The sequence below is a fragment of the Balaenoptera ricei genome, chromosome 18, assembly GCF_028023285.1.
Source record: "Balaenoptera ricei isolate mBalRic1 chromosome 18, mBalRic1.hap2, whole genome shotgun sequence".
Lineage (NCBI taxonomy): Eukaryota > Metazoa > Chordata > Mammalia > Artiodactyla > Balaenopteridae > Balaenoptera > Balaenoptera ricei.
In genome coordinates, this window is record NC_082656.1 from 2,711,769 (window position 1) to 2,826,015 (window position 114,247).

The 114,247-nt window shown below is 45.5% G+C and overlaps 1 protein-coding gene across 4 annotated transcripts; it reads left to right on the plus strand.

The window, feature by feature from the left end:
• The first annotated feature begins 270 nt into the window (after window positions 1–270).
• TNFRSF19 (TNF receptor superfamily member 19) lies at window positions 271–91,410 on the plus strand. Of its 4 annotated transcripts, none has more exons than XM_059902622.1 (10): window positions 271–733; window positions 18,257–18,359; window positions 20,764–20,874; window positions 33,939–34,117; window positions 44,304–44,389; window positions 78,620–78,784; window positions 79,273–79,398; window positions 82,654–82,774; window positions 83,377–83,782; window positions 88,280–91,410. In XM_059902622.1, exons 2-10 carry the CDS (start codon window positions 18,282–18,284, stop codon window positions 88,310–88,312), a joined length of 1,305 nt encoding a protein of 434 aa, XP_059758605.1. In that variant the 5' UTR covers window positions 271–733; window positions 18,257–18,281; the 3' UTR covers window positions 88,313–91,410. The 4 variants fall into 4 exon arrangements, with proteins under 4 accessions (XP_059758605.1, XP_059758608.1, XP_059758607.1 ...); XM_059902625.1 differs by having other exon boundaries at window positions 82,672–82,774; XM_059902624.1 differs by lacking the exon at window positions 271–733 and adding an exon at window positions 6,919–6,977.
• The last annotated feature ends 22,837 nt before the right edge of the window (window positions 91,411–114,247 follow it).

The window sequence follows — 114,247 nt, forward strand, 5'->3', positions numbered from 1 at the left end:
TGATTTCTCTAAGGAAGAGGCAATTATTACATGCTGTCCCCTGGAGCCAGGGTGGATCAGGGGGCCTTTCCCGCTGGAATCACCCCGCAGTACCGCCAGGCCTTCCAGCTGGGCAGCAGATGACAGAGCTGCGCTGCGTGAGTCGCAGGCGTGCAGCGCGATTAGAGGCCGGGCCGCCCTGCTTCCCGGGGCGGGGCGCGCTCCCCGCGGGCGGTGCAGCCTTCCTGCCAGGCCCGGCGCGGTGATGTCATGGGATCCGCGGCTCGGCGAGATGAAAGGGATCCAGCGCGGCCCGCTGGCACCAGGCACAGCTTCCAGCGCGCAATCAGGGCGCAGCGTGGGGACCCGAGCGCTGCGGTCCCGCCACTCAGCCCGGGCTGGGGGCACCGCCGGGCCAACTGGGTGCAAGAAAAAAGGAGGAAAGCAACGTGATCCGGGCCAAACAAAAGAATCCGCGGACGGGGAGGCGGGAGGGCGACTACCTGCTGAAAGGAGCGTTCCAGGAACCCTGCGCGCACACACGCAAACTTGGCCTGCCTTTGATGTGCTGCAACTGATCACCGATCAGATTACGGGCATTTCATCTCGCTGCTCGTCTGCCTTTGATCTGCAGGGCTCTTTTTCTTCTCCTGTATTGGAAGATTCGTCTGGGCTTGCGCTGACATACATTTTGGGGAAGGTAGAGCTTTTGGCACAGAAGCGCTGCCAAGGAGAAACTCAGCTGCCGAAAAGGGTGAGTACTGCAAAGAGTTCAGCACGCTGAAGGCGCAGCGTTCATGTTTCGTTGTGGCTTTCAGTTCGCTTTTCCTGCGAGTTCTCAGAAAAGGTGGTTCTGGTCCAGAGAGCGCGAGCATTTCTGTGCTTGAATACTATGTGTATGGATGAGAGGAAACACGATACTCGGTGCCGTTTCAGTAGTTTGTACAAAGGGTTTGCAATCTGTCGCGCACATTTTACTTGGAAATGAGTTGTTCCAACAGGACAGAAAGGGAGAGAGCTAACTTTAGCAATCACCCGCCGCTGCAGAGCCCGAGGTCTGTAGGCTGTAATTGCTCTAAGTATTTACAGGTTGCTTTACTTAGTAAACGGGCGGAGGAACTCTACTGGATGCCAATGTTTTCCTTGTTTTCTCATAGAAAAGAGTACAGTGCATCTCTGGCAATACTGTTTCTTTATTTATTCTCTCACCTCCAAGACTCCAACCTATCAAATACATTTCCTTATGCAGTGTGTATCCTCAAAGGAATCACTGGAGAGGCATTCAAGTATGATTAAAGCCTTTCCTGGGTAAAACTGAAGAATTTTCAAACAGGGAGGTTTAAGTTGTGCTAAGTTTGGTTTAAAAAAAAAAAAATCCTCTAGTGGTTTTCTGGAACCTTTGGCAATAGCACAGGCCTCATGTACAGAAACATTCACAAAGTTAATATTCCTAAATTAAAATGTACTCTAAATGTAGTGACAGCTGTTGTGAGTTAAAATTTGCCAACTCTTTATGAAAACTGAGTAATCAACAGTTATGATGTTACATACAGTTTTTAGCCACATTTTCACTTTAGTTTACACCCAACATGGCAAAACCAAAATATATTGCTGTGCTGAATTTGAAAGTTAGCTTGTTTTGTCAGTTCAGTGATCACATGCATGTGCGCGTGCACACACACACAGAGTGAAGTCTTTACATCGAGATGCAAGAAAATCCAGTGGAAATGTAAGAGCGCCATGTTCACATTAGTTCATTTTAATATTCTGGTCTTAATTTGGGGGGGGTTAAATATTTATCATCACGATAGTCTATTTTAGTGCTAGCCGAACCACAGAGAAAGTAAGTGATGAGAGAGATGGGTTATTCTTTAGTCTGAAATTCTGATGAGACAGGAAGGGCCTAATGAGTCTCATTTCACGTGTAATTAATTTTTCAGAGCCAATTAATTAAATTACTTTCTAAACTTTCCTCCTGATATTCTAAGGAGGATAATTAGCATTGTTTGCTTAATTTTAAAACTGATAGCTGTTAAGTGGAGATTATTTAAAACCATACCAAACTGACTATATTTTTAAGATGTGTCAGTAAGAATTTGAAAGATTTAACTGTTGTATTTAGTCATGCCAAGAGAGGCATTTAAATTTTTGTTTTACTGACAATGTGACAAAGCATGTTCACAAAATCCTGAATTATCAGCTTAGGTTGATTTTTTTCATTTGTTTGCTGAAAAAGTCCTCTTTAAATCACAAAAGCAGTAGTAATGTTCACATTAGGATAAAGAAAATTAAACTTTTAAAATAATGACTGGAGAAGATGCCCAAAGAAATAGTGTGCTTAAGAACTCGGTCATTTAGTTCATGTTTGGGACTTCAAAAAAATTTTTAATGACTATTTATTCTGCTACTAGGTTCATTCTAACAAACAGACTTCCTTCAACACAAAACAAAAGGGAGAATTAGCAATTATCTGATTAATTTAGGTTTTGTAGAAAACTAGCTTGGGCAAGTCAAGTCATTGAAAATTCAGTTCAGTGTCTGAATTAATTCAGTTAATTGTTTACTTCTTGTGTCTTGGTTGAGAAATGAAACAGATTGTATTTGATTTTAAAAGAAGGATGCCTATTGCTGAATGTACAGGTACAGTCTCAAAAGCTGTCTCTGAATTAATTGCCGCCTGATGATCTTGACTGTGATTTAAGAGGGGATACTCCATAAGATTTCCACTGAACGAAACCCTTATATTACATTTTTTAAGCACTTTCCTATCTGTTGCTTCAATGGCAGCTTTGTTACTGCAGAAAGTCCAAGACTTCAAAAGACTTATTTCTAGTCCTGATTCTGTCACTGATTAGCTATGTGACCTTAAGGGATTTGCTTCACTCCCCAGTGTTCTCATATGGGAAATGAGGGAGTGGATCAGATCATCCTCCTGAAATAAGTGGGGTGGAATTTTTATAGCCATCTTACAGATGAGGAAACTGAGATTGCAGAAAAGTCACTTGACTTTTTTAACTAAGTTACATGGCCTGTTTTCCAAGTCCTGGTCCTGTGTCCTTCCCAGTTCACCATGGATATTTTCCAACACCTGCTAAAACAAATGCACTGCTGCCTGGAGAACAGGGTTAGTTTGAAAGATCAAGATAACTACTTCCTTCTGCTATGCAGTTTTTGTTTCTATGATAGATGTGTCCGTCAACTGGATTAGTCCGCTGACTTCCCAACAGTTGCTTTTGCTTCCGTATTTCTAAGCAGTCTGAACACAATTACTGCTACACATAGTTTACCATGACATTTAAAATAATTTTCACAAAAATTTAATATATCAATGCAATGTGAAATTATATATATTTGTGTGTCTGTGTGTGTATGTGTATATATATACGTGTGTGCACATATATATATTATGCACATCTTTTGACATTATATGCACATCTTTTTGTGTTTCCAAGGATTTGATACTTTCTTAGAAGATGTCAGTGGTGTGCATGAAAAGTTTAATAGTTAATTAAAGGTTGTTATTCCTCCAGGGAGATTCCCAGTGGGATTTTGTGAGATTTCAGTTTACATATTCCATATGGGCTGGTACATGATATATATTCCCTATTACATTTGATTATGTTAAGAATCCTTGAACATGTTTTCACTAGCTCCTTCTGGGTTTTTTCTTGAAAAAAAAGGAATATATTTCTTGTGAATAAATTTATTTATTGACTATAAATTTTACACATACACACTGCTCTCAAGGCCAAATATCTCTCATGTCTTATCACCCTCATAAAGGTTTCATATAAAGCTTTACAGATTATTACTTAGTAACATTCACTAATATTTATTAATGTACTAGTTATTAATTCAGTAATATTTATTGAGTACTTGTGTGCTAGGCACTCTGACAATATTTTTCAGGACACCATCTCATTTAAATTTCCAGCAATTAAGTTTGTCATTCCAATTATACAGATGAGAAAAGTGAGGCTCAGAGGGATTAAATAACAAGTGCAAGGTCACAGGGCTGATTAAGTGGCACCACTAGAGTCTATCTGATTTCAGTTCGGGTTCTTTTGTTCTAGGGCTGGGCAGTTAATTCCTTCTATTATAAGAATTACATACAGCTGAACTTAACTGTTAGCAAACATTACAGCCAAAATTTGGGGGCAAAAACGTGCTCTGTTTTTCTTTCCTTCTTTTGGTATATTTTATGAGCGCTATTAGAATTTTTTGATAGGGTTTTCCATCAGTTGGCCTAGAATCTTCAACCAGAAAGGACCTCAGGACGTAATTCTTTCTTCCTCTGCTTCAGGACTGGACCACACTCAAGCGTCCACCATTGGTCTGGTTGGTCAGACTCCCTGTGATGGCAGGGCTGGTCCAAGGCACCCTGGAAACATTCAGAAACTGGTGTGCCTTTAAAGAGTGATTCTTTAAAATGTCAGCACCATTTAGAGGAACGGGCTATGAAAGGGGGGGGCAGGAGGAGGCTCCCTGGTGGCCATGCTTAATTTCTCCTCAACTGTCACAAGCCATTCAGCTGTGCTCCAAGCTGCCCCGCAGATCCACCCACTTGCTGAAATCACCACTCTGAAGTGACCAAGTCTCACATCCTTCGATTGAGAAGTACTTCAGCATCATCCATTGTGACTTAACTCAGATCTTTGGTGAGAAGGTGGAGGGAGGTGAGATGGGGGTGTTGAGTGACTTTATGAAACCATTTCTTCCAACACAACCCACTCCCTTTGTGAGAAGAGTTCCGGGAAGTACAGCTTTCCGCATCCTGTTAATGGTCCCCAGCACTTAGACAGCCCTATGGCCTAGCCTCATTGGCTGCTGCCCTGCGAACCTGTTTCTTAATTCTGCACGTGCGGAGAGGTCCCCTGTATTTATCGGGAAGCAGAGGAGGAGAGTCAGTGGCTCGTTTCTCCTCTCAATAAACACATGAGAAGAGTCTGGCCAACGCAGTGTCATAAACTCACCAGGGTCAGTGCAAGTGCTGCAGCTTATAGCACCTTTGCTCTATAAATGTCATGAGTTTGACATTATGTCAACTAAATAAATACCCTCCTTGGACTTTCCATGTGTATTAACTTAAGCATTCGTGGTACAGGGATGATTATATTAGGGTTCAGGAGGCCTGGATTTTGGATCCCGCTTTGTTAGTAACTTGGTGTGTGACCTTGGGCAAGTTGCTCCCCATCAGGCCCCAGCCCTACGCTGATAGTCTGATTGGCAGCAGTGGGTGCTGGGAATTACTTAAATAGCTGGGTCTTGGTTATTTTCCCCCTTATTTTCTTAACTATATTTGGCAAACTTTACAACTCTTCGAGATTGTGGCCCCCATTTATTCATTCATTCAACAAATTTTTAATGAGTACCTACCACGTGCCAGGCACTGTGAACAAAGGGACAGAATTCAGTATTCTCATGTAGCTTGCATTCTATTCCTTTTCCCCATGAAATAGTGCTCTACATGGAAATTACTAGAAAGTCAAACAATTTTCCATTAACTTTGCTTCCAGTGAGCTAGCTTATCACTGAAATTATTTTCTCAAGAAGTTTGTTACTTCATTGGTTCAACTTTTTTAGGAATATATTCTAAACAAATACACTGCGTATCAGCTTAGATATTGCTAAAACTAGCTTCAGAAAACCAACCCGTAACAGTCTTAAAAACAACACCTCTGCCGAGATCTTCATAAGAATTTGGCTTTTTCAGGGAATTCGCTGGCGGTCCAGTGGTTAAGACTTCGGGCTGTCACTGCCATGGGCCTGGGCTCAATCCCTGGTCGGGGAACTGAGGTCCCTCAAGCCACAGCGGCCAAAAAAAAAAGAATTTAGCCTTTTCACTAAAATTTCAATTCATTAATGATAGTCAGTGCTCTAAAGGGAGAGAATGCTTGCAGCCCTAATTCTAAGCATTGGTTTCATTGTGAAAGATCCTAGGAGTCATATGAATGATTCTTTTTGTGCTACCACTGGGTCCTCCTTCCTTCAGACACTGTCCCCAGGTCACTTACACTCAAAGTGAGGTAAGTGGGGAGCATTTGTTAACTTAAGCGGCCTCTTCTTTAAAGAGTAAGAGGCACTTAACGGCTACAGTGCAGAGGTTCAATGGCTCTCCACTGTCAAATACCATTTCAGTTACCGATTTTTGATGCTTGGCATTGTGTGCCTGACAAAAGGTACAGCCCTGCCAACAATGGCTGCCATTTAATGAGCACTTACTATGTGCCAGGTATTGGGCCAAGCTCTTTAAATACCGTATCTTATTTAACAACGACCAGTGAAACAACTTACTTCAACAGTGGGAGATACAGAAAATTGGGAAGGTCAAGTAACTTTTCCAAGGGCATGCAACTAGCCCACGGCCAATTGGCCTCCAAGGCCAGAATATGCGATGCCAAAGGCTGTGTACGTTAATAGGATCTGTCTGCAGAGAGCTAGCAGGGGGCTCACGGGGAAGAGCAGTCACATACAGATGACATGATGCAAGAATGAGTGAACTAAATGTGCCACTGTCTCTAACAAGGAAGGGAGGCCAGAGAAAAAACAAAGTAGTTCCTGGGCTGGCAGATTAAATTCCTCCCAGAAAACACTTACTGAACATTCGTGTGAATGTTTGATACTATCACAGATGCAAGTTTGAGCAAAATATGCTGCTTCTCGAAAGCAGGACTCCTTTTAAGTCCTTGAGGAAGAAAGCTAAGTCACAGGAAGTCAGGACAGGCGGGTGCTGCCATTGCGGCAAAAAGGCCTCAGACCTCGCCGTGACTCCTGGGAGCTGTGGCTTCTGAGCTGGTTCCTTACCACCTCGGGGGACGGAGCATCAAGAGGAAGCTTGGGGAGCCAAGGAAGGGCACGTTCAGGGCACACCGGAGGCAAGGCCCGCAGACCAGTTCGGCCAGAACTTAAAGTGTCCCGTCTAGAGGCAGGAAAGACAGAGCTGAAGATGTGGGTGGAGCCCAAACATGGAAATCCCTGACCAGAAGCCATTCTTCACAGTGAGGAATCTTTGTAAATCTTTTCGTTGGACAGGGACCACGATGAAAGGCAGGGGAAGCAGGACGGGTGGAGCAGAGCAGCCGGGAGGGAGGTTTGAGGGCGGGGCATTCAGGGGAGAGGCGCGGAGGGCCTGTATGGCACAGGCCGTGGACCGGGTGCTGGGATGAAGAGGAAACGAGGAGGAGGGGGTGAGTGTGTGAGACCTCACAGAGAAGCAGCAGTAAGTCAGCTTAACCACGGCGGCCGCAGGATGCCCTGTGTGCCGGGCTCTGGGCTACGAAGAAAATAAGCTGTGCCCTCGGGAAGGTGAGGTCTAGTTAGACAGACAGGTAGCTTCCAGCTAAGGGCGAGCTTGTTAGGGAACCTCGGGGTGTGATGTGGGCCCAGATCACAGCTGACAGGTAGGCTGGGGACAGGCCCACTCGCCTTGACATTCAGGTAAGACAGTGCGTATCATTTGTAAATGGTTAAAAATAAGTCGTGATTGCGGTTTCTATTCCGGCCATGACAGCCTTGAGGCTGACACTTGGAAGGATATTTTTAATGTATTTTTGTACAAGTACCTAGTAGCGCATTCGGCGTTCTCAGTGCGGGGTCATGAGACGGGCGGATTGGTGACCAACTGTGACAACTTATTCATTCTCTCAACAGACATTTATTGACCGCTACTATGGGCCTTGCGGTATAGAAAGGAAACATGGGATTTGGTTCCATTCAAAGAGACGTGCAGGTGTGCCGGGGAAATCAAAACCAACACAGGAAGTGGTGGGCGCCCCTGCACCAACGCGGTGCGTGCGCAGTCTCTTGGGTTGGGGGGAAGTTTGTCCACGTTCTCACTGGACGGATGAACGACAATTGCTTACATTTCTACAGCATTGTAGTGCCGAAAACCTATTTGTTCTGTACATGGTTCTTTTACTCCTTCCACTAAATCTGTAGAGCGGGCACCGTTAGCCTCGCTTCGTAAGCGCGCAAAGTGGAGAAGTTTCGACACCGTCCTCGAGCCGCGTGTGGAGGCACAAAGCCCGGACCTGCGCCGCCCACGATCCCCGGGGGCCTGGGCCGGACTGGACTGTGCCCGCGCCGAGGCGGTGGAAGCATCCCGACCTCTGGAGGCCAATGTCTGGCGAGCGAAATGGGGAGGGCCCGCCGAGAAAAGCATCTGCAAATGACGAGGCGGCTGGTGGGCCGGGTCCTGGTGATTCGGACCCACCGCGCACACGTGTCACACCGTTTCCTGGGCCTTTCCTGGCGCAGAGGCGGGCGCGGGGTAGAAGGTCACCGGCAGCGCAGAGGCACAAAGGCCTGGAAACAGGTCCAGGTGGACGCGAAGGCGCCCCCTAGCCGCAGGCAGGTCCCCGACACAGCCCCGCTCTCCGTGGTCCTGGTGGGCCCCCTCCTGCCTGCCCAGGTCCGCCTGCGGGATGCAATCAGCAGCTCCCGCAGCCCGGGGGCCACCAGCGGCTGGACCGCGGCCTGGGGCACCCGGGGGTCTGCGGGGACGCAGCCCGGAGCCCAGAGGGTGGGTGGTGGGCGGTGGTTCCGATGTGGGCGGGGGCTCCCGCGTGGGCGGGGCTCCCGGTGGGCGGGGCCGGGAGGCGGCGGCCGTTGCTGGGCTACGGGGCAGCGCGGACCCGCGGCGCCTGGACGTGCCGGGTGTGCGCCCGTGGAGGGGACCCCGGCCCAGCTCCGCACCGAGTGCCGCGCGCTCAGCCCGGCTCAGCACGTACCGGAGCGTCAGATCGTCGCCGGGACCTGCGGAGCAGCCTCTAGGCACCCGGGAAGGTAGGTTCCCCGGGGCCGTGGCGCCGCGCCGCGCGGCGGATCCGCGCGGCACGCGCGCGGAGAGGAGGCAGCTGCGGGTGGAGGGAGGGGGCGCCGGCCTGGGCTGCTCGCGTGCAGAGTAGGGGGCGGGAGGACAGGGCCGGCGGAGGCGACTCTCGGGAGGGCTGACAGCAAGGCCACCGAGATGCTGCAGCTGGAGGAAGCGGAGGGTGTGAGCACCCCCCGGCCCCCGTGGGCGACGGGAGTGACCGCGCTGAGCCCCGCTGTGCAGGGATCTTGTAAATAGAAAGACTGCATGTAGGCGAAGGTGCCTGAGTGTGTAAGTGTGTGCGCGAGGCTCTCCCGGGGCCTGGACGGAGGCGCTCCAGCCCGTCCTGGCGGGAAGCGGTCTGCAGGCCGGCCGGCCCGGCGGGAACTGGGGAGAAGGGAGGGCACTCGGAGGATGTGCCAGCAGCCCGTAGACACAGTGATGGGAAGGGCCGCTCTCACAGCCCTGGTCAAGGGTCTCATGCCATTTCATGGAACAGAAATTTAGCTCATACAGTCTTGAGGATGACGTTTGGAAGCATCCAAATACAGCGATCTGTTTTGATGGTAGCGAACTATGCGTCAAACCTGCAGTTACCATTGTAAGAAATCCAGGTCACTTTTTTTTTTTTTTTTTTTTTGCCTTTTAATGAAAGGACTCAATTTGCAAACAAAAAAAAAAAACATAAGCATTGTTCGATATTTCTTTAATTGAAACAGTTTAACAAACTACTTATGAATGGGTGGTTTTTACTCCAATGACAGTTTTCCTTTACTAGAAGACGATTTCTTTATATAAAGAAGAAACAGTTATTGTTAAACATGACTTCTGTAAACAGAAGGATTTATTTTAATATGTTGTTATTTCATGACCAGATACTTGTATGCAAAAGGGAAGATTATACTGCATTCGTTCAGGATTTACTCCATATGTTTTCTGTTGTACAGCTTCACCTTAGGTGTAGTTTAAAAACATGTTTATTTAAAGCACTGCTTATTATCTAATTTAAACATATGTAACTAGAGGGGGTGAGAATAGAGTCCTTCCCTGGAAGACAGTTTTTGACAGTTATTCACAGAGATGTCGGTACTTAAAAAAGAGTTTTTCTTCGCATAATATTTACCAAGTTCTGAGAATAATACAAAACATAGAAATGCAATTTCATTTTGAAAATACTGCCTTGACATGAATACATAGTGCATTATCATGAGCTCTATGTTTGTTCCTTTTTAACCCATGGAAGTGTCTCATGACATCTACTTTGTTACTGAGGCCACATGGCTTTATTAACTTTGGAATGTTTTTGCATACTAAGTACTAGCTCTAGGATGTTGTGTTAGCATTTTCTGGGACATTCATGGAAGTTTTTTGTTTCTTTGATGGGGGTATTTTTAGGCTCTGAGTCCAGGCTGGATTTTGAGTTTGAAAGGTAAGGACATAGGAAGACTTTTTGTGCACTTGAAATTGCAATGTAAAGTGCCTTTCCTATCCAGAAGACTTGAATAAGGAACACTGCTAAATTTAAGTAACGTTTAAGAGGCTTTTTAAAAGAACAGAAAGAAAATTTTTTTTTACTTTAGATGGTCATCAAATTTAATTTATATATAATGTGTTTGTACATACATATAATAATCACATGCTGTGCTTAATATGTTAATTTAATTCACTAGTTGTAGCTCTAATATATGAATCCAGGGTATGTTGGGGACATTTGAAACCTAAGTGAGGAATTCTGCTAACATGAGGAGAATATTCTTCTCCTTTTTCACCTATTTAAATCTCTGAACCCAAACTTAACCCAATCCTCTGCAACCAGTTCAACGATTCAAAATATAACACAGCACAAAAAACTGAAGGCATCTTTAATGAAGAAAGCCAAGTCCTCTTAAATCTGATGAATCAATATTTAAAGTCAAGCATTTAAAAATCTGGAAAAGGCCAGCATGCTCTATCTGTTGACGACAGGTTGAATAAGAATACCCACCTCGAATAAATGTACACCCCAAATAAAGAGACAGCTGCTTATGTGATAAGAGAGCCGGGAACAGTTAAACAGTCCAAGGCGTTTGTCTCATGGCAGCTGATTCTTAAATGTTCATAGCCTTTCTAAAATGACCTTCTGGCTGAAGAAAAAGAACAGTCAAGCAGTAGGAACGCAATTTCCTTTCATGATTTACTGGCTGAGCAGTGAGTTCATTCATCGTATTTTATCTGTCTCAAATGTTTACATTTAAAAGTAAGATGTTTAAACAGTATTGGGTTATCGTCTAGTCCACACATCACAGAATAGGTACCTTTTAAATTGACGTTTTAAGACCTGGGTTTTTAAAAAGAGAACAACCAACCTCAGCAATTATATAAGACAAAGGAGCTTGTCTACCTCAAGATTAGATGTTATTCAGCCAACTCTTCCCCTCCGTCTGCTCGGATGGCTCTAATCTGAGGAAATTCTAGAAGAATGGAGGCCTCTTATAATGGAGAACACTACACATGTTACGAAGAAGGACTTTGGAATCTATCCAGGCTTCTAAAATAAAAATTTAAACAGCTGTGTTGTAGACATTATTATGCACAATTCTCTAGACTAGATTGTGTCAATGTTTGGGGTCCCCTCAGACCTTGATGCTACAATTGTCCTATTTGTATTTTAGGATTGAGAAACATTTGTGAATTGGGGGGAAGAGTACATTAGTTACAATACGCTTGTTGATTGAACATTCTGAGAACACTATGACTGATTTTCCTAAAGCAAAAATGATAGCATCTACAGCTCAGAGAAATGAAAAGAATTAGTCTCAAAAAACCGTATCCTAGGTTAAGTTCTGTTGAAAAAAATTATAGGAGCCTGACGGTGACTGGCCCCTAATGTTTTTGAACTTTGGAGGAATTGAAGATATTGTATTTGGCAACAGAACATTTTAAAGCTTGTAGAGTTTTTAGTAGAAAATATTTCTTGACTTGAAAAGGGAAATCATTCTCATTTCCCAGCCAACAACAATATGTATATTTTTATTACCACATACCTTCGTGAGCTTCCTGGGCTACAAAAAGGGCTGCCAACCCTACCGTGTAGGAAGAACAATTTTCAGGATATAGTGAAATTGAAGACGAAGATAAAGAACAGCTAGAGGCTAGGGGTTATTGTCCCGTTTGGAAATAGCAGTACCCTAAATTTCTAATTACTTTTTTATTCTCTTCACATATGGGACTGACGTTATTCTCAGCCATTTATGATTCTGTTCCACCATTAAATGTAAAAGGCTGTATGTGTGGCATTGGCGTCACTTCAGTGCTGATTTTATAAATTGTAAGCCTGCCAGTGTACTTTAATGTTGATTTCTTTAAAAATATTTCAGCTTATTGCATATTGGAAAAATGTATGAGTTGGTTGTAGCTTCATGACCTAATGTTAATACAGTTTTGCTAGATGAAAATGTTTACATGTTGCATGCCCTGTGTGCTGGATAATAAATCAAATGGCTTTGAAGGGATGGGGGGAAAAAAAAAGAAAATTAAGCAACTTATTCTGAAATGAATTATCCAGATTATTTGAATTATTTCAGATTCATATATTTTGGTCATTTATAAGATCACAAATAAAGACTATTCTCAAAAAGGTTACTGAATTGTTAAAATTAGAAAGATACATACCAGATCTTCCTCCTTGGTGATCTTTGTCGATATTATAGCCCTATATTCAGAAATGGGGTCCTCACCTGAATTGTGTGCTACCACCATCACTTATAGTTCAAGCTTAAGCTGTGGTTGCACAGATTTTTCCCCTATATTATTTTATCCCTTACAGCAGCCCTAAGAGTAAAAATATTATCCCTAGCTAATGAATTTCTTCATTTATTCAGCATCTGTTGGGCACATATTTTGGGTGAGTTAACAGCTCTAGAGGGAAATCGCAGTTCTTGTCATGAAGTCCTCAGACCCTAACTGATGGTAAACTCAGATGGCTTGGTTGATGATGAATGAGGGAAGGTTGCCCCCTGTGACAATAGGGAGGAGTAGGGACTGGAGCACCAGACGCCTATGTTCTTCTATGGATGGGACAACAGATGCTCAGCTGTAGCTCATGTTGCCTTAATGTGGGACTCGTGGATGCCAGGCTTTCTAATTTTTCAGGAAAATGCTCCATTTTTAATATTGAAAACTTATTTTTAAAATTAAGTGCTGTACTGACAGAGGGAAACAATGCATCCTGACAAGATGCAATACAAGAGCTACAAAGAGAGAGAAGGAACCAGATAATCATCCTGTGAGACAGAGAGATATCCAGGGTGCTATGGAAGCACCAAGGAGGGTGCCTGTGCCAGATTTAGGGAGATCCCGGCTTGACAGATTCAGGGAAGGCATGGTAGATGAGGCACAGTGTATAGGAGAGCCCCAAGGCAAAAGAGGGGGCGGCAGTGGAGGGACCTGCAGGTTGAAGCAGCCACTGCGGTTCAGATCCAGGGGGCTGCCCCTCCCCAGCTGCTCCCGGAAACCCTGAGCTTTGCCTGGTGACGCACCAGCCCAGGTCTTCAGGATCTGGACGAGGAAGGGAAGGGGGCTGCACTTCGTTTTAGCGTCTGTTGGATTTACCCCGTCTAGAGGCTGGCCAATTAGGACGCCTCCCTGTTAGTTACCATTCATTCAAATGAGCAGGTTAACTTGATAAGCAGCCACTTTCTCTGCCGCTTAACAGAGTGTTTGCCTGCTCTGTGCTTTGGGCTCCTACCTCTTCTTTTTTGCTTGCCTGGTTCTCCTGACACCTGCTTGCATTTGCTGTAGAGCAGATGGCGAGGCAGGAATGCCACACACCTAGATTCCTGTAAACCAGCATCCTTGATCTTCTCCTGATATTTAGGCAAACCGTGAAAACCCTCGTGGGCCCATTATACATAATCTCATAATGTGTATATCTTGTGCTTGACAAGTCCTCCCCCAGATAAACAGAACACGGAATTCTGTCTATAAATGCATTTCTTTACCTTGGCCAGACCCAGAAGTTAAAAGCAATTTCAGTAAATACCTTTTTATGGCCTTATTTTTATTTTAAATATTATTACTTAAATGCTTGTTATTTCATTAACTTTTCCTTCTTTTTATGAATGCCAAAGCATTTCATAAGGTATTTCATTTGTTTCCAGGAAATTCAAGGTCACGCTTATAACACTGCACCAGCTAAATTGTTTATTTCTAAGTAGTGTGTGGCCAAGGGGTATGAAAAGTCTCCGCAGCCCTGCTTAGCTGGGAGTCCCTGCAAAGCACACCTTTGCAGCATCCTACCCCAGATGGCACCACCTCCTTTCAGGCACCTAATAACTGCTTAATCAGAGTTGGTGTTCGTTCAACGTGTTACGTGGTTACATAGCTTTGTTCGTGTTGACCAGGTGGATGTAGTCCTACTGTGCTAAGTGGAAGGGACTTGGACGCTCAGCGCGGTGGGTACAGCCCTTAGCCAAGCTGGCAGAGCACCAGGGCCCTGCCTCAGGGTCACCAAGCGTGAATTTGCTTTGGTTTCCACTGTTTCTAGTACATGTGTCCTTCGGCCCTCAGCATTCTCCCCATTGTGTGGGGATAAAGATCTACTTTAGAGGGTAGGTAGTAAGGAAAGAAGCTGCACTTCTTCTGAAGCACCGACACAGTACTTGATACCGTGAACGCTAAGTTCACACTGACTCTGTTCTCAGTCTTCGAACGCTTTCTGCAGCCTCAGTCCAGAGGTCTGAAACGCTGCCTGCCCCTCGATTGCGACTGTCTGCATCATGTCCCACATTTGTCCAGAAGGTTGCAGCCTTCAGGGGCTGTCACACACACTGGACCATTTGCTCCTCGAGGATGATATCACTAACAGTGGCGGCCACCATCGCTAACGAGTATCGAGCACTTCTTCTGGGCCAGGAACGGTGACATCTTCCAGCTGTTAAGCTCACTATTCCTCACAGCCGTCCAGGAGGCGGTACTGTCACGACGCCCAGTTCAGAGAGAAGGAGACAGACTTGGGTGAGGTCCACAGCTGGTAAGTGGTGCTCCCAAGAGCAGCAGAGCCACGGCAACATTAGCAGCCGTGAGCTTTTACTGTGTCCCAGGCCCCGGGCTGCGCATCTTACCTGCATTATCGCAGCGGACCCTCCGCACACCCCATGGAAAGGGGTGTGTTTCTGTCTCTATAGATGTGTGGTCTCAGAGGGACTTTGCTAAGAAATGGGACTGAAAACCCAGGTGTTCCGGTTGCCCTTTTCCCGTGACCATTCTCAATAACGCCCAGGCTGTTTTCAGTTATGGTGGCTTTACCTGCAGAAGACTATTTGAACTTGGCCTTTATAGCGCCTGATGGCTCTCAGGATCACCCACCCAAGTCTAAATTACATCTCAGCCTCTTGGTATAAAAAGCCAGGTTAAACAAGAAGCCACGGAAAACAGAAGTGGCGTATTTCAGTGGCACAGTTCAATCCCCAGCTCCCAGTGTAAGAAATCTTCTGTGAAGAACTGCTTGCGCTTTTTAAGCCAATTAGGATTTTTTAAAATACGTCACTATATCATTTAATCCTGTGTCCTAATCTAAGGCACTGAATGCCTTGAGAAGGCAATAAGATTTTATATAAATCTGAAACAGAATGTTTATCTTGTTCACCCCAGAAGAATTAGATCTGTTACGTGCAAACAAATCTCAGGTGTTTTCCACAGTGTATTTTTCATTGTTTTGTGCTTCTTCATTCACTTAGTTAATTCAGGAAACGTTCGCTGAGCACCTTTGCGCTCGACGCTGGGAACACAGAGAATTCTAGGTGTGATCCTAGGATTGAATGCTTTAAAGGAACATTCAGTCTGGGAGTGAAACTGACCTGCGGCATGATGGGTCTTGTCCATGGACGTGGAAAGGGCTGTGGAACCCCAGGGAGGACCTCACTTCACTCAAGCTGCTTGGCTGTGGACCGCATTCAGCAGAGTGATAGTTGAGCTGGTTCTCAGAGGGACCCAAAAAGCGAAAGGCTGTCCAGACCAAGAGGGCAGGATCACGGGTGTCCAGAAGAACTGTGGGTATCGGGGCATGGCTGAGCTGGGCGGGCAGTGAGAGCAGTGACCCGTGATGAGACCGGCAGGCCGGCGGGTGACATTATACAGGGCATAGGTGCCAGGCCGAGGAGTTCAGAAGATAATTTGCAGGGACAAACCCACCTGTACCCCTGGAAATTTAGGTGTAGCAATGCTCCTTTTGTATTTCCCATTCAAACTACTCAATTTAGCATGTGTGTTGGGAAGATAAGACAAATCAGCACACTGGCTGTAGTTCCGTTAATTTTTTTCTACCCTATCATCTAAAAATAAACCAAAATCTTTGTGATGCAAAAATCATAGTACACTGTGTTCAAATTTTCTCCTTTTTTTTGGTAGTGTATATGTGGTTTTTATCTCATCATCTTTTTTAGGTTATAAACTTTCAAAAAGGATCATGTTACGTACCTTTTTTGCCCCAAGAGCACTATACATATATTTTTTTTATTATGAATAAAATATTTACACTACAAAGATTTTTTTAGGGTAAAGAGGGTAAAAAATGCACCTGGATCGCCACAGTATAAACCTAAACCATTGATAATATGTTGGCATATTTATTTTTGTACACAAAATGGGTGTATCTTACAAAGTCAGAATCATAGTGCCATGACTTCCAGCTTGATGTGCCTTTACAAGAAGATGCTGCAGTGTTTGTGTGCTTTACACAGTAATCAGCACCGTATCCCAGGAGAGTTTTCTGTGTAAACTAGATGCTCGATTACCGACCGATTACGGACAGACTCTATCGATCTCTTTATTGCTCATGTTTTATGTAAATGCTTTGGTATTTATACCCTCTTTTCCATATTAGTTTACTTCCACGTAGATTTTATGTTTTTTACTTTGCAAAAATTAACACATTAAAAAAAATTGAAGACCCTGCTGGGAAAGAGATAGCCTAAAGCATACCTTTCAGGGAATGTGATTTTATCTTCTGACCCCAATCCTGTGTCTACACAGCAGCAGGTTGCATGGTTGGGTAATTGCTGGATGATTTTGAGATATGCAAGGGGAAAAAAAGCTGTGACCAAGAAGCTGGAAAAGCAAAAAAAAAAAAAAAAGCCGTTTGAATTCACTCAAAATGGGTCTTTCATTCAACTAAGCTTAAAAATGATTTTTCATTGCCCTGGTGGTTGGACCTGCTGGGGCAGCTGGGATGACCACCTGGGTTGGTCCCCAGGCGGGGGTGGGGCGCGCCCCTGGCTGGCTGCTTGGTCCACAGTTAGGACAGCAGCCTGCTCTGCCCGCTTCCTTTGTTGTTATTGTTGCTGTTTTTCTTGAGCTCTTTGCTTCTGGTTGTTCTCTGCTCTGGTTTCTTTCCAGTTAGTCAGGTTCTCTGCTCTGGGTTTCTGTTAAAGAGAAACTGAACCATTTTTTCTCTGCCTGATCGATGGAGCGACCAGGTGAGTCTTCACTTTTTAAAAATTTTCAGATAAATCTCTTCTCTTGACATTGAGTGAATCTGTAAAACAAAACAAGACAGATTCGTTTCTACATTTTCGATCATTCCTGGTAAAGATATAGAGGCTTAGTTTACCTTTTCTTGAAATGTCAGGATAGTGCCTCCAATTCATCACTTGTAAATGATTTTTAGATGGTTTTAAATAAATGCTCATTTTTCTGCTAGTAGATGATTTGCACTGCACTGGTTTGGGGAAGAGCTCACAAATGCCAGATGTTAGCTATTTCTGCTTCTTAGTGGAGCTGAAGGCCCAATACCCAAGCACACAGTTTTTATTAAACGGAGCAGGTTGTTTTCAGGTGTATGTGACACGGGGACATTGGAGCCACCCACCTGGGTTTGCATCCAGCTCTGCCTCTCACTGGCGATGTGACCTTGAGCAAGTGACTCAGGCCTCTCTGAGCCTCAGTCTCCCCAGCTCTAAAATGGGGATAATGACAATATCCACCTTCTAGAGTAGTTGTGAAGATGAAATGAGTTCTGCTAAAAATAGTACCTGGCATGGCGTGCTTTGCGTGTGTTAATTGTTATTTTATCTTTGTTATCATCCTGTGTGACTAAACCCGTATAAATGGAAGGTTTCTATAAGTCACAGTTTGAACGTAATTCTCTGCTGGGTGAAGTCGACTGGACACTGTAGAGACTTGGATAGAAAGAAAATAAAGGCATGTGTAGCCTGGGAACTCAGAGCCAGCAGGAGTTTTGTATATACTTTGTAGGTAGACAAAGCTTCAATTCTCATAACCTAAATTTGTAAAGAATTACATAGTATTTGTCTATGGTATCCTTTTAAAAGGCGATTCCTTTTAAAACATAAATAGTGTTATGTTTTACTAACATACTAAATAATATTATGTTTTACTAGTGTACATAATAAATGGTAACATTGTATAATAAATACAGAATGCAGTCACTCATGTTATTAATGTTAAATGTATCTTCTTATCTTTTAGAGCTCTTCAACCAGAAATACATTTAATGAGAGCGATGGCTTTCAAAGTGCTACTAGAACAACAGAAAGCATTTTTCACGGTTGTAGTTTTACTAGCCTGTTTGGTAAGTCAACTCTTTACTTTCATAAGAATGTGGGGAAAGAATTCATAGAACTAGTACCCAATCTATTTTCTATTTCTAACCCCATATCTTAAAATTTTCTTTCAAATTCATTTTATCATTGTTGCATTTAATTAATAAGTCAAAGGTTGCTGTTGGGTCTTGACTTTTGTAACAGTGGTCGCAATTATTTATTTAAATCTAGGTGAAGTCATAAAAATCACAGCATCACTCGTTGCCACATGATAATGATACTCCATTGAGTTTATAGGCAGATGCCTGTCACAGCACAGCCTAACAAGACCTTAGATTCTAGTTTGGAGCCCATGACTTCACAGTTTGTGAAAAATTAGGAATCATTTCTTAAATGCTACTGTTTTATTTAGTTATTTATATCCTTCTTGGTTTCAAAAAGCATCAAAGATAGATGGAGAATTGTAATGTTTGAAAGCTTTAACACAAAACATCTATGAAGCTGTTCAAAAGAATTACTGAAACATTTAATCTGGAGATGTAGTCATGATCTACAAATGTAAAAAGAATTATTTACACTGAAGACAGTTCCTGAAGTCTTCTTGGAAGACAAAGTAAGAGGAAATGGGGTCCGATTGGAGTCTGACATGCAGATAGATGTAAGGAAAACATCCCTTCCTTGAGTTGAGGTTGTTAAACGTTGGAAGAAATGGTCCACAACAGAAGCTGTGGCATTTCTTTCTCAAAGCGATGCAGTGTCTTTGTGGTGGAGGGGAATCTCCTCTCTCCCTTAAATAAAACCAAACTCCTCTAAGATTGGTTGTTAATGAAGGTTAAGAAAGGTGGGAGGTGATTACTAGACCTTTAGCCCCAAATCATGGTTTAGTCTTGAACCCCACCTTGAATTCTCCCTTCTGCCTGCTCTAGAGGTTAAGGCTGTGATTTTATTTAAGGAGGTTGGCTGACTTCATTATAGATATTTGCTTCAAGGTGGAGGCAGTTTGTACTGAATAACTTCCCATCGTTATAACCATCAAAAACCATTTCTGTGCACTTGTGCGATGGACGTTACACACACCAGTCTCTGTTCCCCCAGTGCTTCCTAAGGTTCTCAGTTTTCCTTTAGGGAAACAAAATTGTATCAATAGTCAGGAATGTTACTGAGGGAGTCCCTGCTTGATGTAAGAGTTTGAACTGAATGTTGTCACCAGTCTGAGATTCTGTTAATATCAACATTTTTAATGAAATACCATCTGTTAAGAAGCAGATATACACACTTTGGTAGGATGGTGTGTGTAAGACGAACTTACCATTTTTAGGTAAAATAAGAAATAAAGGCTATATCTTGAAAATGACTTACAACCTTTGTTTTTGCAAAGCAGATAATCTTTCCATTTAAGTCCTATGCTGTGAACCAAAGTTATTGTTAGGACACAGAGAACAGACTTGTGGTTGCCAAGGGGGAGGGAATGGGGGAGGGATGGATTGGGAGTTTGGGGTTAGCAGATGCAAACTATTACATATAGAATGGATAAACAACAAGGTCCTACTATATAGCACAGGGAACTGTATTCAGTATCTGGAGATAAACCATAATGGAAAAGAATATGAAAAAGAATGTATATATATGTATAACTGAATCAATTTGCTGTACAGCAGAAATTAGCACAACATTGTAAATCAACTATACTAATTTTTAAAAAAAGTGTATTGTTAGGTCCCATTTAAGTGGCAAAATGGCAATCAGTAGGAAAGTAAGTTCATGTTTACATGACATTTTTACTCTGAAGCGTTCAGAGAATTGGTCCATTGTTATTGTCATCATTATCAGGAATTTTACTGATCTCACGATTGTCAGAATTTTTTGAATGATGAACTCTAAGTAAATGGAATTCAGCTGAAAAACTTCTGCATCAAAGCTGGGTATCAGATATGTCTAAAGGATAATAGCAAAGTTCTTGGGACTAGTATATGTATTCCATTTATTTATTTATTCAACTCATTATGGGTGAATATGTTTTCTTAAAGAGCAAAAATATAATTCTTGAATTCAGATTTTTTCAGGTTGCAAAAGGACCTTGGTCTCTGCGTAACTGTTCTTTTATACATCTTCTTATTTAGAAAAGAGAGCAGTTTCTACCTATTTTTACCTTGGGTACTCAGAAAAGTGTCAGAAGAAGATAGCAGTTAAATCCAGAAAAAGAGAACTCTCATTCAAGGAATACAGAGAGGAATCAGGCTTGTTGATTTAATTGTTCCACTGACTTTTCCAGAAAGTGTTTTTTCTTCCTGAAGTGAAAACTGAATTGGCCTCATTCTGAATTAATGTTTACATTCAGTGATTATGTGAATAACACTGAAGATACTCTTCCTTTTTTGTGAAAAATAGAATTAACTTCCCTTAAGATAACGTTTTGTGGAACATTTTTTTCAGGCGTGTAGAGTGATCTGTGAAACAGGAGACTGTGGACAGCAGGAATTCAGGGATCGGTCGGGAAACTGTGTTCTCTGCAAGCAGTGCGGGCCAGGCATGGAGTTGTCCAAGGTAACTGTCGGGCGTGTGGGAAAGTTGTAGATCTGTGTCTTTAAAATGCGTTCTTTTCGGCTCAATCCTTTCAGTTAATGACTAGTGAAATTTCTTGGTTCGTCATGTCCCTTTAGCCAAATATTGCACAATTCCCTTTTCAGTACATTCGATTCATGTGTCTTACTGAGATAAAAGAAATAGATTCTAATAACCGTAATTCAATAAATGTCATTGTTTTGTATAGTTTAGTGTTTATTGTATTTTATTGAAAGAATAGAATCATTAAACAACAAGGTCCTACTGTATAGCACAGGGAATTATTCAGTGTCCCGTGAAAAACTGTAATGAAAAAGTATATGAATAATGGGATCACTTTGCTGTACAGCAGAAATTAACACAACATTGTAAATCAACTATACTTCAATAAAATAAATTTTAAAAAATAGAATCATTAAGGTTTATTTGCTTTAATTAAAAAGAATCAACATTCTACTAAAGATTTAAAAGTAAAACATTGATAACAGAAAATGGTAATAATACTATTTACTGGGCCTTCTTTTTCTTAAAGTTAAGGTTACAATTACTAGTCAAGAAAAACAGAGCCCAGCAGTGTCTTAAGTAACCGGGCTCCAAGGGAGCAGTTCTTTTCCAAGCCAGAGTTTTGAACATTGTTTTGACAGTGCCAGTACGATTATTAATTTTCCCACTTTGAGTATATGCTACTCCCAGGAGCATCTTAAATGTATTCATCTTCACCACTGCTTGTGAAGCAGCTGTGTTCCAACGGGGTGGATTCAGAGTTCTGGGTGTTCCCAGGCCCTTCTTTGTTGTGAGCATGCTCAGAGGCACACGTGCATTTGCTTTATTTTCTGACCTTTTGAAGACGTTACCAGTTGTGGACAATTGATGTATCGTTTTGTTCTAAAGAATGCACCAAGGTCTTCCTGTTAGAAAAGGAACAAAAGATATGTCTTCATTTTAAGTGACTTTTCAAAGAGAAGTCCTTTCCCCTACGGTCTGCTGTTCTCTGAATTTGAGTCTTGTCATTCATAGATTTTTGATCGATGATCTGCAAACAGCAGGAAACAAAGAATTATGCATTCCACAAGTGATTCCTGGCGGATGGCCTCTCTGGGTGTTGTGTTTAATATGTTGGCTTTCAGCTTCTTGTGCCGTCCGCTTGGAAGGAACTGGCTGAATTTTGAACTCTGCGGTGTCTAGTTGCTGAAGCACCCCGGCCGATGTTTCTTAAATCCCTGTGGATTGTAGTAACATGGCATTTTCAGACATAGGTTTTGCTCTGTTGGATGTAAAAAGGTCCTTTATAACAGCAGACCTGCATATCTAGGATATGTCAACAAAGTAGTTAAGAATGCGATTGTGCCCGGGAGGAAAACAGTGATGTTTCTACCCTTCAGAGTTCTTTTGTCAAATCTCTGTGAAAATATGAATATATCACAGATTCGAAGAGATGAGTGAATCATTTCTAAGAAATTGCTCCCTAACCTTCATTCTTTATCTAGAGAATGAAGATGAAGGTTCTGTCAGCTCGCAGTATTTTTTTTTAAATCCATCCTCTGAGATTATCTGATAACAGTTTCTGTATTTCATAATTTCCCACAGATATCCGTAAGAAATATTTTTCATTAGGTAGTACTTTTCCCTGAGTATTGCAATAGCTGTCCAACTTTATTTCATCAGGAGCCACCAAAAGGAAGCAATCTGAATAACCCTGCCTGTGTGTACTTATTTTAGTTATTAATATTTATGATCATTTTCCTCATTAAAAAAAAAAGACCAGGACAAAAAATTGAGTGAGAAAGAGTAAAAGAAAAGGTAACGACATCACTGAAATATTAGATTCTCAGGACCCACTCAGAAGCACAAATTTACAAATGTAGATAGAGGGTGTTCCTGCCTGTCCTGAGGTGTCCACCCTGCGGGCAGGCAACCCCTCAGCTTTCACCCTCACTGTCTTAAACAGACCGCCCAGCTCCTTTTAACAGACACTTAGTGAATCTTTGCTCAAGGAGTGGACCAATCTGTCAGCCTCGGATAGGTTTTGGAAAAAAAAGATGACAGTTAAATCTAGTAATATAAAAGTTAATGAATGTGTGATTGTGTGTTGCAAATAATGTTTTGCCAAGTCTTTTAGCTTGGGTTTAGCTCTTAGTAAATAAAATTAGCAAGAGAGCCTCGCTCAGGGTCTAAAATGTAAAGCGTAAGAAAGGCAAAGGAGTCAAACATACCTATGGAAGTAAAAATATATTTTTATTTTCCAGTTAATTAATCAAGGCAAAGGATGTGAGTTTTTTATAAGCAATTACTTTGGAGCTGGAAGTTTCTAAACTGTCCACTCATGAATTTTCAGTTTCTTCCTTCCAGGCTGCCTTTATTAAATTTTTAGCAAGAACATATATCTTTCAAAGGAAAGAAGAGTAAGTTCTGAGTATATTAAAATCAGATAAATCACTTAAATTGACAAGTATGTTCAACTGGTTAATTGTCACTTCCAAGCTTTGCAAATCAAGGCAAAATTTATTTTTGTCACTGAGACTAAGTTTTTGTTAAATTGTTAGGTAACTACATTTATAAATAGTCTATTTGCTTGTTGCTTGGAATACTAAATATATCATGGCAGGGGTGGTTACCTGTTAATTTGTAATGAAGCAGATGAGTACAAGAGTCTTTACTTTTTTAACTGAGGTGTACCATTTTGGTTACCAGTGGTGTTTGAAATTTTGAAAGCACAATAAATAGCAAATATTTTATAATTAGTTATGAAAAAGGAAAGCTGGATCAAATTATTGATATCCACAACTAAAGTTTTCTTTATATTAAGAATTTTAAAAAGAACATTTTCACCAAACACAGAGCTTTTAATAATCTTTATTCTAACATTATTATGTAACTTATTCTGCTGTACTAAGCATAATTTAAAACTTCTGTCCATTTTTCTACTATCATGTCTATCCAAAATAAATTCCGGGTCATGAGGTTCTTCGAATTACAAACATATATCTATACCTTAAAACTCAAGCTTGGAAATACTTTGGGTAAGCAGGTACAGTTAAAATTTCCATCTGTGGTTTTATTACTCCTATTTATTATTTTCTTTGGAAGGCATTCAGTCCTGCCTTTTCACAAGGTATGGCTTGCTCTCCCATGGTTAGGTCTCTACATTAGGACATGCAGTTGGGCTTGTTGGAAGGTGCCGGAAGAGCTTTCCTGGGGCAGCGTGTGCTCTGCTCACCTGTGGCGTGTGGTCGCTGTTTCCCGACCGCTTTTCACTTCCTTTCAGTTGTGAGAGCGTAAGGAATCTACGCAGTAGCTCCAGGTTCAGTAAGACCCTTGATGCTTGTTGCGAGCAGTGCCCTTCTCAGCTTTGGCCACTTTTTAAACGAGTACTTATTTTAACCTCTCACCCTGGATACTTTGCGTGTGTTCATCTGCAGGGTGTGTCTTAACCTAAAAAATATGGACTCTCTCTCAAAATGTCTTTAATTGTGAGTCTGTGATATATACCATGCAACGAAAATAGCTGACATTGGCCAACATGTCTTATAGTGAGCCAGGTTCTAGGTGATCTTTGTATGACATAAGGAATTCTTACAGCATAGGTCTTAAGTGGGGAATATAACTACCCCTGTTTACAGATGGGACACAGAGGTTAGTCGGTGTGTCCACCATCACTGTAAGTAAGTGACAGTGTGGGGGAGGAGGGGGGGCTCTTGGGGTCACCGTCTGCCTCCCGTCTTGATAATGCCTGAGGAGAGCACACCTGGCAGGACTCTCTGCGCTGATGCGCGTGGCCTCTACCTGTGCCCTTCAGCACGGGTGCTATGAGCCGCTGTGGTTACCGAGCACGTGAACTGTGGCTGGTGTCACCGAGGAGGAACTGGGTTGCTTATTTTATTTCATTTTAAGTAATGAAATTTAAGTTTCCCCATGTGAGGTTATGGTTGTCGTATTGGACAGTGTCGTTCTAGAATGATCGACTTCCCGCCAGAAGTTGTGGCTTAGGACCAACTTTGAAAACAGAGACAAATGTCCCACCCAGCGTGTGCGATGCAGGAGCTGCTCCCGGCAGCGGCGGCCTTCCACTCCTCCTCCTGCGGGTGTCGGCATTGTCCTGGTCCCCACCTGTCCCTCCCGCTCCACTGGCCCCGCCCACCACTGCTGCCCTGGGGCCACCTGAGCCCTAGCATCTCAGCAGCCCTTTTGGTTCCCAGGTCCCTCCCACAGAGCCCCAAGCGCCATCTCCGTCATTTCGGCTCCTTTTAGTAACTCAGCTTAGGAAGTCGTTTTCCTGAATCTTTGGGAAAATGTGTGACGGGTCACCGAGCCATTTAGAGTCTGTTTTGAGGATTTTATCCCCTTGAGCCATATTTACTCTCTCCCCCACTGCAGGGTTTAATTTTTAGTCTTTGAAAGTTTATGATAAAGATAATGAATAATGTCTTTTTCCTATTTCCGAGGCAAAAAATACCGAGTATGATTTCCATGGCTCTGTAAGCAGCTACGCTGGGCGTTTTGACCGCGACCGTGTGCGTGAGTGTTCGGTGGCGTCCCGGGGGCTCGTGAGAGTGAGCGGGAGATGATTTTTGTTTTCCCGAAGTGACCACATTAGACTTGAATTCTCACCGTCTAGCGTTTGCCCGGCCACGGCCCCTCCTCCGCACCAAGCATTAATGCCAACAGTGTGCTTTTAACACGATCGCCTCCCGGCAGTAAATCAAGAAACTAGTTTTTGCATGAGCCTCTGGAAACAGACTTCAAGTCTCTGGAACGGTTTTCAAAGTAAGCTTTTGCTAAGCAATTATTGGGATGACTTTAGTTACTGTGAAAAAAGTTAACTCTTGTAAACAACAACATCCTTCCCTCCACACGGGTGCATGCGGGGCTTCCTATTTTTAAAGACATCCACTCTTTGGAAAACTGTTTACAACCTTATGAAGAAAATCACACAAAAAAATTAATGTAATTTTCAAGCATGAAAGAGATTCATTTCTGCCATTTAATTACAGTGTCGCTCACTTTATTTGTGTTTAATTATACCTAATCAAGCCCAGTGGTGTTTGGCAGATATTAACAAGCTCTAGCTTGTAATTTTTTCGTTAGAAAACTCAACTGTGGGTTTTCACAAACCAGAAGTTGGGGGGATATGTCTTTGGTGTTGTTTTCTTAAAGGAAATTAAAAAGCTGATTGCTGCACACCAGTGACACCTGAATCTAATTTGTCATTTCCATTTGTGTGCCCTAGATTTTCTTTGTAAATAACTTCTTCTCCATCCAATTTGAGCTTTCAAAGTTCAAAGAACCCAAGTTAATACTTATTGGCTGTACAAATAAATAGTGCTTTTGACCGGAGGCCCCTGGTTGTGTTTCCCGGATAATTCATGGTCTGTGAGGATCTCCCCTGTCGGGGGGGCGGGCCTGCTCCCCCGGCGTGTAGGTGGGATCCACTGGTGCTTTTTGTTCAGTTCTGGATTTGCAGAGGGAGAGAAGAGAGAAGGGGATATGAGCACTGTTTACTTGGAGTCATTTTGCCACTGGAAAGCCACCAAATGTGGCTTAAAAATATTGGGCAGAGTGACAGAGCCACGGCTGCCCCCAGCTTGGGTGGAAGAAGCCCAGCTGGGTCCAACCCTCTCTTGCTTTGGAACCAAGATAAGGAAACTGCTCACATCTCCACCCGCCCAGGGGGAAGACTTGGCCTTACCAGCTAGGAGATATTGCTGTGGCCCTTACGGGCTTTTGCTCCCTGGGATAAAATAATAGTAGTAGTACTAATACTAATACTACTACTAATAATAAACTTTAGCAAATACTGCTTCACACAATATTTGTTCATCCGTCTGTTTACCCAGCAAGCAGCTCTTTATTACGCACTGGCTTAACTACGGTGAAAGAGAACATATTCAGTGGCACTTGCTGAAGTTGGCAGGGCAGGCATCGTTCAGAACCTTTGCAGTAGGCATGGGGATTTTACAGGGGGGAGGGAAGGGGCTGATCTCCGAATACAGCCTGGATGAGTGGGAATTCATAGCCGAGGAGCAGGGGTCGAGTCAGTGATGGGAATTACTACCAGGGGACATGAGAGGAAGAGTTTCTGACCAAAGCCGACCCGACAGGATTCTTGCTGAACACAGGGTGGGACGGTCGGATGTCACCTGGGGGGTGGGAGGCTGAGGACCCTGAGGGTGGGGTCCTGGTTAAGCCGACCCCGCAGGGTTCTTGCTAGAACTACATTTCACGAGGACATGCGCAGATGGGCTGGGAGGAGGTCCAGGATCCCGACTCGAGCGTGCTCACGCAGAGAACCTTTGACAGCTCCAGGGACGTGGGCTTTGGGGAAGCGGGGTAGGGGGCGATGTCAGATGCCAAGGGTTAGTCACTTCTTTTATGATTTGGGGAAGTAAGTAGGAACCCTATGGCAATGCTTTTTTTTTTTTTAATTGCATTCTTTTTTATCCATGTGTATATTTTCCCACCTCAAAGTTTATTAATAAAAAGGTCTCCTCGGCGATTCAGGGAAGTCCTAGCTATCTCCTTTAAGCTTTAAGGTACCAGGTCATAATTTCAAAAATAAAGGACTGCCGTATTGTTTTAAAGCCTCAGTGCATTTCTAGCGTTGATATTAATGGCAGACCGTCCTCCATAAAAATAAAACATGTAACTAATTCTGGAGCCCAGGCCAGTGACTGACTCACTCTTCCCTCCCCCTTCTCCTCCCTCTCCCTTAGCCTCCCACACCAAACACACACACACACACACACACACACACACACACACAGTCCTTCTAATAACTGGTGAGAGGGAGAACTCAGTACAACCTGGAAAGTGTCAAAGAAAACCAGAACAGGACAGAGGTTAAAGCAGTAAACACAAATTCTATTCAGGAGCTTTTGCAACAGGAGAAGAGAGACCTCGCTCTAGAGCTGCATTCAGCTCCAAATCCAACGTGGACACATGGGGGGTTATAGCCCAGGAGCAGAGCGGGCGTCAGGGTGGGCAATCACCAAGAGGAAACAGCGGAGGAAGGGGGATCCTGGCTAAATAGACACCAGGATTCCTGCTGCAGGCAGACAGGGGACCAGGCATCACCTGGGGCAGGGGGTAGGGTGGGTGGCTTGGGAGGTCAGGTATGGAGAATAAGCAGGTACCGAGGATGGGGGATTCTGGCTAAACCAACCGGGCAGGATCCTTGGACAACCGGGTTCTTCAAGACCAGACCTAAGAACGGGGTGCAGTTGAAAAAGTGGCTCAAAGACGCCTGCAGACTTTGGTCAAGCAGAGAGTCTGTCAAAGGAAAGACTAAGCAGAGCCAGCGTGGGCAGCCTGCCCCTTCCTCCTGTCACCATGGACCTGTCCACACCTCTGCTTCTGTCCCCAAAGGAAGTACTGTGCCTGGGAGCTCGCCCCCTTGTACCCCAAGGTAACGCGGGAAAAACCAAAAGATCTGATACTGTTGATATTTTCATGAGATGCCCAATTAGATCACGTGATCCTTGCCAGCTCAGCTGGCAGCGCTCGAAGGGTGCCCTCTGTGCCGCAGCACCTGGCATGCAGTGATGAGTAAGAGCAGCTCCCGTGGGGTAACAACCTGCATCCCTGTGGAGGAACCCGCGCTCAGGGGCTGATGCCGGCGCTCCCCACAATGCGCTGAGCGGGGTGAACAAAAAGGAGACGCAGAACGGTTGTCCACACACGAGGAGGGTGTGTCTGGGAGGTTTCCCCAGACCTGGCATAGTGGGGGAGTAGGAAGTTAGGGACGAAGGATGGAAAGATGGGTTACCATGGGACAGGGGCTGGTGACCCCCCCGCCTCGGTCTCTCTGTCTCTCTGTCTCTGTCACTCTCTCTGTCTTTGTCTCTCTCTCTCCGTTGTTTCGCCTCCTTCTGTTTCTCTTGGTAGTTGTTTACTGAACTTAATATGGAAGATTTCAAGGCATTTTTAACTACCTCGTTTTACTGAATGAAATAAAAACATCAAGGTAGACATTTATATGGGGGGTAATTTAATATTTATATGCTTTTTATAGCCTGGATTTCAAATAATTATGGCGTCTCTACATTTATGGTGCTTTAGAAATATGACAAATCAGCTGTAAATGTGGTCGCTGCCATGGACGCTATACAGTAATTCTTTGGAAATAATTGCTCTGAATTTCTAGTTAATTCAAGATGTCTAGTTAATTTAACATGTGGAATGATCTCTTCATACACTTCTTAGACTCTCATGAACTGAAAGCAATGATATTATTCGTAAAAGTTTAAAAATAATATTAGGCTGTGTTTCTAATAATCTTTTTTTAAATGGCAAATACTTTAGAGAAAGTATATATTTTAAACATTTTATTGAAGTGTAGTTGATTTACAACGTTGTGTTAATTTCTGCTGTACAGCAAAGTGACTCAGCTATACATACGTACGTTCTTTTTCATCTTCTTTTCCACATGGTTTATCATAAGATATTGAACGTAGTTCCCTCTACAGTAGGACCTTGTTGTTTATCCATCCTACACATACTAGTTTGCATCTGCTAATCCCGAACTCCCACTCCATCCCTCCCTCCCCCACCTACCCCCTTCCCCTTGGCAACCACATGTCTGTTCTCTGTGTCTGTGAGTCTGTTTCTGAGAGAAAATATATTTTGAATAAAATTCCCCCAAATAATCAATCTCTGTTCAAGTATGGCTCATGGTACCTGCTCTGTACATTTTGGTACTCTTTTGTGATAGTGATGATACAAAGCCTTATCTCAACCCCTCACCTAAATCTGCCCCAAAGAAAATGGCTACAGCTGCCACCAGAGCATATAAACTGCAGGCAGAAATAGTAAGCCAATATCCAGTTAATAAAGGCAAGCTATGATGCATTTGGAGCCTGGCTTTGTTTTCTTTCTATACATGGTTTGGTCCAGTGTAGAATGAACCAAAAAAAAAAAAAAGTTTCATGAAATCCTCATTCTATAAAATCTAATGACATGTAAATCACACACAATGATACATGGCAAAAGCTCATCGGTCAAAGCGGTCCTTATGTACAATATAAACTCTAGACACGGCCAGGAATCAAAAAAGAAGCACAAAGATTTCCCAACACTAAAGTATATGTTCTTTCTCAAAAGAGATGAAACTGTCAACACACCTGTGTATATTCTTTCAAGTTCATTTCTAGTCAGATCATTTCTCTAGTTTCTCAGGACTGGAGAGAGGAAGTGAGTGGCTGTAGACAGCAACGCTCAGCAGGAGGAAGGGAGGCCAGCTGACCACCTGGCAGAGGCGTTAGAACAGCAGACCCAGGACTGCCTAGTTCTTTGTATGACGGCACAACGCAGTAGTGGATTCAACCAGGAAAGGTTAAATTCTATCTTATGTACCCGTTTTCAAAAGGAGGTACTTGGGATTCGTTTTAGAAAAATTTTTATTCAATAAAAATGTTTTAGATGGAAAGTGATGTTTGAAGTAGCCTAGAAAAAACTGTGGTCTGAAGATCCCTTTGTTCCCCAGTGAAGCTTTATTATACCGGAATCAAGAAAATCGGTCTGTTGGGCTGTAGAGAATCCAAAATAGTAATGGCCATCGGTATCATTTATTTACGGACGCCTGTGCTTGATTTAGAGTTTAGAGGCTTTATATGTTTTCCCTTTTATTCCTCAGAATAACCCTGTAGGGCCTGGATTGTTATCCAGTCTCACAGAGGAAGAGTCTGAGGGTCAGAGAGTTCCCAAAATAACTTAGCTGGCAAGTGGCCGATGTGTCTTTGGCTCCAATGCAGGAAAATATACACTTTCCCCCTGTATCAGCCTGGCTTGAAAAGCAACATTTCTGATGTTTGCTACCAGTTCATAGATGCCTACCCCTTTCCCTTTGTTTTCCTATCTTCCTCTCCCTCCCTTTTTCTTTCCTTCTCTGTTTTGTGTTAACCTGTATATGAGACCCTTACAGTCCCAGCTGCCTGGATCAAAGCGTGATGTTGAAATCGCTGCCGCAGGAACTTTGAGGGATGTGCCCAGCCTGTGAGTGAGGAGGTCCCGCCCCGGATGTCATGTGCACACGCTTTGATCCTGGGACTCGGGGTGGGGGGCTCCCTTCTGTGCCTAAAGAAAGCCTTTGGATGCCTGGGGCTCTCTCAGCAGCTAACACTGTCCTGGTGCAGATCCCGCTTGCCGTGCACAACCCCCCAGAATAGCAGTGGCCTCCCTCCCGCCAAGAGCAAGTACACATCCCAAGAGATTCTTTCTCAGTGTGTGTCTGTATTGTTTTCCTGATTACTAGAGATGCCTTGTGCAAGAAAATCAAATTCTAAAGAAATTCTAATTTGTGAATTAGTATTTAAAATTGTTCCCCCCTGCTCCTGTCTGCGCCTTTGGTTCAGAACGTTGTCTAGCTGGAGCCCTCAGGGTTAGGAAGGTGCTGACCTTCTGCTTTGTTTTTCTCCCCTGCTCTTTGCTGTGCTTGTTCAAGACACACATTGAAAGACGGGCAGAGGAATTGAAGGAAAGGAAGGGATAGTCCTTCCCAGATGTGAGTGAGTTCATTAGTGAGGTCTGGATTGAAGTATCATTGCTAATATCCTTTACTGAGTGGCTTATTGAGTACAGGGAATACTATTCTTTGTGTTGGTTTTTGTTTTTTAATTGAAGTATAGTTGATTTACAATGTCGTGTTAGTTTCAGGTGTACAGCAAAGTGATTCAGTTATACATATATACATACATATATATATATGTATGTATACATATACTCTTTCAGATTCTTTTCCCTTACAGGTATTATAAGATATCGACTAGAGTTCCCTGTGCTATACAGTAGGTCTTTATTGATTATCTATTTTATATATAGTAGTGTGTATATGTTAACCCTAACCTCCTAATTTATCCCCACCTCCACCCACCCTTCCCCTTTGGTAACCATACATTTGTTTTCTATGTCTGTGAGTCTATTTCTGTTTTGTAAATAAGTTCATTTGTATCTTTGTGTGTGTGTGTGTTTGTGTGTTGGTTTTGATTTAATTTTCAGCCAATAAGTACTGCTTAGTTGACTTTGTATAAAAATATGGATGAAGAAGTTAAATATATAAATTTTATGGAGAAACGAGAATTCTGACCTCGCTGGATCTGTGTTCTGGCTTCCGTGGTTCCCAGTGAGGAAGCTGAGGCTGTGAGTGGGAGCGCTGCCCGCCCCCCGCCCCCTGCCGCCCATCTGTCTGTGTGTGGGCTCCCAGCATGCCCTCCACGTGGGGCTCTGTTCGCAGCTTGAGAGCTGCTGTCTGATTTTTTTTTTAATGGCCAGCGTTCTATAGAAATCATCACATAGTGCAGATAACCATGCTAACATTTGATATGTAATCTTTCAGACATCTTCCTGTGTATATGTCACATAAAGTGCCTGAAAGTCCCAGAGTGTAGTGGTATGAAGTCTGGCTCTGGAATTAAACCACGTAGGTTCGTACCATATGACTCGGCAATTCCGCTCCTAGGCATACATCTGAAAAAAACAAAAGCACTGATTTGAAAAGATACGTGCACCTCAGTGTTCACAGCAGCACTATTTACAATAGCCAAGGTATGGAAGCAACCTAAGTGCCCATCCACAGATGGATGGGTAAAGAAGATGTGGTACGTATATGCAATGGAATATTACTCAGCCATAAACAAGAAAGAAATTTTGCCATTTGTGGCAACACGGAAGGACTTGGAGGGCACTGTGCTAAGCGAAGTAAGTCAGACAGAGAAAGACAAATACTGTGTGAATTCACTTATATGTGGAGTCTAGAAAGTACAACAAACTAGTGAGTAAAACAAAAAAGAAACAGACTCACAGATAAAAGAGAATAAACTAGTGGTTACCAGTGGGGAAAGGGAGGGAGAGGGGCAATATAGGGATAGAGGATTTTTTAAAAAGGATTATTATGGGATTGTATGAAATCACGTGTGTGAAACTTTTGAAAATTGTAAAGCACTATAGAATAAATAAATAAATAAATAAATAAATTTAAAAAACATGTAGGTTCAAATCCTGGTTCTGACATTAGCAATGTCTCTTTGGTTAAGGTGCATGCCTTCTGGGAAACCCCATACTCCCATCCGGGAAATAAGAGCATGGGAAGCGCTTCCCTCATTGGGGGGGAGGATGAATTAATGAGATCCTGGCATAGAGGAAGCCCCTGATAAATGTTAGTACTTACTATTAATGTTTTTGTAAGAAATGGGATCATATTTCTCATTCTGTTTTATAACTTATTTTTTAAACTATCATGAACACTTGTCTATAGCATTCTTTCTGTGATTGCATTATAACGACATCATATGACATGCTGTGATTGATTTAGTGCTTGAACTTGTGGAAATGATTGTATGCAGGTCAAAGAGCCATCTGTGAAGCCCATCCTTGGAAAGCAGTTCTGGGTTCTGATGGCCAAATCTAGAGATGCTTGAGACCTTTAGTATCACAGGGTTTGATCCAAACAAGGATTTAGTGTTCTTATAAGCGTTGTGTAAGCATCTTCCCTCTCTCAGACAGTAATAAACAGCTAACCATTCCAAGTTTCTCTACGGATATTGTAAGCTTCTGACATTTCGTATGCAGCTGTCCTCGTGTTCTATTACTTATCATCAAAGCACTTATTTTCTGCCTTGATAAGTGAGTAGGTGTCTACATATTTCCCCGACTCTAGCTTCTGAGCACTCAGATGACCAGCTGAGTTGGAGAAGAAAGTGCTGTAATTCTGCCCTAAGCTGGCGATAATGCCGCAGCAGCGGGGGTGGGGTGGGGTGGGGTGGGGGGGAGAGGCGGGGGGGGGGGAGGCGGGGGGAGGAAGGCGGGGGGAGGGGGAGAGCCTTTCTTATTCAAATGCTCGTGCTCCTGGAATAAATGGATGACTAAGTATACTTAGGTCGTAAGAGAGATTATTAGCAGGGGGAGACACAGTGGAACTCGCTGAGAGAGCGGCCTCTGTGCCCCGAGAGGCGGGCGCTGGGCAGATCACCAGCCCAGTTCTCCGCGGTATCTCCTCGTCCTCCTTTTTCACGCTCGCGGGGGCTGAATAGCTGTCTCTTGCCTGTTCCTACCCGCAGGAATGTGGCTTTGGCTACGGGGAGGATGCCCAGTGCGCGAGGTGCCGGCCGCACAGGTTCAAGGAGGACTGGGGCTTTCAGAAGTGCAAGCCGTGCCTCGACTGCGCCCTGCTGAGCCGCTTCCAGAAGGCTAACTGCTCTGCCACCCGCGACGCCACCTGTGGGGACTGCCTGCCCGGGTACGTGGCCGGTCCTTCCCGCGTAGTCAGGCAGTTAGTCCGAACAGGCTTTTCTCTGGTTCCCTGCCAAGTGCAGATGCCCGCTGACGTTAACCCGAACACACTTGCTGGGGTTCGTGGCTCTTCTGTTCTCTGGGCCTCCTGTGTGCCGTGCACGGCGACAGGCGTGGTTAGGATGAAATGGATAAGCGTGGTGACCGGGGCTCAGTGTCCCGAAAATCCTCAGAGTTCCTGCAGATCGATAGGAAAGAAAACATGGACAAAGGGACGAAAGAAAAAACATTCAGTTCACAGAAGAGGAAGCGTGTGTGGCCTGTGACCATACAAAGCTGTCCATCCTCAATATGATTGGAGAAATGCAAATACCGCCATCCAGTCATTTCTGCGGTATTTTGTAAGGCATCACTTTGGGGGAGGGAGACAGAGATCCCCACCCACAGGCAGCTTACATCCTAATAAGATTTGACAAATACCTACACAGTAAATGATACGGTATGCAAAAAGGTGGAAGATATGATTGCTATGGAAAAAAATTCTCAAGCAGCTCAGGACGTTGGGCGTGCCCCCTGGGGGATGCAGGCGATGCAGGTTGCAGGATCAAAGTGGGTCATCAGGATGGGCGATGCTGAAAAGGTGAGCTCCCTCTGGACACAGACCCTGAGGTGGACATGGCCTGGTGTATTTCAGAAACTGCCAAGGGGCCAAGGCGGCTACAGGAGAAGGGAGAGCGGAGAGGAGGGAGACGCAGTGAGAGCAGCAGGGGGTGGGCAGGTGTACCGGTGGAGACCTTAAATGGGCACATTGAAGAGGAACCCAGGCCGTGGACAGAAAGGGGACCACACCTGGGCCAGGTGGGGAGACAGAGCCCAGGAGGAGGAACTTTAACATTTTAAGCGCTTCTAGGTAACGGTTGGCCGGACATGCCAGGTAAAACAGGCAGTTGGAAGCCAGAGTCCTGATGAAGCCGGGGACTCAGTGGGCCGGTGTGGTGGTCTGTTAGGGGCGAGGCATTGCTGCAGGAAGCAAGGAGGGGAGGGGACAAAGTGAGCATCAGGAGAACCTGATTAGTATCTAGTAGAGCCAGAGGAGAGACCAGGATTCCTGGAGCTTTCCTGGAACCCAGGCATGACAGGAGCAGCAAACTGTATTATGTAGTGGCTAAGCAGTTTACATGAATTATTGTCTGTGATGTTCAAAGTGTTTTAAAAACAAAGAAAGTGAGCCTTATCATTAAGGTTATTCAGGCGAGACGGCACAGGCAGCGCTCAGTGTAGCTTGGACTCTGCCACCAGAAGCCACGCTCCAAGTCAGTGCAGACAGAGGACCCTGACTGCACTCCGCCGGCTCGTGCCCACAGGAGCAGGGATTTGACAAGTGCTGGGTGCCAGCTCTGGGGCTTTTAATGAAGCCAGAGGGCAGACAGAGCTCTGGGCCTGAAGGGCAGAAACAGGGCAGGAAATAGCCTCACGGGTCAAGCAAGTCCTTATGCGAAGACCCAGAACCCAAACAGATGCAAAAAGTAGTGGTCTTATATCAGCAGCACAAGTGACCAAGGAAAAAATAGCTATATTGGACTTTGTCAAAATTAAAGCCTTTTGTGCTTCACAGGATACCATCAAGAAATTGAAACAACAACCCCCAGAATTAAAGGAACTATTCGTAAATCATATATGTGATAAGGGACTATCTTATCTAGCATATATAAAGAACTCTTACAATTCAATAACAAAAAGACAAATAACCCAATTAAAATATGGGCAAAGGATTTGAATAGACATTTCTCCAAAGAAGAGACACAAATGACCAGTGAGCTCATGAAAAGATATACGTCAATTAGTCATCAGCAAACGCAAAAAAAAGAAAAAAGAAAAAAACCCCACATACTTCACACCCACCAGGGTGGTTATAACCAAAAGACAGGCAATAACAGGTGTTGGTGAGGATGTGGAGAAACTGGGAATGTAAAATTGTGCAGCCACTTCGGAAAACAGTACGGCGTTTCCTCAGAAAGTTACACATAGAGTTACCATGCGACCCAGCACTTCTACTCTTGAGCATGTAACCCAGGGAACTGAAAACATGTCCACACAAAAACCTGTACACAGATGTCCATAGCAGCCTTATACATGAGAGTCAAAAAGTAGAAATGACCCAAATGTTCATCAGCTGATGAATGGATAAACAAAATGGAGTGTATTTAGCAATGGAATATTATTCAGCAGTAAAAAGGAATGAATTACTGATACATATGACAACGTGGAGAAACCTAGAAAACATGCTAAGTGAAAGAGGCCAATCACAAAAGAACACATATTGTAGGATTCCATTGGCGTGAAACGTCCGGAATGGGCAGATCTAAAGAACAGAAAGTAAATTAGTGGTTGTCTAGGGCTGGTGGTTGGGAAGGGTTGAGAAGAAGGGGGAGTGATTGCCAAAGGGTACAGAGTTTCTTTTCTTGCCTGATGAAAATGTTCTAAAATTGACTGTGCTGATGTTTACACTGCTCCGTGAATATACTAAAGACCATTTACTTGAATACTTTATTTTTTATTTATTTATTTATTTTAATGATATTCTTGTCTGCTTACATTCTTTTTATGTATGTATGTATGTATGTATGTATGTATGTATGTATGGCTGTGTTGGGTCTTCGTTTCTATGCGAGGGCTTTCTCCAGTTGTGGCAAGCGGGGGCCACTCCTCATCGCGGTGCGGGGGCCTCTCACTATCGCAGCCTCTCGTTGCCGAGCACAGGCTCCAGACGCGCAGGCTCAGTAATTGTGGCTCACGGGCCTAGTTGCTCCGCGGCATGTGGGATCTTCCCAGACCAGGGCTCGAACCCGTGTCCCCTGCATTGGCAGGCAGATTCTCAACCACTGCGCCACCAGGGAGGGAAGCCCTACTTGAATACTTTAAAGGGGTAGATTGCGTGGTATGTGAAGTATATCTCAGTAATCTGTTATTTTTTTAAAAAGTAACGGCCTGTAATCTCAGAAGACGCTGATAGCTGTGAATATTATTACCCAGAGTCTTGAGCTCGTGCAAAGCTGATGGAAGGGCAGAAACGGGGCACCTGATACCTCTCTGCTCCTGTTCTGATGAAACCGTGTCTTTGCTCCTCTGCCCTCTTCACCGGGGAAGAGGATGGGGGTCAGGGAGAGGAGGAGTCCACGGGAGATGCCAGGCTGAGCTGGGCAGTGTCCAGAGACCCAGGACTCGGTTTTTACAAGGGGGAACCCAGGCGTGGGCTGCTGGAGCGTGAGACGGAGCCCCCGCCAAACATGCTTCCTTCATGCTTCACCAAATTTGTTGTCACCTGAGCCCACTGCTTTAGTGTCACAGTGTTTGCTCATTCTGTAAATAGATGCTTAGATGTGGGAAAGTTAGAAATGAGTAGACATTTGAATGGTGTTTTGTAGTTTATTTATGTGATTAGTTTAAAATTACATCCTTTCTAAGCAAGCATGAAGGTATGAGGCAGGCAACAATTACAGAGTGACTTCTACTCTTCCAGGTGTTCCAGGGTGTTTTCAAAGTGTTCACCCAGCTTGACTGTATTTTTGTGAAAGAGGAAAATAGTTGACACCCGTTTGACAGACAGGAAAATTGAGGCAGAAAGAAAATAATCAAATTGTGTATTGCCTCCAGAAAAATGCCAAGGTCAGGCATAAGGTGGGCAAGTTTATTCCTGGTGTGACGCCTGCCCTCTGCGGCCGCGGCCTCACTCAGATCAGGATCTTCTGCTGCCCAAAGGCCCAGCCCCCCACCGGACACCAGTGTGGAAAGTCTGTCCTCTGTGCTACAATTTGACCAGTTAGGGAAATTCAGTGCCCTCGTTCCCAAATATGGTCAACAGCTTTCGGCCAGTTACTTAATTTCTCTGACATTGATTCTTCTCACCTATAAAAATATCATCTAATAATAATAGCAGCCTACAGAATTGTCAGAAGGATTAAGAACATAGCTCATGTAGAGCGCCTAGCAGAGCACCTAGTACACAGTAAGCACTAGATAAATCATTGACATTGTTGCCAATTAATGTTATTGGGGGCCAGTGAAAGCTTTGCAGAAAGTGGCCAAAGGGCCTCCAGCCCCTGCTCTGGGCCACGCCCCCTTCCCTTCTCTGCCGAGGGGACCTGGGGCCCTGCCCTGGAAGAGTAACCCAGCCCCTGCCAATTCTTTGCTGCTTTTAGTAACTGGGATGGTTAACACTAGGGATTAACATCACCCCCTCCTTACAAAGGAGGAAGTCCATCCTTGGAGCGGATAAATGACTTGCTCGAGTCCTGTTTCGCTGCCCCTGAGGGTGGCCTCTGCCGGTTCTGTACCCACTCCCCCCCCCACCCCCCCGTCAGCCCTGCTCCCCAGCCGCCTGGTCCGTCCTCCGTCCTTCTCACAGTGGCACTTGGCAACCCTTGCCCATCCCGAGCGCCCCAGTCAACACCAGGCTCTTCCCCTGGCGGTCATCTTTTCAGTAGCATCTTCTCAGTGTCACTGGGGCCATCGCTTTGGCTGCCGAGAACTGTGAATAGGGGGCTGACCCTCCAGCACAAACAGGGAGCCCACGGGTGTGTAGGAGAGGGCAGAATTGTCACCTGCCCCCGATGGACGCGCTGCAGGAAATGGGACCTGATGTCACACACAGGACGTGGCAGCGGCATTCAAACCTGTATTAAGGGAGATCGTTCTGAAACCAGGGCTGGACTGGGGTCTGTCATCCCCCTGCAGAAATGCGTTCATTGGTGGAAGAGTTAGTGTCTACAACCAGGCTTTCTTAGAATAGCAGTTATCAAGCTGGTGTTCATTAGACTAAGTAGTGTTATTTGGGTTCAGCTCAATTAAAAACGCCTCTTCACATTCAGTGTTGGGGAATATTTTGGGTGGACAGATGTATTTATATGGTGCATCTCATCAGACAGTAAATTAGATAAAATTCAATGTGGTTTCCTTTTGTCTCTTTGCATTAGCTGAAAGCATGGAGTAAAATTTAAAGTTCAACGATAAAAACCACTTTAACCAGACACCGTGTCTATGTCTCTGTTCTCTTTTGTCTTATTTAATTTTTAAAAATTTGTGTCCTGTCTCATTTGGTCAGGAGCAGAGTGGCAAATATATCTATGTCCCCCAAACCTTGGCAATCTAAACAAAATAGAGAGTAGAATAATTTTTAAAGATTTATAGATTTCTTTACCCACTTAATCTTTTGTCACATCTTAAAACTCTAATTTCTGTATCTTCATCTTCAAATTGAATGATAATTTTAAGGAGACTTTTTAAAAATAAAAAAACAGTGTCTTTGATCGTTAATACATAATTGGTGATTCACTAATTATTCTGTGCTTTAGGATTCAGACCTTAATCTCATTTTGTACTAAGTGGAAAAAGTGAGAGTCGGTTGATGGCTTTGAAAATTTCGTAGCAGTTAAAAAAATCTTACATTCTGCCGTCCAGCCATTGTAATCAAGAAGCTGGCAGAGCAGGTTCTGAATGCTTTTAGATGATCTCTATACCACTGCTGATAGCTGCTATGAGCATCATGCCCAAGTATCACCTCTCCTGTGAGCAGTGGCAACAAGGCAGGCCCATCCAACCTCCTATCTAGTTAGGGTTTCTAGTTAAGACTTAATGGTCTTTGAAAACATGGTATTTTCTCACCTGCTAGCCTCATTTGTGTTACAGCCCTCAAACTCATCATATATTTTAATAATTATATTTTTGGCAAATATAGTTTGTTCAATTTCAGGGAGAGCTCAGACCTCCAAACTGTTTTGTCACAAGTAGAATTCGTTATTTTAAAAATGTTCAATAATGTCCACATTTGATTCCCAGCACTTGTTTAGCTTATTTACATAGAAAGAGTTTTTCTGTTTAAAAACTATATTAGACTATCTTAATATTTAATTTAATCAACTTATAATTTGGCATGTTTTCTGTCTGAGATAAAGAGAATTAGTCCGCATATATTACAATGTTTAGCAAGAAGTACATCTAAGGAAGCTCCCTTATATTGTCCTATGGTTTTTACCTATTTTTAGATTTTTAAATGCATTTTTTAGTTGTGGTAAAAAAATGTAACATAAAATTTACCATCTTAACCATTTTTTAAGTGTACAGTTCAGTAGTGTTAAGTATATTCACATTGTTGTCATTATACGCAGATGACATGACTCTCTATATAGAAAACCCTAAAGACTCCACACAACACTATTAGAACTGATAAACAAATTCCACAAGGTAGCAGGATATGAGATTAACATACAGAAATCTGTTGCATTTCTTTAGACTAACAATGAAATATCAGAAAGATAAAGTTTAAAAATATTCCTTTTAAAATTGTGTACGAAAAAAAACAAAACCTAGGAATAAACCTGACCAAGGAGGTGAAAGACTTATACACTGAGAACTAGAAAACATTGATAAAGGAAATTGAAGATTATTTAAAGAAATGGAAAGATATCCCATGCTCTTAGATTGGAAGAATTAATTTTGTTAAAATGGCCATACTACTCAAAGCAATCTACAGATTTATTGTGATCCCTATCAAATTACCCATGACATTTTTCACAAGACTAGAACAAAAAATCCTAAAATTTATATGGAGCCACAAAAGACCCAGAATTGCCAAAGCAATCCTGAGGAAAAAGAACAAAGCAGGAGACATAACCCTCCCAGACTTCAGACTATACTACAAAGCTGCAGTAATCAAAACAGCATGGTATTGGCACAAAAACAGACATATGGATCAATGGAACAGAACAGAGAGCCCAGAAATAAACCTGTGCACCTATGGTCAATTAGTCTATGACAAAGGAGGCAAGAATGTACAATGGAGGAAAGACAGTCTCTTCAGCAAGATCCTGGTTTCAGTTCTTTTGGCTAGGACTTCCCTGGTGGTGCAGTGGTTAAGAATCCGCCTGCCAATGCAGGGGACACAGATTCGAGCCCTGGTCCAGGAAGATCCCACATGCCGCGGAGCAACTAAGCCCATGCGCCACAACTACTGAGCCTGCGCTGTAGAGCCCGTGAGCCACAGCTACTGAAGCCTGCGTGCCACAACTACTGAAGCTTGCACGCCTAGAGCCCGTGCTCCGCAACAAGAGAAGCCACCGCAATGAGAAGCCTGTGCACTGCAGCAAAGAGTAGCCCCCGCTCGCCACAACTAGAGAAAGCCTGCACACAGCAACAAAGACCCAACACCGCCAAAAAATAAATAAATGAATAAAAAAAGAAGTTTAAAAAAAATGCTTTTGGGTATATACCCAGAAGTGGAATTTCTGGATCTTATGGTAGTTTTATTTTTAATTTTCTAAGAAAACTCCATACCATTTGCCATAGCAGTTGCTCCATTTAACATTCCTGCCAGTAGTGCACAGGGGTTCCAGTTTCTCCACATTCTCGCCAACACTTTTTTTTAAATAGCAGCTCATTTCAGATCATTTAGTGCAATTTAGTGCTATTTTTTCATAGCACTAATGAGTGTGAGGTGATGCCTCACTATGGTTTTGATTTGCATTTCCCTGATGATTACTGATGTTAACCGTCTTTTCACGTGCTTGCTTACCATTTATATATAATCTTTGGAGAAATATTCAAGTCCTCTGCCCATTTTAAAATCAGGTTATTTGATTTTTGTTGTTGAGTTGTAGGAGTTCCTTATATATTCTGAATATTGACCCCTTATCATATATATGATTTGCAAATATTTTTTCCCACAGGGGTAGGTTGCCTTTTCACTGTTTTCATTGTATCTTTTTTTTTTTTAACCACCAAAGAAACTATTATTACTATAATTTAAAACTTTCTTTTTTTTTTTTTTGGTTGTGACATTTTTTTAACCACTTTGTTGAGGTATGATTGACAAAGCTGTACATATTTATTGTATACAACTCCTTGAGTTTGGGAATAAGTATACATTGATAGTATTCTTTGATGCACAAAAGTTTTAAGTTTAATATATTCCCCCTTGTCTATTTTTGCTTTTGTTGCCTATTTACTATATGCCTTCTGGTTGCCTTTTGATGTCATATCCGAGAAATCATTGCCAGAGTCCATGTCATGAAACTTCTCCTATATTTTCTTCTAGGAGTTTTGTAGTTTGGGGTCTTACGTTTAATTAATTTTGAATTAATTTTGGTATATGGTGAAAGATCAGGATCCAACTTCATTCTTTTGCATGTGGATATCCAGTTTTCCCAGCACCTTTTGTTGAAGAGACTGTCCTATATTCCTATATCCATTAAGTGGTCTTGGCACCCTTGTCAAAAAGCATTTGACCATACGTGTGAGGGTTCATTTCTGGGCTCTCTATTCTGTTCCATTGGTCTGTATGTCTGCATTTATGCCAGTATTGATAATTGGAGTTCGTAATATGTTTTGATATCAGAAAGTGTGAATCCTCCAACTTTGTTCTTTAACTTTTACTTTATAAATTCCAAAATAAATATTTTTTATAAATTCTGGTGGAAAGTCACCATATTACAATCATTTAAACAGATTTTCACAGTCAAATGAAAATGGAAGGTTGAGCAAGTGCTGGATATGTCTGGACATTTGGTCTAATTATCTAGTTTCAAATGCAAATTTTGCTTCAACCACAAATCATACAGATTTGCTACTACATTATCAATTCCACAAAATAATTGCATCTATCTGTCTTTATAAACTTGATCTGTAATTTATTCTCCCCGTCACTATTTTTGTCATGAAAAAGTTGGAAGATATACATATATGTAAAATCACTTGAATCCCCACCATCTAGAAATAATCAGTTGTTAATATGTGGTATATAATATCCTTCCAAACTGTTTACAATGCAAATATATACACAAAAATTGTTCTTAGCTGCATTGGTAAATAAATGATCTGAAAGAATCTATACCAAAGCGTGTGTCTGTGCAAAATGGCATTATATTATTCACACTTCTTTCTTTTCCACTTAATGATAATTCATGAATTAAAAAAAATAGATACGTAGATCTGCATCATCGTTTCTAAAGGTCCCTTTGTATTCCACAGCCTTGGGTCTACCATGGCTGGTCGTGTCTGCTTTGGGTATGGGACTGTGCCTCGTTGACTTTTTTTCTTTTATGAGCAATGCTGTGGTTACACTCTTTACATCCAGCTTCACCCACTTGATTATTTTTTGAAGATAAATTTCAAAAAATGAAATTACTGGGTAGAATGTAAACTATTCTATTGAGTTCTGATGGCCTACAGCTAATTGCCCTCCTAAGTGTCAATTTATGTGCCCACTGGCAATAAACACAAGTGCCTCTTTGCCTAGGCTCACGCCAACACTTTCCCAATTTTCTAAGTGAAAATGGTATATTTTCACTGCAATTTGCACTTACTTGTTAGTAATGAGGTTAAACATTTTACTGTTAATTTTTTAAATTTAATTGCATCATCTTTTTAGTTTTAATTATGAAGTTTTAAAATTATGAAATGTTCTTCTTTTGGGAATTAGTGTTTTTTGCCTGTTTTTCAGTTGCCTTGTTCACTTTCACCATAATGATTTTTAAGTTTTATGTTATAGTCTTAAGTTATAGACAATACCATGACTAGAACTATTTTCCAATTTTCTTTTGCCCACTATGTTGATGATACTTTGTTTTTGCTCTTCAGATGCCTCTAGTATTTGTGCGTCTGTGTGTGTGTGTGTGTGTGTGTTTGTGTGCGCGCGCGTGTGTTCAAAGCTGTTAATCTCTTCCGTTCTGGCTCCTGGGTTTCTTGTCATGCCTAGAAAGATGCCCCCTTTTATCACGATTGTATCAGTATCTGCCTGCATTTTTCCAATACTTTTATGGTTTGCTTAGCATTTTTGGTCTCCGAATTTCAAAGGTTAAAAACTAGCACTTCACAAGGCATTTTGTCATTTAAATGACAATAGAAATGTCCAGATTTCATACGCTCTCACGGGCACCCCACCTCAGTGTACGAAAAATGGGGCTGAGTAGAACCTTCAAAGTTACGTTTAGTGAATTGTTATTTCTTAAGCGTTCACTGCATGCTCAGAGGCCTTTCTAAGGATGTGTCTGTCTGCTGTTATAGTTAAGCCTTTGAGAACCTTTTTTTAAACACTAGAACTGGTAATGGAGACTGCCAGTAATTTATCACCTAAGTCTGTTTGCTGCAGCTGTGAGCTTAGATGAAAATGCTAACAAGGATTATTTCCCTTTCTCTTCTAGATTTTACAGGAAGACCAAACTTGTTGGTTTTCAAGACATGGAGTGCGTGCCTTGCGGAGACCCCCCGCCCCCCTACGAGCCGCACTGTGAGTAACGCCACACAAAGAGCAGAGGGGCTGTGGGCCTTTTTAAAAACCTTTCTTCAGTGGGCAAATGGAACAAAATCTCTCTCTACTGCGGGGCTTAGAGTGTGTGGCCTTTTATCAGGCGTCCAGCAGGACAGAAAGCCCTTTTGTTGCGTGTCTCAGTCAGCAAACCGCATCCATTGATTGGACTCTCCGGTGAAGCACAGAGGCGTTGCTGCTGCCGTGTTCCATTCAGACTCTTATCTTTCATGCTAGATCGTAACTCAGGCACCTCCGGTTAACTAGGGGGTCCACATCCTACCGCGTCGTGTCTTTGTGCCGGGCTCTTCCTAGTCCCCAGACGCTGTCGTGGGGTGGCTTCCAGGCGGTTCTGGAGGCATCCCCCTCGGGGACTGGCAGTCACCTGCTGAATGAGTGCGCGTCCTAGTTCATTGCATTCCCTCCTTCACTTTTCTCGTTTAACAAATAAGTAAAAAGAGAAAACCCGTTACATGTTGGTAAAGAGAAAATGGTGCCTTTTCTTCTTTGTATTAACGTTAGTTGAACTTTTTGACCATATTTTTTCCTTAGATGAAAAAGGCGTTTGTTTCAGGTTATCAACCTGCATTGATTTTGAATAGGAAAGAGTGACTCCTCACTCTCCTTAATCCTAAATACAAAGCTGGCCAATGAAAACCCACAGGTGAGGGGCCAGCAGAGAAGTCAGAGGGCGGGCGCCCCCCAACCCCCCGGCCCCCAGGTGTGCTCAGGGCAGGCTTGTCTCCGCTGGGCAGGGCCTTCCTGAGCTGTGGGAGCAGCGAGGTCCAGGAGGAAGGCTGGAGGAGGGCGCCATCCCTGCATGGGTTGCTCTTGACTTGCGGGGAGCATGAGTAACACAGATGTTTATTTAGGGATTAGTTTGATATAATTTTCCGTGCGTGGGATCTGACCTCTTGCTTCTTTTTGTGACAGAAGCCCCCTTTAATCCATTGAAAGTCATTGCATTATTTGATAAGGTCACATGGTACTTTTGTTTCCAAGAATGTCATGGAATTTTGCAGTCCCTACTATTAGGTCCTTTACCAAAACGCATTACTTTCTACATTTGAAGTGATGGAAAGGCAAAGAACTTGACCCTTTCCAACTTTTATAGAAACGTACCTTGACCCCCATCTTTATAATAGGTAAAAGTTCGCCAAATAATTCATTGCAATTAACAGATGCAGTATTGAATACCTGTTATGTATTGGTCACAATTTGTTTTACTTAATTTTCTCAATGTCTCATCATCAGCTCACATTTGTCATTGAGGACACTGGGTCCAGAGGGGTTAATAACTTTCCATTGTTGGCTGGTAACTGGCAGAGACAACATTCAATCCCAGGTCCAGCTCCAAATACTATGTTCTTCCCCCCCACGCCCTACTATCTCGCTAGAAAAACCCAGCTGTCCAGTCTTCCCTCTGTTGGCTGGTGTAATCCTCTCCATGTTGACTTTTTCCTGTATTATTTGCTTTAAGGTTCGTCGTTTAACAAAAACTCTAAAAATCTAACATAGGGGAGTTACTGAGAGGGTCTCTTTTTGCTACACAGCCCCTAAAAGGACACGTCCCCTTGCCAGTTAAAATGGGGCAGCAACCTAGCCTTGCCAGTGGCTCAGCTCAGCCATCATTTTGTCCAGAAGGCCAAGATTATGCCCTTCATGCTAAACTACCATAAAAAGATTTAGTGAAGAAATCAGTATTGCCCAATTTAGAGTTGGAAGGCCCTGGGGTTTTTTTTTCCCCTTAATTTATTGAGATTAAATTTAATGTAATCTAATCATAAGTCTGAGGCACTGGAATTTTTTGCCTTCGGGGATCTGGCTAAGCTTGGACATCATAAATTAGCCTTCAACTGTAGATTTCACATTTAACCTTTAATGTGTTGTAAAGCCATAAGTTATAATTTGAAAAGAAAATTGGCTAGTTTAATTTATGTGTATAGATATGTTTCACCCTATATAAGACCTTTTAGAAAACAAAGAAATATATTTTTCAGAGTCAGAAATGCAGTACACACAGCTAATAGCTTTTTGAATTATGAAACAACTGTCTGGTGGTCTTTAGTGAGCCTTAATCCTTATCACTTGGAAGGAAAGTTTGCTGCCTTTGGCACAGTTCTTGGGAATAATTCCAGAATGCAGCTAATCTCTTCAAAAGAGATCTTGAGGTCTTTGGGGGACATTATGTAAGGCGCCTTATGTTTTCATTTCTTCTACTTCGGGCTTTTCCACTCATCCACGAAATACTGCTCCTTCAGTGACTTTCCCCGGAGGAGTTGCTGTGTTATTTAGACTCTGAGCTCGAAGGTGGTGGCACTTCTCAAGCTACCTGGAGCGGTGGGGCTTGTTTCAGGGGTACACGTGGCAGTGGGAGGCTGGACTCCCCAGGCCCAGCGGCAGCCCTGGAGCCTGGGGGCTGTGGCCTCTGCAGCAGGACGCTCCCCGCAGCTACTTTTTCAGGCTCTGCTTCAGTCCCCCGTCCCCCCAACACTCTCAGCGGGCTGCTGGGGTGTGTACTTCCCTGGTCAGGCTCCTGAAGGAGAGAATCCGATCGGTGCAGGTGAACACCATCGTCCTGGGAGGTCCAGCCTTTCCCACTTACCTGCTGCACAAATACTTGGGTTCCTGCTGGGAGCGTGCACACCATGGTGCACACGTAGACCCAGTCCTTCCCTTCGTGGAGCTTACGGTGCAGGCGGCTAGCCGTCGAGTCACTCAGGCGCTGCACACCTGGACGCACCTGGCGACGGATCAGTCCCGCCTGGGAGGATCCGCGGCTTTAAGAAAAAGTGATGGGTGATGACTCGGGAGCCGAGGGGCGCTGCCCCGACAGACCGTGACTTTCGAGCTGTGATCTAAGGATCGTCCAGGGGAAGATGAGCCCGAGAAGGAGGAAGCTGGGGCTGGGGCTGGGGCTGGGGCAGGGGCGGGGCGGGTCAGCCGAGGCGGGAGGTGCCCTTGGACTTGGCCCCGGAGGTCTTCGGCGGCCATTTTAGGGAGTGATGGACACAGAAGCCAGACGACGGTGATGTAGGAGGCTGTGCAAGGAGAGGAGCGGAGCCGACGGGAGGCCACTCGGTCCAGAGCTCTGGCTTGAAGGTGACGCGCGGGAGGGCGCAGGCAGGGCCGGGGTTTTGTTTTCCGTTGTTTGCAGGCAGGAGACACGTCTGCCTGTTTGCAGGTTGAGGGGAAGGTCCAGCTGAGAAAGGCTGCCTGTTCTGTATGAGAGAACAAAAGAATGATGTCACGTGAGGCTTGTTGAAGGATCCAGAGAAGGGGTGGCCTCCGGTGGCGGTGGCGGCGAGGGCTCCGTGCTGTAACCAGGGCCGGGCGGGGCGCGGGTGGGCAGGAAGCCGGGCTCGTGCGCCCAGAGTCCGGCGAGGCGCTCTCGTTCTGGGCTGTGCGTGCGGCAAGCACGAGGTGCCCCTCTGCCGGCTGAGGCTGGACCGGCACAGGGGGCTGAGGGCCTCATCCCAGAGAGTGGACGGACTAGATTAGATGAAGAGGTGTGTTTCCCAGGAACACCAAGGGTCCGCAGGAGTTAGTGGTCATGGTGAGGCCTTGTTTGCATCTGCTGTGATACCCGTAGGGGCTTCTGCTGCCACAAGACATGCCTAAATTGTACCCCAAATGCGCAGTTATAGCAAGCAACAAAGAAGTCCTTAAAGAGGATGCCTGTCTGTGTTAATAACACCAGAATAATTTTAAATGACTGTAAATACATTTTTTTATCTGATACCTGAAGCAAACCGAAGATTTGCTTCGCGAGATTACGAGAAAACTTAACAGAAAGCACAAGATTGAAGACTTCCCATATTTCCGTCAACTCTCCAAAGGGCCACCCGGGCCCATCCTTGTCTTGGCTGGTGTAACTGTGGCGGGTGACTGAACTCCCCGGGGGCTGGGTTTCATGTCTGTGAAATGGGGTGCCCCCCCCCCGCTAAGGCTGATGTGAGGAGGAGATGGTCGGTATCTGTGATCCTCTGTGTGCTGTCTGGGCGGGCAGGAGCTCCAAGCTCTCAGCTCCTTCCTGGCCCCTTCTCCCACGCAGTGCTTCCTGCGTGCCTAGGCCTCACCGCCTAGCATTTGGGAGGAGTTGCTGTCTGGAGAAAGGGCCGCGGGACTGCCTGGGGGTCTGGTGTTTAGCAGAGGCGGTGGTTCAAAGACCAGCAGTGAGTGTGGGAAGCCGCCCCACTCAACCGGACAGGGGGTAACAGGAGATGGAGGAGACGTTAGCTGTCAGATAACAGATCTATTCTCTGCAGCTTAGATTTGTGATCAAGAATGTCTCAATAGGCGTTTCTCTCCCTGTAGGGCGTACCTGTATTCCTTGTAAACTGATTTCAAAAACTGGAAGGAGGGACTTCCCTGGTGGTCCAGTGGTAAAGAGTCCGCCTTCCAATGCAGGGGACGCGGGTTCCATCCCTGGTCGGGGAACTAAGATCCCTCATGCCACGGGGCAGTTAAGCCCATGCAACACAACTAGAGAAGCCCGCGCGCTGCAACTAAGACCCGACGCAGCCAAAAATAAAAATAAATAAATAAAATGAATATGAAAAAAAAGACTAGAAGCAAATTTCTATCTCCCCGACTCTTTATATTGGCCCAGTCTTAAGGACTCCTCGGAACCTTGGCGTCTACCAGCAGCAGAGTGTAGGACACAGCCTGGGACCAGCAAGAAGTCTGGATTCACGTCCAGGCTCTGCCTGGACCAATGGCGTCACGTTGGGCAAGTCAGCTCACCACTTTGAACCTCCACTTACTCCTTGGAAAACGGGGCTAAGCATGCCATGTTGGCCGAGTTTAGATAGAACTGAATGGAATCGCATCCAGAAGCACGCCAGCCTTCTTCCCAATGGTGCCTGCACCTGCCCCCCATCTCTGCGGCCCCGCCCGCCCCAGGTGTACCCTTTGCGGGGTACGGAGCCTGGGAACTGCCCCACTCCGGGAGGGTCTCAGATGCAGCTGGCTTCGATGTTGCCTTGCTGGTCCTCCCCCTGCACTGGGGGCTGAGCAATGAAGGTTACCTAGAAAGGGGCTGCGGTGGACTTTTGCGTTTGTTTACTCGGATGGCCAGAATGTCAGGCTGAAGAGTCCCTACTCCAGCTGGCTGCTTTCCTCTCTGTCCCGTTGCCCAAGGCCTCATGCCCGCTGCCCAGCCATGAGCTTTAAGCTCTCCTCCCCCCAAAGTAATGATGGATGTGTGAACATCAATTAGTCTGCCTGTAGCATTAATTTGTGAGGATGTCTGGTTGACATCACTGTAAATGCAGATAAATAAATGGCAGCCTTTACGGTAGAAACCCCTGCTTCAGGCTTTGCCCCTCATCATAGCTTCACCTTCTGATAAGGTGCAGCTGCTCTTTAGAGCATTAGGCGAAATAGAGAAAAACACCAGGAAATTTTAGAACTATGTCCTGCCCCGGGCCTGATAAGAAATGCAGATTTGGTGTGATCTCTTTTAGATGTGTTTACTTAATTTGGAACTGTAGTTGGAACAAATGGTTTTGAAAAAATTCAAAGCGGTTTTTATTTAAGGGTGTTTAACCTAGATGTTTGCTTTGTTCTTGGGGGCTCTGTAAAACGAACCACGTGATTCCGAAGAGATAAGCGATCAGATAAATCCGCCGGTGGGGGAGAAGGAAAGTCAGGAGCTGTGCTAACCTGCAACTATTTAGGAATTTACATGACTTAATACTCTCAGAAAACCCGCAGGTCTCTGCACCAGTAATACATCACATTATGAAAGATTGATTGTTTTCCAAAGGAAACTCAAACTGTCTTCTAAATAATGAATAAAACTGATTTCAAAGTAAACTTTTAGAAGAATTATTTGCTCATTAAAGATAATTTTAAAAGTTTAGTAGAAAATAAGAAGGGGAGAACATCGTAAACAAAACATTTCCAGCATTAGCACATACAAAACAAAATACAGCCTTCTGATGGTTTTCTTTTCAGTATTTTTTCTATCTCTACTACTGATCTTTTTTTAAAATAGGTGTAATTATGCTGTACATACAATTTTGTATCCTTTTTCCACTTGAGATGTATATTTTTTTCACGTACTATTCTAAACCTTAATGATATTTTCAAGTGAGTACGGCGTGGGCTTTGGACCTCAGGTGGATTTCAGGGCTGTCTCTGCCACACACATTGCTCTGTCCACGTGTGCGTGAGCCCTTCCACAGGTGGGCAGGTGGATGGTGCCCACAGGTGTTTGTGTGTCCAAAGGCACTGATATTTTTCTCTCTTGATCTGCAATGCTAAATTGTTTTGAAGTAAGGGTGCCTGGTAAACACCACTTTTAAAGAAAACCAATTTAAAAGGAAATAATGGGGAGTGTTCTGAAATCGATGCCAGTACGGGTTTTCCAGCTACTTGTGGTGAAATACAGGTGGCCTCAGCTGCTACGTATGTTTCAGCTGAACCCCTGAGGTTCAGAAGCCAGTTCCTGCCGTCCTGCCAGCACCCAGGACTCTTCATACTACCAGGGACTAAAACACTCACTGAATCTGATCAGAGTGAGTGACATAGAATGAGATGCAGAGAGATGCATATAATCCAAAAGATTTATAGCAAATCCATTTGCTTTGGAAACACCATGTGATGTTATTGCATCTGTGTGTGTTTTCTGTTTCTGCAGCAGAGAGTTCTTCTCCTGGGCTTGCTAATACTTAGTGGCCTGACTTCCTGGAGTCCTTCCTGGATCCTCTGCAGGACAGGCCCACAAAGCCACCCTGTGCTAATTAAGGGTTCAGTGTACAGAGGACGCTCACGGAGTCTGTGGTCCTCAGGGCGCGACTCTAAGTGTCGGGCGGGGGGTCTGGTGCCCTGGGTGTGCTGGTGGAGCCCGGCTTCCAGACTGTTTCAGGACAGATGGGGGCTCCTGGGCCTCCTAACCGGTGGAGAAGGGCAGCTTCTTCAAGATTTGGGTCTTTCCTGTTAAGCAGAACAGGGCGGGGAGTAGAGGACAGTGAGATCAAAGGAAACAGCCTGGGCCTGTGGAAGTGCCGATTCCAGGGCCGCCTCCCCAGGCTTCTGAAGCAGGTGCCCCGTGCTGTTCACTCTTTATTCTTTGCTTTAGGGAACCATTCTCCTCTCTTCCGTCCACTTTCCGTAGTTCTCTGCTTTTCCCCCCTTTCTTTTTCTCAGTATTATGTGATTCCCTTACTTTATTGACAAACCGTCTAAAACAGTGGTCACGGAAGGTTGCTTATGGGGGAACCAAAGAGACGGAAATCCACCAGGGCTCCCTGCAGGGTCCCGGCACGAATGTCCTGCCCCGAGGACGCCTCGTGGGCCCCCCGTGGGGTCCACCTAGGCTTTACTGTGGATGATCTGTCGGCCCAGCCAGCCTGGCGGAGGGCAGGAAGCGGGGGAGCAGCTGAGACAGGCAGAGAGGTGGACGCAGGCGGGGGAGCAGCTGAGACAGGCAGAGAGGTGGACGCAGGCGGGGGAGCAGCTGAGACAGGCAGAGAGGTGGACGCAGGCGGGGGAGCAGCTGAGACAGGCAGAGAGGTGGACGCAGGCGGGGGAGCAGCTGAGACAGGCAGAGAGGTGGACGCAGGCGGGGGAGCAGCTGAGACAGGCAGAGAGGTGGACGCAGGCGGGGGAGCAGCTGAGACAGGCAGAGAGGTGGACGCAGGGAGAAGCGCAAGGGCAGCCTGTGGGTCCAGCGGGGAGGACGCAGGACCCGTCGGGGCAGCCACAGAGCGCCAAGCACGCCGTGACTTTGTGCCACTTAGTGTAGAGCAGAGGGACCGGTTCCACCGCAACGCCTGACGCCTGGGCTTTTCTGATGCCCCTCGCCACAGGCACTGCAGTTTTCGTTATTGCTCTGGACCCAGAAAGGGTGGGGGAGGGGAGACCCCATCACGTTTGTTGACATCTTTTTTCGGAAAACAGAAAACTGCCGTAATTTCTTTGAAGTGATTTCCATTGCAAATGGTTAACCCATTTTTCAAGCAGATTTGCTTCTGGAGGGGTAAACAACCGTTTTCTAAACATAGATTGACAATTCGTTGTAGCAAACTCTTCGTTTTCCAAGGAGCAGGACGGTTTTAACATCTTGGCCTCTTTAGAGAGAAAAAAGTGCGCGGTAAATGCAGCTGCTTTGAACGATTATTTAGCTGTTTTGGGTATTTATCTTTCCTTAGCCCTAGCTTCATTAAAGTTATAAAAATCAAAAAATTTTAAGAGAAAAAGGTTTCTCGTGCGCTCTATGTGCATTCTTTTCTCCCGATATAAAATTGCCAAATATTTGTAAGCCGTTCACTTGGTCCCGCGTAAGAAGAAGAACAGGAAAGGGCAGTTTAGCTGCCTTCACTGGGTCCGTGGACCGTGTCCCTTGAGTCTGGAGATGCTTTGAGAGCTCTGGTCAGCCGGCTGCCGTCTGGGAGGTGGGAGAGTCCTGGGCTGGAGACGCTGAAGGCTTTGATCCCGCCCTTCGAGCGGGGCAGTTGATTATTACCCAATCGGCTATAAATCTAGCTTCTCGGCCTTATCTTCAGTCTCTTTCAGACATCTAAAGTCAATGAACTCGTTTAAATATTTGCTCACGAAGAAACAGGTTGTGGTTTGTTAAAGGCCATCCCTAAATTAAATGAATGTTAGATTAAGTGCAGTTTATTTAAAAAACATAAAATCCAGCAGGCCTGTTTCATTAAGTTGTGGGCTTTTACAAAGGGTACAGTGATTTGTGTGTGTACCCATTAAACTCTTGAAGTAAATAGGTGTGGAGAAAAGCCGTCTCACAGTTTATGCCGGACCCGTAGTGGAAACACTCAAGGTTGTAGCTTAGCGATGACTCCTTCTCTTGGAGCAGAGTATTTATTCTCAGGAGGTGGTGTGCCAGGGCTCCTGCTGCCTGGAAACCAGCGCTTGGTCCTTCTGGGGCCACATTCCAAGGGCGCCTGGAATACGTAGCTGCCCCCGTGGAGGGGGGTCTTTTTGTCTTTAAACGTGGATGCGCGCCCGGCCGCTTCCCACGCCAACTGCTTGACGAGGGATGTCATTGGAGGAACATTGCTTTGAGGAGGGAAAAGAGAAGCATCAGGAGAGTTTAAAATAGCAAGCAAGGGGGCTTCCCTGGTGGCGCAGTGGTTAAGAATCTGCCTGCCACTGCCGGGAACACGGGTTCGAGCCCCGGTCCGGGAAGATCCCACATGCCGCGGAGCAGCGAAGCCGTGCGCCACAACTACTGAGCCTGCGCTCTAGAGCCCGCGAGCCATAACTACTGAGCCCACGTGCCACAACTACTGAAGCCTGGGCACCTAGAGCCCGTGCTCCACAACAAGGGAAGCCACCGCAATGAGAAGCCCGCGCACCGCAACGAAGAGTAGCCCCCGCTCGCCGCAACTAGAGAAAGCCCGCGCGCAGCAACGAAGACCCAACGCAGCCAAACGTAAATAAATAAATTAATTAGTTAAAATCAATAAATAAAATAAAATAGCAAGCAGGGCTTGAGTTCCGGAGGGTACGACACTCCCTCCGCGTCCCGCAGCCTGCGCTGCCCACACATAGCCAGGAGGTGGTCCCAGAGGAGAGAGGCAGGACTGCCACCCAAGTCGGGCCTAGCTCTCCAGGCCAGCTCGGAACGACCAGGGGCAAGAGTTTAATTTCAAACTTAAGGAAGAAACATCGAAACTATACTCGAACTGTAGTTGAGTCATCCTACTTGAAAAAGTAATGTAAAATAAGTCAAAGGGAAAATAAAAAGTTAAAAAAAATTTTTTGTTTAATAACTCAAAGGGTGGAAAAGGTAGTAGAAAGTAAAAATTGGAAGCTTAAACTCAAATATCAAATAGGAATTTTTAAAAAAATCTCATTTTAGGTGTTTAAACAAGTATTTTAACTGCTTTGTTTATTATTTTGACCGTATCAGAGAAATTAAGTGTTTGTGAGGGTTTTGTCTATATATTAATCATGTATCCATTTTCTTAAATATTCAGGACGCTTCTTTTCTTAATACTGTACAATTATAAGGAAAGGGAAGAAGTGCTTCTTTTGTCTTTAACTGTTCCAAAGTAATTTTTTAACTTTATTGAAATGTACTTGACATACAAGAAGAGGCATCCATTTTACGTGCACAGTTCAGTGGGTTTTGACAGATGTGCACAGCTGTGTCGTCATCTGCCCCAGGGAAGATGTAAAAGTCTTCCCAAAGGGGAGTCATCTCAAGCAGAGCCTGGAGTCACCTCAGAGGGGTTCTCTTTATCGTACTTACCATTGTCTTGAAGACAGGGTTTAGACATCTTTTTGTTCTCTTGCATTTTAAAAAAATGTATGTATGCATATATTACTGTTTTCTGTCCACGTTTCCTTTTCTATGTGGAGACCAAAGGGTTATGGTGTGAAATGTCGAATCTTGTGTTTAAATGATTTTCTGAAAAATCTTCAGTATCAAACTTAAAAAGTGCACTGAAAATCAGTCATCCCTGGAAAGCTTTCCAGTGGTCATAAGAGACATGCTTTTCTTTAAAATGAGGAAAATTACTTTTTCAAATTTTTGGTGTTAGGCTGCTTAGCTCAGGAAGTCTCCCAGGGAGTCCTTTTTGGGGGCTTAATGCTAGTCTGGAAAGCAGAGGGCATAAAGACAGCTCTCTGATGTGATAACTGTCGACCAGTCTGTCCTCTTGTTCACGGACGAATGTACTAGATCCTACTCTGGGCACTGACGTGGCACCAGGGACCCTGCAGTGAAAAACACGGACTAAATTCCCAGTGCTCAAGGAGTCGACGCCCTAATACTCTGGGGGAGAGGGGTATTATGTAAGATAAGGTGGTCAGAAGAAGGCCTGTCCCAGGGTCCCTGATGCAGGGAGGAGGGCAGAGTGTGGACAGAGGCGGGAGCTCAGCCAGTGGGTGCAGGGCCTTGGGAAACCGTGCAGACCAAGGAGGACCCTGCCCTCTGAGGGGGAATGTTAACTACAGGAGTGACAGGATCTGCCTTCACATTTCACAGAGATCCTTCTGTGCTGCTGAAGATGGACTTCAGGAGAGCAAGGGAAGAAGCAGGGGCAGCGGTTTTAGCTGATTTGATAAAAGGATGCACTTAGAAGAACGGGCTTTCCACCCGTTTCTCAAGAGTTAATTTTTTTTTTTTGGCTGCATATATTAATAATGTAATAATATTTATTATATTTTATCTGCTCTGTGATGTCAAAGAAAATTACAGAAGAATAGCGTTCAGTTGATTTTTTTCTAAACTTGGGCAAAACACAAATTTTGAAGAGGTCAACTTACGATTTTATATCACATCGTAAGATTTTACTGCATGATAAATGTTTTCTATTATTTTAGGCCCTGGGGACACAAGAAGGATCTAAAAAATAAGATCCTGGAAGTTTCTCTCTTACTTCTAATGCTGATTAGCACTGAAAGGACACTCACATAACTACCTCATTTGATCATCCCAAGACTAATGCCAACCAATATCTACTTGATGTTTTTGTGGATTAGCTCATTTAATCTTCATTATGAAGAGGCTTGCTTTTGAGTCCTGGTCCTAACAGCTAACTTTCAGATGAGTTATTTAACTTGTCTGTGTCCCAGTTTTTTCATGTACCAAAGGAAGATTCTTATAGGTTTAAAAGAGGAAATAAAGCCCCCTCAATTGAAGTCCTGAATCTGCTTCACATTCCAAACCTCAAGACATATGTGCTCTTTCCAACCTAACCCAGACTTGGGTTCTTTACCATAAGGTCTGTCAACTGTCAGGTTATAAATTAATTAAGAGCAGGGTCAATTCTGCTGTAACAGAGACAGCAAGAAACCCAGTCCAAATCCAGATTTTCTCTTCAGTCTAGACCCAGCCATGTGAAACTGGGCAGAGACATACACACGTTTTTTTTTCTTAGTTGGAAGTTAATGGGTGGAAATAATTGAGTTTCATCATTTTAGAATAATTTCACAGAAGATTACTTCTTTCAGGGACTTCCCTGGTGGCGCAGTGGTTGAGAATCCGCCTGCCAATGCAGGGGACACGGGTTCGAGCCCTGGTCCGGGAGGTTCCCACATGCCACGGAGGAACTAAGCCCGTGCGCCACAGCTACTGAGCCTGCGAGCCATAACTACTGAGCCTGTGCTCTAGAGCCCGCGTGCCACAACTACTGAAGCCCGCGTGCCTAGAGCCCGTGCTCCACCACAAGAGAAGCCACCACAATGAGGAGCCCGCGCACCATAAGGAAGAGCAGCCCCCGTTTGCCGCAACTAGAGAAACCCTGCGTGCAGCAACGAAGACCCAATGCAGCCAAAAACAAAAAATTACTTCTTTCAATACTGCAGTGAGGTAGATAAGAATTATCCACTTTACTAATAACAGGGAAGCTGAGAAGTTCAGGAGGCAGAGTCCTTAGGTGAAAGCATGCTGAGCTGGACACTGCCTTCCCCGAGGATGTGGTCAAACGAACAAGGTCATGCTTTCACGGGAACACGGAGTCCAGGGCCCCCAGTGGAGCCTGGCACTCAAGGGGTTAAGCAGAGTCCTGTGCAGGAACCAGGAGGGCAGGGGCCCAAGTTTCATGTCTTTGTTCCAATTCCCAGATGGCAACCCGGTCTGTTAGTTGCAGTTGAAGCAAAACTATTTTTGAGTCTGTGTATCCTACAGCACAGATGGTTGAGGCCATAATAATGTGTTTCTTTTATGGTGTCTTTTCTGTTTCTTGGTGTAGAAGTTTAAAAGCTTCATTGTTTCATCAGTCAAATAAACACAGCAAGACCTTATGGGACTGTGGGATAATAAAAGGAAGAAAAACATCCTTGAAAGCAGGAAAAAAATCTTTTTCTTTATTCTGTTTACGGAGAAATGCTATAGACAATCTGCGGCCATTGTGTGGCTTATAATTTTTTCAGTGTTAAATATGGTATTTATCATAATTACAGTACCGAACAGTTATAATCTGCCCAGTGTCAAAGACAAGTCTAAAGTACCGAGCTCTCTCTGGGCGTCACAGACTTTCTGCGAACAGCACCGGGCGGTGAAAGTCGCTGGCCAATTGCGTGGCTGAACTGCGGGCAGTGGTGGCCTGGGGTTCACATCCCAGTCTCACCGGCCACTCTGCTGTGACAGTTGCCTTGTCTGTCCTTCCCTTCTCTTCCCCACAAAGATATGCATGATAACATGTGGCACAGCTCTGGCGGCGGACAGGTCTCTAAGCCAAGTGATCTGGAAGCAAGATTATGAAGAACAGAAACCAGGGGACTTCCCTGGTGGCACAGTGGTTAAGAATCCGCCTGCCAGTGCAGGGGACGCGGGTTCGAGCCCTGGTCCGGGAAGATCCCACACGCTGTGGAGCAACTAAGCCTGGGCGCCACAACTAGAGAGAAGCCCACAAGCCGCAACAAAGAGCCCTCATGCTGCGACTAAGACCCAACGCAGCCATAAATAAATAAATAGATAGACAGATAGATAAATAAACTGCTTGTTTCAGCTTCAAAAAAAAAAAAAAGAAGAAGAGCAGAAACCAAGTTCAGTTAAATAATTGACCAAGTCTCAGCTACTGGGACCTTCAGCCTCGTGGCAACAGGTCCCTAGCCAGGATGTTACCCCTCCCGGGGATGCTTCTGCGTGTTGGGTTGGACTTCAGGATCCCCTCCGACCGCCAGCCTTTCAGGTCACTCCCCACCCCCCAGGCCTCCAGGGTTGTCTTTCTACCTTTTGGGAGCCTGAACCCCTCATCCTAACCCCACCCCAGCCCCTCTCTTAACACCCCTCCCGACCCCTTTGCCTGTCCGACCTCTTATGACACTTGTTCCAGGCCTATCACTGGGCTGCTGAGTGCCCTTGAATCCTGTTTTCCTTTGGTTTTTTTGTTGCGTTTCTGATGGCACACCCAAGGACACGCACATCTTGAGGAGTAGAAAACTGTTTATCTTGTCCATCTATAATTTTCTTTTGTCCTGCTGAGAAGAAATACAGCTGTTCACTTCAATGCCTTGCTTTTTTTTTTAATTTTTTAAAAAATTTATTTGTTTTATTTATTTATTTTTGGCTGCATTGGATCTTCGTTGCGGTGCGCGGGCTTCTCATTGCGGTGGCTTCTCTTGTTGCAGAGCACGGGCTGTAGGCACAGGCTCAGTAGTTGTGGCGCACGGGCTCTAGAGCGCAGGCTCAGTAGTTGTGGTGCACGGGCTTAGTTGCTCCGCGGCATGTGGGATCCTCCTGGACCAGGGCTCGAACCCGTGTCCCCTGCATTGGCAGACGGATTCTTAACCACTGCACCACCAGGGAAGTCCTCAATGCCTTATAAATGTAGTTACTTTTCATTTTCTGGATAGAAACATTGACCTTTGGTACTAATAAATAAGATCCAAAGCCAAATTTAAAGAAATGAAAAAAGGGAAACCGTTACTACTCCCTGTTGGTAACAGTCCATCAGCAGTGACGGGTCAGCTTCAGTGACCAGCGCTTTTGGGGAACAACAGGCCTGGAGAGGACGAGGCTCACTTCCCTGCTGCTTCTCACGCCTCCCGCCAGGGCCACGCCGGGGCCAGTGCATCCGCCCCTGGGTGGGCTGTCCTCCCCTGGCCCCTCGGCGCTCCCGGCCGGTGTTGGTGGAAGCTGGCGGCTCAGAGTGCAGACCAGCCACTGCTGGCAGATTCGGGCAGCAGGGCAGGGTCTGCAGGGCGCAGAGGAGATGGTGGGTGAGAACCAGGTGGAAGCTGGTGGGAGGGAGAAGAGGACAGAGACCCAGGTATTTGGAAAGACAGTTTTCAAAGCAGTACATACCCTGCTGGATGAGAAAGGACATCCTTAAATCATTATTCTTCTGGCCATTGAAAGACAAAGTACTCATTATTGTAGTCAGAGTGAGTGATGATACCGTGGCTTTTCAGCTTAGAACAAAACAGAGCCCTGCTGGCAGGTTACAGTGCTTGGCCTTCAGGGGTTAAGGGCTGTCAGCTCACTCTGTGTCTCAGAGGGCATTTGCACCGGTGAGCACGCGGCTGGTGATGGGTGGAGCAGCGGAGACGCTCTGGGTGGTGCCGTCGCTCAGGAAGAAGGCGCCGGGCTCCCCGAGACTCCGTTCAGACGTGCTGTGGGAGCGCGTTTACGCAGTCGGTGAGGTTCGCCGTGCAAAATACGGCCTCAGGTGGACAGGGAGCCAAGCCCACGTCTGCACACACCAAGCGGAGACTTGGTGACTTCCGCCGATTTTTAAAAATCATTTTTTGTAACCACGCAGGTTAGTAATTGAAGTCAGAAGATGTAGTTGGGTAGCTGTGTTGGTGAGAATCTGAACCCACCACATTCCTCCTTCAATTCACACCATCAGCTTATTGCAAATACATGCATCACCGACTTCCTGACCCTAAGGTGTCCCCAGGTGGGAGCAAGAGTGACTCTCAGGTAAAAGGTCACAGGTAAAGTCAAGGAGAGACAAGAGGGTGAAACATCCCCGACGTTGGGTAGAATTTCCCGTCGGTCAGCGTGTCTTTTTGGTCGTGACACTGTGCTGGCCAGGTGGTGGTCCAGGCTCCTTCCTCGTCACTGTCTCCCCTTTACCCCTCTTCCTCTCACATAAGAGGGTCTCTCTTCCCACGTTGGCGCTCCACCACGTTGCAGATGCTCACCGAGCATCACATCCACCCTCAGGAAAGAATTAAGCCAAATTCCTTTGTCCACAAAGACAGTTATCTCACATCCACGGAACTGGCCTTTTCTTCTGTTGTAATTTCACAGTGAGGCCAGACCATCTAAATATTGGCAATAGAACCAGGGAGATACATACATGACAAAATACAGATTTCAGACAGTCATTTGTATTAATCCCTCTTCCTTCAATGCCCCTTTTGTTTGCATTGAATTTAAATATGTGTCATTGTTTATGCTTAAAGTCTGTTTCTGTTTATCTGTCAATATGTCGGTAATAAGTCCAAACTGTGGTCTTAGTGCTCAAGGAGCTACAATAGAAAAAAGCACATTGTTTTGGTTTATTCTCTCCAAATCCTGTACCAACAGTGCTTAATACAAGGCTTTGGGAGAGGCTTGGAGATCTTGGACAAACATTATACTCAGGTGGGACCCTCACCTTGTGTCTCATCCACACAGAATGCTCCGCCAGTGTATTTAAGAAGCAGTGAGGGCAGGTCCTATAGCTTGTGTGCCACACCCCTCTAGAGAGGGACCAGAGGGTTGCTTCAGAGTCTTGGCAGGTGTACCCCTGCTCTGTATTCTCTGAGCTATCTCTGTGCCTGACCATTAATATTTTCCTGATTTGCCTAAAGTTTTTTTTCCTAAAGGCTTTTCTTAGTAATAGCTTTACCGTTTCATTCACAGTATTCCACGAGGTTGAGTTATTTTGCTCGTGGTCGCTTATTCTTATATAACATTGCTTCTGTTACCACTGGGAGATCATATGGTGGGACCCTTTGAGATACTTAGATAAAAGTAGTGATAGCTGTGTCTTTTGTAAGAAATGCGTCTAAACTTCTGGGGAGAGTCATGTTGGTTTGTCTTCACTGTGAATTTTCCTTCTGAATTTTCCTGCCGTCTAGGGCCGTGTAACAAGGACCCAGGCTGTCCCATCAGTGTATTCAGCGGCCTGCGCACTACGTTGGTGGTTCAATTGGTCTAAAAGACACTCCAGATTCTGACATAATTACAGTTAGAATATAATATCTGGTTCCGAATAATAACAGGAGGAAGCATGGCTAACACAGAAAGTTCTCTGTGGGAGGTACCATGCTAACCCTCTGTGTGCGTCACATCGTTCAGGTCTCACAAAAATCCTACGAGGTAGATACTGTTATTTCCCGATTTTACCGATAAGGAAAGTGGGGTTGTCATTTGCTGGTGGTAACACAGCTAGTAAATGGGAGAGCCAGCTCTTAACCAAGAGTATGCGCAGCCATATATACAATGGAATAGTTCTCAGCCATAAAAAGAAATCAAATTGAGTTATTTGCAGTGAGGTGGATGGACCTAGAGACTGTCGTACAGAGTGAAGTAAGCCAGAAAGAGAAAAACAAATATCGTATGCTAACACATACATGTGGAATCTAAAAAAAAAAAATGGTTCTGAAGAACCTAGGGGCAGGACAGGAATAAAGATGCAGACGTAGAAAATGGACTTGAGGACATGGGGAGGGGGAAGGGTAAGCTGTGACAAAGTGAGAGAGTGGCATGGACATATATACACTACCAAATGTAAAATAGATAGCTAGTGGGAAGCAGCTGCATAGCACAGGGAGATCAGCTCGGTGCTTTGTGTCCACCTAGAGGGGTGGGATAGGGAGGGTGGGAGGGAGACGCAAGAGGGAGGGGATATGGGGATATATGTATACGTATAGCTGATTCACTTTGTTATAAAGCAGAAACTAACACACCATTGTAAAGCATTATACTCCAATAGAGATGTTAAAAAAAAAAAAAAAAAAGAGTATGTGCAGCATTTTACAGTAAGTGTTCAAGCCAGGAAAAGAGAGAAGGAATAAAGGATAAAGGCCCGCAGATGTCCGTGTACCACACTTGGACCAGTGGAGGGAAGCTTCTGTCCAATCCTTTTTAAAAGTTGAGCTCTGGACCTTCAGCAGCAAAGTGAATTCATGAACCAGCAGTGCTTCTGGTTCGAGCAGCGTCCACCGACACGGCAGCTCCGGGAGAAAGAGCTGTGTGTTTGCTATTTTAATTCTCACTCAGTAGAATCAGGTTCACATAAACACAACTTGCGTGAGCTCCACTTATGTGAGCTGATGGCCAGTAGAATCCGCTAGTTGTTTGTTATTATGTGTATTAACTTACCTGGATGGTCGCTGCTAACTATTTTCTGCTTCGACATCAGCAGGCCTAATTACACGCAGTTGCTCTACATAATCAAAATCCTGATACTGCATTCTTATCTTTAACCCTTTGATTGGTAGTAGTGTTCTGTCAGTTCCAAACTATTAGCAATCAGTTACCTCATTTCTCCACTGACTTTAGTTAAGATTTTCTACAAGGGACGACTCTATAGCACAGGGAACTTACCCAGTATTCTGTGATAACCTATATGAGAAAAGAATCTAAAAACGAATGAATATATGTATATGTATAACTGAATCACTTTGCTGTGCACCTGAAACTAACACAACATTGTAAATCAACAATGCTCCATTAAAATTAAAATATTTTAAAAAGTAAGAACAACAAAAAAAAAAGGATTTTCTAAGAGCAGAGATAAAGTTGCAGATAAGAACTGATAGGCCTGTTATTTAAAGAAGTTTCTTTGAATAACACACCTCTTCTTTTAATCACACACCTCTTCTAGGGTAAGAAATTCAGAAAAATGTTTTGATGAAAGCTTTCCAGAATGCAAAAAGGAGCTTTGATTCATATCACTAGTGTTTTCATTGCAAGATTTGGACTTTCCTTCTTTAATTCAAAAGATAATAATGGAATAATTGGAACCATTTTGGAATATTGACTATAATCATATCTTTTTAAATGTCTTGTAATAGAGAGTAATGTTTATTAATAATCTAAAGGAAAGACTCTGTATATAAAGATTATGAGAATAGACATAAATGCGAAGGACACTTCTAAATGCTTTAAATTTAAGAATGCATAGAATTATATCCACCACCCTCCCCCTCCCTCCAGTTTCCAGAAGGACACTTCACATTTTCTTCATAGTTTCCTCCCAACAAACATGGTAACAAGCTGAGAATAGCAATAAAGCAGCGATGGGCAGGCAGCCCAGAGGGGAACAGAAATTGATCACGGCAGAATGGCAGATGGAGAGAGGGCTCAAAGGTCCTCCATGGGGGTCTCAGGGTCTCCTGCTCTCAGGAACCTGGGGAGCCGCCATCCCATAATCCCACAATCAGGGCGCCCATCCGTGCCATCACAGGGTACCCTGGGTTTCTTTGGTTCTGTAGCCTTTCAGCTTTTACATTTCACTTTATTTATCCTCAGTGGTTAGCCCAACGTGGCCAAGTGGGAAATAAAGATAACAAAAGTTTACTTCTCAGAGGTGGGTTCTGCTTATGATAAAACCATATTTGTGAATCATCTGTATTAGTAATAGAAGAAAGCAAGCTTGAGGCCACCTTGGGGTTCTGCCTTGATTCACTTGCATTTAAATCATGAAAGGACTCGTAATTAGGGCAGTGCCTGCAAGGGAACTTAAAAGAAGGAAACGAGCTCAGAAGTTCTGTATTTATAAACAAATGTTAAAACGTTGCTCAACAAAGGAAAAATGCTTGCCTAGCTGCACTGTTTTTGATGTGCTCTCAGTTCAAAAAGGAAAATCAATAAAAACAGTTTAGGACACTAACTTGGGAACTCAGCACTCAGAGCATGTTTGAAAACTGGTGTGACACGGTGAACTTTTGGTTTCACTTGCACACAACTGACTGCCCCAAATACAGATGTTAGAAGATGGTCTGGCCAATGTTTACTAGGCTCAGATTCTGGTAAACAGAAATGACAAGTTGAATGATTTGGGTGAAGCTTCAAAAGTAAGGTCAGAATGATTCCTTTTAAAAAAAGATGCAAATCCTAGTATAATCCTTCTGTCATTCCTTTGAAAAATGATACTTTCTTAATGTAAATAATCTTGCTTAATGAGTAATGAAATCTTGCTTGAGTTGTGATTACTGTTCATTATAAACTCCCACTGAGCTTCGCTCCTCTTATTTTACTTTGTGATATCATATTTTGAAATCACATTTTAGTTTCATTTTAATTCAGAGATTCATTCAACAATAAATTTGTAGGCAGCTGCAATGGGCAAGGTCAGTAATTTTTTTTAAATATGGTAGTTCTATTTGTAATTTTTTAGGAACCTGCATATTGTTTTCCATAGTGTCTGCACCAATTTACATTCCCACAAACAGTGCAAGAGGGTCCCCTTTTCTCCACATTCTCACCAACACTTGTTATTTCTTGTCTTTTTGATGATAGCCATTCTGACAGGTGGGAAGTGATATCTCACTGTGGTTTTGGTTTGCATTTCCCTGCTGATTAGTGATGTTGAGCATTTCATGTGTCTGTTGGCCATCTGTTGTCTTCTTTGGAAAAATGCCTGTTCAGGTCCTCTGCCCATTTTTTAATCAGGTTGTTTGGGTTTTTTTGATATTCAGTTGTATGAGTCCTTTATATATGTTGGATATTAACCCCTTATCAGTCATATCATTTGCAAATATCTTCTCCCATTCAGTAGGTTGGGTTTTTTTGTTTCATTGATGGTTTCCTTTGATGTGCAAAAGCTTTTCAGTATGATTAGGTTCCAATTGTTTCATTTTGCTTTTGTTTCCCTTGTCAGAGGAGACAGATCTCAAAAACTGTTGCTAAGACCAGTGTCAAAGAGAGTACTGCTTGTATTTTCTTCCTGGAGTTTTATGGTCTTTTCATTTAGGTCTTTAATCCATTTTGAGTTTATTTTTGTATACAGTGTGAGAAAATGTTCTAATTTCATTCTTTTGCATGTGGTTTTCCAAGCACCACTTATTGGAGAGACTGTCTTTCTCCACTGTATATTCTTGCCTCCTTTGTTGTAGATTAATTGACCATAGGTGCATGGGGTTATCTCTGGGCTGTGCTGTTCCACTGATCCATGTACCTGTTTTTGTGCCAATACCATACTGTTTTGATGACTGTAGCTTTTGTAGTGTAGTCTGGAGTCAGGGGGCTAAAAATCACAAATCTGTTTTAACTTTCCTCTGGAATTGTTGAAATTTGCTTTCTGTAACCAATCCCCCAAATAAATCCTGATGTTGCTTAGTTATTTAAGAATTGGAAGAATTCATCCCATTAACCTTTGTTTACCACTTCTTTCTTGAAATGAATTCTTTTTCAGGCTTGTTTTCTTCTTATCTCAGAGACTAGCTCCTCCTCTTCTATCAGATTTCCTAATTTCACAGTGTACCTGAGTTCCGTCCTAGGTCCTCTTCTTTATCTACACTACACGTGTAGGTGATTTTACAGTCCTCTGGCTTTGGACATTATCTGTACACTCAAGAGTTTCAAATCTGTGTCTCCAATTACAATCTCTTTTATGCTTTGTTGGGATATCCAGCTGCCAACTCAGCAGCTCCGGGTAGACAGGTAACAGGTATCTGAAACTTCACATTTCCAAAACAGAATTCCCTTCCTTCCCGACCCCCACCAAATGCAGTGTCCTTCAAGCTTCTGCCATCCCGATTAGTAAATGGCACCATAGTTTTTCTGGGTTCACTCCAAAACCTCATATCATTGTTGGTTCCATCTTTCCTTGCACATGACTCACAACTAGTACATCCAGTTGCTCTTACAACAAATATTGCTCAAACGTAACCAGTTGGCAACATCTCCGTGGTTACAGTCTTAACGCAAGCCATCATCATCATCATCTAGACCACTGCACACCCCCTCACCTGATGTCTTTCTCTCTTCACCTCAGCAGACAGCAGGTGGTTATCTTTCTAAAGTGTGAGAGCGTGTCACCCTCCACGTTTAAAACCCTCCAATCCCTTCCCATTATTATTATTATTTTATTATGCTATGCTCTGGTATTTAAGGAACCAAATACCAAATCCAAGGTCATGAAGGTTTTACCCTATGTTTTATTTTAAGAATTTTATAGCTTTAGTTCTTAAACTTAGATCTTTGATCCATTTTTTGAGTTAATTTTTTTTAATATGGTATGAGATAGTATCCAGCTTCATTCTTTTGCACGTGGATATCCAGTTTTCCCAGCACCATTTGTTGAAGAGCATGGTCTTGGCACCCTTGTTAAAAATCAGTCGACCATACATGTGTGAGTTAGAGTTAGGGTTAGGTCAGTGCAACCTCTTTGGAATCAGTTTAGTCAAATGAATCTGGTGCTCTTGTGTACCAGGAATAGGTGAGAAGTATATGAGCAAAATTTACTCATTATGCTTGTATTTGGGGTAGATTCCAAACCATCATTGCCCTGGCACATAAATCATCAAATGCAATGTGAAATCCAAAGCCTCAGAGGAAAGAGTTCAGTCCCCAAGAGAGCAGTGAGAGCTTAACAGTGTAAAACTTTGTCCAGAGTGTATCAGCATTAAATTAGCACTGCTGAAACAGTACGTTGAAGATTTGCAGTAACACCTGGAAGTTCCTTCCAATGTGCATATAAGTAGAATCCTGGAAGCTTTTTATATTACTTGTCTTATGGCCTTACAGATTTAATGAACCAAATGAAAAACTGAATCTCTGTTCCACATCCCTCCCTTTATCTCTAGGTAAGACAGAATCTATTCTTATTTGAAGGTAGAGTTCTAAGTGTCCATATTTCTTAAGCCACATTTAAAGGAATCATATCTTAAGTAATTTTAAATGTTGTCTGTCTTCATCTTGTACATAAAACTCCAGCAAATTTAATATTGGCATTCATCATGCTCTTCAAAGCAATCAAATTTGGGATCCTCAACATTTCCGTGTCAATAAAATAAGGCGTGGAACTAGCAGATTCGATGAAGACCTGCTTCATCCTTGCCATACTGGACGTCTGGGTGCCATTTGGGTTGGGTTTAGAAGATGGGGGAGTGGAGCTGTTTCCAGGCCTGAGTCTCTTAACAGCAGAGATATGGAAGGGAGGAGGAGATCCCCAAGAGACCGGCTGTTGACTGCAGAGCACTGCCACTTGCCTCATGGTGGCACTCGCTGGATTTGGGGCAGTTGTGGTGTTCTGAGAGGAGGACCTGAAAGTCTTACAAGAGTTGTTGGATTTGAACAAATCTGCTTGGATTGGAGCAGCCCAGTCTGAGCCTGCCCACCACCGCTTTGCCCACATCTGCTCTGTGGGCACACGGCATGTCTCGCTGGGTGCTGGGTGCTGGGTGTACGGAGAACCACCGGCTCGGGGCAGGCGCAGGCAAGGACTCTTGCTAATATATTGAGTGTTTTTATCGTGAAAGGGTTAGGGTTTTGTCAAGTACTTTTTTAGCATAAATGAGATGATCGTGTGTTTTTTTTCCCCTTTCATTTTTTTATTGTGTATTACGTTGATTGATTTTTTTATGATTAATCATCATTGCCTTCATGGGATAGATCCCACTTGGTCATGGTGTATAATCCTTTAATATGCACTGACTTTGATTTGCTACTATTTTTGTTGAGGGTTTTTCATCTATATTTGTAAGGGATCTTGATCTGTAGTTTTCTTTCCTTATAGTGCCTTTATCTGGCTTTGGTATCAGGGTAATGTTGGCCTCATAGAGTGAGTTAGGAACTCTTCTTTCCTCTTCATTTTTTGGAAGAGTTTGAGAAGGAATGGTGTTGATTTTTCTTTAAATATTTGGTAGAATTCACCAGTGAAGGCATCTGGTTCTGGGCTTTTCTTTGTCAGGAGGTTTTTGATTACTGATTCCATCTCTTTGTTATGGTCTATTTTGATTTTCTGTCTCTTCTGTGTCAGTTTTGTTGGCTTGTGTATTTCTAAGAATTTTTCTGTTTTACCTAGTTTATCCAATTTGTTGGTGTATTGTTGTTCATAATGTTCTCTTATAGCCCTTTTTATTTCTGTAAAGTCCATAGCAATGTCTGCTCTTTCATTTCTGATTTTAGTTATTTGAGTCTTCTCCCTTTTTTTTCCTGTCAATCTAAGTGTCATCAATTTTGCTGATCTTTTCAAAGAACTAACTTTTGGTTTTATTGCTTCTATTGTTTTTCTCTATTTATTTGTCTCTGCTCTAATCTTTATTACTTCATTCCATCTGCTAGCTTTTGGTTTAGTTTGCTCTTATTTTTCTAATGTCACCAAGTTAAACATTAGGTTATTGATTTTAGATCTTTTTAAATGTAGACATTTGCTGCTATAAATTTCCCTCTAAGCACTGCTTTTGCTGTATCCCATAAGTTTTGATATGTTGTTTTTTATTCTCATTCCTCTCAAAGTATTTTCTAATTTCCTTTGTGATTTCTTCTTTAACCCATTGGTTATTTAAGAGTATATTATTTAATTTCTGCATATTTGTGAACTTCCCGGTTTTCCTTGCGTTATTGATTTCTAGTTTAATTCCATTGTTGTTGGAAAAGTTACTTTGTATGATTTTAGTCTTTTTAAAGCTATTGAGACATGTTTTATGACCTAACATGTGGTCTATCCTGAAGAATATTCCACATGTACTTGAGAAGAATATATGTTCTGCGATTGTTGAGTACTTCCTATTATTCTTAGAATAGAATTCAAGCTCCTCAATACGGTTTACAAATCCTTACATGCACTGATCCTGACCAGTTCTCTGGCACTGTCTCCTTCCACTCTTCTCTTGGTTTGCCCAGGAATTGTTTTTATTTCCTGACTTACTAATTAACTTAATGCTTTAGTGTAATAACATTAAATAAATGAGTGACTGATTAACTTAATTCCTTAGTGAAATAACAATAATGTACCTTTTGATAGCGTGTGGAACCATGGCTGTGTACCTTCGTGAAAAGTTTAAACATATATGGAAAAAGATTGAACGTAAACATTCATAGCAACATTATTCATAATAGCCAAAAGGTGGAGACAACTCAGATATCCACCATCTGATGAATGAATAAACAAAATGTGGTTCATCCATACAGTGGAATGTTATTCAGTCATAAAAAGGAATGAAGTTCTGATGCATGCTGTAACATAGGTGAAACTCGAAGACATTCCACTAAGTGAAAGAAGCCAGACACAAAAGGTCACGTGATATTTTATGATTCCATTTATATGAAATATCCAGAATAGGCAAATTCATAGAGACAGAAAGCAGATTAGTGCTTACCAGGACATGGGGCGAAAAGGGGGAGGAAAACCATCACTTTAGTGGTGATGGTTACACAATGTTGTGAATGTACTCAGTGTCACTAAAGGTAAGTTTTATGTTATGTATATTTCACCACAATAAAAAAAATCAATTCAGTTTTAAAAATATTTTTTTTTCTGTGCAAACAGAAAAAAATCTCATTTTCAAGTAATGTTTTTTTTATCAGTTATTGAAAAACAAACCACATAGTTCAAAGACCAAAGTTTAAAGTGAAAAATAAGTAAAATGATAAAGACTCACTCTTTTACATTACATTACATCCAGTGTCAGAGTGCTTGATATAAAATGGATTTTAAAAATCCAACTATTTTATTTATTGTTTATTTCAGAGGAATATGCTGGTGGCTTGAACTCCAAAGGGTTTATCTCAACAGATAAATGAAATCTGGTGGTAGACAGTGCAGAGAGGATGTAGAACAGAGATCAGTAAACTACTGCTCTTTCTATGGGAATACAGTCCTAGCCATTCATGTACATATTGTCTGTGGCTCCTTTTCACTGCAATAGCAGAGTTGAGTGGTTGCAAACCTTTACAGGAAAAGTTTGCCCACCCTCAGTTTAGATACTGCATTTAGTATTTGACATCACTGAGGAGTCAAGCCTCCTCTACAATGTACTCCAACATCCTCAGTAACAAACTTTTATCCCCATGGCTGGCCAAAAAAAACAACCCGGGCACATTTAGGTAAGGATATCTCCATGGATAAGAATTACACAGCTTTTTCCTCCCAGCTGGATTATAACTTGCCTGAGGATAAGAACCATACTTTATATTTACTTATATTCTTTATACTTTGCATTTAGAAAAGTAAGAAATAGTTTTATTAGGTCTACAAAAAAATCAGAAGAAAATACTCAGGGACACTTTTGATACTCTCTGTCTTCATTTCTCAGAAATAAATTACTGATATTATTTTTTTACATGTTCCTTTGTTATCCATAATCAACAAATTCCACTTGGAAAGAAAAAGGAACAGTGCTATTCTAGCATGTCAAATAAAATGTAATCATGTCTTCTTGTCCTTCCTTCATCATCATTATCATCATCATTATTATTATTTTAAATAAAACCAAGGATACTTCAAATGCCAAAAAGAAAAAGAATAGAAGCTTTCTTTTAATGTGTGTGTCGCTTGTAACCAGGGGCAGGCGGGGCAAGAGAAAGGGGAGGAGGTGAAAAAAAACAAACGTAAATCATAATTGCATATCAAGACCCTCATCTAAATTAGAAGAGGATCTATGTATAAAATAAATAAGATACATGGACATAATGTGCCACACAGGGAATATAGCCTATATTTTATTATAACTATAAATGGAATATAACCTTAAAAAATTGTGAATCACTATGTTGTTACACCTGAAATTTATATAATTCTGTACATCAACTATACCTCAATAAACAAATAAATAATTTAGAAGAGGGGAAAAAAAATCCAACTATTTTGTTTATTGGCAGACTTCTTTAATACATCTGGAATTCATACATTGAGTGCTACCATAGATATTTTTGTTTAACCAGTTTAGATTAAAGATAAACCTTACTAAACTCCAGGACTATATCCTTGCCTCAGTTAAGATTGCAAAATGCTCTTTGTTAATATATTTTTTTTAATGAAAGAACATAGCTAGAAATAGATTCATCAGGTTTTAAATTTGTTGAACAGTTATTCAACATGGGGTTTTTTGGTTGGTAATGGTAGTGGTGATGGAAGAGCACAGAAAGCAATGGATTGATTTGTACTTTACTTGAAAGAAATATAAAAGTCAAAGATAAAATATATTACTGAAAATTATTAGCAAACGTCTAAATCGTAAGTTTATCTTCCTGAACTAATTGTTAATTGAGTTGCATGTGCCAAAGCATGGTCATCCACAAGTGAAAAGGCTCACATTTCCAATTCTGTTGGAGTTTCCGAAGTGATCTGTCACATAGTGTGACACCTGCTGTATTATTTTCTTACGTGAACTCTCTGATGAAAACACAAGGCATTAGTGAGGTCTTAAACATGGAAGCCCAGACAGAAAGCATAATTAGTTCATTTACAGCTGGTTCTCCCCTACTCTATTTATCTGACACTCATCTAGTTCTACCATATAGACCTTAAAAAGAACATTTAAAAAATAAATTTAAAGAGCCATATGTTCTTTTTCACTGCGATAACATGCAAGAGCCTCTTTAATCTTGGGGCAAGAGAGGCTGAATTTGTGAAGCTCTATTTGTGTTTTAAGTTAGGTCAAGTTATATTGTATATGTTAACTAATTAAGTAGAATTTACTGGTCTGTACAAAATTTGAACTAGCAATCCTTCACACGGTAGTATATTTTTTGCTCTAAGCGATATTGTTGGAATATTGGAAGGAGCATAGATTAATTTTTTTAAAAAGAGCAGACAGACAAATCGGGCCTAAATCTAGATTGAACCAGATTCAGTTGTTTAAATGAAAAACTGTATAGATTTGTACAGATGTCTTCATTTTTTAAAAATAATTTATCTTTTATTCAAATTGTTGAATACTTTATATTACAGTAAATTTGATTGAAAAAAATGAGGAAAGAAATCAATTTTTAAATATATACTCATGTTGAAATCAAACAAGCCAGCCGAACGGAGTACAAACCAAGGAACACTGTAGTTTGGTTTGCTTTCCAGAATATGAATACCCAATGGTGGTTTAAATGAAAAACTGTTTATAGATTTGAACAGACGTCTTCATCTGTAAAACCCTTGCTGTGAAGGATTATTATAACATTTCAAAAGTGGGTAATAAGAGGCCGGCCCTCTGTAGGTGTTTGGTGTGTGGTGTCTGTGATAATGTTGATGATAATTTGGATGACTTAATACAAAAAAAAAAAAAATTCATGGGCTTCTGTTGTTAGCAGATCTCTAAATGTTCATGTAATTTTCTCCATCCCTCTGAGTGGTTTTAGGGGGAGGGAGTGGGTAAAAATGTAAGATAAAGATGCCTAATTTGGTAAAATGATAGGAATGCAATTTAATCGTTCCCTGTATCCAATTTGCCTAACGGTCAGTTTCTGAAATTGACACCAAAGCAGCTTTTGTTGGAAGATGTGATTGACCTCCTGAAGGTCCTCTCCTTTTCTGGCTTCTTTGGTAATTCACTATAACTCTATTGTTGCTAAGTGTGGATTTTTAACTAAGATTACATTTGGCGGAGAATAACTAAAATAAGATCCCTTTCTGATGAGTCCATGGGGTGCTAATTCAGATAGAATAGAGAGAGCTAAATTTTTGTTTCATTCTCATTCTGAAGTTATAGCCAATAACCTTCAAGGTTTGTGTATTGATAAATCTGAGCAACCCTTGCTTTTTCTCCCAGAGTCAAATTAACATAACGTAAAGTAAGTGCCTGCAGATGAAACTGTTATTTTCCCCCAGCTGTTTGCACCTGTACTGTCACCAGCCAGAGGTGGAGGGATAAAGGACAAACGCACTGTGGGTATAATCTCATCTCAGTGATTGGACAATTTGCCATTTAACAAACTTTGGGGAATACTTAGGGTTTTCCAGTTTCTTTCACAGACATGCATTCGTTTCATCATTTATATTTATTGGGCACCAGCTATGTGCCCAGAACTCTTGTAAGTATCATCAATACAGTGGTGAACAAAACCGCTGACATCTCTGCCCTTATGGAGCCTGTATTTCAGGGAGGGATTTAATTGGTTGTGGTCAAGGCTAAGCAGCTGTAACAAGGAAGCCCCCCAACACTGCAGCCTCTATAAGACAGCAGGTCCTCTCCGTTCTGTAACCGTCCAGGTGATTCAGCTGGTGGAACAGCTGTGCTGCAGGTGTCCTGCAGAGGCCCGGTGTCTGGCCCTTGCTGCTCTGCCAGCCTTGGGGTAGCTTCCTCTTCTGTCCTCCTCACCCATAGGATCCAGACTGGGCTGCTGCTACATGCAGCTCCAGCCCCAGTGAAGGGGACTCCGGAGTCATTTGTCCCTAAAGTGGAGATGACACAGATGCCACACCATCCCTTCTGCTACATGCAGCTCCAGCCCCAGTGAAGGGGACTCCGGAGTCATTTGTCCCTAAAGTGGAGATGACACAGATGCCACACCATCCCTTCTGCTACATGCAGCTCCAGCCCCAGTGAAGGGGACTCCGGAGTCATTTGTCCCTAAAGTGGAGATGACACAGATGCCACACCATCCCTTCTGCTACATGCAGCTCCAGCCCCAGTGAAGGGGATTCCGGAGTCATTTGTCCCTAAAGTGGAGATGACACAGATGCCACACCATCCCTTCTGCTACATGCAGCTCCAGCCCCAGTGAAGGGGACTCCGGAGTCATTTGTCCCTAAAGTGGAGATGACACAGATGCCACACCATCCCTTCTGCTACATGCAGCTCCAGCCCCAGTGAAGGGGACTCCGGAGTCATTTGTCCCTAAAGTGGAGATGACACAGATGCCACACCATCCCTTCTGCTCATCCTGCCGGGCCCCCTTGACTCTGGTTTGGACGTATCACACTTGGCCACAAAGGAGGCTGGGAAACGTAGCCTCTTGCTGGACCAGCTTAAACACAAGGCAGGGGGGTGGGTTTGGGGAAGCAGAGTGGGCTGTACTGCTCCCACCACAGGGGAGAAAGACAAGGAAGCACCCAAGTTAAATATATAAAATGTCAGGTGGTGGCAAGTGCTGGGGAGGAAAGGAAAGCGGGGGGCATTGGAGAGAGATGACAGCTTTAAGGAGTTGGGCAGGGGAGCCTCACTGAGTAGGTGACACTTGAGGAAAGAGCTACAGCAGTGAAGGGGTCATGCTCGCAGCCCGGGGAGGGCGCTGCAGACCGAGGCCATGGCAGGGAGGGGAGATTCGCGGGGCGCAGGGCGGGTGCTGGGAAGAGGGTGGGCCGGGACGGTGGAGAGCTCGTTTGGCGATATGCTGGGCTTAAGGTGCTTCCCCATCCACGTGGCGACGCCCCGCTGGCCGTTGGGTTTGTGACTCTGGAGCTGGGAAAGCAGCTTGGACTGGGAATGTAAAGTTCAGAGAAACGAGATGCAGCGTCTGACTTAATCCTGTTCTTTACTGTAAGGACCACGCTCACCTCTGTGGGGAGAAGCCGGCCAGGCCACAGGGAGGTCACGGGCTCCTGACCGCAGACCTGTCCGGGGGTGCAGGTGTGCATGGAAGCTCGTTCCGCCCTGAGGGAAATTCTCGTGGCCCCTCGCAGTGGATCTCGGTGCCACATCTGAGCCACTGTGTGATCGTCCCTGGGGAGGCTGAGGTTCAGGGAGGGGCCAGATGGCGCCAACCAGCTCCCTCCTCCCTGTTCAGCACCCTCTGTGGGGAGTGGGCTCTGGGAAGAGGGAGCTTCTGTTCAGCAGGTTTTTAAACACAGCCTACTCAGGCGTGAGAGAGGTTGAACAAGCAGGGGGCTCGAGAGGAAGCAGAGCTGCAGTTACTAGTGGAGGGCGTCTGGGCGCTGCCCCTCCTGCCATCTGGCCCTCGAATCCTTTCCAGACTCAAGCCCCTCCGTAGAGTTTCCGCTCTGCCCAGCTCATCATGCGACACTGAGATCCACGCTGGGCCAGAGGCCCGCAAGTGGGACGAGCTTCCGTGCACACCTGGACACGGGGCAGGTCTGTGGTCAGGAGGCCCGTGGTCAGGAGGCCCGTGGTCTGTGGGGCCCAGCACCTGGACACCTGCACACCTGGACACTGGGCAGGTCTGTGGTCAGGAGGCCCATGGTCTCTGGGGCCCGGCACCTGGATACCTGCACACCTGGACACGGGGCAGGTCTGTGGTCAGGAGGCCCGTGGTCTCTGGGGCCCGGCACCTGGACACCTGCACACCTGGACACGGGGCAGGTCTGTGGTCAGGAGGCCCGTGGTCTCTGGGGCCCGGCACCTGGACACCTGCACACCTGGACACGGGGCAGGTCTGTGGTCAGGAGGCCCGTGGTCTCTGGGGCCCGGCACCTGGACACCTGCACACCTGGACACGGGGCAGGTCTGTGGTCAGGAGGCCCGTGGTCAGGAGGCCCGTGGTCTGGGGGGCCCGGCACCTGGACACCTGCACACCTGGACACGGGGCAGGTCTGTGGTCAGGAGGCCCGTGGTCTCGGGGGCCCGGCCAGCTTCTCCCCACAGACATGAGCCACCTTCTCCTCGTCGCTACCTGACAGATGTTTACCTGCATCCCTGGGCAGGGTGGTCCACCAGAAAGGACCCGAAGGCCACGTTCCGGTTCTCAGGCTGCCTGCACGTCGCTGTGTGACCTTGAGCAGGTCCCTCAAAGTCTGGGTTTTCTCCTCTATAAATGGAGGGTGGTCAACGGACCTCACCCCATCGTCAGGAGGGTGGGGTCACCGGAGGTGCGTGTCAGCGTCAGGTGGAGGAAAGCACGCCAAGGTCCACCCTGGCCTGAGCTCCTCCTCGGACTTTCCCGAAAGCAGTCGGAGCCTGGCAACAAATCCCCCCAACACACACGTCTCCCCAGCCACATTCCGAAGCTCTTTAGAGGCTGAGGTGCAAGGAGGGCGTCTCAGCTACTCGGATTCGCTCACCTTGTCCCACTCCAAAGGGGGCAGCAGGCCTTATAGAAACACTTGCCAGGCCTTGCAGGTGACCCCCGTGTTCTCATCTGTTCAGATCCTCACTCAACGAACGTCGTGCCTTGTAGGACTGAGACGTCTCAGTCACTACAGACACTCAGTACATCACCGTCCGGTTGAGCTGAGCCCACTGAAACGTTCAGTGTGAAAGTGAACCCATGTACAGTGTGTCCTGTAACGTGAAACTTAAGCGAAGAAACAGCTCTCACTCTGAAGTAACTTGCCGAAGCGTAGTGCTGAGATCAGGGAGGAATCTGATAACTTAATTGGTTAGGGTAAGACGTGCCTTTGTATTCCAGAAGAGTTAAAACTTTCCAGAGAATACGGATAGTCCTATTCCCGATTGCTTGGACGTACCCTCAGGATCCTAGCAAGGTGAGGGTGAGATGCCTTGTAGGCATCGAGGTGCTTGGTCAGGGAATTGAGTTAAAGCCGTGGGTGGAAAGAATCTTGAATCTCAGTATCATGGCAGCAGCTACAGGCCAGAGAAGCAATCCTTTTTGGTTTGTAGTCGATAAATCCTTTTCTGAGCCAGAACTTAGTAGGGTAGAAGCCACTTCATACAGCTGGTACCGCTCCCTCCCCTCTGTTTTTACTGCTTAAGTCAAAAGAATGATAAGAAAATAGGCTTTTATCGGGAACTGATGTGAATGAGTTTCTGAGGGTGGTTCTAAAATCTAATGATATTCGGCCCAGTCTCTCATAGCTTCTGTAGTTATGTCTGCATTGCTGATGTGACAAACTTGAGAATGATGAACCCATTTCCCATTAAAAAAAAAAAAAAAAAAAGATGGTGTTTGCTGTGAGGGTTGTCATAGACTTGTCCACATAAACAAGAATAAAGAATGTGGCTTTCGGATCATGCTTCCCATGGGGACTCTTGGGAGCGGTGTTTGCGTTAAACAAGATGCCTTTTCGTATATAGGTGTCAAAAACTGAGAGGTGAAACGTCCGTCTTTTTCTTGTTCATCTTCAGATGCTCCTGCCTGGGAAATGCATAGAGAAATAGCTTATTTGGTGTAATTACGTTTAAAATGGACGTTATTATGGCAACTCAGTAGCATTGAAATCACAGTATTAGTGCCCTTCCTTGGAAAGATACGTGTTACCAAGACTTTTCTGATTGGCTTGGGGAAAATAAACCCTGAGTCACAAACCACCAAATTAAAAATATAATACCCATTTGAGGGCATTTCAGCTTATTTATAAGTTAGAAACAGTTCCTTTTCTATGAAGGCAAGGAAGTTGACTAATCCATTTTAGAAAGGTTTTAAACAATAAGAACCCAGAAGACTCTAATCTTGACCTACTTTAACCTGAATTCCTGGTTCTTCCGTAGGGTTTTTCTGAATATCTAATACTCCATTGATCAATGAGTTTAACTTAATCCTTACATCTAGTTAGGAACTTTATCTTCGACTCAAATAATGTATTCAGTCTCATTTTGATAACAGTTCTGCTAAAGCCTGGTATTGACTAGAGCTTGGTTATTTGGTGGGAAGTTTCAGCTAAGGGGCCTGATCTCACTCTGAACTAAACCACTTTCTCACAAACATAAATCAGCTTCACCATTTGGTCGCAATAGGTAATACTTAATGTTTCCCAAGCGTAGCTCACGATTTTACTTGCATTCGATATAAATTCCTATTCGTGTATTTACTTATCAGTGTTTGCACAGCTGTGCTTGTGTTCATACGTCCTCTTGTGAATTTGTCCACTGACAGAGGCTGTTTCAGGTTTAGATTTCATCTCTATCAGGTCAGAGGTGTAATCTGTTTAACTTGCTGTATGATGAACATCTAACGTGTGCGATTTGATTATGACAGTATGTCTACATAGCTAGAAGCGCTATTTTTTTATGAATATTAAAACATGTTTACAAACAAGTATCCTTCAAAATGTATGATTGGATTAAGATTCTTATTCATCCAGGTCCAAGGCATATGGTTTATGTGCCTTTCCCAGTGGCAATAAGAAACGTGTATGAGGGTAGCCCAGAATCACTGAGTGTAGATACACCAAGATTCAACATTCCAGAACGATCGCTCCTGCTGTCATATTTTTATGATTCAATAATATCAACCCTGAAGTTTCTCTCTGGCTCTAGCCTCAGGGGTCGTACAGTGGAAACCAGGCTTCAGGGGTTGGGATGGGGGTGGGGCCTATGCAGTCAGGGCTGGGGAGAAAGTACCAGGTGGCCTTTTGTGCCGTGTGCAGCACCGATGCAGACACCAGCCTGTCATCTCTAGGGCTGCCAAGTCCATTACCATCACCGTGAGCCACAGGGGCAAACGGCCCTCAAGATGTGCTTCGTCCAAATTGAGATGTGCTGTCAATCTGAGGTCACAACAGTGGTTTTTTTCTCCAAAACTTAGGTGTTGTTCAGTAATTTAACAGCTAAGGCGTTAAAAAATGTTCACTGTCTCAGAAAGTGGGGACCTACTGTGAGGTTATGAATGATCCAAGTCCTCGTTTTCCCCTAAAGTTGACCCCCAAAGCATACTTTAGTTCAGCCTGCTTAAAACTGTAGAAGGTCTAATGCCAATTACAGAATGCATATCGAGTGCCTGCTCTGTGGCCCACACTGCCAAGTGCTGGGGAGGAAGAACAAGATGACAGATTCCCAACTCGCGGACGGTTCTGGCCCAACGGGCCCGACAGCACACGTGTCAGGGCTGCGCGTGCTTGGTGTCATGGGAACAGAGGAGAGTCGCAGGTAGAGGTGCGGTATTCCAGCGATCTCCCGGGCGGAGGGCGTGTCTGAGCCCTCTAGAACACCTCCCCCTGGTCTCACTGATGTTGCCTGAAGGCCACTGCAGCAGGGGACCCCGAGTTCAGTGTGAGCACCTGAGTCCCTTGGGTGGTTGAGATGTGCTGATTCCATCCCCGTGGTTTTCAGGTACCAGCAAGGTCAACCTGGTGAGGATCCCGTCCACGGCCTCCAGCCCGCGGGACACGGCCCTGGCTGCCGTGATCTGCAGCGCCCTGGCCACCGTCCTGCTGGCCCTGCTCATCCTCTGCGTCATATATTGTAAGCGGCAGTTTATGGAGAAGAAACCCAGCTGTGAGTTCTGAGCTCTTTCTGTGTCTTAGCGTCTTGGTGAAGGGTGTTTGTCCGTCATCACTGCCATCCGGGTGTCCGACGAGAACCTAAGAGGAGAGTCAGGTTGCAGCCAAAGGGACAGAGAGAACACGTGGAAACAGGCGTCCCAGGGGCCTGCTCCACAAGCGGCCTCCTGCCAAAAGGCGCAGAGGGCGCGGCCAGCGGGCAACATCACTTCCCGGGGACCTGAGGAGGCAGGGATACCCCCGCCCCTCGGCAGAAGCACAGCTCGTCTGAGTTCTGGCAACACAAGTACCTTACGTCTCGAGCTGCCTTGACCGATTGTTTCATACCTTTGCTTCCGTGTAAGAAGGAGTATTTTTAGCTGTGAACAGCAGCTCTCCTTTCCTTTATGACTGCAAAAGCTGGGGTGGTTCTGGCTGCGCTGTGATGTCCGTGGGCCCCTCCTGGGGAAGCTGTCTCGCTGACCGAGTTCTCGGCCTCCGCAGGGTCCCTGAGGGCACAGGACCTGCAGTACAACGGTTCTGAACTGTCCTGTTTCGACAGACCCCGGCTCAGCACCGCTGCGCCCCACGCCTGTTGTCAGTGCCACCGGGACTCGGCCCAGACCTGCGGTAAGTTCAGCGCTTGGGGGCCACTAGGAATGCGGGCCCTGAAGCCGCAAAGAACTGCTCCCACTCAGGTTTCCAGTTAAAGTTAATCTAGTTCAGTCCTTCTCCCCCGTCCCCTGATGTTTTGGGTGTTTTGTGTCTCTTAAGTATTGAACAGAAAAGAAGCATGTCATTAAAATTCTAGAATTTCTCAGTAACTTCTTAAGCAAGTTTGCCTTTATTTTGGGGTGAATTGATTTAGAATAATATGAGCCTTTTGCAGAACAGGGGATCCATCTCCTTTCTTGTCTGGTGGATTCCAACTGAACCTGCATGTAAGTGTCTTAGTGTCTTTTGGGATATCTTAAAGAAGAGGGAGGAGGGAGACCTATTGCAGGGTTTTCCACAAACCATAATTGTCTCTGGGGTTATTGACAGAAGTGAAAGTTTAGGGAAGTCCAGGCAGACCCCGGAGATACTGTGGGTTCGGTTCCAGACCACTGCAATAAAGTGAATATTGCAATAAAGCGAGTCACGTGATATTTTGGGGTTTCCCAGTGCATATAACAGTTACGTTTGCACTGTACTGTAGTCTATTAAGTGTGCAACAGCATTATGTCTAAAAAAATAATGTATACACCTTAATTTAAAAATACTTTATTGCTGAAAAATGCTAACCGTCATCTGAGCCTTCAGCGAGTATAGTAGTAACATTGAGATCCCTGATCACAGATCAGCATGACAAATATCACAATAATGAAAAAATAATGAAAAATTCGAAATATTGTGAGAATTACCAAAGTGGGACACAGACACAAAGTGAGGAGATGCTGTAGGAAAAATGCTGTCGATAGACCTGCTCAATGCAAGGTGGCCACAGACCTTCACTTTGGGAAAAAGCAATAACTGTGAGGCACGACACAGCCAGGTCTGCCTGTGATTCAGATGGACTTGGTTTCTAACGTGGGCAAAAAACGGGCAAAGGTGACACCAGCTGGCACCCTTCCTGCGCCTGTCCCCACGAACTCACCTCCTCTGCAAAGTAAAAATCGACGCGGCCGCAGCCCTTCCGGAAGCCTGCCCTATGCCTGCTCCGGCACCTGTGGTTGCAATAGCGCAGCAGCAGCATTTTGTCTCCTGTAATAACCTTCCTTGAAGTTAAACATTTCCCAGTTCAATTGCTTATTGTCTCAGAACTGTCCGATCTTTCTTTTCAAGAAATTGAAGGGTTCAGCTTTTCAGTCTAATATTTAATATGTGGGATAAGGCATCTTCAACGTCATTATTTCTCTACTGGCCACTACTGTCTTCTGCTTTAGGGTTGAGAATAAAACATAGAATTTCCGTAGCGTGCGTGGATCTGGTTTTGCCTTTGCCTGCAGACGTCGTAGACTCAGCTCCTGGCAGTAGCGATGCCTTGGTGATTCTCAAGGCGGCCCAAGCACTGCATTTTCTAGATGCTGTGCCAGGCACTGCCCCTAGATCAGAGTTAGCAAAGAGGATCGCTTGAGAGAGAAACTTGGGTTTGAAATGTGATCAAGTACAGCTTTGTGCAAACTCTGCCTCATCGTCACTTCTATCTGAAAAGAAAGATTAAATACGTGGATGGCTTTGTTGCACGTTTTTGTAATAGAACGCAGAGACTGGACAGAATCCGCCCCCGCTGTCACCCGCCCAGGTTCAGTATCGCTCATCATATAAATTGCTTCTTCCTTAGTGGCAGTGCCTATTTTCTTTTCACTTTTATTTTGACATAATTTCAGACTTTCAAAAATGTTGAAAGAATAGGACAAAGAATTCCCACATACCCTGTACCTCGATTCCCCCAGTATTAGCATTGTATCTCATTTCCACATTTGCTTTATCATTTTTATCTCTTTCTAAGTATGGTGGGTGTACACAGTCGACCCTTGAACAACTTGGGGGTTAGGGGCACCCACTCTCCACCCAGTCAAAAATCAACGTGTAACTTATAGTTGGCCCTCTGTATCTGCGGCTTCTCTGTGTTCACGGTTTCTCCGTATCCGTGGTCCTGCATCCTCGGAGCCAAATACCCGCTGATCATGTGGCACTGTAGTATTTACTGTTGAGTATTTACTCCAAGACGTGCACCCACACACTGCAAATCCACGTTGTTCAAGGGCCAACTGTGTGCTTTACATAGACATGTACACAGTTTTTAAATTTCCATTTAAAAATCAGTTGCAGGGAGTTCACTGGTGGCCTAGGGTTAGGATTCTGGGCTTTCACTGCCGTGGCCTGGGTTCAGTCCCTGGTTGGCGAACAGAGATCCCACAAGCTGTGCGGTGCAGCCAAAAAAAGAGAAAAATCTGTTGCAGATGAGGTGTCCCTTTACTTCAGTGCTTGTTTCCTAAGAACAAGAATGTTCTCTTACACACAGCATGATTATTGCTAATTTCCTAATTTTGTCTGTATGCTTTACTATATTTATAGTTTTATAAAATCAGAATTACATATGTCTGTATATGTAGAGAGAGAAGTCTAGAAGGCTGTTCAGAAATGTGGACAGTGTTTTACAGCTTACGGAATTAAGGAAGATTTATATTTTAATTTCTGATCTAATCTCTCTATTTTTAAAGTTTTTTTCTTCAGTGAATGTGTATTATCTTTGTAACCAAAAATACATACCGCTTCAGTGAACATAATAGTTTGCAAAGCTGTGTGCACATAGATAGCTATTCTTTAAGATACATTCCTAGCAGTAAAAAGACAAAAAGGTGTGTGTGTATTGAGTTAAAGGGTTTAGACGTTTATGTTCTGCGCTGTGTGGCTAGGCCACTCTGCAGAAACTCTGTGCTCTTTCCACCCTCGTCAGCCATACGTCATTTCACGTACCCTCTCATCATTCCTCTTCATCCTTATTTTCATTGCAGTAAAATAGACATCACCTTAAATTTACCGTTTTAGCCGTTTCTCAGTGCACAGTTGGGGGGCATTAAGCACGTTCACATTGTTGTGCAACCGTCACCACCATCCCCAGTACTTCTCCACGACCCCAAACTGAAACCCTGTCCCCTTTAAACACTAACCCCCTATTCTTCCTGCCCTCCAGCCCCTGGGACCCACCATCCTACTTTCTGTCTCCAGGAATTTGACTCTTCCTGGTCCTTCATAGAAGTGGTCCATCATTTTTAAGATAAGAAAAAAGAGAAAAAATTAAACCTCATAACCCCTTTCCCCCCGAAAGTCACCCAAAGGGGATAGCTAAATTTTCAAGAGCAGTGTTGAACTGGTATAAACAAGCGCTGCACCTCACAGCCCTGCCGGCTTTCCTAGGGCCCGTGCATCTCATCCCATCCGCATGCTGTGACGGGGCCTGCAGCGTCGGCCGGGAGACTCCTGCTTGCAGGGTGCACTCCAAGGCCATTCTTCAGGACAGGTAAATGGGTGTTTTTAATCTATGTAATTTCATGTTCGCGTGTGCAAATATACAGGCTATACTCATTCACCAATTTTTATGTGAAACTATGGGACATCACTTTTTTAGTATTATTAATAACATTCTAGACATTGTAGGGGGTGGGAACTTTGGCAAGAATTAGGTAAGTGTCTCAGGGTTACTGATAGCCAATGTAACATTCTTTATTCTTTATATTCCACTAATTTTGTTTTTGTCTTATATTCATGATTTGTGACACTTCCATCATCTGTAAGTAATTTTTAGCATGTCACATACTCAGAGAATTTTAGAACAGCAATCAAAGGAACTCAGTTAAGACCCAGGAAACTGCCTATTTTAGACATCGGATTAAGTTTAACTATATTGGTTAGAAGTAGGTATAAAAATTCGGTTTTAAAGTAAATGTAGTAATTTAACTTACTGTATTGAAGCAAGTTTATAACAAAGGAAACACGAGAATTCTGACTTAATAACTTGTTGTTTATTTCATCTAGAAAACTGAAAAGCATAGCTGGAATGTTGCTTTGTAGTAGGTTTTTCTCCCAGTAGAGTACTTACAGCTCCTTCGAACATGTGTCCAGAAACACAGGTCCAGCGGGGGAAGCAATGCCAACTTTCTTCGGGTCTCTTTCGAGGTCCATCTGTGGCGAGTTTTCGGACGCCTGGCCTCTGATGCAAAATCCCAGCTGTGGTGACGACATCTCTTCCTGCGATTCTTATCCTGAGCTCCCTGGAGAAGATGTTCGCTCTCTCAATCCAGAGAGTGCAAGCTCGGCATCCTTGGACTCAAACAGTAGTCGGGGTGTGGTTGGTGGGGCGGTTCCAATTCAAGCTCATCCTGAAAACTTTACAGAAACTACTGATTTATCGAGACTCGACAACTCAGTGCCAGAACCAGCGCTAACTCAGGACGCGCTCACTGCTAGAAATCAGCTGGATCAGGAGAGAGGAGATGTCCATCACCTGACCACTCAGCCGTCACCCCAGGTAAGGCAGCGATGGATTTGCTGTGGGCACAGCAATGATTTAAGGAATCCCAGAGGGAACAGGACTCTGTCCTCCATTAAATGTGGGGGAACCTGGGGAGAAGGTCTTTCCGTCCTTCATAACTTCTTGTATGTTATAGGAGAATATATTTAAATTAAATTTCAGGAGTCTTTTTTTTAAACTAATAGCTCATCTCTAAGGCCATCCAGGGCAGCCGCATTCTTTTCTCCTCTTGTCACTCCAGCTACCCAGCACCGCACCCCAGCACCATCCTGATTGAGAGATGAGTTATTTATGGGAGCATCTTGGAAGCAGTTCCTCACCTTTGTCTTCCCCCGTGATGTTCTTATGCCCAATACTTACATGCTGTCCATTCACGGTCGAGTTAATGAGAATTTAGGTCCCCTCGGCTACCCTTTTCCCTCCTCTCTCTTTCACTGTGGTTTTTCTAGATTGCTTTGCTTTGACTGATTGATCAGTTTGGTTGGAAATTGATTGTTGGTTGTGATCTGGCACCAAAGACAGTAGAAGAACCTTCCAGATGGAAGGGTCTGAAATCAGGTTTTGGGGTGGGGCGGGTGGTGACTGCAGGGAGATGGGGCTCTGGCACCGGGGGTACCTGGGCACTGGCCCTGCTTTCTCCTCCAGGTGAGGAGGTGGCCTTTGCTGAATTTGACTTAATGTGTATAAGCGTTTCCTGAATGTGAGCACATACATCGTTGGTGTACGTTCTTCTGGAAGAATGATGCCGGCCTTGAGTATGAAAGGGCAGAATCACAGCAACAGGGGCTCCCAGGCCCCGCAAGCCCTGTTCTGCCCAGACAGGGCTGCTGTCATCCTTGGTCCTGCCTGCCCCGGATCAGGGACGCGGCCGATGAGGCACAGGCACACTGCGTGGGCTCCTGGATAGCACCTCTGTTTCCTTGAGACGTCCTGTCTTTGTCTCATAAAATCAGAAGGAGTCTAAAGTCAGTGTGGATGGAGATAGTTCCTTCTAAGAACAAATTTGTGGGTTTATATGCATCTAAATCTGCAGTACTTTTTTTTTTTAACTATGAGGAAAATCTATAAAGCATGTACAGGGAATTCTGTACTGAAAACATGTGTTGGCTTTGGAGAAAAAACGATGCTGGTTTTCTCATAATAACGGAAATGAAGAAGAGATCAATGAAAGGAGGAAAATCAAACAAATTAGGCAGTTTAAAAAGCACAGACTACGTACCTCTATAGCTGGGAAAGGTCACTTACTGACCTTGTTCTTTGGAGCCGGCCTCTAATTTTCACACTGTTCATGAGGATAGTAAGAAAAGACTTAAGAGTTGGCCTAGGTGCATATAGGTCTCAGAATGGACGTGGCCCACAGACCTTTGGACAGAGAACCCCCAGCAGCCCAGAGCAGCTAACAAGCCCCGAGAATGGGTGAGAGCAGGACGCAGAAGACAGGATACGGGGCCCTTTGGCAGCTAATCCCTACATCCCAATCGGATGCCTTGCCACGTACTCTAAAATGAACATCTTAGGACACTTAATATTTAATCTGAGTCACATTTTCATTACAAAATGCTGAAGTTTCTTTTCCATCAAGTCACTTGGTTCTGACGATAAACTTGCTTGTGTTGCCTTCACGAATTATGTGTTTCACCTTCTCGTGTATCTACTGTCAGAAGAAAGTCTGAGTGGCTGCAGTGATGGTGCTACCATCGGACTAGCTACAGTTCTTCCGAGTATTGTCAGTAAATAGAATTACTGCTCGTCTTAATTTTGTAGCTTGTCCCCAATTTTGTGGTGTAAATTCTAAAACTAAGGAATAAAGCATCTCGAAGCCAAGTCGTGTCCGAAGCAACTCAGCCTGCCCTTTTTCCTGTCTATGTTATCGAGGAGGTGGGGGTTAGGGTGGATAAGCCCTTTTGTCACAGCTACATGGATGCAAAATTGTAGAAACATAGTTTAGTATGTAAGATTGGTGCATCATGACATGCATTCTTTTCAGAATTGTCAAGGTAATTATGATTACATAAAGATACCTTCAACTCAAAGTCTGATGGAAAGTTATAATTACGTATAAGATGAATGAGAAAATGTTACATTCAGGTTGCTCCATGTAATTTATTTATTTATTTTTGAGGTAGTTCTCGGTGGCTAAGGACATCACCAAATATTTTTTTTATAAATTTATTTATTTTATTTATTTATTTTTGGCTCCGTTGGGTCTTCGTTGTTGCACGCGGGCTTTCTCTAGTTGCGGTGAGCGGGGCTACTCTTCCTTGCAGTGCACGGGCTTCTCATTGCGGTGGCTTCTCTTGTTGCGGAGCACGGGCTCTAGGCACACGGGCTTCAGTAGTTGTGGCACACAGGCTCAGTAGTTGTGGCTCGTGGGCTCTAGAGCGCAGGCTCAGGAGTTGTGGCGCACGGGCTTAGTTGCTCCACGACATGTGGGATCTTCCCGGACCAGGGCTCGAACCCATGTCTCCTGCATTGGCAGGCAGATTCTCAACCACTGCGCCACCAGTGAAGCCCCATTCCATGTAATTTATTAATGAAGGGTTTTTATAGGCTTTCCAAGATGTGTTGTCTTATAACTATTAGATAATTTTGGCAAATCTAAATAAGACATCCTGAATTCAGGAAAGGGATTGTTATAGTGTAAATCATTTCCATTTTCTCCATATAATTGAAAATAGCAAATAATATTTTGAGCCCATTTTAAGCGAGAATCTTTTCTAAACTCTGAAAAACACTTCTCTTAGTTGTAGTTACTGAACTTACCTCTTGCAAAGAATTTGATTTCGGAAGCTTTCCATTAATGGACCAGAGGGCAGGACTCCTGGCTCTTCAAGTTCAAGTGCAGTGAGCTTGGCCCCTGATGTGGGCTCACTCCTAACTCAGGAGGGCACTGTTTCCTGTTTGGGGGTTGGATGAGGGCAGCTGTTGCCAAAACAGCCCCACCCCTTTTTAAACAATTTATTTCTATTTTATTTTCAATGAAACTTTAAATTCCTACCCAGGCACTCACTTGTATTTTAACCTCTATTTCACTTGAATACAAGTTTCATTCACTTGTATTTTAACCTCTATTCACTCTTTATTCCCCAGCTTTATGGAGATGTAATTGACATATAACATAGCATAAGTTAAAGGTGTACAGTGTGATTCGATTTATTGCCACGTGCACCAAGGGACTTTTGTCTGTATTTGGTGTGAGCCTCAGATTTCTAACGTGTGATGCATTTGTTTCCGAAAATTTATTTTTACACGGTAGTCTTCCTGTGGGTAGTTTAATGCCACCCAGAGTCTGATATGATAGTTATGGTTCAGGATAAAGCAAATAGGAGTGAGAGCTGTCTTTAGTCTGTATGATTCCATTTTAATCAAATGTTCCCTAAACAACACCTCCCCAGAAGGGAACCAGGACTAACATATTGAGACATCACTTGCTAAGATATTTGGGAGAATGAAGCCAGCCTGTTTAATAACAGGAAAAGCTTTCTTTGGTGGTGTTTCTTAACCAACGTTTTAAATGTCAACATGAAATAATGGAAGGAATGGTAGAAAAGATAGGAGATGACCTGGGTTCTAGTTTCTCAATCTATCAAAATCTCTATTTTTTCCTTATTGGCCAATTAAGTATAATTTTCCTCCCTGGTAGCATTAATATGGTTGTTATTATCGTATCAGTTGATCAACATATTTGATAAAACTATCTTATTATTGAGAGAACCTCAGAAGTTTCTATTTCTAGATAATCTCCTTAGACCTTTGAAAAAAATTTTTTCTGTAAATGTGTCTGATATGTCACTAATGCCAAATTAGTGGTAAGTTAATGAAGGTTACTGCGTGAATGAAGGTTTCACTCACATATAATAACACGCAGGTGACCCAAGCCTCAGCCCCTCCCAAAGTGAGGTCACTGTGCTTTTGTGATAAGGGACAGATCTAAAGGCTGCTCTCTCCTGAGGACGTTTGCCCTGTGACGTATGTGTGAGTATTCCAGGGAGGTCATTATAAGAGAAGTCTCATTCCCAGACTCTTTCTAAACTTTCTCCAATGGCTTCGCAGAAGTTTTAAATTCAAAGACTAAGAATAGCATTAATTATTAACCATCTTTGTTCTTTTAAAGAATAGACTAAAGAATCCTAAAATCTTTACCTACAATTGCTTTAAAAGAGTGCAACACAGAAACAAGCTTTAAATGTTTGACTGAGGTTGAAAATCAGCAAAAGAATTGTTCATTGATATAGTTTGTTTGGGGCACATTTTCATCTTTTAAGGACTGTTTGCACATATGGAGTGACTGTGGGTTGTGAGGAAATCTTTCTTTATTTTTATTCTCAGAGTACCTGATATTGGGACACCCTTACAGGAGTTTCTTGTCCATATATTATAAAATTCATGTGCACAATTAGTAAAAGCTAAGCACCATAAATTTTTACAGTCACAGTTGAGGGCTTTAATTTGTAAGGTGCTGTGTTCAAAGCTGTCCTTCTGTCACCGTTTCAGGAGGCCGAAAGGACTTGCTTCTTTCTGCAGTGAAGTGTCGTACGGAGGCCAAAGGGCGGCCACTCCTCTGCTTATGGACTCAGCACCGTCTGGACCTCGCGTGGCATCTGGGGGAAGAAAGTAAATCTGAACCACACTGACAGCATTTTAAGCCTTTCAACCAGTTGCTTCTGAGCCAGACCAGCTGTAAGCTGAGACCTCAAGGAATACACTCCAAGCACTTCTGGGACTTTGCATCTTTCCTGCACAAGAAGCTTCTACGCTACAGGCTGACTTCAGAGACTGACGGGCCAAGTTTGCAGCCACCGAGCTTAGGGGTGTAACAAGAAACAGAAATGCATTCGTGCTTCTTTTCATGGCGGAGGTGGTTTGCCGAGACTGAAGACCCAGAGTATAAATTTTCATTTACGTTTTCTTTCCAGAAATAATTTCATGTATCCTACTAAAAGTCAACGTCAGATTAGTTACTTTAGTTTTTAGGTAGGATGGATGGGTTCAAAAGGGAGTGTTTTTATTTCCTGAAGGTCACTTTTTCATCCTCTACATAATTAGCATAGGAGGTTAGAATTGACTTAGCGTGGCCTGCCTGAGTCTTGGGTTTATTAGATGATGTTAACGGTCCTCACTGGGAATCAGAAGAGACCAAATCCTGCAGAATTGACGCTTCTCGCCTCAGCCACTGTCTTGTGAACAGCGGCTGAGTTAGTTAACAAGAGGGGCCTGAGTTAGGACATGTGTTTGGGAAAGAACTGCCCATCCCTCCGAGTTAAAAACCCCTTAGCGTGCGCATTCTAGATTAGCAGATTTATGTGAAAATCCATGGATATGGAAGCATTTGTTACTTCTGTCCCTGGGACTGAGCTTAAAAGATCCAGAATTTCTCTTTTATAGAGAATCGGTATTTATAATGATCTTTTATTTGCATCATATTTTATACTAAAGGCTTTAGAAATGACAACATATCAGGTTTCCCTACTACTGAAACGTGACACCAGGTGAGTAGTCTTAGGAGACTCTGCGTATTAGGACGAGAAGAAATAGCACAACTTGCAGGCAGCGTTTAGGTGAATGGATTACGACTGCCGTCGTGTAGCTTGACCAGGACATCACAGGGCTCCCACCCATCTCCTCGGCTTCGTCAGCACGGTGATTCCCACCGTAGCCCAACGGCGCTGGATTTGAGAGTCTGGTGCTTCTCTGGAGGTGATCCGTCCCCTACCACCTTGGTATTCACCTACTAGAACTAGCTCTAGAGCTGGGACAGAAATAACCCAGCTCAGGCATGAACCAGGGGCTGGCTCGTTTGCTCATCTCTGCGCCCTGGAGAGGAATTATTTGAGCAGGGTTTATTTTTTTCCTGCTTGAACGTACGTGATCAGCTCTGGCTGTTGTCTTTTAAGTGATTACTATTAGCTCTGTCCCAGTTGCACTTAAAAAAGAAACAGACCTTTGAACATCCCTGTGTTAGAGAACGCTGAGATATTTTGTTTCCAAATCAGTGTCTTCTACTTGACATTTAAAGTCGGCATTAGAGGGTATTCCTGGGCAGTCCAGTGGTTAGGATTCAGCACTTTGACTGCGGAGGGCCTGGGTTCAATCCCTGGTCGGGGAATTAAGATCCTGCAAGCTGCACGATGCAGCAAAAAAAAAAAAAAAAGAGTTTAAAGTGAGCATTAGAGATCTGCCTTTCCCAAGGACATTTTTATCTTCCCTCTTATTGCCCCGTGCTTTGCTCTCTTGCAGTAGTGAGCTCTCACGAGGCCTCTTCCTCGTGCTGGGACTGTCCCTCTATCCGCAGTTCAGGATCCGTGTGCGGACATGAGCTCAGGGTGTGTCGTGCACGTGACCTCCGTTCCTTTGACTGAAATGGGAAATTAGAGGGTCTCGTGGTAATGCACAGCCTTTCCTGTCTACCTGGTGTCCCATCATAGTTGATTGACTTTCTTTTTTCTCTTCCTTTTTTAGCCTAAACCAGTGGTTCCTAAGCTCTGGTACTCACCAACTCTTCTGAGACTTGCCCTTAGGAAATGTATATAAAGTATTTAGGACCTGATCACAAGAGGTCCACGAAAATGCAAGTTTCACTGTAAGTCACACGTGTGCCGTAGTTTGTAATCTGATCACTTTTGTGATGACAGAGGGGTGATCAAAGTAGGCCAGGGTTGTGCTCCTTTTTGTAACCTGAGTATATTTTCCACATGTAGAGCCCTCTTTAACTTCAAAGGCAAAAACACTTGCAGGAGAAAGCTAAGATTGATGGGAATGGGACTTTGGCCGCAAATCCTGAAACATCACTTTTGATCAATAGAGAAATACTTAGGGTTAAAAACTTGATTTCATTTGATACTGCATTTGAAAAATCCTGGGTTATTTTGTTGTGGACCATTTTTAAAGTCTTTATTGAATTTGTTACAATATTGCTTCTGTTTTATGTTTTGGTTTTTTTTGACCCCAAGACATCTGGGATCTTAGCTCCCTGACCAGGGATCGAACCCGCACCTCCTGAATTGTAAGGCGAAGTCGTAACCACTGGACCGCCAGGGAAGTCCCGATCCTGGGTTATTTTTATTCAGAGGAAGACAGTTTACTACCATGTGCTGTGGAAACATACAATGATGTTATAGTCTACACTCTTTGTAAATGCTGTAGAGGACAGTCCAGTTGGCATTTCATATCAATATCCTGCAGAACTCGGATAAACTCAGCTGCTAGGGTGCTGATGCCAGGATCGCCATCAGCTAATAACAGGGCTGGGAGTGCGGGTGCTTGTGACTTCCGGCACTGCAGAAGCTCCCTGACAAGGATGAGATCAGGATTGGGGAACAACCACATAAAGGCATGGGGTTTTCTAATCTTGTGTATATGGAATGTATTTGTCAAATGTAGATTTTTCTACTTTAGATAAAGTGTTAATGTTGCTGTTACCTAGGTTAAGCACTATTGTCTGTGCTAGTAAAAAAAAAAAATAGAAAAGGAAAAAATACCCATCATTGCTTTAAGGCAGTCAGCTTGCATCAATTTAGACCTCATCCTGACTATTTTGCATACTGGAATTGATAAATTTGTAAATGTTGGTTTCCTTACATAACTAGTTTTGTAAGACCTTTTTTAATTTGTGAATAAAATTGTTACCTGGTATTCTTATCGACACGTCTGGTGAGAAAATGGTTGATGGTGTGAATGCTCCCCTCCTGCTCTCCGTGGAGGGTCTCACTAAGATCTCCTCTTTCCCCATGTATCCCTCTCCGGATTTCAGACTCTAGGAGGGAGATTTGGAATCCTCTGGTTACATCTCTCGGGCTGGTCAAGCTACTGAAAAATGTACTGAGTTATCTGAGAAGCTTTAGTATCAAGGTTTTCTCATGACCTCTTTTTTTTTTTTTTTTCCTTCATTTTGTGACACCGAGAGGGAAGGTCTGAAGAAGGAGAAGTTTTCCGTTCATTCTCTTTGGAGGTCAGTGGGGCGTTCTCCTGGGAGAGGTGGGCTGTGGGAGTGAGGGACCGCGCACAGGGCAGCGCTGGTCACCGTGAGAGCCCTTGTTTCTTGCCAGCTCCTTGCCTTCTCCCTTCTCAGCCCCCCTTTTCCTTCCCTTCCTTCCCTCAGTAAAGCTTTGAAAGCTGTTCCTAGATTTTGAGAGGAATTTAGACTTCCTGGAAAAAAATGGCTTATTTATTTATTTATTTATTTATTTTTATTTTATATTAGAGTATAGTTGATTTACAATGTCATGCTGGTCTCAGGTGTACAGCAAAGTGATTCAGTTCTACATATACATGTATCTATTCTCTTTCAGGTTCTTTTTCCAAAATAGGTTATTTGAAGGGTCACCATATTCTCTCAGCTTGGTGTTAAATGTCCCTGTGGACTCCATGAGGGAAGGACATTCATTAGCTTCTCTCCTCTTTCCCAGTGTCCGTGCAGACTTGGGAGAGGGGGCCTTGCGGGACCACCAGCTCTCTGAGGAAAGTAGCTCAGATCCTAGGAGCGTCTGACAGGAGGCCCAAGTGTTCTTTCATCACACAGATGGCACATTTGCGTGATTACAGCTATGATGGGTCTCTCTGCAGCTGTCCACCTGTCACTCTGAATATGTCCGTTTGTCCCATTTTAACTTGAGAAGTTGTCTGATTTTTTAAAAACGTATTTGGCACCCAAGAAGGTAGGAAAGTACAGCTTAAATGTATTATTCAGTTATACTGAAGCTAAACAGCAATCCAAGAATTTCCAAAATCTTCTATAATTTTGAAGACATTTCACGAAGACCCAGTGGATGATTCTAAAGACGTAATTATCCCACTCAGCCGTCAGCTCTCAGTAATATCGCTTATGTCACATTTCAGCCAGAGGAAGGTTGCAAGGTTTCTGCCGTAGAGATTCAGCAGGCCAGGGCCGGGTCCTTTCATAAACCACCAGTGGCATTTGAAGTAGTGTGATTTCTGGCTGCTTTCAAATTAGCCTTTCCAAGAGACTTGAACGTTAAAAACTTAACCAGCAAAATACTTTCTCTGGAACCATGGGTGGTCTTCTGAAGCAGGTTTCAATGATTCATCTGTAAAGACAGAGGAGTCTTTCTTTTTTATCTTAATTTCTAATGGCGTTAACTATTCCTACTTAAGACGGAAATAGCTGTGTTCTCTCAGTTTTGTTTGGGGTTGCATGTAGCCCCTAATGCCCTGCAGAGGGATTTTCCTCCCCTGGGTTGACTGTTTACAGTCAATAGAAGGTCTGCAGAATAGGCTGGCAATCCTTTAATTGCAGGTGAGAGAGGCAAGTGCCCACAGCCTGGTACACATCACCTCTCGGTGAATCAGGTAAGAACTGTGTCCCCTGAAATCTAAGCACAAATCTGACTCCTCTCAGCGGGCTTCTCTGGGAAGAAGCTGTTTCCTGTGTCAGCCCCTCCTTCCTTCCTTCAATATCTTGATATATTTATATAGTCGTATAGGGTATGTGCTCGGTCATAAATGCAGTGCCGAGGTTGAAGCAGACACTAACTGTGAGGGAGACAAGCCTTTTAAGTATTTACAAAATGGGTCGCGTTGTAAGGAGAGTGCAGATTCCTCTGAGGCGTGAGGGAGCAGCGACGATCTGCGGACACTCAGGACGGGCGCGGAAACTGGGGAACCTTGTTCATGGCGGAGGTCCCCACGAGCAGCATGTGGAGAGGCCCAGCTTGTTCTGGGAGCGGTGGGACCAGGTTTGGGGGGAGCGGAAGCTCCAGCCTGACAAGGGCCTGCTGTGGTGCCCGGGGTGTCAGCTCTGCCCTGGAGGGAGTTACTTGCCTTTCAACAGATGGGTGATGTGACTTGAAAACCCTGAAATCTCTAGTCTTCCAGAAGCTTGGACGTTACAAAGCTAGGTGAGTTAGACCTCTGGCTGGGAGCAGGGGATGCGGCCAGCTGTGCATGGAGAGGCGGACAGTCAGTCCCCTGTTTGGAAATACCGGGGCTGAGACTCTTGTGTCATCGGGCTCACGTTTGTCCTGTTCCGATCTCAGGGGAGACGGTGCTGAGCGCGAGGTGCACGCTTAGGACTCGGCTGAAGCACCTGCTCAGGTCGGATCCGCGCTCCCCGGTCCCTGAGAGGCCTCGGGTGGGGACGGGACTGACTTCCCAGCCCCGGCGTGGCCATATGTCCCACAGCAGCACTGCTCAGACGCCTGGCCTGAGTCGGCCGCTGGGTGAAAGGCATTTGTCCACTTGCTTCTAGATCTGAGTCAGCCGCCTTCATCTGAGAGCTAAAATCCTGCCTGCCAGTTTTTTCTCAGCCCCTCGCCCTTGTCTTAGAAACGCTGCCACTGGTGCTGCTTGTTCCTCAGGTGGGCGAGCAGCCTGGCACAGAAAAGCTCGAAGCCTGGCCCCTGGTTCGGGGTGGGCGGCGAGGCCCGGGGGGCCTGTGTGCAGCCTTTTCTGCTCCCCTAGCTCTGTCACTCCTGCTCGTCCTGGTCCCCGCGGTGCGGCCTCTCGGCTCCCCTGTCGGCCCCCCTGTCGGCTCCCTGGCACTCAGCACCCCTGCAGGGAGATCTTCCCGGGTAACGTTAACCCCAGATAAGTGCCCGGAGAGAGTAGTAGTCAGGTGGCTGGAGATGGAGCCCAAGCAGGAAGGTGAGGAAAGAGCCGCACAGAGAACCCAGGGCCCTCCCTGAACCTGGAAGCGAACCCCATGCGGGTTGGGGGATGGGGGGCGGAGCAAATGAGGAGCAGCTGCAGTCACGTGACCCGAGGGTCCCGTTTTCTGCAGAATGCCTGTGTTAATCCTAATGTCCCTAAAGCCTAGGGAGAGAAACTGGGATTCAGTGTTCTTTCAGATGCGCCACTCAGAAGTGGGGGGGGGGAAGACTCGCGTGTGAGCTTGCAGAGAGGAAACCTTCCTCCTTCCCTTGCTGCTGTCCCCCTCTGTGGCCCTCACCACGTGGCCTAAGGTCTGGGTCCCCCGTTTCCCAGCCACGCAGGTTCCAGCTAACGCGGGGGCCGCCTCCTGGGCCGCCCATGGCCGCGGTTCCGTCCACACAGAGCGCCCAGAACGCATCCAGGAGGGGAGCTCAGGTTGCATCCGAGTCCCATCCGACCGTGAACGTTGTATTCCCTTGAGGAATCGCACATCTAATAAACCTGCGCGGTAATTCTTGCGCTCGCCTGTCAAACCTAGGACAAGGAGCCTTTACGGACGTCCCTTCCTGGAAGGTGAGTTTGATGAGGAGGTTATGGAAGGTCAGGTTCCAGATGAGGCCTCTTGAGAGAATGTCTTCTCTCAGCTCATAAACCAGTCAACCACCCATAACGCTGTGGACTCCAGTCACTCTCTGACTGGATCCCAGTTAGATATTGCGTTGGGGAGGGTGATGGTTAATTTATGTGTCAACTTGGCTGGACCACGGTGGCCACGTAGTTGGTCAAACACTGGTCTGGATGTTGCTGTGAAGGCATTTTTTTAGATGAGATTAACATTTGAAGCAGCAGACTTTGAGTCAAGCAGATGACCCTCCATTGTGTGGTGGGCCTCGTCCAATCAGTCGAGGACTTAAGAGAAACGGCTGAAGCTCCCTGAGGAAGAAGGAATTCTGCTTCCAGGCGCCTTCGGATTCAAGCTGTACCATCATCTCTTCGCTGGTCTCCAGCCTGCTGGCCTGACCTGTAGACTTTAGACTCGTCAGCTCCACAATCTCTTAACTCCTTAAAATCAACCTCTCTCTTTCTTTATCTACCCGCCCTCCCAACACACACACACCCTATTGGTTCTGTTTCTTTGGGAAAACATGACTAATACAAGGACCAAAGATTAATCAATCAGTCAATCCCCAAGCTGCATAGACACCAGTGACCAGAACTTGTGGAGCCGTAATATGAGTGAAAGGTTCTCTGTTGGGCAGACCATAGAATCTCGAGGGGCTCCAGGTGTTCTTAAAGGCCGAGTCACACCACCCAGAGGTCACTGCTTGGAAACCACTGGACCGTCTCGTCTTTTTCTTCAGGCCCAGCTCCCTTTGCCCCCCACTCCCTTTCCTCCCTTCTCATAATTCCCATCCGGTCTCCCTGCTCCTCTCTCCTCTCTCTACCGTGCAGACGGCCTCCTGCCAAAGAGGCTTCGTCCGTGAAGGGAAAGTCCTGGCTCTTGTTGGTTTTGATACGATGACTGGACGTTGGTTCAGGGAGAATAAGAGAAAGAAAGCTATGGTTCTCTTCTGGAGGAACGGCCAAAATGACACTTTCTGAGGTGAGCGCTGGCCTGAAAACACTGTTGTCATTTGTTGTGAAACATGCAAAACAGCCAGCGAGTGTGACTTCCTTTGGCTGAGAGCTTCAGTACAGAGAACTTGTAATTGTTCTGCCTCTTCAGCAGCCCGGGCAGTGGGCACTGCTTTCCTGTGAAGGGAGTGATGCACAGACAGAGCCCAGGGTCTTCCGGGGACTCAGAGACAGACTCGGAGCAAGAACCTCTGTGGTCCTCCACGGCTCCCAAGGACACTCAGGAGTCCAGGAGAAACTTGTTCCCCAGGACCCAAAGCAGAGTCCCTGCAGGCCTCACTTCTCCCTTCCCGAAAAGCCAACCCCGCCTGCAGGATCGTATAAATCACTCTGGGGGGACACTGTCTTCGTTCTAAACCCAAGTTCTGTGCTGCCCTCTGACTGGGATTCAGGGTCCCAGGAATGGCATCTCCTAAAAATCCAGCATGCCCTTTCATAAGCAAACCAATTCAGTTGTCAATTTCCACACCTCCTCAAACAAAATGTAGAATTTGTTAGTGTAGAGCAGGAGCCCAAATTTCAGAAAAATCCTACATTAAACAGTACAGTGGAGGCCGCCACACAGGAGAACAAGCTCATGGCGTAGAAGGTGTTCCTCATTTTCAACACATGTGCCTTATCTGGCTCGATCTGCCCCTATGGTCAAAAGTCTATATGGCTCCATGGGTATAAATATTGTTTTTTCACCAAAGTTCAATCCAATGGATAAAGAGTTACCTCTACCAAAGATAATACCAGCTTTGGAGACAGCTCTAAGAGATGCGTTTGAAAGAAATCTTAAGTAACAGCAACATTATCAGAATAATGAATTGCCCAGTGAAGGAACATCTTTGAAGTTAATGATATTTATCTGGATATTCAGGGCTTGTTTGTTGTTTAGAATCTCAGTACTTAACGTCCAGGCCTCACACGCTGCACATTCTGTCGGAAGTGGTGAACATGCTGAAAGCCCGACCCGCGCTTGGGGGCCTCTCAGTCATAACGTGACATTTGAAAACAGCTTATCTCTTATTCGGCGCTTCTACATCCGTTATCTCATCTCGTCTTCACATCTGTCCTACGAGCAGGATTACGATCTTCATCTTACGGATGAGGAAATGGAGATTCAAAGACAGTAAAAACCAGCCTTAAAGTCAGTAAATGGTACAAAGTGATAGAAAACATGTAAAAAGGTTTTCAGCCAATAGTGGTAGAGCTGAGATGTGAACCCTGGATTCCCACTCTCAGAGCCATGATCTCCTGGTCTCACGATGCAACCAAGGAGTCCCTTTCCACGCTGCGGTGCAGGGAGAGGGGACCCGGGCTTCTGGCCGCATTTGTGTGGGATGAAGGCGTGGGACTCCTGGCTTCACCTACAGCCCCAGGATGGAGCTGGAAGGACCGTAGAGATTGTCTGGTCCTGCAGCTTCAGCCTGGAGATCTGCAGAGCCCAGAGTTCTGAGGAGGCTGCCCCAGGGAGTGAGAGAGGCCTGCAGCGGGTACCTGGCCCATCTCAGCCCTGCTCCAAACACAGGACCATTCATCTCTCACTCTGCAAATGCACAGACATGGACCCAGCGAATCCCCACTCCATCCTTGGTCTCCTGGCTCTGAATCCATGGAGGACAGCAATGGCTTGATGATAATGAACACCAAGACAAAAAGCAGAGAGACCAGATTCTAGTCTGAGTTCAGCCACCAACAGCTGAGGGAGCTTGGGCCCATCACTTCTTTGGATTGTTTTTCTTACTCTATAATATAAAGGAATCAGAGGTTCTTTCAGGCCCTTGTGTTCTTCAAGCTGGAATCCCGGGTTATGGAGACTCAGAGCACCCACCACAAGGGCACAGCCCCTCATGTCACAGCACTGTCCCTGCTCCCCGCGGCCAAGCTCACCTTCCACACCTGCCACATACCGTTGGTGGCCAGTTTCCAGTTCAAGCCCCAGGGTCCCATCCTTCTTTGATTGTTACCCCAGGAAAATAGCAGGACCTGGCTGTGATCCGTACCCCGCACCTCCACTATTTCTGGATGCTGTTGGAGCGGAAACACCAGGCTCCTATGAAAAGTGTGCAGACCATGGAAGCTAGAGCAGCCATGGGTCCCTGGGAGGTCGTCTGATCCTTTTATTCCTCTCTCAAAAACGTTTATCCACCCGCAGTGGAATGGATAAACAACACGTGGTCTGCCCATAAAACGGAGTATTATTCAGCCTTAAAAAGGAAGGGGGATAGGGAAGCGTGGGAGGGAGACATAAGAGGGAGGAGATACGGGGATATACGTATACGTATGGCTGATTCACTTTGTTATACAGCAGAAACCGACACACCATTGTAAAGCAGTTATACTCCAATAAAGAGGTTAAAAAAGAAGAAAAAAGGAAGGAAATTCTGACACCTGCTACAACGTGGGTGAACCTTGAACACATTATGCTGAGTGAAATAAGTCACAAACAAAAGGACAGTATATAATGCTACTTACTGTGGTGTACTTACAAGAGGCAAATTTATAGAGACAGGAAGTGAAATTGAGGTTTCTAGGGTCTGGGGGTAGAGGAAGGGATAGTTAGTGCTTACCGGGTGTGGAGTTTATGTGAGAAGATGACAACGTTTTAGGTGGAGACGGTGGTGATGGTCACACAACATGGCGCATGTACTTGGTGCCACTGAGATGCACACTTGCGTTGGCTAAAACGGTAAGTTTTGTGTATATTTTACATTTTTTAAAGCAGAGTCTGTATCTAAATCAAGGTCCTGGGGGCCCAGCGCACGCCTCTCAGGTGGGCCCGCGGCTGCACACGCAGCTCCCCGGGCGACGTGAATCACGGAGTCTGGGACGCTCCTCCGAGCTGTTCTGGGTGGGGAGGCTGAGCCTGCGGCCCTTGCGGCCGGGAGCACCGGGCTCCCAGCGCGCCCTTCCCAGAACTCCCCCAGCACCTGCGGCTGCGGGACGCGGCTCAGCCGAGACCGCCGCCCTCGGCCGGCGGGGCCACCGCGCAGCCGCCGCCTTCGGACGCTCGGGTCGCCGGGGCTGCGGGCAGGCGGGGCGGGGTGGACGGGCGCAGCGCCCCGCACTTCCGCGCGCCACGCGGCCGCCCCGGGATCCAGCCTGACTTGCCCTTGGGATCCATCCCTTCCTTCCCTCGGGTAGAGTCACCAAGGGCGCGGGGAGTCCAGCTCCCGTGAAGACTGGAGCCCGGCCGTGGGCAGGCCCTTGAGCCCGGCGCTGGCCGCAGCCGCGTCCGGTGTCCCGCCGGCTGCCGTGCCCATGCGCCCAGCCCCGCCCCGCCTCCCTCCCCTGCCAAGCGGGTGGGCGGGGCCGCCCGGAGGAGGGACAGTGGCAGCGGGGAGCAGGGCGGGCTCGACCCTGACCCGGCGCCGGCACCCGCGCAAGTCACTTCACTTCCCTGAGTCGTTTTCTTAATTGTGGCAAAAGAGACGTAACGTATAATCTACCGTCTTAACCATCGTAAGTGTACAGCTCAGTGGCATGAAGTACTTTCACACTGTTGTGCAGCCGTCACCCCCATCCATCCCCAGAACTTTTTTTTTCTCTTTCCAAACTGAAGCTCTGCCCCCATTAAACATTCACTCCCCAGCCCCCTCCCTCCAGGCCCTGGCCCCCACCATTCTTCCCGTCCCTATGAATTTGACGACTCATATAAATGGAATCATATTTATCCCTTTGTGGCTGGTTTATTTCACCCGGCATAATGTCCTCAAGGTTCATCCATGTTGTGTAGCAGGTGTCAGAATTTCATCTTGAGTTTCCTTTTAACAACTCCTGTGCAAAATAGTGATGATTTCTAACTCTCCAGAAAGAATATAGTAAGAATCAGAGAGAAAATATGTAAAACTATCACAGAATAGGTGCTCCGTAAGTGGAAGATATTACTAACTCTACATGTATTACCAATATAATAAGATGTGGAAAGAGTCTGCAAGCAAAATGGAAAGAGTCTTTGGACAAAAAAATGTTGCCTGCCATTCCAGTAAACAAGGAATGTTGCTGGCATCAAACCATCAGCCAGGACGGTGCACCCTGAGGGGATTCAGGATGGAGAGAAACAGGACACTGGCCCTAGACAGTTAAGATGCGGATCTAAGGAAGAATTTCGACGAGCCCAGACTCTTGCATCTTCCCACCCATAGAAAAGCATGAGAATCGTTAACTTGCGATGTCTGTGTTTTGCGATCAGCGGTCCTCATGATGCTCCACTACATGTTTGATTGTTTCTGGCAAAAACTCCTGTGCATCCCAGCTCCTCCCTGACCTCTTCAGAGAAGTTTCTCAGAGCATCTGAGAGGCTGTCTCCTGGGCCATGGTCCTCAGCAAGCTCCCCGAATAAAGCATAACTCGCAACTTTTAGGTTGTGCGTTTTTCTTTTTCAGTCGACAAGTTGCCTCTGCCTGTTCATCTGGGCTTGTGAGGTTCAGGGGGTCAGTTCAGAGCTTCCCACAGTAATGCGGGATTCTTTGGAGGCAGAGGAAGACTGAGGCCAGACTGTGGTTTGGCGACCTCGTTCCCTCCAGGTGGTGTGTGTAAGGGTAGAGGAGGTGGAAGAGGGTACAAGGAGACCAGGATGTTTCATCCTGGAGTCTGGGGTGGTTTTCCAGCATTGCTGCAAGAAACTCCTCTGGGCCAGCATGGAGATGCAAGGCCCCCAGGCCTGGATGTACAAATGCACATGTGCAGACAGTGAGACAGCAGTAAGCTGGGAAGCAGTGGGCCAGGCTTCCCAGGGAATCTCCCAGAACCTGGCCTCCAGGAAGGAGATCTCAGCCATGAAAAGCCACTGCCTGTGGGTGAGCTGCAGGTGCCAGACCAGCAAGTGTGGAGGAAGCAGCAAGGGTGACGGGCAGAGGCTGCAGAGGTGACAGCAGCTAGGAAGCTGGTGTCGGCACGTGGCCCAGCGTGTTTGCTGTGATCCACCTGTTCTGGGATTCTACCAGTCCCTGTTGGGTAAACCTATCCAATACTGCCTCAGGGGATGAAGGCCTGGGAAAACCAGCTACCCAGGAAGCCCAGAGAACCAGGGATTCAGGCAGCACCGGCTGCACCCCACGCGGGGGCTCTGTCCGTGCTACTATGCCACAGAAGTTTACCTGCAGGGACAGAAGAGACTCTGAAGAAAGAACCAAGGGCAAGAGGGACCAGACGGAGCAATCTGAGAAAGCCCTCCTGCCCGGTCTGTCACCAAAGTATCTCAGAGGAGGAAACCAGGCCCCCGGAGCAAGAGCCAGCCGACACGACAAGGGCCAGGTTACGTCTCCAAGAACTTGCTGCCATCCAGCCACAGTCTGGAATAAATCTTGTTACATGATTAAAGATATAAAAGAAGAAATAAAAGATTATGGGACTTCCCTGGCGGTCCAGTGGTTAAGACTCCGTGCTGCCACAGCAGGGGTTACCGGTTCGATCCCTGGTCAGGGAACTAAGATCCCGCATGCTGCACGGCGTGGCCAAAAAAAAGAAAATTATGGGCGAGGAAAACAAGCAGATGTAGGAAATAAACAAATAGAACGTCTAAAAATTAAAAACATGATAAATGAAATTTAAAACAATACATGTTAGGAAGCAGAAGAGACAATTGGAAAAAATCAGTGGGCTGGAAGTTGGATCTGAGGAAATAGAAGGGACATATGATAGAACACGTGAAAAATAAGATGAGAAAGTCTAACATGTATCTAAAAGAAGTTTCAGAAAGAAAGAAAATAGAAGATGAGGGAAAGAAAATTCACAGCGGCCGTTTTCCAGGACCAAGTGTGTATCTCTATAGTCATGCCCTTAGATCCAGGAGAGCAGGCACCCTGCCCTGGGCCCTGCACCTCAGGGAGCCCCGGGGCTGCCAAGTGCCTTCCTCAGGGTTTTCTACACCCCCTCCAGAGGCGAGGACGAGCAGGGCTGGCAGTGTGTAGTCAGGATGCCCAGCGCCTGGAACAAGCCAGGGTGGACCACAGGCCTGGTTCCCCCCTTCAACGCACCCTCTGGCTCTCTATCTGGCTTATGGGGACATCGAGTCTTCCCCTCTGGGTTGTCCTGGGGGATAATTTAATGCCCAAAATGAACACGCAGGCCCAAAGGTGCACTTAAGTGCAAGAACATCGGTATATGGCATTGCAAGACTCAAACAATAGAATCAATCAAACCACGTGCAGCGTAAGGAAGTCGGGAGGCGAATGATTAGTAATGGAGCTGCGAAGCCTCAGGACTTGGGGCCCACGCAGGATGCCGGCTGCTAATGGAATAACCAGCCCCCGGCCCCCGGCTCCAGAGCTGATGCAGCTGATGGAGGGCAGGAGGGGCGGCTGCAGCCACACCTGCACCCAGTACCGGCCATCAGCGAGCCCGGATATCCGGCCCCTCGGCGGCCCCGGAGGAGCACTGCCAAGCGGGCGGGGGTCAGCAGGCCTTCTCCCCGAGGTTCAGGCCGGGGGACGCGGCCTGGGAGCGGCCCCGAGTCCCCACAGAGACCCACACCCGCCGGCTCAGACCCCAGCACTGGGACGCCTCGCACCGAGAGCTGCCGGCCAAGCCTTCTCGGCAAGACTGCTCCAACGCTGGTAGGGAAGAAAAGTTGTTTGGGGGTTCGGCTGCTTTTCTTTTGCTTTTCTTGGGGCAGAAGAAGGCGGGGAGCAGACAGAGAGAGCCCGCTGGGGACACTGACCTGTCCGGGTCCCTTCCCCATCACCCGCCCTGTGCCCACCCTGCGGGGACCCAGCGCCCTCTCCTGCTGGGACACCGTGTCGGACTCGGGGCGCCAGCGCGGAGATGGTGACTGAGCCGGCCGGACGCCGGAGGTCCCCCGGATGCCTCTGGTCCTCCCGAGGGTCCTGCGCGCGGGGTGCCCGCCCGCCCCGGGGAGCAGCCTGGGTTCGGGCCTCGAGGCAGCGATTAACTCGGCGTTCTTGCAGCTGCTCCTCCCCAGGTGCGCTGCGGGGCTTGATCTGATCCGGGTCCTGTAGCCCGAGGTGGGGGGAAGAGTTTCTCCTTTGCTGTGGCTCCTTTGAAGGCCTTGGGCTCGCATTCCTCCGAAGTCCCTCCGGGCACAGCCCGGCTCTCCTGGCCTCCCTTTCCCCGACTGCGGGGCTGAAGCTGAGATTCCATCTCGGGCGCGGCTGTTTTCTCACCCAAACGAAGGGCCCCCGGAGCGGGGAAGAGGGAGCAGGCCCGCCCAGTAACCACAGGGCCCCAGGCCCCGGTGTTGACAAGCCCGCCTGGGCCTGGCCCGGCTGCGTGGCTTCTGTGACCATGTCCTGGGGTCGGGCAGCTTCGAGGCTGTGCCGCCCGAGAGCCCCACACGGCCCTGCTCGCTCGCAGGAGGGCCCACGCTTGGTTTCACCCCCTGTTTGCCGTCAGCATCTTGAAACTCTCAGTACTTGTTTGAACAGGGACGCCTGTGTTCACTCTGGATCGGGCCCCAGTGGGGTAGAAACTTGGGCCCGGCCCGGAGCACGTTCACGTGACTACTTGGGGGTGAGCAGACGCGGGGAGACCGAGGGGGAGGGGGAAGGGGGTGGAATCGGGGTCCTCCCCACGCTCCTCCCCTGCCCCGACCCTCCTGTGTCTCTCATTGTAAGTGTCCGTTGTGCCTGCTGGGACCAGGGCCTAGGAGGGTGCCGGGCAAACCTGTCCCCGTGAGCCAAGAAACCCCCGCCCTGGGGACAAGGAATGGGCCCCCTGCCTCTGGTTTTACTGTGTCCGACACATCTCAGATTACGGTGCCTTGAAAGCAAAGATGAAGCTTCCTTTGGATCTCCTGGTATAGGCTAATCAGAGAAAAGCAAATGTCTTCTGAAATGTAGCAGAAGCAGTCAGTGATGGCTTTAAATGCCTGGCGTGACCCTCCGGAGACTGAGAATGGGCGGCGTTTGTGATGCTTTGAGGACAGCAGTCCAGGTTCTCCCAAGAAAGCCTGACTGGTGACTCCACTCTCTCTGGGGGTGGGTTCATGATCTCCGCAGTCTGGGAGAAGGTTGGCCTCCGTATTTACTAACCTGGTCTTTACAAACAAGGGGCCCTGATGACCAGCATGGGGGGCGCAGTGTGGGGAGAAGGAAGGAATGGAAATTGGGGGAACCTCGGAAGACTGGACAAGGGAACCCTAGAATCCTGCCTCTTTCTCCGACCTTACGATGCCTCGGCTCATTCTTTTTTTTTTTTTTTTTTTTATTGGAGTATAGTTGATTTACAATGTTATGTTATTTTCAGGTGTACAGCAAAGTGAATCAGTTATACATATACATATCCATTCATTTTTAGATTCTTTTCCCATATAGGCCATTACAGACTATGAGTAGAGTTCCCTGTGCTATATGGTAGGTCCTTATTAGTTACCTATTTTATATATAGTGGTGTGTACATGTCAATCCCAATCCCTCCCCACCCCCAGCTCCAGCTCATTCTCATGCAAACATAAAAAGGCTGGAAAAGTAGCGCTTTAGGGAACATATAGGATTTTGGAAAATTTAGCCCATTCCATGAAAATCCATGCCATTCTATGAGCCTTGGTCTGGGTGGGGTGGGGTGAGAGGTGTGCCTTGCCAACTCAGACGTATGGAATAAATCTGAGAGTTGGAAAGGACTTATGTGTAATCAAGTCCTGACCATAAAAAATCAATATGGGAAAAGTCCTGACTATATTTATTTATTTTTTGATTGAAGTATAGTTGAGTTACAGTGATGTGTTAATTTCTGCTGTACAGCAAAGTGATTCAGTTTTTTATATATATATATATATGATTCCTTCTTTTTTTAATGTTCTTTTCCATTATGGTTTATCATAGGATACTGAATATAGTTCCTTGTGGTATACAGTAGGACCTTGTTGTTTGTCCATTCTTTATAGAGTAGTTTGCATCTGCTAATCCCAAACTCCCAGTCCATCCCTCCCCTGACCCCCTCCCCCTTGACAGCCACAAGTCTGTTCTCTATGTCCATGAGTCTGTTTCTGTTTTATAGATAGGTTCATTTGTGTCATATTTTAGATTCCACATGTAAGTGATATCATATGGTATTTGTCTTTCTCTTTCTGGCTTACTTCACTTAGTATGATAATCTCTAGTTGCATTCATGCTGCTACAGATGGCATTATTTCATTCCTTTTTATGGCTGAGTAGTATTCCATTGTATATAGGTACCACATCTTCTTTATCCATTCATCTGTTGATGGACATTTAGGTTACTTCCGTGTCTTGGCTATTGTAAATAGTGCTTCTATGAACACAGCGGTGCATGTATCCTATTGAATTATAGTTTTCTCTGATGTATGCCAAGAAGTGGGATTGCTGAATCATATGGTAATTCTATTTTTAGTTTTCTGAGGAACCTCCATATTGTTTTCCATAGTGGCTGTACCAACTTACATTCCCACCAACAGTGTAGGAGAGTTCCCTTTTCTCCACACCCTCTCCAGCACTTGTTATTTGTAGACTTTTTAGAAATGGCCATTCTGACTGGTGTGAGGTGGTATCTCGTAGTTTTGATTTGCATTTCTCTAATAAAACAATGTTGAGAATCTTTCCATGTGCCTATTGGCCATCTGTATTTCTTCTTTGGAGAAATGTCTATTTAGGTCTTCTGCCCAATTTTTTGCTCGGGTTGTCTGTTGTTTTGTTGTTGAGTTGTATGAGCTGTTTGTATATTTTGGAAATTAAGCCCTTGTCAGTCATATCATTTGCAAATATTTTCTCCCATTCTGTACGTTGTCTTTTCATTTTGTTAATGGTTCCTTTGTTGTGCAAAAGCTTGTAAGTTTGATTAGGTCGCATTTGTTTATTTTTATTTTTATTTCTATTGCCTTGGGAGACTGACCTAAGAAAACATTGGTAAAATTTACATCAGAGAATGGCTTGCCTACATTCGCTTCTAGGAGTTTTATGGTGTCATGTCTTATATTTAAGTCTTTAATCCATTTTGAGTTTATTTTTGTGTATGGTGTGAGGGTGTGTTCTAGCTTCATTGATTTGCATGTGGCTGTCCGACTTTCCCAGCACCACTTGCTGAAGAGACTGTCTTTTTCCCATTGTATGTTCTTGCCTCCTTTGTTGAAGACTAATTGACCGTAGGTGTGTGGGTTTATTTCTGGGCTCTCTATTCTGTTCCATTGATCCACATGTCTGTTTTTGTGCCAGTACCATGTTGTTTTGCTTATGTAGCTTTGTAGTACGGTCTGGAGTCTGGGAGGGTAAAGGAAAGGTCCTGACTATAAACAATTAATATGGGAAAAGTCCTGACTATAAAAAATCAATATGGGAAAAGTGAGACCCAGAGGGGAAAACACTGACTTAGGACCACTTCTGTCATCATGTTATCATCACCATTGACCATCCACACATTCACCGACCACTTAGTCTGTTTCATGCGCTGCATTTGCCACATTTCCTGCGACAGCTGTCCCAGGACGCAGGCAACTGGGGTGTAGTGTTAAGTGTCAGCAGTGTAGGGGTTCAGCTCAAATTGTTCCCTCAGCTGAGATCCCTCCCCGGAGTTGCTGACGGCCAAGACGGTTGATCCTGAAACTGTCAGTTTAAGGTGAGATTTGAGAACCGAGGAGGGTGGTTACATGGTTTGCGTGTAAACCATCTTCAGAGTCCGAGAGCAGATGCGTGAAGATCAAATAAGTTTCCAGGATCAAGCACGCCTGTTGTAAACCTGCTCCTTTGTAATTTACAGTGTGCTCCTAAACCAAAATAACTCTGGAGATACTGAGATAAACAGTTACATAGAACAGAAGGAGAGAGTATTATTGAGAACAATGTCCAAAGGGCTGGAATCAAAGCCAGAAGATGTTGATCTAGTCTAAATGTATTAAGGATCCCATTTGACAAGCCTTGGACTTGAGCCCTCCTGATAGAAAAATCTCCATTTTATTTCTAAAGATCATGCAGGAAGAGACTCTCCCTACCAGCACCCGCACTCCCACCCCAGGAAATCTTTCCTTGGCTCCCATCCCATGCCTCAGGATTAACTACGGAGAAACTTTATCTCAAATCTTGTTCTAGTACTAACCCATCTGCATCATGTAAAAGAGATGGGAAACACAGCTAATTTCTGCCCTCGATAGAAGAATGCCTCACCCCGGGAGGAACACTTGGGCCCGAGCGTGAGATCCCAGTCACGCGGTTCTGGTTATTTTATGTCTTCATCAGAGCTCACGTCTCTGTGTCTTCGCAGGACTTCCCCGAGGCCCCAGCGGGCAGGGCCTGGAGGCAGGAGGAGGAGGGGTGTCCATGGTAACATCCATCCCTCTGGCATCGCCTTCCTGCCCAGAAGACCCGGGGAGGCAGCTGCCCATTAACCGAAACTCCATGAGCCTCCCAGTTGAGGATGAGAATAGGATGCAAAAAGCAAGGGGCGATCATTAAGGGCAGTAAATAAAAGGCGGTCCAGGGTGGAAAAAATGCAAGGATTACCCCAAGGAGGACAAGAATCCCAAACATAGTTATTAATGGCAAGGAGATAAAGTGTTTGGAAACGGCAAACACTGAGCGAGAACTCAGGGGAATGAGAAAAGGCCGACAAATTATATGTGAGCTCGTAACGGGATCCAGGGAAACAACCGCACGGAGCACAGCAGTTGTGAATCGCATAGTTGAGGTATCGCGTCATGGACCAGGGAAGAGGGCCGTCTCCCCGGAGCCCCCGGAGCCCACAGGCCGGCCCGCAGATGGCGGAGATTTAGCTGAGGTGGAGGGGATGGAAAGAGGGTCCTGCAGAGGGCGAGGGGGCAGGGCTGGACGGAGAGAATATTCCCAGCAGAGCTGGTCCCGGGCGGACAGGCCAGCCAGGCCCAGCCCCAGGGGATGGGGAGGCCCACAAGGGCGGGGCAGGTCCTCACCCAGTGCGTGCAGACCCCGAGGCCGTGGGACCGCTGGCCGAGCAGCTCTTCTAAGCATGTAGGGGAACAGGCAACACCACAGCCCGTGGGCCCTTGGGGGGTGTGCAGAGCAGCCGTGGCCGTGGCCCCCTCGGAGCCTTGGGTGAGCTCCTCGGGAAGGGATGGGCATTTTCTCAGCCTCTGCGGGCAGCCCTGCCGACGCCATCAAAGGCTGAACTTGGCAGGGACTGGGGAGCCTGTTCCCACCTCTGTCCACCGAGACCCAGGCCTGGTCTTTCTGTCATTTCTTGAGGTCTATTGTCTGCCCATGTTTCAAGCTGAGAGAAGGGCTGGCAGCAGAGGAGACTGGGGGTGACAGAGGGAAGCAGAAGCCAAGAAGGCCCCGCTCAGGGTGGCCACAGGGTGGGCACAGGGGCCAAGGCGGGGTTCGGGGTAGCCTCCAAGGGCATCAGACAGCAGGCTGAGGCCAGGAAACCATCCCCGGGGCCTGGGCCCGCTTTCAGCCACAAGCAGCTGAGCGCCTCATCCACTGTGTGATACAGGCCTGTCTCCCATGCCTTGTGCAAATGTGTATTGATCCCCTGCACTAGACTCAAAATGCAAAGTGACCCATGTGGACCCCGGTAGGGACATGGAATAGGGGGAGATAGACAGGGAAGCAGATGATCATGCTCGGGGTGGTGGGTGCATGAAATGAGACCCCTGGGGTGGGAGTGGCCGCTCGGCCCGCAGTGAAGACCTTGTGGGGGGGATGCGTGGGCTCCTGCAGACGGAGCAGGGTCTGGCCAGGCAGTGGCAGGGGTGAGGGCAGCTCTGCACAGGTGTGGAGTATAAGGTTGAGGCTGGATTCACTCGGCCTGACTTTGAAGCTGTGTGACCTCAGGCAAGCAACTTAACATCTCTGTGCCTCAGTTCCTCATCTGTAAATAAGGATGGAAAATGGTACCCACCACCCAGGGTCGTCCTGAGGATTACATGTGTTGGTGTATGTAAAAACCTTAGATGCGTGTCCGGCACAAAGAAAGTGCTCTTTAAACAGGAGCAGCTGTCTTTTGTCATGTGTTGGGAGAACTTGGGGAAATTCAGTGTGATTGGACGGGACAGAGAGACACAAGCTCGAGGGCTGGAAGGGGGCAGACAAGGAGGGCGACGCCCGAGAAGTCACCTCGGGCAGGCACGGGGCTTGGGTCTTTTGGAGGCTGAGATGAGAAATAGCTTTCTACCTCTCATGTTATAGATTTCTAAGTATATTACTTTCTTCAATATATTTACAATCATTTTCCAATTCCATGACCTACAAACCTAAAATTAAAACACGCTGCTGTTTTTATATTGCGTCATTCAAGAGCTGTACAAAGCTATTGCTTAAACATGTATTTACTTGCGGCCAAAAGAACAAACAAAAATGAATGTCAGAGTTTATTATTTGGCTCAAAAAAAAATGCATCATGCTGGGGCAGCTGAAGGAGAAAAAATGAGTTCTACAAAAATAGGTGACCCCAGATGGTAAGATAAGTAATCAAAGCAAAAATCGTTGGCATTTTAGTGCTTATGAAATCCTTCACCTAAATGCAGTGCAAAAAGGTCCTGCTGCCCTTTTGGGCTCTTGGCCTGGGAGGTGCCGGGCAGAGGTGCTCAGGGCCTAGGAGAGGACTTGGGGTCAGAAAAACCCGGGGAGAAACCTCAGTAAATCTCTTAGGTAAGGAAGAAGACACTGATTTTTAAATTAATTTATAATGCATTCACCTCTGTTTCTTAAAAATATTATATATACAGACCTTCCCCCAAAAGCTAAATTTCATCAGGTGAGAGATGGAATGTCGAACTTCTGTGCCCTCCGGGCCTCTGTAGGGGGCTCGGCCCCCCTCCTCCCGGCTCTTGAACCAAGGAGCAGGAAAGCGGGAGGGGCCGGGTCTCAGTGCGGCCACACGTTGGAGGAGTTGGGCAGTCGCTGTTCGTCCTCACCTTCTCCTGTGCGATGGCCTGCCTCAGACACGGACCTGGGTGGGCCTCGCCGCCTCTCTCTCTTCTGGGCTCTCAAACACACATGAGCCCTCATAACCTTTGTCCTCCAGTGAGCTAACCCTGGCCCAAACCCTAACCCTAACCCTAACCCTAGCCCTAACCCGAACTCTAAACCTAACCCTAACCCTGACCCTAACATTAGCCCTAGCCCTACACCGAGCCCTAGCCCTAACCGTAACCCTGACCCTAACATTAGCCCTAGCCCTACACCGAGCCCGAGCCCCAGCCCCGGCCCCATCAGGCCTCAGGCCCCAGCCACACGCCTGGTTTCCAGAGGGCTTCGCAGCCCAGCACGCAGTAATGTGCTACTTTGTTTACTTGGCCATCGTATTTGGGCAGAGGCCTCCTTCCCAGCATTCCTGCCCAGAGACGGCTGGGACGAAGCCAGCTGCGGTGTTCCTGTGGCCGTGGCCATAACGGCCTCTAATACCAGCAGAACCACCCAAACTGAAGCACCTGGGCCCCCGATCACCGCTGGCCCCTCCTCCATCACCTAAGTGCTATGATGGGCAGGCGAGAGGGACACGGGGGGTCTGGAAAACCAGACTCCTCTGCCCCACGTTGTCACCGGCGTCGGCCTCAGCTAGCCACACCGACCCGGAGACCCTGCCGTGCTCTGACGACGCCCACCCGCCAGGCCCTCACACCCTCGGAGCCAAACCACGAGCCCCGTGGGAGCGGCGGCTGTGACCGAGCTGGACGAGCATTTGGAACACAGTGGGCGTCACCAGGGCCTGGGGGGGGGATGGACGGTGAGGGGCGCAGGTCAGGAAGGCCACGTCTCCCGGCGGTTAACAGACAAGAAGCGGGACCGGCTCCACGGATGCCCCCAGGGCCCGACCTCCCTCCGGCCTCTCCTGGGCCACTTAACACACAGCCTTCATAAAAACTGTGAGCTACTTTGTCAGGGATGCTTGGAAATTCTCGAGGCCTCTTAAAGTGCTGAGGTTTGGAGCAGTGACTCCAGAAGCCGGGAGGGGTCTGAGTGACTAATCACCAGGTCGCTGATTTCCAGGCGAAATCCTGGGTGTCCTGACGCCTTCAAGGTGAGATGACAGCTGAGAAGGATCCCTCCTTTGATGGCAGCAGCCGAAACGTAAAGAGTTAAAAAGATGCTCCAAGGTCAGGAAATTCTACCCTGGATTTCGACAGCAGCTCCCCCGCCCACACTTTCCCACTAACCATTTGAGGGCGGCCAGAAGGTCCTGCCAGAGGCCACTTGAAAGAGAGCGGTTTGCTCTGCGCTCCTAGAACTGCAAGTCTGCAAGTCCAGAGTCTTTGATAAACATTTGGCTACAGACTCCCGCTCAGCAATCCCCGCTCCCCCCGGCCCAGATGAAGCGCAGGGCCCGGGTCTCCTGGGGAGGAAGGAGCCTCTCGTTTCCCCCCTCCCCGCCTCGATGTGGGCCAGCGGCACGCGTGGCCAGAGCCCTGGCCGTGAGACCCGGAGGACTGAAGGTTCCTCCCAGCACACACGTCCAGCAGGGCCTTGCGCCAGGCGCCGTGCGGGGAACTGGTCATCGGTCGCCCGCTCTTTCTGGAGGCCTGTCATGCCTGGTGCTGCTCTCCGTGCTGGGGGGACACACAGATGAAAACAGTGCTTTGCCACCAAGGGGCTTAGTGGAAAGTGGAGGGCTGTCATCAGGTCACAGGCAGACAGACAAGGTAGATGATGTTTGGCACTGAGGGGGGGACGGGGGACAGGACACGGGGTGGAGGAGAGGGAGCGCCGGGTGGGCGGCAGCCGCAGGGATGCTGGGCCTCCGGTTGGGAGGAAGCAGTCAGCGGGGACCCGTGGGCAGAAGCGAAGCCAGTGGGGGCCCCAAGACAGGCTATGGTTGAAGCCCCGGGAACCGGGCTGAGACGCTGAGAGGAAGGGCTCCTGGGGGTGTGTGGAGAGTGGGGCCTGCGGAGGCGGGGTCACGGGCTCGGACCTGACTCTCCCCTGGCTTCGGGGACCCACAGCGGGCCCCCAGTGGACGTGAATTAGGGGTGAAGGAGGCTCGCAGACAGAGAGGACGTGATTCAGGAGGGGCTGCCCATCCCCCGAGCCGAGCTGGAGCCCACACCCAGGCCTCCGTGACACTGACACCCAAGGGGGCCACTCGAACACCGGACACGACCCTGACTCACACGGACCCCACTGTGACGTAACCCGCCGGGGCCTGGCTGGACCTGCAGTGAGCGGCGTTGGGTGGAAGCAAGTCGGGAAGCGAGGAGGACGGAAGCCCGTCGTGCAGGGCGAAGGGTGAGAGGCGGCAGTCGTGGGCTGGTGGTTGCCTGGCAACCAGGATGCAGCCCTGCTCTGTAGCCGACTCCCCCGCTGTCAACACTCCCATCGGGGCGGTTTCTAGTTACCCAGGGAAAGCCACCTAACGAGGAGCTGGGAAGAGATGTGCACAACTGGCTCTTTGGAGCTGTTCCCACCGACGCCAGCTCCCACTGGTGGGGACCAGGGCCTGGAGAGTGCAGAGGTGAAGGGCTTGGACTCTAAAGCCAGGCAGACTGGGTTCAGATCACAGCTCTGGTGTTGATTAGCTGTGTGATCTTAGACAAGTAACCTAACCTCTCTGTGCTTCAGCTTATACCCTTGTAGAATGGGGATAACAGTAGTAGCTACCTGAGGATTGTTATAAGGATTGAGTGAGTTTATATTTATAAACACCTAGCATGTAGTAAATATTTAAATGTTTTCCAAATAAAATATGGAAAAAAGAGGTCTGAGTTCCTGTTGTGAATGTTTCTATGTCCAAGGACCAGTTCACAAACAGGTGCTCACGTACCGCAAAGAATGTTAGACAATAGTTAAGTGTGGAAGGAAATAGTTTATTGTTTGCTTTTTAAAATATAGTTAGTAGTTAACAGAGTTTAGTGCCTTAATATAGACCTCTACAGCCTTCAAAGAGTCAGGCTCATCTCCACCGCAGGGCCTTTGCATGTGCTGTTCCCTTGGCTCTTCCCCCAGACACCCCACAGCTCTTTCACTGTCCTGGGTTTTTTTTCCTCTCTCTCTTTTTTTTTCCTCTCTCTCTCTTTTCACTGTCCTGTTTTAAGTCACTTTCCCAGTGAGGCTGCCTCTGACCGCCCAATTTTCCATTGCATGCCTCCCCCAGATTCCATATTCCCTTCCCTATTTTCCCATAGATGTTGTTACCTTTTAACCTACTACCTATTTTATTTTCCATCATTCCCTGCTAGGATGTAAGTGCCATGACAGCAGAGAGTTTTCACTGTTTTGTTCAACACTGTATTCCTAGTGCCTAAAAAGTACCAAATGCACAGCAGGTGCTTTAGTAAGTATTTGTGAAATGAATAGAGGAATATGTATGTCTCTTTGGGCTCAGCTAAATTCTCAGACTGATTAACTTCATAATAATCATGCCAACTTGCACTAAAGCTTCAGCTGTGAAGTTTAGTAAGTCTGGGTTTTAACTCAAATATCAAGGTGGTTTGGTAAGATTCATCAATAAGATTGTTATTGTATGATGTGCCCTTTGCTTCAACTCAGATAACCCTCCATCTGTGTTTAGTTACTTCTTTGAACATTTATCTTACGGACTTTTCTTTGTGCTTATCCCCGCAACTGCATCTGGGCATGAATGACTGTGTATCAGTGTTTCAGGCACTGAGGAAGCAGATTTTTCTCTGACCCATCAAGGTAGTTTCAAAACCCTAGTTTTCCAGACAAGGAGCCTGACTCTGTCCAAGGGGGCACAGCTAGTAAATGGCTGGTTCAGGAATTTGTCCAGATCCACTCAGCTCTGAAGCTGTGTTTTGCTGCTCTGTCACGTTACCTCCAAGTGCAAGTTCTAGCTTACTTTAGTTTGCTTCTTGGTTTTTACTTTCTTTTCTTCCACAATAAAGTTAAGGTGATATAGTCAAAACCCAATGTGGTTTTCCTCCCAGAAATGATATGTTTAGGTATCCACCTAAGTAAGTTAATTAGATAAATGTCACATTCCTCTTTTCTCCCATTATTCATAGGCCTCAAGGTCTTTTGGTCCTAGTATCTTTTAATTTATCTATTTCTCTTGATAATTAGTTTTTAATTTATCTATTTCCCTTGATAATTAGTTTATCTCTATCATTGTAAGTTTGTGTGCAAGGCGTACCTAGCAGGTAGGTGTGCAGTGATCAGCAACAGCCAACTTCTCACAGCCTTTCATCTACAGGTGAAGGAAATTGTGCCTCACGTTCACTCATTCATTCGTTCGGTCATTCAATCCTTTGTTAATTTGTTCATTCATTCATTCACTCATTTGTTTGTTCGTTCATTCATTCTACAAAGTTCTATTGAATGCCAGCTGTGTGCCAGACATTGTGTTAAATATGAAAGTTACAAAGACACGGTCCTTAGCCTCAGAAGTGTTCTACACAGT

Excerpts from the sequence above, each read along its gene's own strand:
- TNFRSF19 (XM_059902622.1), top strand. The coding sequence starts at position 18,282 with ATGAGAGCGATGGCTTTCAAAGTGCTACTAGAACAACAGAAAGCATTT. Across the intron at positions 20,875-33,938 it reads CAGGCATGGAGTTGTCCAAG|GAATGTGGCTTTGGCTACGG; the intron begins GTAACTGTCGGG and ends TCCTACCCGCAG. Across the intron at positions 34,118-44,303 it reads TGTGGGGACTGCCTGCCCGG|ATTTTACAGGAAGACCAAAC; the intron begins GTACGTGGCCGG and ends TTTCTCTTCTAG.